The following is a 144,179-nucleotide window of genomic DNA, read 5'->3' as shown; positions in this document are numbered from 1 at the left end:
TAAGATGCTCCATACAGATATTTGCCCTATATAATGCTGCACATGGCCCCATACAGATATTTGCCCCATATAATGCTGCATATGGCCCCATAAAATGCTCCATACAGATATTTGCCCCGTATAATGCTGCACATGGCCCCATACAGATATTTGCCCCATGTAATGCTGCACATGGCCCCATACAGATATTTGCCCCATATAATGCTGCACATGGCCCCATAAGATGCTCCATACAGATATTTGCCCCATATAATGCTGCACATGGCTCCATAAGATGCTCCATACAGATATTTGCCCCATATAGTGCTGATTATGGCCCCAAAAGATGCTCCATATAGACATTTGCCCCATATGCTGTTGCTGTGATTAAAAAAAAAATGACTTGCTCAAATCTCAGGCCCCCAGCACTTGTTATATACACCGCTGCTCCTTCTTCCCAGTCCTCTGCACTGACATTCAGGCAGAGGGTGGCATGCACACTAATCGTGTCACCTCACCCTCTGACCTGAGCGTCACTGGAGAGGATGGGGAAGACGCAGTGGTGATCAGCGGTGGAACTGGGAACAGGTGAATATCGTGCACTGCGTATACTCACCTGCTCCTGGCGCGGTGCAGTCCCTCGTTCTCCGGCGCCGGCAGCTTCTTCCTGTATTGAGCGGTTACATGGTACCACTCATTACAGTAATAAATATGTGGCTTCACCCCTATGGGAGTGGAGTCGGGTCCATATTCATTACTGTAATGAGCGGTACCATGTGACCGCTCACTACAGGAAGAAGCTGCCGGGGAACCAGGGACTGTCATGGGGAGACTAGGTGGGCAAGAGCCAATAACCCGGGCCCCTGCAATTTCCCTCACACTAGGGAAATCCTGACTGACCCTCTACCTGGAGTTTACACTGATGTTGTGCATGTCCAGGCCTCGAACCTCACCCTGTCTCCTGTTTCAACCCTAGGCTGAAACCTCCGCCCACCACCCAGTGAAGAGATCATACACCAATACCCACAGTTAGCACAGACAAGGATAACGGAAAATATACACCACGCCGCAGTCACTCAGGAATACACTATAAATGCGCAGGGCAAAATATATACAAATATAGGAAGGAGTAAATAAGACAAAGGGAAATACACCACCAGCAACGAATCTCCAACTACCAGCTCACCACTCCAGACCGAGATAACAACGCACAAGACAGAAGCTATAATCGGCGACGCCCAATGTTCAGGAGAACTATTTAAAGGCAATGGGCATGGCCCAGCTTCCAATCCGAGCATCAGGTAAATTATCCCCGGACCAGCTAGATAAAATCTAGCCAACGCCAATGAGCACATAGTGGTCAAAAGCGGAATTACCGCTGTCTGTCGAACGACCTGGTCTGAACAGCATCCGACATGACAGGGACATGCAGGGACTGCTCCAGGAGCAGGTGAGTATCATTACACAGCTGTTGCTCCCCCTCCCCTGCCGACCCCTGGATATGACTTGAGTATAAGCCGAGAGGGGCAATTTCAGCCTAAAAAAATGGACTGAAATTCTCGGCTTATACTCGAGTATGTACGTAATGGATGTATGATTGCATGCTTAAATGCCAGACAAGGAGGTGAGCCATGACCAGGGCTGGAGAAATATTATTGTGCCAACTACCTGCAAAGTACCGATAATTGGCATCCTGTGGGGGTGGTTGATACATACGACTGGCAGCGGAATAGGGGATCCATTGAAGAGTTGGGGACCCATAATCACATTTCATTCAACCATTGGACAGTAGAGATGGAACACTTGACCAGAAGGCTGCAAGAACTAATGGCTGGAACCAGGTTCACGTTCCTCAAAATGGAAGGTTGATATCGCTGGTATGCGTACATTGCAGTTGTATATAACCATACAAAAAAAGCTGTGAAAAAGTTATCTGGATTCATTTACTCATCCATATACTATTACATTCTCTGGAGTACAGTTTGGTGGGATACAACTCTTTGAAAAAGAATTAAAAAATGTTTTTGTTTAAATTTACTTATCCATATAGTATTACGTGCTTTGGGGGTACATTATGATGGTGCACAATACTCTAAAAAAGAATTAAACAACGTATGTATATTCTAGATACAAAAAAGCAGGAAGAAAACTTTATTGATTCACTTACTCATCCATACAATTTTACATGCTTTCTGTTACATTTCGGTATTATACAAAACTAAAAAAAAATGTAAAATTGATCTTATTAATTCAATTACTGATCTGAATTTATTGCTTTGTTACATTTCAGTGTTATTAAAAAAAAAAAAAACTTGAATAAATGCTTATGGATTTAATGATTTATCCATACACTAATGCGGTTCATGCTACATTTTGCTAATATATTAACCCCTTACTGACCTCGGACCGGATAGTACGTCCGAGGTCAGCTCCCCTGCTTTGATGCAGGGCTCCACGGTGAGCCTGCATCAAAGCCGGGACATGTCAGCTGTTTTGAACAGCTGACATGTGCCCGCAATAGCGGCGGGTGAAATCGTGGTTCACCCGACGCTATTATCTAGTTAAATGCCGCTGTCAAATGCAGACAGCGGCATTTAACTACCGCATCCGGCCGGGCGGCCGGAAATTACGTCATCGCCGACCCCGTCACATGATCGGGGGTCGGCGATGTGTCAGGACAGTAACCATAGAGGTCCTTGAGACCTCTATGGTTACTGATCGCCGGTAGCTGTGAGCGCCACTCCATTTAACAATATCCTTCTGACACCAATCAATTATAGGATTATGGATATGCAGCCATGGAAATCATAACACCACCAACCTAGCAGGTAAATTATCCAACACCTAGCAGGAGATGACTCAGAGTGGGAACTTGGGAACTATTCACACTAAGTGTGAATTCCACCATTACCAGCTGGACAAAGTTCTGGAGTAACAGTATTTTGTCAATAGCCACAATCTGAATAGGTCTTTCCAATCTAACTGTCCCAAATAATAATTTAAGAACTAGTCCAGGATCAATGAAATTGGCGGCAGATCTTCAGTCAATGAAAGCAATAGCAGATAACCACAAGTTCTGAAAACAGAGTTCCAAATTCAGCAATACTTTATCTGAGGAGTAAAAAGAATATCACCCAGACGTAGACGTTTTCCCGACAGCTTGCTGGTTTGAGAGCGTATCAAGCAGTCTTTGAGGAATTTTCCAACAGGACCTCAATAAAGGCTAAGTCCAAGATCACGCCGACACCTCCTCTCCACGACCCGAGAGCAGGCTGTTCCAATCTTCATTGGTTCCATCTCTGGCAAGTGAACAGACTTGGGCAGGATGGTAGAAACCTCCTGTCATTCACCACGTCTCATTAATTCAGTGATCCATTTGAATGGCCTTGGTCATGGCCTCCCCCAGGGAACAGAGTGGTGTATGCATGTCAGAGCATCATTTAGAGTATCTGAAAGGCAACGGTGAAACTGACACCTGAGAGCTGCATTATTCCACAAAATCTCAGAGGACCATTGTCGGAACTCAGAGCTATAGTCCTCTGTGGTGCGGCCCCCCTGCGTCAGGTTCATGATCTTAGCTTCTGCGACTTGTCAGGTTCATCATAGATCATCCCTAAGGCGTCAAAAAAGGCATCAATGGAAGACCATTCTGTGGCTAATGAGGACAAAAGAGAATGCCCAACTCTGAGAACTCCCTTGTAATAGGGACATGATTATTCCCACTCAACCCCTGAAGACCGGGGTCTTAAAGGTAAAAAGTAATTTGCATCTCTCCCTTAACTGATCCTTCTCCCCAAAAAATTTGTCAGGAAGTGCCACTACAGGTTCAGGAGGGACCAACTGCACGTCAGAAGGTACAGGAGTCATTGCTACAGTAAATGGTGGAGAGCTTTGGGAAAAATCCATAGTTCTAGAAACCTGATCATGCAGCTGGGACTGTAAATTTTTAATCTTTGGTGTTCCCTTGCCATATCCTGAACTATATGGGTTAAATTCACCACCTGATCACAGAGTGCATGAATGGGATCCATTGGTAGAGAAAGAAAAAAGTACTTTTGTGGCCAGTCAAAATGCAATGCTAGTCACAACCCACGGACAGGCCGTGAGTCAGTGAGGTCAGACATTCCCGAGTCAATACCAAAAGAGCATGTAGTAAACCAAGGCAAAATATGAAATCGTATGTCAGGTCACATGCCAGGGTCAGAATAACAGAGCAATAGTGTATAAGCAAAGGGGCAATAACAAGCTGCTAATCAGAATACGGTCCAAAGGTCAGCAGCAGAATATCAGATACAAAGGGGCAATAACAAACGGGTAGTCAGAACACTGTCCAAAGGTCAGCAGTGGAATATCAGACGCAAAGAGGAAGATACAGACAGGTAGTCAAAACATGGTCCAAAAGTCAGCAGCAGCAGATCAGAACTTACAGCACAGGGAACAGGCGAACACACACCAGGGAGTACAAGCTTTAAACAAGCTTTTGACTGGCAGTGATCTGGGCCAAACAGCTCAACAAAATAGCAGGACAATTTCCAAGAACATGGAGCACCTGTGTAAATCTCCACAACTTCCAGTCTCAGATAGGTCAACCAAGCTGTCAATCAAAGCACTGACAGCTCAGCATGCACCAACACAAGATAGGATGACAGAGCTGTCAATCACCAAGTCCCAGACACTCTGAGCAGAGGAATCTTGACACCTTCCCTTCCAAGCTCTGCCGTGCATGCAAACAGTGGTTTTCTCCCACATATGGGGTATCGGCTTGCTCACAAGAAACATTTTTTTAGAGTTCATTCTTTTGTGTTACCCTTGTCAAAATAAAACAAAAATTGGCTCTAAAATATTTTTTTTCTGAAAAAAGATAATTTTTATTTTTTTCTTTCTACATTGCTTCAGTTCCTGGGAAGAGTTCCTGTGAAGGGTTAATAAACTTCTTGAATGTGGTTTTGAGCACCTTGGGGGGTGCAGTTTTTAGAATGGTGTCACTTTTGGGTATTTTCTGTCATATAGGCACCTCAAGTCATTTCTAATGTGATGTCGTCCCTAAAAAAATGGTTTTGTAAATTTTGTTGTAAAAATGAGAAATCGTTGGTCAACTTTTAATATTAACAAGAAAACATTTGTTAAAAATTTGTGCTGCTTTAAAGTAGACATGTGGGAAATGTCATTTGCTAACTATTTTGCGTGACATTACTCTGATTTAAGGGCATAAGAATTCATACTTTGAAAATGTCCAGATTTCTGTTTTTTTCACAAATAAATGCAAATCATATCTAAGAAATGTTACCACTATCATGAAGTACAATATGTCACAAAAAAAATTATCTCATAATCAGTGGGATCCATTGAAGTGTTCCAGAGTTAGTACCTCATAAATTGATACTGGTCAGAATTGTAAAGTTTTGCCCAGTCATGAAGGTGAAAGCAGGATCAGGGGTAAAGGGGTTAAAGGCTCTGAAAGGTTCTGCACATGAGCCCACAAAGTCACATGTACAGAGCCCTCCGAGGCCTATCAAACCTGCGTGAGAGGCTAGCTAGCGTGAGAGGCCCAGGAACTTTCGAGCTAACAGCGATCTGAAGATGAGGAGGATAAACGAAGAAAAGTGAGCAGTGAGGTGAGTTTAACATTTTTTTTTTTACATTTTGCTGGCCTATTATTAGTCAGAATAATGGCAGCTAGAGGTAGCTCAATCATCGCAGATTCAAATTACAAGAGATCTGCATTTTGGCAAATATGTATTTTTGTAAAATTTGAGAATACGACTGCACGTAAATTTATTTGATCATTTCTAATCCCAAGTTCTCAGTTTTCTTGCCTCGGCAAGTCTTTATCACTTTTAAAGTCTACAAAGGTGTCCTTGTTCATGTTCCATTTGGTATAAACTCAGTTGCTTAACTATTGCGGCACTATGACTAGGAATGAAGTTTACTCCAGGGGCTGTGACCTGGACCTCCCCTTAGGAAAGTCCATACCCCTTTGCAATGTTAATTATTGAAAACTCATATTTCTTTAGACTCTATTTCCTTATTTATGCCAAGGCAACTCTATTAGGCTAAATTCACATTAATGTTCGGGGGCTTTGAGGAGGGCTGCATACTTCCTCCGTTAAGCTCCGCCTACTTTCGCATACTTCTGCATGTGTCCTGCTTATTTATCTTTAACATTGGGTATGCAGGACATGTGAATGTATGCGGGTGCGTTGTTTTGACGTGCCCACCGACGGCACAGGAACACAACAAGTTGCATACATCTGCATGTCCTGCGTACCCAATGTTAAGGATAGGTATGCAGGACGCATGCAGAAGTATGCGGAAGTAGGCAGAGCTTAACCCTAGAATGCGTGACCATAGAAATCTACACTATTACGTACCTGGGGCCTTTGAGGCCTGTTTTCAAATAACATGGAATAACTAAAAAAAAATTTTTTTTCAAAGTTATTTGAAAGTAAGCATGCATTCCCACTAGCTCTGGGGTCCGCCTGGACGGGATTTCGTAATGGATCTGACCTCCTGGTGACCCCGGCTAAGGCTGGTAGAACGCGTACCTGGGGCCTCGCAGGCCTGTCAGGTTACTTTTTTATTATTTTCTGTAAAACTACTTTAGTTACAATTTTGAAACTCTAGGTATTCCTCAGCTATATAGTTGTTAGTAATTTCCAGTTGTTTGTATATTTTTATGTTATAGGCATTTCGTATAGCAACGCTTTTTTTGTGACTACCCCATATTCACGTACCTGGGGCCTTTTAGGCCTGTGTGCAAATAACATGGAATAACTCAAATAAAAATACTTTTCAAAGTTTATTTTAAATTTGCAAAGTAAGGATGCATTCCCACTAGCGCTGGGGTCCACCAGGAGGGGATCCGTAATGGATCTGACCTCCTGGTGACCTCAGCTAAGGCTGGTGGAATCCCGGCATTCCATCAGCCTTAGCTGGAGTTACCAGGAGGTCAGATCCATTATGGATCACATTCTGGTGAACCCGAGCGCTACTTGGAACATAGCCTAAGATGTGTATAATTCCCAAAAAAAATTATGTACATAAAACAACAAAAATGTAACTAAACGGGCACGCCCAATATGTTCACTCAGTACAATGGAATATACTCTTCATCCGACAAAGAAATGTCACTGTCTTCATCACTATTGAAAATAATCGCCTCAATTTCTTGGACAGTCAATCCCCTTGATATAGACTGTGCCATTGTAATCTTAGATGTGAGTAAACTAAAATGAAAAGTAAAAAATAAAGATTACAATCAGGCTTGTGCACTATACACTGTGTGTGCAAAGACTTTGTTAGTGTTTGTGTGCTTAGGGTAAAGTACAGCCCCCCTACTCTTACCTTCAACAGATCACTTTCTTGTAAGTGCAGTAGAAGCCTCTGGTTTTGGAGATCAGAAAGGTTCTTTGTTACAGACCAAAGAAAGCTGACTTCTTCCTCCAAAGTCTCTCCAGCAACTAGGATTTAGGACTAAAGGACCTGTACTGACATCATAATCACGTTACTTTGTGAGGGGAAACTCCCTTCCAGGATCACATTACCATGTCAGGCAGAATCCACACTCTTCCCAGCAACAGCCATCGACCAATAGTCATAAAGACTGAGTCATAAGTCCTTCCCCAACAACAGTACAGACAAAAAGACTGAGGAGTACATGTAAACCAAAGCAGGCCTCAAAGGCCCCAGGTACATGAATCTGGGGTAGTCACAAAAAAAGCGTTGCTATACGAGATGCCTATAACATAAAAATATATGAACAACTGGATATTACTAACAACTATATACCTGAGGATTACCTTGAGTTTCAAAATTCTAACTAATGTAGTTTTATGGATAATAGAAAACAAGTAACCTAGCAGGCCTGCGAGGCCCCAGGTACGCGTTCTAGGGTTAATGGAGGATGTACACAGCCCACCGCAAAGCCCCCAAACGTTAATGTGAACTTAGCCTTAGCGACAGTAGCATAGCTACTGGGTGGGCAGAGGGGGCCATTGCCCCGGGCCCTGTCATATGAAGGGGCCAACCGTGAGACACGGACACTTTTGTCATTTGGCTGCGTCTGAGGTGTCAGGGAGAGAGCAACAAAATGCCGGCTCCCCTGTCTGACAGACTCTGCACAGTGGCAGGTTGATGAACCTCAGTCCGTGCAGTGTGCATTGTTATCTCACCAGAGCTTCTTCCTGGCTGGGCTGGCAGCAGATGCAGCTAGTTTCTAGCTGTCGATGCCCTGATTGGCTCAGGCACTCTGGGTCCTAGTGCCCTCCTTGCATTAAACTGGACGCTTCCTGGTCCTGCCTCACTGCCTGAAAACTTCATCGGTAAGTGGGGATGGAATTGATTAGTCATTCAATTTAGGCATGTCATGGTCACTGTGGGGTGAATGGGAGAGGATGGGGGTATTGTGGGGGATGAAGTGGGGGAGGGGCAAGAGGGCACTGGGGGTGAATGTGAGAGGATGTAGGTATTGTGTGGGCTGGAGTGGAGATGGGGACAGGGCATTGGGGGTTAATGTGAGAGGATGGAGGTATTGTGGGGGCTAGGGCACTGGGGGGTTAATGTGAAAGGATGAGGGTATTTTGGGGGTTGAAGTGGGGGAGGGGCAACAGGGCACTGCGGTGAATTTAAGAGGATGGAGTATTGTGGGGGCTGAAGTTGACGTGGGGGACAGGGCATTGGGGATTATGTGAGAAGATAGGGGTATTGTGGGGGCTAGGGCATTGGGGGGTTAATGTGAGATGATGGCGTATTGTGGGGGCTGAAGTGGGGGATGGGGCAACAGGGCACTGGGGGTGAATGTGAGAGGATGGGGTATTGTTAGGGAGGTGTGGCAATACCTTTGAGATGCAGTTCACCACCGCACACATCATTAAAGCCAGGTTCCTTCTACATGGGCATTCATTTCTGACAAAGGTTCATGACAGGACTGAAAATTTTTAACCTCCATGAATGTAAAATAAAATAAAATAAAAAGGAACTCTATGCACATGACAGAATTTCTTCCTATTTTTGCTTCATTTGAGTGCCAAGTTTTATAGACAATATTGGGAGGGAGGAGGGACAACGCACTGGGGGGTGAATGTGAGAAGATGGGGTAATGGGAGGGGGGATAGGGCAATGAGGGTGAATGCGAGAGGATGAGGTATTGTGGGGGAGGGGGACAGGGCACTGGGTGTGAATGTGAGATGATGGGGTGTTGTAGGGGAGGGGAGCAGTGCACTTGGGGTTGAATGCGAGAGGATGAGGTATTGTGGGTGTTGCAGTGGGGGATGGGGGATAGGGCACTGGGGGATGACTGAGGATGGGGTGGAGGAGGGGGTACATGGCACTGGGGTGAATGTGAGAGAAGGGGGATATTGTTGGGGAGGGGGGACAGAGCACTGGGGGTTGAATGTGAGAGGTCGGTGGTATGGTGGGGGAGGGGGGACAGGGCACTATAGGATAAATGTGAGAGGATGGGATGGGAAGGGGGGACAGGGCACTGGGGGGTGATTATTATACTGTTTTGATATGAAATTATATGCACTCCATCACATGTAATAGTTGCTGTCTTGGAGGGCTGGAAATGGGGACTTTTTATACTTGCAAGCTGGGTCTTTTATAAGTATTAGTATAACAAGCATAACAATACAGGTTAATAGCATTAATATTTTAATAATAGGTTAATATTTAAGTATTAGTATAACAAGGGTAAGTATTAGCATAAGGGTGCAGACAGATGTATAACTCATGCAAAGATCACATCACAGTCCTCCTACTATGCAGCTCTGACACTCAGGTGTGGAGAGCTGACGGTCAGGCCGAAGATTGTGATGTGATCCTCGCACAAAAAATACGTCCGTCTGTCTGCCCCTTAACAAGTATAACAATATAGTAACCACCAGCTGCATTCTATTTAATAATTTCATAATAAGCAATTTATTTATTATTATAAAATTATTAAAGGCTTGGGATAAATGTCTGCAGTCACTCTGAGACTACAGAATGCCAAATCATGATTAGGGACCCTCAGTATTGTGACCATCAAAGTTGCACATGAAGTATTATTACTTTCTTGGGACAAAATGTGGAGGGCACATGCACAGGAAATTAATATTTTCTAGGGGGTGATTTTACCATCTAGAGAGCACAAAGGACACATTATTACAATGTAATGGGCACAGTGGTGGCATTACTATGTGGGGCAGTAAGAGGAGCTCTGTTTTTGTAGCACATGCAGCAGATGTAGCAGATGCAGTAATAGGGGCACATACGACAGCAGCGGCTCTGTATTGGCATATCAGCAGGATGAGGAGTTTGTGCAGGTTGGGAATACATTTGCACATGGAAACACAAGGAGCAATGGAATGACTGAAAGGGAGAAGATACAGATTAGATATTAGAAAAAAATTTGACCGTGAGGGTGATCAATGAGTGGAACAGACTGCCATGAGAGGTGGCGAGTTCTACTTCAATGGAAGTCTTCAAACAAAGGCTGGACAGATATCTGTCTGAGATGGTTTAGGGAATCCTCCATTCAGCAGGGTGCTGGACGACTCGATGACCCTCTAGGTCCCTTCCAAGTCGAACATTCTAGGATTTTATGATTCTATATGTGAATGGTGCTAGAAATGTGTGAAGTCAGATGGGTCTTTGCTGTAATCTCTGCAGATGAGTTTGGCTGGAGAAGTAGACATGTCGGCATGGTCAAGATGGAAAAGACAGGAAAAGTGAATGACTCTAGCAGAAAGAACATCAGCTGTAAGTCGCTATCTGTAACTGTACTGTAATCTCTATATGTCCTGCAGGACTAGTATCTACCACTATATGTCACCATATGGCAGTAATATCATTGCTGGTCTTTTTATAGAGATTTACTTCCCCTGAGGTTCCCCAATACTACCATAATAATCTAATAATCATGATTACCTGGTTAGGGGCCCCAGGCGAACACAGACTGAAAGGGCCCCTGTGCAATAACAATATATGGGCCTTTTGCAGCCCAAAAGCTCCTAAAAATGCAAAATTGCACCTTCTTTGGAGGTGTAAATGGGCCCCTTACCTCTTGCGCCAATGTGCGGTAGCGCAGGTTGCAACAATGATATGTCCTCCTGTTAGGGGCCCACTCAGATGTTTCGCCCCCCCACCCCCGGAACTAAACCCCTAGCTATGCCTATGATTTGCGACCTAGCTGTTTTTTCCTGTTTAGTATGAAGCAATTCTATAATTTGTTGGCATTGTTTTATATTGCAGTGAATAGGAAGAATTAGAAACATCACATACTTTATAGATGTTAGTCTGTTACTTCACTATTTATAAAGAATTTCTATTTAATTTAATAGACACTAAAGTGGAAATCAACAACAGCATCTTTAAATGAAGGAAAAACATATAATGGTATTATATGATGAACATGTCAGACTCATTTTTATGAGTGAAATGTATTTGGCAGTATTGTAATCTTGATCGAATAAAGAAAATTGATTACACCCATTAAGAAATCACATTTTACCAGTATGCACCAATATGTTCAATATCTTCAGTCTGTTCCTAGCAATGAATTTACATATTTTAGTTCTACACCCATATTGGCACTTTCTGGTATTAATTAACAGAATATGTTACTATAATAAATAATGCTTATAAAACATATTACTTCATAGAGTTATACAGACTGACAAACATTCATTCGCATGAAACTTTGCTCTAACATTATAGGTGTTCTTTTTATAACATGCTTGCATTGCCTTTTGGTCATTATGTCCTGATTTGTCCCCACCTCCCATTGTCCTGCAAGGTCATTGAGTCCAGTAGGTCACACATCAGTGAGTACCTCTAAAGCATGTAAGTAATAAAGACAACTTTTTGGCAAAGAGAAGAATCTATTGCTATTTTTCACAAAAATGATCTGTAGAAAATAATCTCTACAAGAATGTATCTGTTCTTCTAGTTGCCCGCACACACATATTTTTTTCCTTTCTGCCAAATATCCATTTTAGAATTTATGTTCTTTCAAATCATCAAATGTGTAGACATTACAGTGGTTGCACAAACTGATAAACAAGCCGTTGAGACACATCAGGCTTACGGATGATGCCTTTTTTGTAGTACTGTCGAATGGAGCGGCTTAGTTTATCGTAGTTCATTGCAGGGCGGTTCTTTCTGATTCCCCAAAGGCGTGCAACTTGAGCAGAATCTTCAATTTTAAAAATACCTGAGAAAACATTACATTGACAATAAGATGGGGTATATGTAAAAATACTATAGCAAGTCCATTCTGTATTGTCATTTGTCTATAGCTCATTTTAGAAATCACAAATTATGCGATACAGATCTTTTGCTCCCATAGAAATCTACTGGCCCATTCTGTAACAAAGCGGTATCTTCCATAAGTTTAGTAGTTTTAGGGAGTGCACTCATAAGAGACAAGAAGGCAACCCCAACATCTAGAGGATAAAAGGTTCGGTCTCCAGAAGTGACAAGAATTCTTTATTATGAGAACTGTGATTCCTCATCCAATAGGTTGTAATTAGTGATGGGCGAGCACTAAAATGCTCGGGTGCTCGTTGCTCAGGTCGAGCAGATTGGAATACTCGGGTACTTGACCCGAGCAACGAGCCCAATGTAAGTCTATGGGAGTATTTTTGCCACGATCCCCCCGGGGGTCCTTTTAAGGTGTAGAAACGTCTGAAAATGATGGAATCACTGCTCAAATGACACAGGGACATCATGGGGATCGCCCCTGGAAGCATTCCTGACTCCTAGTTCACAGCTTTAATCATTTTTTCCGAGATTCGTGCCACTTTTCCGGGTGCCACAAAAAATACACTAAAACGAAACCAAAACGGATTTTGCTGGGAAATATGTTAAGGTACATCCTTTGCAGGTTAATGACTTGCCCGTAAGGCCAAATAATTAACCCCAGACCGAAAATTTCCTCCCCCACTTGGGCTTAGTTCAGACGCAGCGTTTTTGAAGCGTTTTTCAACTTTAACATTTCTTTCAACCACTACAAATACATTCACTGGGAAATGTCATTGTAACATTTAACAATCCTAGCTGGCCATGTGGTGTGTGACACATAAGCAGACCCATCTTCTTTCATTTATGAAGGAGGGACTCAAAGTCACAGAGCCTATTTTTATATTTTTACTGGTGCATCAGGCGGCATTAATCTTCTTAAAGGGCCATTATTAAACAGTGGGTCTCCTAAGCTGTTGTAGCCTATGCTGTGAGTGGATGGGCTGCCAAGAATTACAATGCACCACAATACCCCTTTCATAAGATGTCCAGGAAGGACTTCTGAAAAATGTTGCATTGAATGCAAGGCTTGCCCTGCTTCCAATTCATATGCACCCCAATAAGCCTTTGAACCCACATACTGGTTGGGCCCATGCAAATCCACTTCACAATATTCATTTTGTAGGCCCATACCCCTTTGTTTTACACATTGGAAGCAAGGCCAGCCCTGCTGCATATTCAGTCATATGCACCCCATTACGCCTTGGAACCCACATACTGGATGGGCCCGATATAGAATGGTTAATGTTTAACCTTTAAGTTGCCTTTTGCCTTTAATTGCTAGAAAGTATTTAGTCATGATGCAGTAGCCTGGTTGTCTCCTCTTCAAAGATTTTATACTTCTTATCATATTTTTCTCAATAGTCAGCCACAGCATGTTCTGGGTATGTGGGAAATAAAGGTCAGCATGACCCGGGGTAATGAGGGGGGGGGGACTACATGAGTTACATTTGTTGTAAATGGTATAAAATACTGCCTCTTGTTTCATTATATCAGATAAAGTGACTTTGCTCACAATCCGTGTGCGTAACCTCCTGATTTGGTCTCACTGGTGATCTGGCATATCTGACATTGGGTCAGAATGCAAACAGCTACAACAGGCCCATGAAAATCCACTTCGCAATATGCATTTTATACTCCCGTACTCCTTTGTTTCACACATTGGCAGCAAGGCCAGCCCTGTTGCATAGTCAGTCATATGCACCCCATTACGCCTTGGACCTCACATACTGGATGGGCCCATAACAATCCACATGTATTTTTTAATGGTATGATGGTTCCCTCTTTGCAGAATTATTTACAGGAGAATTTGGCAATTTTATTTGCCATGTTTTTTAACACTAAGGTTCAGATACGGCTTTAAAGAAGGCTAATACTTGCAATACAGCGCAATTTTTTTGCAAAGTACAAAATTCAAGGAATAGTATGATTGAATAGTGTGAGTGTGTACACTTTTGTATATGTTAACATACAAAGGTTAATAAGCACATATAAGGATTAAATACATATAGTGATTACGTATATATAAAGATTAACTACATACAGTATACTTACATCATCAACAAGAGGCTTTTAAACAACATCCTTCTGGAATCTCAGGAAAGCAACACCAAGACAGAGAACTCCTGGGAGATTACCTATGCTGCATGGGCGTCCCCAATTATGCAAGTATCAGCACACTGTACATGTATAGATACCCCAGTTTTGGCATCTGTCTTAGTCATGTTTCTCTGGTCTTATATAGTGATTTACACTCTGTAGTAACTCTAGTTTCACTCAGCCCTTTAAGTGGCCGGTTTTCAAGGTTGTATGAAACTGAGATATCATGGAGTCATCAGACGAGGGGCCATGAACCCCTAGAATATAAAAACCACAAGGATTTAGATCAAACCACCACAAGCAGAGTTTTAGTAAACCTGAATGTTTTACCAATGACAAACAGCAAACATATAGAGGCTTTGAACTGTTTGTGAAGTGAATAAACAAACATTTCTCAAGATTGTGTCACTATGAGAATTGTCTGTCACATCTCTAAATTTTTACAAGAAATGCAGCTATGTGATTGTCTGAATGCATTCGGTATACATTATTTTATTCTGGATTCCAAATCGCCATTTATATATTTGAAGCAGCCAAAATTATGGCTCAAGGAAAGAAACTAATATAGTGGACAAAGAAATATTTGTAATGAACTAGTGAGCCAAACTAACAGCATTGCTTTATGAAATGTATATGAAGTGTATTGTGTCCAATGTGAGCAACTAGGCAACACAAAAAGGAGCTTTTCAAGTGAGCTCTTTGAGGTACACACATGTTATGAAGTCTTTGACAACAAGGATAACAATAATAATAATAATAATAATTTTTATTTATATAGCGCCAACATATTCCGCAGCGCTTTACAACTTATAGAGGGGACTTGTACAGACAATAGACATAACAGCATAACAGAAATCACAGTTCAAAACAGATACCAGGAGGAATGAGGGCCCTGCTCGTAAGCTTACAAACTATGAGGAAAAGGGGAGACACGAGAGGTGGATGGTAACAATTGCTTTAGTTATTTGGACCAGCCATAGTGTAAGGCTCGGGTGTTCATGTAAAGCTGCATGAACCAGTTAACTGCCTAAGTATGTAGCAGTACAGACACAGAGTGCTATTAACTGCATAAAGTGTATGAGAACATGATGTGAGGAACTTTTTTGTTTTATTATTTATTAGGCCACACAGGGATAGTTAGGTTAATGCATTGAGGCGGTAGGCCAGTTTGAACAAATGAGTTTTTAGGGCACACTTAAAACTGTGGGGATTGGGGATTAATCGTATTAACCTAGGTAGTGCATTCCAAAGAATCGGCGCAGCACGTGTAAAGTCTTGGAGACGGGAGTGGGAGGTTCTGATTATTGAGGATGCTAACCTGAGGTCATTAGCTGAGTGGAGGGCACGGGTAGGGTGGTAGACTGAGACCAGAGAGGAGATATAGGGTGGTGCTGAGCCATGGAGTGCTTTGTGGATGAGGGTAGTAGTTTTGTACTGGATTCTGGAGTGGATGGGTAGCCAGTGTAATGACTGGCACAAGGTAGAGGCATCGGTGTAACGGTTGGTGATGAATATGATCCTGGCAGCAGCATTCAGGACAGATTGGAGTGGGGAGAGTTTGGTAAGAGGGAGGCCGATTAGTAGAGAGTTACAATAGTCCAGACGAGAATGAATAAGTGAGACAGTACGATACGATACGATACACTTTATTGATCCCGTAGGAAATTATGGTATCACAGCAGCACAACTTACATCATAAGAATCATAAAATGAATTACTTAATTGACATGACAGTTTGTTGACAGAAGAACATTATACATTATACATTAGAATAGGACATACACAGCGGGTGAACTGAAAAGTAGAAGGAATAAAGTAGACATTCACCTTGATGATTTAACCCTAATGTTATTGTTGTACATCCCCATAGCAGTTGGCACAAACGATTTCCTATATTTTTCCTTCTTACACCTTAGAAGTATTAGCCGGTTACTGAAGGTGCTCTTCTGTCTCATGAATAGCTCATATAATGGATGTGCATTATTGTTCATAATTGCCATACACTTTTTCAGAGTTCTTCTCTCCACTACCTCCTCAAAAGAGTCCAGATTGCAGCCGACAGCAGAGCTTGCCTTTTTGATAAGCTTATTCAGCCTATTAGCATCAGAGGCCCGCACACTACTACCCCAGCATATGATTGCAAAAAAGATGGCACTTGCCACCACAGACTGGTAGAACATTTCTAACATTTTGCTGCACACATTAAAAGACCTCAGTTTCCTTAGGAAATACAATCTGCTCATCCCCTTCTTGTAGACAGTCTCTGAGTGGCATCTCCAGTCCAGTTTGCTGTCCAAATGGACCCCCAAATATTTATAACTCTCCACCTGCTCTACCTCCTGACCAGCAATAGTGATTGGTAAGCATTCCAACTTAATCCTGCTATAGTTGGCCACCAACTCCTTGGTTTTCTTTACATTTAGTTGTAGATAGTTACCATTGCACCAATCCATGAAATTCGACACCACCCTTCTATATTCCTCATCCCCCCGATCTCCCTTAATACATCCCACAACCACGGAGTCATCCGAAAATTTTTCAAGGTGGCAAAGATCAGATTTATACTGAAAGTCTGATGTATACAGTGTGAATAGAAAGGGTGCAAGCACCGTTCCCTGGGGGGCACCTACACTGCTCAATAATCTGCTTGACACAACTGCTCCCATCTGTACAAACTGTGGCCGATCTGATAGGTAGTCAGTTATCCAATTTCTCATCCCCACCTCCACCTTCATATCAGTCATCTTTTTGTGTAGTAAAGGTGGCTGCAGGGAATTAAATGCACTCGAGAAATCAAAGAACATCGCTCGCACCATGGTTCCGTCAGTCTTCAGAAATGAATGTACACTATGTAACAGGGAAAGAATAACGTCATCCACCCGCAATCTATGTTGGTAAGCAAACTGAAGGGGATCAATAAAAGCGTTAACCCTCGGTCTTAAGTGAGCAAGAACTAATCTTTCCAAGGCCTTCATAGCATGAGATGTTAAGGCTACAGGACGATAGTCATTTAGGGTTGCAGGAGAAGAAGTCTTGGGTACCGGCACCAGACAGGAAGTTTTCCATAACACTGGTACCCTCTGTGTTTGTAGACTTCCATTAAATAGGAGTGTAAAGACAGTACACAGCTGGTCTGCATAAACTTTAAGGACACGTGAGCTGAGTCCATCTGGTCCTGCTGCTTTACCAATGTTAAGTGACTTAACCCCTTCACCCCCGGAGCTTTTTCCGTTTTTCCATTTTCGTTTTTCGCTCCCCTCCTTCCCAGAGCCATAACTTTTTTATTTTTCCGTCAATTTGGCCATGTGAGGGCTTATTTTTTGCGGGACGAGTTGTACTTTTGAACGACATCATTGGTTTTAGCATGTCGTGTACTAGAAAACGGGAAAAAAATTCCAAGTGCAGTGAAATTGCAAAAAAAGTGCAATCCCACACTTGTTTTTTGCTTGCCTATTTTGCTAGGTTCACTAAATGCTAAAACTGACCTGCCATTATGATTCTCCAGGTCACTACGAGTTTATAGACACCTAACATGACTAGGTTATTTTTCACCTAAGTGGTGAAAAAAAATTCCAAACTTTGCAAAAAACAAAACAAAACAAAATTGCGCCATTTTCCGATACTCGTAGCGTCTCCATTTTTCGTGATCTGGGGTCAGGTGAGGGCTTATTTTTTGCGTGCCGAGCTGGCGTTTTTAATGATAGCATTTTGGTGTAGATACGTTCTTTTGATCGCCCGTTATTGCATTTTAATGCAATGTCGTGGCGACCAAAAAAACGTAAATCTGGCGTTTCGAATTTTTTTCTCATTACGCCATTTAGCGATCAGGTTAATGCTTTTTTTTTATTGATAGATCAGGCGATTCTGAACGCGGCGATACCAAATATGTGTAGGTTGGTTTTTTTTTTTATTGATTTATTTTGATTGGGGCGAAAGGGGGGTGATTTAAACTTTTATATTTTTTTTATTTTTTTCACATTTTTAAAAACTTTTTTTTTTTACTTTTGCCATGCTTCTATAGCCTCCATGGGAGGCTAGAAGCAGGCACAGCCCGATCGGCTCTGCTATGCAGCAGTGATCATAAGATCGCTGCTACACAGCAGATTTGCAGGTGTGCTGTGAGCGCCGACCACAGGGGGGCGCTCACAGCCACCGGCAATCAGTAACCATAAAGGTCTCAAGGACCTCTATGGCTACCTTCCTGACACATCGCCGATCCCCGATCATGTGACGGGGGTCGGCGATGCGCTCATATCCGGCCGCACGGCCGGATGCGGTAGTTAAATGCCGCTGTCTGAGTTTGACAGCGGCATTTAACTAGTTAATAGCGGCGGGTGATCGCGATTTCACCCGCCGCTATTGCGCGCACATGTCAGCTGTAAAAAACAGCTGACATGTCGCGACTTTGATGTGCGCTCACCGCCGGAGCGCACATCAAAGCGGGGGTCCCGACATGTGACGTACTATACCGTCACATGTCGGGAAGGGGTTAAACTGCCTCCTCACATCATTTTCGGATACTCTAAAATTAGTCTGCTCCTCCTCCAATATCGATGTTGCAGAATTTGCACCCAATTCCCCTCCACTTCCAGTTGGCAGTACACATGTACTGCTAAATCTATTGAAATACTCGTTCATCTCAGTAGCCTTGTCCAGTTTTCCTCCCCCGTGATCAGACCTTGCCTTAAGCCCAGTCAGTAATTTCATTCCTGACCAAACCTCCCTGGTATTATTGTGGGACAGTTTCTTTTCAAGTTTAATTCTGAAGGCTTTCTGGGCCTCCTTTATTTTATACTTCAATTCATGCTGTATCATTTTAATTTCCTCTTTATCGCCTAATTTAAATGCCTTTTTTTTCCTGTTGAGCAAATGCTTCAATTCCTTTGTTATCCATGGCTTGTTGTTTGCAAAACACCTAATCTTTTTAGCCGGCACCAGCATATCAGTGCAGAAGTTAATGTAGTCAGTCACTCTACCAACCACTTCATTAACATTTGTATACTCATCCATTGTCCCAAGCAGCACATCCCAGTCTGTAAGATGAGAGCAATCCTGCAAAGCCTGTTCATTTGTTGGATTCCACATTCTAACTGTTTTAATTGTAGCAGGCTGTTTTCTAACAACAGGTTGGTAGACTGGTGACAATAGTATAAGATTGTGATCAGATTTCCCCAAGGGCGGCAGGGTAGACGATGAATAAGCATTCTTGACATTCGCATAGAGTAAGTCCAAAATAATGTTGTCACGTGTAAGAGTAAGTAAGAGTAAGAGTTTTTGCAGAGTCAAAAGTAAGAAAAGGGCGAATTCTAGAAATGTTTTTGAGATGCAGATAAGAAGAGCGAGCCAGTGATCAGATGTGGGGGGTGAATGAAAGCTCGGAATCAAGGATGACCCCAAGGCAGCGGGCATGTTGCTTTGGAGTAATGGTGGAACCACACAAGGAGATGGCAATGTCAGGCAAAGGTAGGTTAGTAGAGGGAGAGAACACGAGGAGTTCAGTTTTTGACAGGTTCAGTTTCAGATAGAGGGAGGACATGATGTTAGAGACAGCGGTAAGACAATCACTGGTGTTTTCTAAAAAGGTCGGCGTGATAACAGAAGAAGAGGTGTATAATTGGGTGTCGTCAGCTGTTGTGAATTAGACTTTTTGGCTCCCTCTTGTGGTCACTAGTGTTATGACTCTGGGATTGTCTTTTTTCTGTTTGGCACTCACCTGGGTCGTTAGTCCAGGGGTGTCGCTATATTAACTTCCTGGATCCTTAGTCCAGTGCCTGGCATCGTTGTAATCAGATCCTTCTGTTGCTCCTGTCTGCTGGTCCCGGCTCTTGCAAAATTAAGCTAAGTCTTGCTTCTTTGTTTTTTGAGTTACTTGCTTTGCTACTATTTTTGTCCAGCTTGTACTAAATGTGATTTCTGACCTTGCTGGAAGCTCTAGGGGGCTGGTGTTCTCCCCCCGGCCGTTAGACGGTTCGGGGGTTCTTGAATATCCAGCGTGGATATTTTAATAGGGTTTTTGCTGACCATATAAGTCATCTTACTATATTCTGCTATTAGCTAGTGGGCCTCTCTTTGCTAAATACCTAGCTCATTCTTATGTTTGTCTTTTCCTCTTACCTAACCGTTATTATTTGTTGGGGGCTTGTATACAACTTTTGGGGTCTTTTCTCTGGAGGCAAGAAAGGTCTTTCTTTTCCCTTCTAGGGTTAGTTAGTTCTCCGGCTGGCGCGAGACGTCTAGAACCAACGTAGGCACGTTCCCCGGCTACTTCTATTTGTGGTGCTAGGATTAGATATATGGTCAGCCCAGTTACCACTGCCCCATGAGCTGTTTTTTTGTGTTTGCAGACTTGGTATTTATTCCTGAGACCCTCTGCCATTGGGGTCATAACAGTATGCCAGGCCAACATTGAATGTTTAATGCATTGCAGAAGTGGGATATAAGAAAGGAAATTCTGAATTTTTTTTTTTTTCCTCTCTTCCTCCCCTTTACCTCTGAGTGGCTTGAGCTTGCTGCAAACATGAATGTCCAGACCTTGATTACAAGTGTGGACCAGCTTGCTGCTCGTGTGCAGGGCATACAAGATTTTGTTACCAGTAGTCCTATGTCTGAACCTAAAATACCTATTCCAGAACTGTTTTCTGGAGACCGATTTAAGTTTAGGAATTTCAGGGATAATTGTAAATTGTTTCTATCTCTGAGACCCCGTTCATCTGGAGACTCAGTTCAGCAAGTTAAAATTGTTATCTCTTTTTTACGGGGCGACCCTCAGGATTGGGCTTTCTCGCTAGCGCCAGGAGATCCGTCATTGGCAAATATTGATGCGTTTTTTCTGGCGCTCGGATTGCTTTACGAGGAACCCAATCTTGAGGTTCAGGCAGAAAAAGCCTTGCTGGCTATTTCTCAGGGCCAGGATGAAGCTGAAGTGTATTGCCAAAAATTTCGGAAATGGTCCGTGCTTACTCAGTGGAATGAGTGTGCTCTGGCCGCAAACTTCAGAAATGGCCTTTCTGAAGCCATTAAGAATGTGATGGTGGGTTTCTCCATTCCTACAAGTCTGAATGATTCCATGGCGCTGGCTATTCACATTGACCGGCGTTTGCGGGAGCACAAAACCGCTAATCCTCTGGTGGTGTTGTCTAAACAAACACCTGATTTGATGCAATGTGATAGAATTCAGACCAGAAATGAGCGGAAAAATCATAGACGTCAGAATGGGTTGTGTTTTTACTGTGGTGATTCTACACATGTTATATCAGCATGCTCTAAACGCCTAACAAGGGTTGTTAGTCCTGTCGCCATTGCTAATTTGCAACCTAAATTTATTTTGTCTGTGACTTTAATTTGCTCATTGTCCTCTTACCCTGTTATGGCGTTTGTGGATTCAGGTGCTGCCCTGAGTCTTATGGATCTGTCATTTGCCAAGCGCTGTGGTTTTGTTCTTGAGCCGTTGGTTAATCCTATCCCTCTGAGGGGTATTGATGCTACGCCATTGGCGGAAAATAAACCGCAGTTTTGGACACAGGTAACCATGTGCATGACTCCTGAACATCGGGAGGTGATTTGTTTTCTTGTTCTGCATAAAATGCATGATTTGGTCGTTTTGGGTCTGCCATGGTTACAGACTCATAATCCAGTCTTGGATTGGAAGGCAATGTCTGCGTCAAGTTGGGGCTGTCAGGGTATTCATGGTGATTCCCCGCCGGTGTCTATTGCTTCTTCTACTCCTTCGGAAGTTCCTGAGTATTTGTCTGATTATCAGGATGTGTTCAGCGAGTCCAGGTCCAGTGTTCTGCCTCCTCATAGGGACTGTGACTGTGCCATAGATTTGATTCCAGGTAGCAAATTTCCTAAGGGAAGACTATTTAATCTGTCTGTACCTGAGCATACCACAATGCTTTCGTATATCAAGGAATCTCTGGAGAAGGGGCATATCCGTCCTTCCTCTTCCCCTCTTGGTGCGGGATTCTTTTTTGTGGCCAAGAAGGACGGATCTTTGAGACCTTGTATTGACTATCGGCTTTTGAATAAAATCACTGTTAAATTTCAGTATCCTTTGCCTCTGTTGTCAGACTTGTTTGCCCGAATTAAAGGTGCCAAGTGGTTCACCAAGATAGATCTTCGTGGTGCGTACAACCTTGTGCGCATTAAGCGAGGAGATGAATGGAAAACCGCGTTTAATACGCCCGAAGGTCATTTTGAGTACTTGGTGATGCCTTTTGGGCTCTCTAATGCTCCTTCAGTGTTTCAGTCCTTTATGCATGATATTTTCCGGAAGTATCTGGATAAATTTATGATCGTTTATCTGGATGATATTCTGTTTTTTTCTGATGATTGGGACTCGCATGTAGAGCAGGTCAGGATGGTGTTTCAGGTTTTGCGTGAGAATGCTTTATTTGTTAAGGGCTCAAAGTGTCTCTTTGGAGTACAGAAGGTTCCCTTTTTGGGGTTTATTTTTTCCCCTTCTGCGGTGGAGATGGACCCAGTCAAGGTCCGTGCTATTCATGATTGGACTCAACCCACGTCAGTTAAGAGTCTTCAGAAGTTCTTGGGTTTTGCTAACTTCTACCGTCGTTTTATTGCTAATTTTTCTAGCATTGCTAAACCTTTGACGGATATGACCAAGAAAGGTTCTGATGTTGCTAACTGGGCTCCTGCAGCCGTTGAGGCTTTCCAGGAGTTGAAGCGCCGGTTTACTTCGGCGCCTGTTTTGTGCCAGCCTGATGTCTCACTTGCCTTTCAGGTTGAAGTGGATGCTTCTGAGATTGGGGCAGGGGCCGTTTTGTCGCAGAGAGGCCCTGGTTGCTCTGTGATGAGACCTTGTGCCTTTTTCTCGAGGAAGTTTTTGCCTGCTGAGCGGAATTATGATGTTGGCAATCGGGAGTTGTTGGCCATGAAGTGGGCATTTGAGGAGTGGCGTCATTGGCTCGAGGGTGCTAAGCATCGTGTGGTGGTCTTGACTGATCACAAAAATTTGATGTATCTCGAGTCTGCTAAACGCCTGAATCCTAGACAGGCCTGCTGGTCATTGCTTTTCTCCCGTTTTGACTTTGTGGTCTCGTATTTACCAGGTTCAAAGAATGTGAAGGCTGATGCTCTTTCAAGGAGCTTTGTGCCTGACTCTCCGGGAGTCGCAGAACAAGTTGGTATTCTTAAAGAGGGAGTTATCTTGTCAGCCATTTCTCCGGATTTGCGACATGTGTTGCAGAGATTTCAGGCTGGTAGACCTGACTCTTGTCCACCTGACAGACTGTTTGTTCCTGATAAGTGGACCAGCAGAGTCATTTCCGAGGTTCATTCCTCGGTGTTGGCAGGGCATCCGGGAATTTTTGGCACCAGAGATCTGGTGGCTAGGTCCTTTTGGTGGCCTTCCTTGTCACGGGATGTGCGGTCGTTTGTGCAGTCCTGTGGGACTTGTGCTCGAGCTAAGCCTTGCTGTTCGCGTGCCAGCGGGTTGCTCTTGCCCTTGCCTGTCCTGAAGAGGCCTTGGACACACATTTCCATGGATTTCATTTCAGATCTCCCGGTGTCTCAGGGCATGTCTGTCATCTGGGTGGTATGTGATCGCTTTTCTAAGATGGTCCATTTGGTACCTTTGCCTAAGCTGCCTTCCTCTTCCGATCTGGTTCCTGTGTTCTTTCAGAATGTGGTTCGTTTACACGGCATTCCTGAGAATATTGTGTCTGACAGAGGATCCCAGTTTGTTTCCAGGTTCTGGCGATCCTTTTGTGCTAGGATGGGCATTGAGTTGTCGTTTTCGTCTGCCTTTCATCCTCAGACTAATGGACAAACGGAGCAAACTAATCAGACTCTGGAGGCTTATTTGAGGTGTTTTGTTTCTGCGGATCAGGATGATTGGGTGACCTTCTTGCCGTTGGCTGAGTTTGCCCTTAATAATCGGGCTAGTTCCGCTACATTGGTTTCGCCATTTTTCTGCAACTCTGGTTTCAATCCTCGTTTTTCCTCGGGACATGTGGAGCCTTCTGACTGTCCTGGGGTAGATTCTGTGGTGGATAGGTTGCAGCAGATCTGGAATCATGTGGTGGACAACTTAAAGTTGTCACAAGAGAAGGCTCAGCGTTTTGCCAACCGCCGCCGCGGTGTGGGTCCCCGACTTCGTGTTGGGGATTTGGTATGGCTGTCTTCTCGATTTGTTCCTATGAAGGTCTCCTCTCCTAAATTTAAGCCTCGCTTCATCGGTCCTTACAAGATATTGGAAATCCTTAATCCTGTGTCCTTTCGCTTTGATCTTCCTGTGTCGTTTGCCATTCACAACGTGTTCCATAGGTCTTTTTTGCGGCAGTACGTTGTACCTGTGGTTCCTTCTGTTGAGCCTCCTGCTCCGGTGTTGGTTGAGGGCGAGTTGGAGTACGTGGTGGAGAAGATCTTGGATTCTCATCTCTCCAGGCGGAGGCTTCAGTATCTGGTCAAGTGGAAGGGCTATGGTCAGGAGGATAATTCCTGGGTGGTTGCCTCTGATGTGCATGCGGCCGATTTAGTTCGTGCCTTTCACGCTGCTCATCCTGATCACCCGGGTGGTCTTGGTGAGGATTCGGTGACCCCTCCTTAAGGGGGGGGTACTGTTGTGAATTAGACTTTTTGGCTCCCTCTTGTGGTCACTAGTGGTATGACTCTGGGATTGTCTTTTTTCTGTTTGGCACTCACCTGGGTCGTTAGTCCAGGGGTGTCGCTATATTAACTTCCTGGATCCTTAGTCCAGTGCCTGGCATCATTGTAATCAGATCCTTCTGTTGCTCCTGTCTGCTGGTCCCGGCTCTTGCAAAATTAAGCTAAGTCTTGCTTCTTTGTTTTTTGAGTTACTTGCTTTGCCACTATTTTTGTCCAGCTTGTACTAAATGTGATTTCTGACCTTGCTGGAAGCTCTAGGGGGCTGGTGTTCTCCCCCCGGCCGTTAGACGGTTCGGGGGTTCTTGAATATCCAGCGTGGATATTTTAATAGGGTTTTTGCTGACCATATAAGTCATCTTACTATATTCTGCTATTAGCTAGTGGGCCTCTCTTTGCTAAATACCTAGCTCATTCTTATGTTTGTCTTTTCCTCTTACCTAACCGTTATTATTTGTTGGGGGCTTGTATACAACTTTTGGGGTCTTTTCTCTGGAGGCAAGAAAGGTCTTTCTTTTCACTTCTAGGGTTAGTTAGTTCTCCGGCTGGCGCGAGACGTCTAGAACCAACGTAGGCACGTTTGTTGTGGATTCTGTTTGTGGGCTCCCTCTGGTGGTTACTGCTGGTACTGGGTGACTTTGGTGGGTTGCGGCCTTTGGTTTCCACCTGTCCATCAGAGGCTGGGTGTTTCCTATTTTACCTGGCCTTTCTGTCATTTCCCTTGCCGGCTATCAATGTGTTCAGATGTGCTCTGTTTGGTTCCTGCCTACCTGCTCCCAGATCTTTCAGGATAAGCTAAGTGCTGATTTTCAGTTGTTTGGTTTTTGGTCCAGCTTGCTTAGAATGTCTCTATGCTAGCTGGTTGCTCTAGTGGACTGAGGTTCTCCCCATGTGCCATGAGTTGGCACATGGGTTCTTGTAATCTCAGGATGGTTTTTTTGATTAGGGTTTTTTGCTGACCGCTCAGTCCCCTTTTGTGTCATTCTGCTTTCTAGTTTTCAGCGGGCCTCTATTTGCTAAACCTATATACATCATCTCTATGTGTGTGCCTTCCTCTCATTTCACCGTCAATACATGTGGGGGGCAACTATACCTTTGGGGTTAATTCCTCTGGAGGCAAGTGAGGTCTTGTTTTCTCTGCAGTACTAGTTAGCTCTTAGGCTGGTGCGTGGCGTCTAGAACCAACGTAGGCACGCTCCCTGGCTATCTCTAGTTGCGTTTGTCAGGCGTAGGGCAGCGGTCAGCCCAGGTTCCATCACCCTAGAGCTCGTCCGATATTTATTATTCTTTGCTTGTCCTGTGCTATCCCTCGCCATTGGGGATTCATGACAGTATAGCCGGCCCACAAAGTGTTAATTGTTTGGGCTGAAGCAGGAGAAAAAGAAGTGTTCAAGGGAAATTTTTTTTTTTTCCCTTCAGAGTTTTGCTGCCTAGCCCTTAATTGCTGTCTAGCTGCTTCTTACCTCCTCTTAACCCTTGAATGGCTCTGATCTTAGCTGTTAATCATGGATGTCCAGAGTTTGGCTTCCAGCCTGAGTAATCTCGCAGCAAAGGTTCAAAACATACAGGATTTCGTTGTTCACACTCCCATGTCTGAACCTAGAATTCCTATTCCAGAGTTTTTTTCTGGAGATAGATCTACCTTCCTGAATTTCAGGAACAATTGTAAATTGTTTCTCTCTTTGAAATCTCGCTCCTCTGGAGACCCTGCTCAACAGGTCAAGATTGTTATATCGTTCCTACGGGGCGACCCTCAGAATTGGGCATTTGCATTGGCACCAGGGGATCCTGCATTGCTCAGTGTGGATGCGTTTTTTCTGGCATTGGGATTGCTCTATGAGGAACCTAACCTAGAGATTCAGGCTGAAAAGGCTTTATTAGCCCTCTCTCAGGGGCATGATGAAGCGGAAATATATTGTCAGGAATTTCGGAAATGGTCGGTGCTTACTCAGTGGAATGAGTGCGCCCTGGCTGCAAACTTCAGAAATGGTCTTTCTGAGGCCATTAAGGATATTATGGTGGGGTTCCCTGCGCCTACAGGTCTGAATGAGTCTATGGCTATGGCCATTCAGATTGATCGGCGTTTACGGGAGCGCAAACCCGTGCACCAGTTGGCGGTGTCTTCTGAACAGGCACCTAAGACTATGCAATGTGATAGAATTCAGTCCAGAAGTGAACGGCAAAATTATAGGCGGAAAAATGGTTTGTGTTTTTATTGTGGTGATTCAGCTCATGTTATATCAGCATGCTCTAAACGCACAAAAAGGGTTGATAAATCTTTTGCCATTGATACTCTGCAGTCTAAGTTCATTTTGTCTGTGACTTTGATTTTTTCACTGTCTTCCATTTCCGTCGATGCCTATGTGGATTCAGGCGCTGCCCTGAGTCTTATGGATTGGTCATTTGCTAAACGCTGCGGTTTTAGTCTAGAGCCTCTGGAAGTTCCTATTCCTCTGAAGGGAATTGATTCTACGCCATTGGCTATGAATAAACCGCAGTATTGGACACAAGTGACCATGCGCATGACTCCCGTTCATCAGGAGGTGATTCGCTTCCTTGTACTGTATAATTTACATGATGTACTAGTGCTTGGTCTGCCATGGTTACAAGCTCATAATCCTGTCCTGGACTGGAAAACAATGTCTGTGCTAAGCTGGGGATGTCAGGGGGTTCATGATGATGCACCTCCGATTTCTATCGCTTCATCTACTCCTTCGGAGATCCCTGCGTTTTTGTCGGATTATAGGGATGTTTTTGAGGAGCCTAAGCTCAATTCGCTCCCTCCTCATAGAGAGTGTGACTGTGCTATAGAATTGATTCCTGGCAGTAAGTTCCCTAAGGGTTGTTTATTTAATCTGTCACTGCCAGAGCATACTGCTATGCGGAATTATATTAAGGAGTCCTTGGAAAAGGGACATATTCGTCCATCTTTGTCCCCTCTGGGAGCAGGTTTTTTTTTCGTGGCAAAAAAAGATGGTTCCCTGAGGCCTTGTATAGATTATCGCCTTCTGAATAAGATTACAGTCAAATACCAGTATCCATTGCCATTATTTACTGATTTGTTTGCTCGCATTAAGGGGGCTAGGTGGTTCACTAAAATAGATCTTCGTGGTGCGTATAATCTGGTGCGGATAAAACAGGGTGATGAGTGGAAAACCGCATTTAATACGCCTGAGGGCCATTTTGAGTATTTGGTAATGCCTTTTGGACTCTCCAATGCTCCGTCAGTCTTTCAGTCCTTTATGCACAATATTTTCCGTGAATATCTGGATAAGTTTATGATTGTGTATTTGGATGATATTTTGGTGTTTTCTGATGACTGGGAGTCTCATGTTCTACAGGTCAGGAAGGTGTTTCAGGTTTTGCGGGCCAATTCTCTGTTTGTGAAGGGCTCAAAGTGTCTCTTCGGAGTCCAGAAGATTTCTTTTTTGGGGTACATTTTTTCTCCTTCTACTATTGAGATGGATCCCGTTAAGGTTCAGGCTATTTGTGACTGGACACAACCTACATCTGTTAAGAGCCTTCAGAAGTTCTTGGGGTTTGCTAATTTTTATCGTCGGTTCATTGCTAATTTTTCCAGTATTGTTAAACCTTTGACTGATTTGACTAAAAAGGGTGCTGATGTTGCTGATTGGTCTCCTGCGGCCGTGGAGGCCTTTCGGGAACTTAAGCGCCGGTTTTCTTCTGCTCCTGTGTTGTGTCAACCAGATGTTTCACTTCCTTTTCAGGTGGAGGTTGATGCTTCCGAGATTGGAGCGGGGGAGGTTTTGTCACAGAGAAGTTCTAATGGCTCGGTGATGAAGCCATGTGCTTTCTTCTCTAGAAAATTCTCGCCCGCCGAGCGCAATTATGATGTGGGTAATCGGGAGCTTTTGGCCATGAAGTGGGCATTTGAGGAGTGGCGTCATTGGCTTGAGGGTGCTAAACATCGTGTGGTGGTCTTGACTGATCACAAGAATCTCATTTACCTTGAGTCTGCCAGGCGTTTGAATCCTAGACAGGCTCGTTGGTCGTTATTTTTTTCTCGTTTCAATTTCGTGGTTTCATACCTGCCAGGTTCAAAGAATGTGAAGGCAGATGCTCTTTCCAGGAGTTTTGTGCCTGACTCTCCTGGAGACACTGGGCCTGCTGGTATTCTTAGGGATGGGGTAATATTGTCCGCCGTATCCCCAGACTTGCGACGCGCATTGCAGGAGTTTCAGGTGGATAAACCGGATCGATGTCCACCAGAAAGACTGTTTGTTCCGGATGATTGGACCAGTAGAGTCATCTCCGAGGTCCATTCTTCTGTGTTGGCTGGTCATCCTGGAATATTTGGTACAAGAGACTTGGTGGCCAGGTCTTTTTGGTGGCCTTCCTTGTCTAGGGATGTGCGTACCTTTGTGCAGTCTTGTGAAGTGTGTGCTCGAGCTAAGCCTTGCTGTTCACGGGCTAGTGGGTTGTTGTTATCATTGCCCATCCCGAAGAGGCCTTGGACGCACATTTCCATGGATTTTATTTCTGATCTCCCGGTTTCACAGAAAATGTCCGTTATCTGGGTTGTGTGTGACCGCTTTTCTAAGATGGTTCATTTGGTGCCCTTGCCTAAGTTGCCCTCCTCCTCTGAGTTGGTTCCTTTGTTTTTTCAGAACGTGGTTCGTTTGCATGGGATTCCGGAGAATATCGTTTCTGACAGGGGATCCCAGTTTGTGTCTAGATTTTGGCGGACGTTTTGTGCCAAGATGGGCATTGATTTGTCTTTCTCGTCTGCATTCCATCCTCAGACGAATGGCCAGACGGAGCGAACTAATCAGACCTTGGAAACTTATTTGAGGTGTTTTGTTTCTGCTGATCAGGATGACTGGGTTGCTTTTTTGCCACTGGCCGAATTTGCTCTTAATAATCGGGCTAGTTCTGCCACGTTGGTCTCTCCTTTTTTTTGTAATTCGGGGTTTCATCCTCGTTTTTCCTCTGGTCAGGGGGAATCTTCGGATTGTCCTGGAGTGGACGTGGTGGTGGACAGGTTACATCGGATTTGGAATCAGGTGGTGGACAATTTGAAGTTATCTCAGGAGAAGACTCAGCAGTTTGCTAATCGCCGTCGCCGCGTGGGTCCCCAACTTCTTGTTGGGGACTTGGTGTGGTTGTCTTCTCGTTTTGTCCCTATGAAGGTCTCTTCTCCTAAGTTCAAGCCTCGGTTCATCGGTCCTTATAGGATCTCGGAGATTCTTAACCCTGTATCTTTCCGTTTGGATCTCCCAGCATCGTTTGCTATTCATAATGTGTTCCATCGGTCATTGTTGCGGAGGTATGAGGTGCCCGTTGTTCCTTCGGTCGAGCCTCCTGCTCCGGTGCTGGTGGAGGGAGAATTGGAGTATGTTGTTGAAAAGATCTTGGATTCTCGTGTTTCCAGACGCAAACTCCAGTATTTGGTTAAGTGGAAGGGTTATGGTCAGGAGGATAATTCCTGGGTGGTCGCCTCCGATGTTCATGCGACTGATTTGGTCCGCGCCTTCCATAGAGCTCACCCTGATCGCCCTGGGGGTTCTCGTGAGGGTTCGATGACCCCTCCTCAAGGGGGGGGTACTGTTGTGGATTCTGTTTGTGGGCTCCCTCTGGTGGTTACTGCTGGTACTGGGTGATTTTGGTGGGTTGCGGCCTTTGGTTTCCACCTGTCCATCAGAGGCTGGGTGTTTCCTATTTTACCTGGCCTTTCTGTCATTTCCCTTGCCGGCTATCAATGTGTTCAGATGTGCTCTGTTTGGTTCCTGCCTACCTGCTCCCAGATCTTTCAGGATAAGCTAAGTGCTGATTTTCAGTTGTTTGGTTTTTGGTCCAGCTTGCTTAGAATGTCTCTATGCTAGCTGGTTGCTCTAGTGGACTGAGGTTCTCCCCATGTGCCATGAGTTGGCACATGGGTTCTTGTAATCTCAGGATGGTTTTTTTGATTAGGGTTTTTTGCTGACCGCTCAGTCCCCTTTTGTGTCATTCTGCTTTCTAGTTTTCAGCGGGCCTCTATTTGCTAAACCTATATACATCATCTCTATGTGTGTGCCTTCCTCTCATTTCACCGTCAATACATGTGGGGGGCAACTATAACTTTGGGGTTAATTCCTCTGGAGGCAAGTGAGGTCTTGTTTTCTCTGCAGTACTAGTTAGCTCTTAGGCTGGTGCGTGGCGTCTAGAACCAACGTAGGCACGCTCCCTGGCTATCTCTAGTTGCGTTTGTCAGGCGTAGGGCAGTGGTCAGCCCAGGTTCCATCACCCTAGAGCTCGTCCGATATTTATTATTCTTTGCTTGTCCTGTGCTATCCCTCGCCATTGGGGATTCATGACACACGTTCCCCGGCTACTTCTATTTGTGGTGCTAGGATTAGATATATGGTCAGCCCAGTTACCACTGCCCCATGAGCTGGTTTTTTGTGTTTGCAGACTTGGTATTGATTCCTGAGACCCTCTGCCATTGGGGTCATAACAGTCAGCATAGAGATGGTACTGGAAACCAAATCTACTGATTGTTTGTCCAATAGGGGCAGTATACAAAGAGAAGAGGAGGGGGCCTAGGACTGATCCTTGAGGAACCCCAAAAGTAAGGGGAAGGTGAGAGGAGGAGGAACCAGCAAAGCATACAGTGAAGGATCGGTCAGAGAGATAGGAGCAGAACCAAGAGATATGGATATGGTTTCACCAATGGAAGGCAATTTTATAAAAATATACTATTGCCATCACAGCCCCCCTTGATCAAAATTCTGTGGCCTATAATACTAAAGAACACATTCACCCAGGTCATGTCATAGGAGATAAGGAAGAGACATTGCAGGAAAACGAGTTAAGAAGTAGGCCTAATGAATGTAGGGATGTGGGTTTCTTAGACTTGTACTAGAGTGCATGAGCAGACAAACAATTCCCCAATGGGTGGTATCTTTATAACTAGTGCCACCACAACCCCCTTGCCCAAAATTCACCGGCCTATAACAATACAGAGCACGTTAACCCTGGTGATCTAGTGGCAGGTAAGGAATAAACATTGCAGGAGACAGAGTTAAAAAGTAGGCCCAATGTAGGGGTGTGGGTCTCTGAGACTTGTAATGGAAGGCATGAGCTGACAAACAATTCCCCAATGGGGGGTCCTTTTTTTAATAAATAGTGCCATCACAGCCCCCTTGCCCAAAATTCACCAGCCTATAACAGTACAGAGCACGTTAACCCTGGTGATATAGTGGATCTGGATGATGAGGATGAGGATGAGGATAAGGAGGAGGATAAGAACAAACAGAGCAAATATGGAAGCGTATATCCATTTGTGGTTGTGAAAAGGTGCATGAGAATACACCTCCCCAAAACAGAGAATGTATTTGAGGTTATGTTTCGCTGTTTTCACTTGGTGGTGTACAGAAGTCTTTCCCAATCCAGCCCTTTGTCATTTTTATAAAAGTCAGCCTGTCAGCATTTTCAGTTGACAGGCGGATGCGCTTATCTGTTATAATTCCACCAATGGCACTAAAAACCCGCTCTGACAGAACTCTAGAAGCAGGGCAGGCAAGGCGTAGAGAGACAGTTCATGCCACGTGTCCAGCTTTGATAACCAATAATTAAAAGGCACAGAGGAATCACAGAGGATGTTTGTATGATCTGCAAGGTACTCCTTCACCATCTTCCCAAACATTGCACTTCTTGTGACAGCACCCCTTGCATCTGTGCCGCCACGATGGGAGAGTCTGAAAAAACAGTCCCAGATCTTTGCCATTGTTCCCCTGCCTGTAATGGATTGTACTTCTGTCTCTCTTGCTTGGACTCCTTGGATGTACAACATCAAAGGAGTCCAAGCAGTGGGGTAACACAGGGGTCAGTATTGGGCCCTCTTCTTTTTAACATATTTATTAATGACCTTGCAGGGGGCATTCAGAGTAGAATTTCAATATTTGCAGATGACACTAAACTCTGCAGGGTAATCAATACAGGGGAGGACAATTTTATATTACAGGATGATTTATGTAAACTAGAAGCTTGGGCTGATAAATGGCAAATGAGCTTTAATGGGGATAAATGTAAGGTCATGCACTTGGGTAGAAGTAATAAGATGTATAACTATGTGCTTAATTCTAAAACTCTGGGCAAAACCGTCAATGAAAAAGACCTGGGTGTATGGGTGGATGACAAACTCATATTCAGTGGCCAGTGTCAGGCAGCTGCTACAAAGGCAAATAAAATAATGGGATGCATTAAAAGAGGCATAGATGCTAACGAGGAGAACATAATTTTACCTCTATACAAGTCACTAGTTCAACCACACTTAGAATACTGTGCACAGTTCTGGTCTCCGGTGTATAAGAGAGACCTAGCTGAACTAGAGCGGGTGCAGAGAAGAGCGACCAAGGTTATTAGAGGACTGGGGGGTCTGCAATCCCAAGATAGGTTATTACACTTGGGGCTATTTAGTTTGGAAAAACAAAGACTAAGGGGTGATCTTATTTTAATGTATAAATATATGAGGGGACAGTACAAAGACCTTTCTGATGATCTTTTTAATCATAGACCTGAGACAGGGACAAGGGGGCATCCTCTACATCTGGAGGAAAAAAGGTTTAAGCATAATGGCAGACGTGGATTATTTACTGTAAGAGCAGTGAGACTATGGAACTCTCTGCCGTATGATGTTGTAATGAGTGATTCATTACTTAAATTTAAGAGGGGACTGGATACCTTTCTGGAAAAGTATAATGTTACAGGGTATATACACTAGATTCCTTGATAGGGCGTTGATCCAGGGAACTAGTCTGATTGCCGTATGTGGAGTCGGGAAGGAATTTTTTTCCCCAATGTGGAGCTTACTCTTTGCCACATGGTTTTTTTTTGCCTTCCTCTGGATCAACATGTTAGGGCATGTTAGGTTAGGCTATAGGTTGGACTAGATGGACTTAAAGTCTTCCTTCAACCTTAATAACTATGTAACTATGTAACAAACTCTGACGTCTGCTGCCAGCGCTCTCACATGAGAATTTTCTAAGTAATTCCGCTACAAGGGTCCTCTTGTACTACAACATCTTAGTACACCTCTCTGCCTTAGGCAGAAGAGATTGAAAGTAGGGTTGAGCGAAACGGATCGTTCATTTTCATAAGTCGCCGACTTTTGGCAAAGTCGGCGTCTCATGAAACCGAGCCGATCCCTGTGTGGGGTCTGCCATGCGGTACGCGACTTTCGCGCCAAAGTCGCGTTTCAATGACGCTAAAAGCGCCATTTCGCAGCCAATGAAGGTGGACGCAGAGTGTGGGCAGCGTGATGACATAGATCTCAGTCCCCACCATCTTAGAGAAGGGCATTGCAGTGATTGGCTTGCTTTTTGCGGCGTCACAGGGGCTATAAAGGGGCGTTCCCGCCAACCGCCATCTTACTGCTGCTGATCTGAGTGTAGGGAGAGGTTGCTGCAGCTTCTTCGGAAGCAGGGATAGTGATAGGCAGGGTACATAAAGCTACAAACCGCTTGTGCTGTAGCAATTTCCACTGTCCAACACCACCTTTTGATTGCAGGGACAGTGGAAGCTACATTTTTTTTCCTCAGCGCTGTAGCTCATTGGGCTGCACTAGAAGGCTCCCTGACCCTGAGAGCTGCGTTGCTGTGCCTGTGTGTACGCCGCTGTGCAAACCAACTGCTTTTTTCAAAGCACAAATCCTGTTTTTCCTTCCTTTCTGCACAGCTATCTTGTGTGTTTGTCCACACTTTTGTGTGCAGCAGTCCTTTTTATAGCTGCCTGCCATACTTTTCTGAGATAACTGCAGGGAGATAAATATTGGCAAGTCTGCCTCCGTGCCATTGCTGTGTGTGGTATCTGTCTCTCATTGTGTGGCACTGAAAACACTGTGTAATACTTGGCCTTTTTTTTTTTTTTTTGGGGTACATTCTCCCTTTTCCCCAAAACAAATTAGTGGGAGATAAATATTGGCAAGTCTGCCTCCGTGCCATTGCTGTGTGTGGCATCTGTCTCTCATTGTGTGGCACCGAAAACACTGTAATACTTGGCCATTTTTTTTTTTTTTGCTAAATTCTCCCTTTTCCCCAAAAAAAATTAGTGGGAGATAAATATTGGCAAGTCTGCCTCCGTGTCATTGCTGTGTGTGGTATCTGTCTCTCATTGTGTGCCATCGAAAACACTGTGTAATACTTGGCCATTTTTTTTTTTTGCTAAATTCTCCCTTTTCCAAAAAAATAAATAGTGGGAGATAAATATTGGCAAGTCTGCCTCCGTGCCATTGCTGTGTGTGGTATCTGTCTCTCATTGTGTGCCACCGAAAACACTGTGTAATACTTGGCCATTTTTTTTTTTTTTGCTAAATTCTCCCTTTTCCAAAAAAAAAATTAGTGGGAGATAAATATTGGCAAGTCTGCCTCCGTGCCATTGCTGTGTGTGGCATCTGTCTCTCATTGTGTGGCACCGAAAACACTGTGTAATACTTGGCCATTTTTTTTTGGGGGGGTACATTCTCCCTTTTCCAAAAAAAAAATTAGTGGGAGATAAATATTGGCAAGTCTGCCTCCGTGCCATTGCTGTGTGTGGTATCTGTCTCTCATTGTGTGCCAACGAAAACACTGTGTAATACTTGGCCATTTTTTTGGGGGGGGGGTACATTCTCCCTTTTCCAAAAAAAAAATTAGTGGGAGATAAATATTGGCAAGTCTGCCTCCGTGCCATTGCTGTGTGTGGTATCTGTCTGTCATTGTGTGGCACCGAAAACACTGTGTAATACTTGGCCATTTTTTTTTTTGGGGGGGTACATTCTCCCTTTTCCCAAAAAAAAATTAGTGGGAGATAAATATTGGCAAGTCTGCCTCCGTGCCATTGCTGTGTGTGGCATCTGTCTCTCATTGTGTGCCACCGAAAACACTGTGTAATACTTGGCCATTTTTTTTTTTTTGGGGGGGGTACATTCTCCCTTTTCAAAAAAATTAAATTAGTGGGAGATAAATATTGGCAAGTCTGCCTCTGTGCCATTGCTGTGTGTGGTATCTGTCTCTCATTGTGTGCCACCGAAAACACTGTGTAATACTTGGCCCTTTTTTTTTTTTTTTTGCTAAATTCTCCCTTTTCCCCAAAAAAAATTAGTGGGAGATAAATATTGGCAAGTCTGCCTCCGTGCCATTGCTGTGTGTGGCATCTGTCTGTCATTGTGTGGCACCGAAAACACTGTGTAATAGGGTTGAGCGAAACGGGTCGGCAATTTTCAGAAGTCGCCGACTTTTGGCAAAGTCGGGTTTCATGAAACCCGACCCGACCCCTGTGTGGGGTCGGCCATGAAGTCGGCGATCTTCTGAATCTGGAATCGGAATTCCGATACCGATTCCCGATATGTTTAAGATATCGGGAATTGGTATCGGAATTCAGATTTAAGTGTAAAATAAAGAATTCAAATAAAAAATATCGCCATACTTACCATCTGATGCGCCCTGGTACTAAGCGGGAACCTTCCTTCCTTAGAATCAGCCTTCCAGGACCTAGCGGTGACGTCGCGGGGACGTCGCGGCTTGTGATTGGTCGCGCGGCCGCCCATGTGACCGCTCGCGCGACCAATCACAAGCCGCGACGTCACCGTGATGTCACCGAAGGTCCTGGAAGGGCTGATTCTTAGGAAGGAAGGCTGCCGGAAAGAAGCCGAGGGTGAGTATATTCCTATTATGTATATACTCACCCTCAGACGCACCCTGCTTCTTTCCGGCAGCCTTCCTTCCTAAGAATCAGCCCTTCCAGGACCTTCGGTGATGTCACGGTGACGTCGCGGCTTGTGATTGGTCGCGCGAGCGGTCATATGGGCGGCCGCGCGACCAATCACAAGCCGCGACGTCCCCGCGACGTCACCGCTAGGTCCTGGAAGGCTGATTCTAAGGAAGGAAGGTTCCCGCTTAGTACCAGGGCGCATCAGATGGTAAGTATGGCAATATTTTTTATTTTAATTCTTTATTTTACACTTAAAAATGGATCCCAGGGCCTGAAGGAGAGTTTCCACTCCTTCAGACCCTGGGAACCATTGGAAACCCAATGCACTGCATTGGGTTTTGAGTTTCGGCCGACCCCGACCCCGACTTTTTTATAGGATCGGCCGATTTCACTCGACCCGACTTTTGAAAAAGTCGCGTTTCGTGAAACCCGACCCGATCCTATAAATGTAAAGGTCGCTCAACCCTACTGTGTAATACTTGGCCATTTTTTTTTTTTAGGGTAAATTCTCCCAGAAAAAAAAAAAAAATAGTGGGAGATTAAGATTGGCATTTCTGCGTGAGTGCTGGTCCTGTGTGTGCCATCTGTCTCAAATTATTGGGGCACAGAAAACCTAGTGTGTAACAGTGGGCCTGATTTTCCTTTCAGTGTCAGGCACCTATAAAGGTATATATAAATCCTACAGAAGTTTGAGTTCACCTGATAAGTTGTTTTACAGTAACAAATAGCGTTACTTTGGTTACATTTTGCAAACAATGAGGAAGTCTAGTGGAAGAGGTCGTGGCCGTGGGCGGTCATTGTCAGCTGGTAATGATGGTAGTGGTGGTGGAGCATCAGGTGGTCGTGGTAAAAGCAGTACAGCACCTAAGTCTCGAGTTGTTGAGCCAGGTTCGTTGTCTGGCTACAAAAGGCCTCGAACGCTCTCTTTTCTGGGAGTAGGAAAACCACTTTTGAAGCCAGAGCAGGAGGAACAAGTATTGGCTTTCATTGCTGACTCTGCCTCTAACTCTTTCGCCTCCTCCTCGGAAAGTGCCAAATGTCAGAGCAGTGCATCGTCAGTGGATGCTCCCGGTCAGGAACAAGTCGCTTCCTTGTGTCCTTCACTAAAAACAACAGTGAAGGATGCGTCAGTCGACACAACAGGTTACTCCATGGAGCTCTTTACACATACCGTTCCTGGGTTACACAGTGAAACAGTTAACAGGCTATGCCCATTAGAAGTTGAATCGGACATGGAGTGCACAGATGCACAGCCACAGCCAGATTACTATGCTGTTCCTTTGACTCAGACCAGAACATTGCCCTCGCAGTGTACTGAGGCAGAATCAAAACCAGCGGAGACTATGGTGCTCCGTCACGAACGCAATACCACCGGCTTACACGGTGACACAGACGAAGTTGCACACAACATAGAAGAGGAGGTCATAGATGACCCAGTTGTGGACCCCGATTGGCAGCCATTGGGGGAACAGGGTGCAGGCGGCAGTAGTTCTGAAGCGGAGGAGGAGGAGCCACAGCAGTCATCAACATCACAACAGGTTCCATTTACCGGGCCCGTATCTGGCCAAAAACGCGTGGCAAAACCAAAACCAGTTGGAGGACAGCGTGGCCATCCGGTTAAAGAAGCTCAGTCTGCAATGCCTGAAAAGGTATCCGATAGTAGAAAGAGTGCAGTCTGGCATTTTTTAAAACAACATCCAAATGATCAGCGCAAAGTCATCTGTCAAAAATGTTCAACTACCTTAAGCAGAGGTCAGAATCTTAAAAGTCTAAATACAAGTTGCATGCATAGACATTTATCCACCATGCATTTGCAAGCCTGGACTAACTACCAAACGTCCCTAAAGGTTGCAGCACCCTCGGCCAATGAAGCTAGTCAGCAACGCTACATCCCTTCCCTCCCTGTAAGCCGACCATTTCCCACACCACCTGCAGTATCTGTGCAGCTTTCGTCGCCAGGCCAAAGCAGTCAGGGAATCACCAGGTTAGTAGTAGGAAACACTGCATGTAGGGCACTGGCAAGAATACCATCTCCAACCCTCTCTCACTCACCCATGTCCACCGGCACCACCGCTAGTTCCACGATCTCCAGCTCTCCAGTCCAGCTCACCCTACATGAGACTCTTGTTAGGAAAAGGAAGTACTCATCCTAGCATCCGCGTACACAGGGTTTGAACGCCCACATTGCTAGACTAATCTCATTAGAGATGATGCCCTACAGTTTAGTTCAAAGCGAAGCTTTCAAAGCGCTGATGGACTACGCTGTACCACGCTATGAGCTACCCAGTCGGCACTTATTTTCTAGAAAAGCCATCCCAGCCCTCCAACAGCATGTTAAAGACCGCATCGTCCATGCACTCAGGCAGTCTGTGACTACAAAGGTGCACCTGACAACAGATGCATGGACCAGTAGAGGCATGGCCAGGGACGTTACGTGTCCATCACGGCACACTGGGTGAATGTGGTGGATGCAGGCTCCACAGGGGACAGCAATATTGGGACAGTTCTGCCTAGCCCACGGTCAAGGAAAGAGTTGGCTGTAGGCGTTCGTCCCCCCTCCTCCTCTTCCTCCTCCTCCTGCAGAAGCGAGAGCTCGTCCACAGACCGCAGTCGCACATCCACTCCATCCGCAGCTGCCACTGTTGCACACCAGGTGTGCCATTATGGGACAGCTATTGGCAAGCGTCAGCAGGCTGTATTGGCAATGAAGTGTTTGGGCGACAACAGAAACACCGCGGAAGTTCTGTCCGAGTTCTTGCAGAAAGAAACTCAGTCATGCCTGGGCACTGTACATCTTGAGGCAGGCAAGGTAGTGAGTGATAACGGAAGGAATTTCATGGCTGCCATAGCCCTTTCCCAACTGAAACACATTCCTTGCCTGGCTCGCACCTTAAACCAGGTGGTGCAGTGCTTCCTGAAAAGTTATCCGGGGTTATCCGACCTGCTCCTCAAAGTGCACAGACTTTGCTCGCATATCCGCCGTTCGCCTGTACACTCCAGCCGTATGCAGAACTATCAGCGTTCTTTGAACCTTCCTCAGCATCGCCTAATCATCGACGTTGCAACAAGGTGGAACTCCACACTGCACATGCTTCAGAGAGTGTGCGAACAGAGGCGTGCTGTTATGTATTTGTGGGAGGATACATGGGCAGGCAGTTGGATGGCAGACATGGAGTTGTCAGGTGTGCAGTGGTCGAAGCTACAAGACCTGTGTCAAGTCCTTCAGTGTTTTGAGGAATGCACACGGCTGGTTAGTGCAGACAACGCGATAATAAGCATGAGCATCCCCCTAATGCATCTGCTGATGCAAAGTTTGACGCACATAAAGGAGCAGGCGTCTGCAGCCGAGGAAGAGGAAAGCCTTGATGACAGTCAGCCATTGTCTGGTCAGGGCCGTGTAGAGGACGCGGTAGCGGGCGAAGAGGAGGAGGAGGACGAGGAGGATGATGGGGATGAGTACTTTTTTAATGAGGAAGCTTCTCCTGGGCCAACAGAAATTAGTGGCGTTGCAAGGCCGGGTTCTGTTTTTGTAAGGGAGACAAGTGACGTAGATTTGCCTGTAACTGCCCCTCAAACCAGCACAACCGCAGATTTGCCAACTGGAACTTTGGCCCACATGGCGGATTATGCCTTACGTATCCTCAAAAAGGACCCACGCATTATTAAAATGATGAGCGATGACGATTACTGGTTGGCCTGCATCCTTGACCCTCGCTATAAAGGCAAATTGCTAAATATTATGCCACATGAGAACTTCGAACAAATATTAGCAACCAAACAAGCTACTCTTGTAGACCGTTTGATTCAGGCATTCCCAGCACACAGCGCCGGTGATGGTTCTCACACGAGCTGCAGGTGGCTACAGGGCAGAGGTGTTAGAGGTGCACAGATCAGAAGTGGCGTTGGACAGAGGGGTTTTCTGACCAGGTTGTGGAGTGATTTCGCAATGACCGCAGACAGGACAGGTACTGCAGCATCTATTCAAAGTGACAGGAGACAACATTTGTCCAGTATGGTTACTAACTATTTTTCAGCCCTTATTGATGTTCTCCCTCAACCGTCATTCCCATTTGATTACTGGGCATCCAAATTAGACACCTGGCCTGAATTGGCAGAATATGCGTTGCAGGAGCTTGCTTGCCCAGCAGCTAGTGTGCTATCAGAAAGAGTATTCAGTGCTGCTGGTTCAATATTAACCGAAAAAAGGACTCGTCTGGCTACCCAAAATGTGGATGATCTCACCTTCATTAAAATGAACCACTCCTGGTTTTCAAATTATTTTGCCCCACCTTTCCCGGCTGACACCTAGCTTTCCTATAAAAAGGTCTTGCTTGTGGACTGGTCTTACTGAGTGTTAAAATCTCTTAATTTGCAGCAGCTGTTTGACCAGCATACGACATGTTTACACATCCCCAATGGGAAAACTCCCCCCACGGGGCCGTTGTCTCACTCTCGACACTTGGCGAAAGCACCCGTTAGTTACAGTGCTGTTTGTCAGAAGAGGTGGGTGTGCTCGCTTTTGGTCGACGGCACTGCCACTGGGTCCCTCATAGTACAATGTAGTGTCTCTGGCGGTGGTGGTGCGCACCCAACGTCAGACACACCGTTGTAACATGAGGGGCCCTGGGGCGGTACCGCCGGCCACAAGAGAGTTCCCCCCCCAGCTCAAACTGTGCTCTACCACGTGCCAAATTATCTCGCACAGCTCCACCAATGTTTAGTCTATCCGCTGACATCATTCAATGCCTGGCACTGACAATCAATACCAATTTGTTGACATCTATGATGATAGTTACAGTAGTCTGGGTCAGTGTCCTATATTGACACCAGTAAATACTAATTTACTGCCAAATTACTTTGTCATAAACTCTGCAGATGAGCCCACCCCTGTACCTAAGCATGCCACCCTTTTTTTAATTTATAGTTGTTTTGCGAGACATTAACATCTATTTATTTTTTGGGAGTACTAACTGTGTCAGACACTTCTTGCAATACTCCTCCACTGACCACAATGCTGCCTGCCTGTGTATCCATGTAACCGATTTAAAACTGCCATGCCTGCCTATTGTTTGTTATTTTAGGCCTTTGATAGCCTGTCTGCGGCCCCTACTTGCAATACTCCTCCACTGACCACAATGCTGCCTGGAGTGCCTGCCTGTGTATCCATGTAACCGATTTTAAACTGCCATGCCTGCCTATTGTTTGTTATTTTAGGCCTTTGATAGCCTGTCTGCGGCCCCTACTTGCAATACTCCTCCACTGACCACAATGCTGCCTGGAGTGCCTGCCTGTGTATCCATGTAACCGATTTAAAACTGCCATGCCTGCCTATTGTTTGTTATTTTAGGCCTTTGATAGCCTGTCTGCGGCCCCTACTTGCACTACTCCTCCACTGACCACAATGCTGTCTGCCTGTGTATCCATGTAACCGATTTAAAACTGCCATGCCTGCCTATTGTTTGTTATTTTAGGCCTTTGATAGCCTGTCTGTGGCCCCTACCTGCAATACTCCTCCACTGACCACAATGCTGCCTGCCTGTGTATCCATGTAACCGATTTAAAACTGCCATGCCTGCCTATTGTTTGTTATTTTAGGCCTTTGTTAGCCTGTCTGCGGCCCCTACTTGCAATACTCCTCCACTGACCACACCAATGCTGCCCGTGTACCCCTGGAACCTATTTAAAAGTTCATAGAGCCTAGTTATATATTTTATTTACTATTAATAAGGCCATGATGGACTACGCTGTACCACGCTACAAGCTAACCAGTCGACACTTCTTTTGCGAGAAAAGCCATCCCAACCCTCCACCAGCATGTAAAAGACCGCATTGTCCATGCACTCTGGCAATCTGTGAGTACAAAGGTGCACCTGACAACAGACGCATGGACCTGTAGGCATGGCCACGGAAGATTACGTGTCCATTAAGGCGCAATGGGTTAATGTGGTGGATGCATGGTCCACAGGGGACAGCCTACTAAGTCTGTCTGCAGTCCCTAAGTCAAATTGTCCTCCACTGTCTAAATTGGAGCTTCCACCTTCTGGCTTTCGGCCTATAGTATCAGAAATTAAACTGCATTTGGCCTTCAACTTTGGTTACGGCCTACTAACGGTGTCTGCCCCTGCCTGGTGTTTGTCCTCAACTGAATAAAGCTGAGCTTCAACCTTCTGGCTCTCATTAAGTGCTGTGTTTTTAAAAATTGGTGGTTAGGGCCTACCAACGGTGTCTGCCCCTCCCTGGTGTTTGCCCTCAACTGAAATAAAGCTGAGCTTCCACCTTCTGGCTTTCGGCCTATAGTATCAGATATTAAACTGCTTTTGGCCTTCAACTTTGGTTATGGCCTACTAACGGTGTCTGCCCCTGCCTGGTGTTTGTCCTCAACTGAATAAAGCTGAGCTTCAATCTTCTGGCTCTCATTAAGTGCTGTGTTTTTAAAAATTGGTGGTTAGGGCCTACTAACGGTGTCTGCCCCTCCCTGGTGTTTGCCCTCAACTGAATAAAGCTGAGCTTCAGTCTTAGGCTTTTGGCCTAAAGTATCAGATATTAAACTGCATTTGGCCTATTAGTGTGTTTGGGCCCTTAAAACAGTGTCTGCTGCTCCTGGGTTTGCTACTCCACTGAACAAAGCAATGCCGCCTGTTTAGTCCTGTTACCAATTTTGAACTGCATTTAGCCTACTTTATTCTTTGGCCCTATATCTGTTTCGTCCTCATCCTGCCCAGCCACTGCTAGATGAGTCTGCTGGTACATTGACCTAGACCACTACATTCCCCTTGCACTCTACACAGCCAGAATCTGACCCTGCTGAAAGTAAGGTTCCCCTTCCTGCATGTTATACCACCTTACACAGGGACAAAGAGGAAGGTGTAGATGAAAGTGCAGGTTCCTTCATCAGGTGGGGGGGGCATACTCGTTGGCGACGTCACTGGCACAGGGCCCCTCATAGTACGCAAAAGTGTCGCTGCTGGTGGGAGGCGCCCCCGCTGTGCAAACACACCGCTGTACTTTGAGGGGCCCTGTGCCAGTGCCAATGCGAACAAGTGTGCCCCCCTGCTTGCTCAGGATCACAGCACTTGCAACGTTGAAATACTTACCTCTCCCTGCTCCACCGCCGTGACGTAGTCCACGATTCCTGGGCCCACTAAAACCTTGAACCAGCCCTACCCCCCACAACTTTTGCCAAATGACCCCCAAGTTCCATTGAACAACTATTATTATAAAGTTAATTAAGATTGACAAGCTTCAGAAACAAGAATGGATGTTTTTGGCATTAAAATGGGCACTGTAGGTGTTTTCCTGGCCTCCACTCACTGCCGACTATGCTTCCCCATTGACTTGCATTGGGTTTCGTGTTTCGGTCGATCCCCGACTTTTAGCGATAATCGGCCGACTGCACTCGACTCGACTCTGGACAAAGTCGGGTTTCACAAAACCCGACTCGATCAAAGTCGCTCAACCCTAATTGAAAGTTCTCCTTGTAGCGTGGGTCTAGAAGTGTCACCAACCAGTAATGAGTGTCACCCAAAATTTTTATAATGCGAGGGTCACATGAAATGCAGCGCAACAAAAAGTCAGCCATGCATGCCAGTCTGCTAACAGGCAAGACTTCCGTGTCCTCAACAACAGGACGACTGACCATGTCCTACTCCTCATCCTCCTCTTCCCTGTCCTCAGGCCATCCCCGCTGAACAGACGCTAATATAGCTGTGTTTGTAGTACCGTCTATAGCGCATGAAAGTAGCTCCTGTTCTTCCTCCTACTCCTCCTCATTGCCTACCAATCCACGTTGAGAAGACATGAGGCTGGGCTGACTGTAATCCCCCTGTATGGTTCCTTGCTCCATGTCCTCGTGCTCTGCCTGCAATGCATCCTCTTTAATTGTGAGCAGACAGGTTTTCAGAATGCTGAGAATCGGGATGGTGACACTAATTATGGCGTCATCGCCGCTCACCATCTTGTTGCAATCCTCAAAGTTTTGGAGGACGGTACATACATCTGACATCCATGTCCACTCCTGAGGTCTTATATGTGGAGTCTGACCAGAAAATTGACAGCCTTGTTGATGTTGGTAGTCAGCAACTGCCCTCTTCTGCTCACAAATCCTTTCCAACATATGCAGCAATCCTCGGCGTGGGGAGTTCCATCCCATGGTCCGACTGGGTCCCGGCTTCCAGTATGTTAACCCAGTGTGCTGTCAGTGAGATGTACCATCCCTGCCCACAAGCACTTGTCCACGTGTCCGTGGTTAGGTGGACTTTCCCTGTAACAGCAACAGCATTGTTGAGGGCATGGATAATGTTGTGGGACACATGCTGGTGAAATGCCGGTACAGCACACTGGGAGAAATAGTGGCAACTGGGGACGGAGTACCTTGGGACCGCCGCCGCCATCAGGTCTCAATGAGCCTAAAAGGCAACATTTCTACTGCAAGCAGAAATGTTACAATTTAGGACTGTGGCCTGTGGGGCGTTGGCTGGGTATTTCCGCTTGAGTTCCAAAGACTGGGCTATAGACAACTGAAGGCTGTGCTGGGACAAGGACGTGGATGGGCTTGATGATGGTGCTGCTTGATTGTGGGCAAAAACACGTGCAGGGCTAGAGGCATCTTCACATGCACGGTGGGCTGGAGATTGGCTTCCACGCAAAACAGTGGAAGAAGCAGTGGCGTCACCTGCAGACAGTGGTCCTGGAGCCTGAGGTTCGGCCCACAAAGTCGGGTGTTTTGCTGCCATGTGCCTGATCATGCTGGTGGTGGTCAGGCTGGTTGTTTTGCTACACCTGCTGATGCGGGCATGACAGGTGCTGCAAATGGCCTGTTTGGGGTTATTGACAGAGTCTTTAAAAAATAACTATACTCGGGAAGATCTAACAGTTGGAATGGCAACTTCCCTCATGTTGGTGTTACGGGGAACAGATGCACGCCTTCTGTCTGTGGCCACCACACTGCTTCTTCCTGCCTGTTGGGCTGATATGCCTCCTTCCCCTTGTGTGCTGCTGTCATCGCTCTGCATGTCTTCCTGCCAGGTTGGGTCAGTCACTATGTCATCCACCACCTAGTCTTCCACATCTGCACCCTGCTCCTCCTCCTGACTTTCTGGCAATTGTGTCTCATCTTCGTCCACCTCTTGTAACACTTTCCCACCATCGCCTTCATATGACCGGGGCTGGTCAAAGCTTTGGGGAGCTCTACATGCAATCTCATCTGTCCCCACTTCAACTTGACCGGCCGAGAGTCCGGAATCTTGAAATGGAAAACCAAACAGCTCTTCAGAGTATCCAAGTGTGGGATCAGTTGTCTCAGGGCACTCGGCATGGTGGGAGGAAGGAGGATCAGGGTGAGGAATATCCGGAACACACTCACGGCTTCTCAGACTTGACCGTGTTGAAGACCTGATGGTGGTGGTGGTAGCTAAGTGACTGGAAGCATTATCCGCTATCCAACCAACAACTGTTTCACACTGCTCTGGCTTCAATAGTGGTGTGCTGCGGTCACCTAGAAACTGGGACAGGAAGGTCAAGCGAGAAGATGTGGGTCTTTGTTGTGGCCCACTTTCACCTTGGCCACGGCCTCGTCCTCTGCATGCACCATCAGCATCACGTCCACTTCCCTGTCCCTTGCCTTGCCCATTTTAAATGGACTACTGCACTATTTCTAAAGCTCACCATTTTCCTGCACTGCTCTTGGCGCAATCTTGTGAGCAAAACTTCTGATTGGCCAGAAGTAAGGGTCTACATCACATCCTCTCAATGAATGTCTATGAGAACCAGAACGAGGCTCTCATAGACATGTAATGAATAGTGACCTTGGCGCCACTCCATGAAACACTGAAGCTGCAGACAGGTCACTTTTCGCTGGAGCCAGATGAGAGCGATGCTTCAGAACATAACACGCTGTCCTGAGATGTCTTCTGTAAAATACGCATAGACGGGGATGTCTAAAAAAACCTTGTGTGAACATGCTCTCAATGGAGTGGTCGGTCATGGCCAATACCTCCTACCCAGGCTCAGACTTGCCCACTTGAAAGCTGTTCCTGTGAGAAAAGCTCTCTGTTTGCATGCAGACATCACTCCTCTTACTTAGTTTTGCAGGTGCTAAAATATCATTGGTGTAATCTGTGCAGCGGAACATGAGCTCAAAGGGGTAAGGGGCCCATTTTTACCTCCAAAGCAGGTGCAATTTTGCATTTTTAGGAGCACTTGCGCTGCAAGAGGTCCATGTATTGATCTTACACAGTGGCCCTTTTCTATCTATGTCTGCCAGTTAAATGTTGTGATGTTTCTCCAGCAGTTCCATGCTGTGTTATTAAATTCTACAAAGCGGCCCAGCACTTACTAGGCTTTAGAGAGTTCCCCTCTTTATTCTCAATGACTACTTATATTTAATAATTTTGCAATCTTGCTAGAAACCCATGACTTTGATGCTTCCACCTCCAACAACTGCTTCCCCTGCTGCTCACTGTGAGCACTGCCACACACAAGTACAGTACCGACACCTTCACCAGCCAGTCACTCTCTCCCTTGACCCCTTACCTTTAATGTACCTGTAAGCAGGTTGCTGGATGCAGTGGCAGAGAGGAGGCAGAGCAAGGGTTAACAAAGTGTAACAATTTAATAGAACAATGTGTTAACTCTTCGCAGGGAGGTAAATGGTTAAAGAAGGGATAATAGGAATAACAAATGTAAAACAATAGTAGTCCAATGAAGGAAATTATTGTGTCCTGTACGGTCCTCTGCAGCAGATGATCCTATGGGGGTTATAGCTCCGGCAGGGCCAGGAAGATGTCCTCAGATGGGGTCCTTTAAACGATGGTCCATCTTCAGGTGGCAGCAGTCGGTCTCAGGACCTTTCCTTTGAGCCCCTAGTCCATAAACGTGTGCGCGGCACTACCAGGGTCAAACATTAATGGAAGTGAAGAAAGTGGCAGAGAAGGCCACAATAGTCTGTCTGGTACTTGGCTTTCCTTTCTCTGCACGTGCGTGGTACTCAGTCACTGAGCGCACAGCACCTCTGTCTCCGGCAGTTACTGAGCACACGGCACCTCTCTCAGTAGCGATCCCACCAATGCGGCATGTCGCGATGCCGGTACTAAGGGGATGGAGTGCGCTGCTCACCTGGCTGTGCGCTGCTGCTCGGTACAGGCACCCGCAGCCCGATTTTCCTCATTACACTCCCCCTCTCCTTTAGCTCACCATTCCAAGGTCAAGAGTTCTTGCAGTAGACTTTGAAACTACTCTATCTCTCGAATGATTCGCTGACAAATAAATTGGTCTTGTTCATAACGATTGGAAGGTTTCCCAGCTGTCGTGAGTTCTGTAAGTCAGGATGGGTGGTCGAGTCAGGTTGGGCAGTTGGGGACGGGGAAGCATCCAGGTTTAATGGAGCAGCCATCTCGGGAGTTTCAGATTCCAGCACATCCCCTGGGATAGTGGGTAGCGGACCATCCAGATCAGAGGGTGAGGCAGGTTCTTCTTCTTCATCTTCATCACAATCGAAGGTTGCTGGAGTGGCCACTTCTGGAACACTTGGTGCTCTCCCTCCTTTTTCAGGAGCTCACGACAGGCAAGGGTGTAGGATGCTTCGGTGGACTACTCGGGTGGGGGCCCCTTCTTTCCCCTTAGGCTGAATTTCATAGACGGGTCCATTAGTTACAATTTGGCGTTTCACCCGATATGGTGTCTGTTCCCATCGATGCTCTAACTTGTCTCGAGGTCGATTGTCTCGGACCAATACTCAGTCCCCAACCTTGAGAGCTGTCCCTCGCAGGAGCGTCATCTCATGTGCTCAAGTTCCTGAAACTTGGTCTGTACCAGTCGATGTAGAGTCTGCAAGTGATGTTGATGTTCACAGACCCAGGTGGACACCCCCGTCTGTGGTTAGTCCTCCTCTTCGTCCAACTCCAGCTCAGTAATCTCTCGTCCTTTCAGCTGAACAGCAGAATGTATGGCATGTATCTGGTTGTACTATGTACTCAGTTGTTGTACACCCAGACCAACGCAGCTACATACTCGGACCAACGGACTTTTCGGTCTTCCTCCAACGTTCTTATCATCTGAATCAGCATCCGGTAAAAACGTTCGCAGGCTCCATTCCCCTGCAGATGGTAAGGTGTCATCCTGGACTTTTCAATACGATACAGGCGGTGAAGCTCTTCCATCTCTTGACCTTGAAAGCAGGTGCCTTGGTCAGAATAAATCCTTTTCGGGCATCCATACACCCGGATGAAATCTTGACAGATGGCCTATGTAGCTGACTCAGCCATCTGATCCCGCGTCAGAGCCACCACAGCGAACTTAGTGAAATGATCGGTCATCACAAGACAATGTTCATATCCTAGAAGGGCAGGACTCATTGTCAAGTAGTCGATCATTAACAGTTCCAAGGGAGCAGAGGTCACAATAGTCTGCGTGGGAGCTCTCTGCTCTGGGGGTTTAGCCAATTCACCACTTCAACATTGTCGACAGGCCTCTTCCACTGCAGTCTTCAACTGGGAATGATAGACCAGCTTCTGCAACAACTGAAACATCTTTTCCGGACCGAAGTGAGCACCTCATACATGAACTTCTGTGGCTACCTCACTGATCACCTGTTAAGGGATTAAAACTTGCCAGGTGCCTCCCAATTCTCATACCAATTGCACCTTCTGATACAGCAGTCTTCCAGTTGAAGCCTCTCCCATTGTTGGAAAATCTGCAGCATCTCTGGGGACAAGGCATCTCGCTCACTCTGGCTGGGGAGTTGTTTTAGGGTGACCCATTGTTTCGACTGAGAAAGTTCTCTGTCTTCTTGTTGATGCCGCACCCAGTCATCTCAAGATCAAACCAACAGGTTTTCCCGATGCCTCTTTGACCTGTTCCAGCATTGTCACCAACATCCTGGCAAGGTTTTGGAACCCGGGGATCTCTTCTGCCTCTAACTCTTCATGTAGGTCATGGCCAGGTCACTCGTGGGTCACTCTGGACAGGGCAACAGCATATGTATTCTCAACTCCTTTTCTCTATGTGATTTTGTATTGATATTTTGCCATACGGGCCACCCATCTCTGCCCCAAGGCCCCCAGCTTTGCATTTTCCAAGTGGGCTAGGGGATTGTTATCAGTGCACACCAAGACTTTGGATCGTGACAGGTACTTGGCAAACTTCTCCATCATCGCCTACACTAACGACAATAATTCCAGCTTAAAGGAACTATAGTTGTCTGAGTTTTGTTCTGAGTCATGGAGAGATCGGCTTGCATAGACAATCACTTGTTCCTTTCCATCCTGTACATGGGACAATACAGCCCATAGTCCCTGGAGACTTCCATCAGTGTGAAGGATGAAAGGATAAGAGAAGTCTGCATTGGCCAGTATGGATGCTTCAGTCAGGGCCATCTTCAGGGCTTGAAAGACTTCTTCATTCATTCATTCATTCATTCTTCTTTCCCCACTGGATGGTCTGATTCTTCACACCAGATGGCACTCCTTTTAATAACTCCAGCAGTGGATTGACAATGCGAGTGAAGTCTTTTACGAACAATCGATAGTACCCCGTAAGCCCCAGAAAGGCCCGCACGTACTTCACTGTCTTCGAAGTGGGCCAGTCCTGTACTGCCACTATCTTCTCATGCGCAGGTCTCACTCCCTCATCGAATACAACATGTCTGAGGTATTTAATTTGCTTGCAGAAAAAGTGGCACTTCTGAGGCTTCACTTTCAGGCCGTGCTTTTGCAGCCAACTCAACACCTGCTCCAGCTGCCAGAGATGTTCCTCAAAAGTGGCTGCATAGACAATGATGTCATCCAGATAAATGAGGGTAGCTTCGAAGTTCAGATCTCCTAAACACAGCTCCATCAGCCGCTGCAAGGTTCCAGGCGGGTTGGTAAGACCCAAGGGCATCCAGATGAAATCAAACAGCCCCATAGCCAGTATGAACGCTGTCTTTGGCAGGTCTTGCTCAGCCATGGGCACTTGCCAATATCCACTGGCCAGATCCAATGATGAGAAGTACTAAGCTTTTCCCTGGGCAAACAAGGACTCCTCAATGCTCAACAGGGGATAAGAGTCCCGAACTGCACAGGCATTTAGTCGCCAGTTGTCAACACAAAAATGCAGGGTTCTGTCTTTTTTTCGAACTAGAACTGCCCACGAGCTCTGGCTCTCCCATATGACTCCACTCTGTAGCATGTGTGCCAACATTTCTTTCACTTCCTAGTACATTTGCGGAGGGATCGGTAGATCGCGCTCCAGAACCGGTGTGGCATTTCCTGTGGGGTTCTCATGAGCTATGGCCGTGGTGCACCCAAAATCGTCATGGCGAGCAAAGACCTCTCGGTAATGCCCCAGAATAGCTTCTGCTTGTTGCATGTGCTTTGATGAGAGTTCCGTCAGCTCAGCCCGCATCTATTCCAGGATCCGGCGCCCTTCTAGACCCTACTGGACGAATGCTTTGAGGACATGATGATAGCTACAGTCCAGGGATCTCCTTGTTCTACCGCTAGCTGAGCAGCCTCTGGTTGTGTCAGTTCTTCTGGCATACCCATTACTTGTGCCACATAGCTCTTGGGTGAGAGCGTGAGATCACCCTCCCCTAGGCTAACACACTGCACCACTACATTACCATTGTGGATGGTGGCTAAGGTTCGAGCAGTGAGAAGTCCCGCAGGCAGCTGAACTATTAAGGCAGGTTCTATCTGGACTTCTACTCCTTCAAGGTGTGTACAGGCTCACACGGGCATCGTGAGCACAGTCTGGCCAGGTGGAAAAATGAGCTTGGCAGCGGCCAGAACGACCATCTTCTCCAGGACTTTTCCTTCTCTCAACGTTTCTTGAGCCTGGGCTACCCGTATCAGTTGCTGGAACTGTGGGGGGCTCCATCGATTGAGAAAAGCTTCTGGTGACCATTGACCAGGATGGTCCCAAGTTCTTTCAGCATATTCATCCCTAGCATCACTGAGGGGCCATTGCAAGGGTCTCCAGAGGTCAAAACTACTCCTTTTCGGCCCACATCTTTGCCACACATGGTAATTTGCATCCAGACCACCCCTGCGACTGTGATGGGTAATTGGTTGGCCACTGTTAACTTGATCACTGGGCCCCATTTGGGCCGTATTGCCCCAGAGAAATGATGTCTGAAATACGTTTCTAGCATAGTAGTTGTGATGCTGTAAGAATCAGGCTGCACTCAGATGTCATCCGAGTGCAGTCCCATTTGAGAGAGTAGATTCTAACAGGGACAACGGAGAGTGGACCCACTGGACCGTGACGACGAACCCCTCTCGGACGAGCTGACCAGGTGGACCGCCCCCTATACAGGGAGCGTTAGGGGCAGGCCCGTGAGGGACTATCGCCATGGAAGCTGGAGGGTCGACTGAGATAAGAAGGGTACACTGCAGGAACACAGGGACCGAAGGAAACAGCGGAGGAAACAGCGGGAATGGCAAGGAACTACTGAGACGAGGGAGAAGATTGGAATACTACAGAGACACGGAGGCTGACGAGACAATATGGAGACACAGAGGCTGACGGGAGCAAGGTGTGGTAAAGGAGCCGGGCAGGTACCGCAGAGAAACAGGAACTGAAGGAACAAAGCAGGAACACAGGAAAATCAGGAAGGTACTGCAGAGGAAGGAGGAGTCCCAAGGTCAGAAAGCTAGGAACGCACAGAGACCACAGGTGACCAGAAGCACTTGTAAACACAAATGATCATCAGGCACAGAGGAGCAGCAGGAAGCAGCTTATATACCAGCGTGAGAGCTACTTCCGGGTTACAGTCCTCCAGGATGACGGAGAGGACAGGAAGGAGTGCCAACAGAGGAATCAGATGTGCGCACGTGCAGAGCTGAATGCGCCGCTCGCGCGCACCCGGCGAGCTGCAGAAGCTGGGGGCGAGCGCTGCATGACAGTACCCCCGTCTTTACGCCCCTCCTTTTTAAGACTTGAAAGAAACCGGGACAAAATGCGAGGGGCCTGAATGTTCTCACGAGGCTCCCAAGACCTCTCCTCAGGACCAAAACCTTTCCAGTCAACCAAAAACAAAGTTCTCCCTCTAAGTTTTTTCATGGCTAAAATGTCCCTAACTTCAAAGACATCATCCTCGGAAACAGGCGAAGAGAAGAAAGGTTAGAAGAATGAAACTGATTAAAAACTATGGGTTTAAGGAGAGACACATGAAAGGAATTAGAAATACGCAGAGAGGCAGGCAACTTAAGTTTGTAAGAAACGTCATTAATACGAGACAAAACTTCGAATGGACCGATATAGCGAGGACCCAGCTTATGTGAAGGAATTTTGAGACGGATAAATTTAGAAGAAACCCAAACCTTGTCCCCAGGATGGAATATAGGAGAATCGAGGCGTCTTTTGTCCGCATGTCTCTTCATCCTGACTTGAGCCAACTCAAGGGCAGACTTGGTCTCCTGCCAGACCCTGGAGAACTCTCTAGACAGAAGATCAGCCGCTGGTACAGTAGAGACAGGAGGAACCGGAAGAGGAAGGCCAGGATGTTGACCGTAGACGATAAAAAATGGAGATTTGTTAGTAGCTTCGCTGGAATGGTTACTGTAAGAAAACTCAGCCCATGGCAGCAAGTCAGACCAATCATTCTGATGGGAATTGGAAAAATGACGGAGATAAGTTATCAAGGTCTGATTAGTACGTTCCACCTGGCCATTGGACTGCGGATGGTAGGCCGAAGAAAAGTCAAGCGAAATGTTCATAGATTTGCAGAGGGATTTCCAGAAGCGGGCGGTGAATTGAACACCTCGGTCAGAAACAATATGTAAAGGAAGACCATGAAGATGAAAAATATGGTGAACAAAAATCTTTGCCAATTCGGGAGCAGAAGGCAAACCAGGTAGTGCAATGAAATGAGCCATCTTGGAGAAACGATCCATGACCACGAAGATGACGGTACAACCAGATGAAGAAGGCAGGTCAGTGATGAAGTCCATCGATAAATGTTGCCACGGAGTGGAGGGTACCGGTAAAGGATGCAAAAGCCCGGAAGGTAGTTGCCTGGGAATTTTATTCTTGGCACAGGAGGGACAAGAGGCGACAAAACTTTGGACGTCCTTGGACAACGTAGGCCACCAGTAATAGCGAGAGATCAGACGGAGGGTTTTTTTGAGACCAACATGTCCAGCTAATTTGGAGGCATGACCCCAAAGTAAGACGCGTTCTCTGTTCTCTTCAGCAACTAAGGTTTTACCCGGAGGCAACGAGGAAAGAGAGAGAGGAGCAACTGTGATGACTCTTGCAGGATCGATGATGTGCGCAGGTTCTTCCTCCATATCCACCGCCTGGAATGACCTAGACAGAGCGTCGGCTCTGGAGTTTTTATCTCCTGGCAGGAAACGAAGTTCGAAGTCAAACCTGGCGAAAAACAAGGCCCACCTGGCCTGCCGAGGATTTAGTCTTTGCGCAGAGCGGATATATGCCAGATTCTTGTGATCTGTGTAAATTACAAAACGATGTAAAGCCCCCTCCAAGAGGTACCGCCACTCCTCCAATGCCAACCTGATTGCCAAAAGTTCTTTATCACCGATAGAATAATTCTTTTCAGAGGAGGAGAAGATCTTAGAGAAAAAAACACAGGGCACAAGACGACCAGAAGAGGATTTCTGCGAGAGCACAGCTCCAGCTCCAATTGCAGAAGTATCTACTTCAAGGATGAAGGGTTTATTGGCCACAGGACGATGAAGAATAGGAGCGGAGGCGAAGGCCTGCTTGATGGAACGAAAAGCCTCTTCGGCCTCAGACGACCATAGATGAGGATTGGCACCCTTCCGAATCATGGAGGAGATTGGAGCAGAAAGAGAGGAAAAGTGAGGGATAAACTGCCGATAGTAGTTAGCAAATCCAAGAAATCGCTGAATTGCTTTCACTCCAAGAGGACGTGGCCAGTTGAGCACGGCAGAAACTTTTCCTGGATCCATACACAAACCAGCGTCGGAAATGATGAAACCCAAGAAGGGAAGAGATGACTGTTCGAAGACACATTTTTCCAGTTTTGCGTACAGCCGATTCTCTCTCAAACGCTGAAGTACTTGCCGTACATCTCTTCTGTGAGTAGACAGATCTGGAGAGAACACAAGGATATCGTCCAAGTACACTACAACACAGGTGTAAAGCAGATCCCGAAAAACATCATTTACAAACTCCTGGAAGACTGCGGGTGCGTTGCATAAACCGAATGGCATAACCAAATATTCATAATGACCATCTCTGGTATTAAACGCAGTCTTCCACTCGTCACCGGAACGGATACGGACCAAATTATAAGCTTCTCTGAGATCCAATTTGGTAAAGATTCGTGCTCCACGTAGACGATCAAAGAGTTCTGGTATGAGAGGAAGTGGGTACTTGTTCTTGATCGTGATAGTGTTGAGACCCCGATAGTCTATACATGGGCGAAGAGAACCGTCCTTCTTCTTGACGAAGAAGAACCCAGCTCCTGCAGGTGAGGAAGACTTTCGAATGAAGCCTCTGGCCAGATTCTCTTGGATATATTCGGACATGGCTTGAGTTTCGGTAGGAGACAATGGGTAAATACGTCCTCGAGGTGGAGTAGAACCAGGAACAAGGTCTATCGGGCAGTCATAAGAGCGGTGCGGCGGCAAGATCTCCGCCTCCTTCTTGTTAAAGACATCTGAGAAGGCGCAATAGGCTGGAGGAATTCCCGTGGATTCCGAAGCAGACCGAAAGGAGGACGCAGGCTTGACAGGAAGCAGGCACCTGTTCAGACAAGACTGTCCCCAGCGTAGAACATCTCCAGAGCGCCAGTCCAGAGTGGGTTTGTGATCTCTCAGCCAAGGAAGACCCAAAAGGAAAGAATGAGACAATGAAGGTAAAACATAAAAGGCCAGTTTCTCACGATGAAGAGCTCCAATCTGAAGTTCAACTTCCTCCTTAACTAAGTTGACGGTCTCCCGCAAAGGCTGACCATCGACGGAAGCTATTTGTCTAGGAGTCTCCAAGGGTCTAACAGGTATCCCAAGCCTGTTAACAACCTCGAGCTGAACAAAGTTCCCAGCCGCTCCTGAATCAACATAAGCCTCCAGAGAAAAGTGACGGGAACATAAATGTAGAATAACAGACAAAACCAGAGGTGGAGAGGGGTCATAACCACCTAGGAAGGCCTCTCTTACCTGTCCTAGGCGGAGGCGTTTCCCGACCTCTGAGGACAGGCGCGAAAGAGATGAGAGGCACTACCGCAGTAAAAACAGAGACCTTGTGCGAGTCTCTCCTTGCGGCGCTGCTCGGAAGACTCAAAGCGATCGACCTGCATGGGTTCAGGAGAAGATGAAGAAACCACCGGGGCTGTTTGAGAAAAAGAAGTCCCTCGAGCAATAGTGGTCTGGCGAAGAGGTCTCTTTTCTCTGGCAAGCTCGCGAGTGCGCTCCTGAAAGCACAGATCAATGCGTATGGCCAAGGAGATAAGATCATCCAAAGAGGTGGGAGTGTCCCGTCCTGCCAGCTCATCCTTAATCCGTGAAGACAAACCACGCCAAAACGCTCCAACCAAAGCCTCATTATTCCACCCAAGGTCTGAAGACAGAGTCCGGAAACGGATGGCGTACTGAGCTACGGAGAGAGTAGCCTGGCTAAGGTTAAAGAGGGACCCTGTGGTAGAGGCCAGACATCCAGGTTCATCAAAAACCTTGCGGAAGGTATCCAGGAACGGATTGAGTTGGGAGACCAAAGGATCATTACGCTCCCAGAGGGGATTAACCCACGCCAAAGCCTCACCCTCCAAATGGGATACTATAAAAACAACCTTAGCTCGATCGGTGGGATAAAGTAGCGGAGACAATTCAAAATGCAACTGGCATTGATTAAGAAAGCCGCGGCACGCTTTAGGATCCCCACCATACCGAGGAGGTCTAGCAAGTTGGGGCGAGGGTTGTGGCGCAGAGACAGGAGTGGAGACAGAGGCCACATTCTGGAGGGCGAGAAGCCGATCATTAATAGAGGCCAAAAAATTCTAAATATGGGACTGAGTGTCCCATTGTAGACCTAGCTCCAGCTGAAGGGCAACCAACTGCGGAGCAATACCAGGATCAGAAGGCTGTAAAGCCGCTAGGCGAGACTCCATATTTTTTAAAAACGACATGATCCTAGTCTGGTTTTCACGCAAAAAGAGTAAGTCTTTTTGAGTAGCGGAAGCTCCAGCGGGGTCCATGGCCTGATGATACTGTGATGCTGTAAGAATCAGGCTGCACTCAGATGTCATCCGAGTGCAGTCCCATTTGAGAGAGTAGATTCTAACAGGGACAACGGAGAGTGGACCCACTGGACCGTGACGACGAACCCCTCTCGGACGAGCTGACCAGGTGGTCCGCCCCCTATACAGGGAGCGTTAGGGGCAGGCCCGTGAGGGACTATCGCCACGGAAGCTGGAGGGTCGACTGAGATAAGAAGGGTACACTGCAGGAACACAGGGACCGAAGGAAACAGCGGAGGAAACAGCGGGAATGGCAAGGAACTACTGAGACGAGGGAGAAGATGGGAATACTACAGAGACACGGAGGCTGACGAGACAATATGGAGACACAGAGGCTGACGGGAGCAAGGTGTGGTAAAGGAGCCGGGCAGGTACCGCAGAGAAACAGGAACTGAAGGAACAAAGCAGGAACACAGGAAAATCAGGAAGGTACTGCAGAGGAAGGAGGAGTCCCAAGGTCAGAAAGCTAGGAACGCACAGAGACCACAGGTGACCAGAAGCACTTGTAAACACAAATGATCATCAGGCACAGAGGAGCAGCAGGAAGCAGCTTATATACCAGCGTGAGAGCTACTTCCGGGTTACAGTCCTCCAGGATGACGGAGAGGACAGGAAGGAGTGCCAACAGAGGAATCAGATGTGCGCACGTGCAGAGCTGAATGCGCCGCTCGCGTGCACCCGGCGAGCTGCAGAAGCCGGGGGCGAGCGCTGCATGACAGTAGTCACTTGGGAACCGGTATCAACCAGGCAACTGACATCATACAAGTGTGTTGTGCACTGCTTCTATTGTGCTCCATGCACGAGTATAGTGTTATAGATCTTTTTTTGTTCACTAGCTAAATGTGAAACAGCCTGCTGTATCCCCTTTTGTCATTTAGTGCTGTAGTGATATGAAACTGTCTGCAGACCTAAGTCATGCATCTTGTAGGACAGACTAAATGCAACAAAAAGGGATAAGGTAAAGGGAACCAAACACTAGGGAAGGAGGAAGTTGAGACCCCTAGGCAGATCCAATGTCACCCTCACCCTGTCTGCCCTATTGACCTATAGAGATTCCACACCTATGGCCAAGCAGGATACCTAATCCCTGCCTGACCCTGGCGATAAGCCCTGCACTGAAGAGGACACGATGAGCGCTAATCAGTTCTCACTACCACTAAAGACAACTGGGATGGACAAATGAAATAAGGGAATACTTAGCTTGAGAAGACTCCGAAACACCAACATCCTCCAAACTCCCAAAAGGATGAAAGCCGACTGCTACTGCTCCAAACCTCAACAGGGAAATGCAAATTGGAAAACATGACACAGGGGAGGTGGCTACTAGTCTGCAAAGCAAACTACTGAGACCTTCTGCAAGACAAGTGTAGTGCAACAGTCTGCACCCTCTGACACATCCATGACACCTAACGCACATTAAAAAAATACATAATTTTTCTGTTGCAAAACGTTATACAGCCCGCCGTTTCCCACTTTGTCATTTTGTAGGGTTGAAATTAAGCTGTCTGCAGATCTCACACATATAGCAGAAAAAATGTTTTTTGTTGCTAAATGTCATACAGTAAAAGACATCTGACTTTCAAGTTGTTTGTAGCATCTAGTATGTTATAGAGGCCTGATCCAGAGGAAACCAAAAAATTCTTCTATTACTAATGTCAGACAGTAGGAGACATCTCACTTTCAAATTGTTTGTAGTATATCTTCTTTGTCATACAGGCCTCATCAACACTCAAACAATTCTTTCTTCTGTTACTAATGCAATTCAGCACGCCATATTTCACTTTGGAATTTACTGCCGCTGAAATTCAGCTGTTTGCTGAGCTGTTGCAGAGTTGAAAATCAAATCTGGTTGCTAATACTGTGCTCCTACCACACTATCTGAGCAACATGACTGGGAAAAAGCGAGGCCGCTTGGGAACCAGTGAACCTCAACAACACTCATTCGCCAGATCAGTCGCATCTGCTGCTTCTTCCTCCTCCGTTACTGTGCCAACTATTGAAATGCAGGTCTTCAACTGCAGAACCTCAGATTCTTTTCCCACTCAAGTCACGCTGACTGGGAGCTTGCCATCACCTGTAACAGAAGTGGACATGCCTGCTGTTTTTGACCTATCTCAGAGAAGGAGCACATCACAACTTTCTCAATCCACCATAACATCTCCGCCTGCACCTCTATCACAGTCCAGCAGTTTGTCAGGTTCACTGTACTCTGCCCTCTCTAAGCACTGCAGCCAGCTCACTGTACCGCAGTTGTGGTCACGTAAAAAATTGTTTCCTCCTACGCATGACAAAACTAAGAGGTTGAACTCCACCATCTCCAATCTCTTAGCAATGTAAATGCCGCCTTTCCACCTGGTAGCTACAGACTGTTTCCAAAAGCTTATGGCCATCGCAGTCCTCCTTTACCAATTGCCCAGTTGCCATTACTTTTCTAAGAGAGCTGTGCCAGGGTGCATTTCACCACACGCCATTGGACAAGTAAACATAGCCAAGAGCATTGCATCTCACTAACTGGGCACAGGGAGGCTCTGGTGGCTGTGAGGGCACTGCTCAACAAGTCTTGGAATACCAAAGGCTTGCAAGACATGCCTTAACATTTAACACTTACTCCATTGCTTCTGCTTCTCCTCTACCTAATCTAAGGCCTCCACCTGCACCCTCAACCTCTGCCTTAATGAGACACGTGTTCCAACAGTGCAGAGCGAATCCCCACCACATCCGTACTGCGCAGCCAGGCTCACTGCAATCAAGCAGTGTTAAAATTAATATGCCTTGGAGATCGCATTCATACAGCTGAAGAGCTGTGGATAGTTTTCCAGGCTCAGTTTGATCAATGGCTTTCTCCACTGAACCTGCATTAATGGAAGGCTGTGTCTGATATCAGTGCAAACCTGGTGGGAGCCCTATGGCGAGGCAAGCTCACACACATGCCTTGGATGGCTCACATCCTCAACTTAGTGGTACAGTGTTTTCTCCACCACTATCCTTGCCTGGGTGAGCTGCTCCAGCAAGCACAGAAGCTGTGTGCTATCCTCTGCCATTCGCACCACTCAGGTCATCGACTTGCATTGTTACACAGGTCTTTGTCCATGCCAGTTAACAGGTTGATATGCGATGTGCCAACACGGTGGAATTCTACTCTGCCCATGTTGCAGCGACTGTAGCAGCAACAAAGGGCCCTGACGCAGTATGTCATGTTTTATAGCCTGGGCTAACACAGTACAGTCGTGACGCATATCACTTTTATGGAGTGGGCACAGATTAAGGACCTCTGCACCTTCTGTACAGTTTCAAAATGGCTACTAACATGGTTAGCACTGATGTCACCATTGTAATGTGCTGCTGCAGTGCAGTATAGTGCAATCTCCACCAGGGGGGGCTGTGAGGGAAGAGAGGTTGCACACACAGCGTAGCAACACTGAGCAGCAGCACAGGTGGCACAGGTGCCACAGGTAACGAAAGAGTAGTTGCACAAGCCGAATCCAAAACTGTCAGGGGCTGAAGTACCAAAGATTACAGCAAAACACGTAGTCAGGGACAAGCAAGAAGTCAGAGCCTACCGGGAACGTGGTAAAAAAACGTGAGATGTAAGACTAAGTCAGGGTGCAAGCCAGAGTCGAAGCCAGTCGGGGAGCGTGGTATCAGAGATGGAAAACAAGGGTCGAAATCCAGAGATAAGGTCGAGTAATACACGAGTACAGGCAGTCTGAGGCACAAGGATCACCAATACAGGTATACAGGTCAGGGGCTGAAGCCAGGAAGCATGAACTATAGCTGACACTGGCCCACAGGCTGCAGAGGACTGAAATAGCCCAGCCATCTTTAAAACGAAGTAGAAGGGAATAACTCCTGCATGACCAGTCAAGAGACAAGACAGCTGAAAGCAAACTCAGGACTGGATCATGACAGTACCCACCTCCCAATGGGGGGCCACAGGACCCGCAGGCTTTCCTGGATAACGAGCATGAATGGCCTGGACCAGTCGTTCTGCAAGGACCGAACGAGCCGGCACCCATGACCAGTCATCAGGACCGTAACCTTTCCAATAGACCAAGTACTGCAGTGAACGGCAGAGCATATAAGAATCCACTACCCATTCAACCTCATACTCGGTCTGGCCATCCACCACAACAGGCAGTGGGTGCGAGGGAGACTCACCTGAGGAAGGCACCAATGGCTTCAGAAGCGCCTTATGGAATACATTTGGGGATACACAACGAGGGAGGCAAGTGCATACGAAAGGCCACAGGATTAACCACCTCTAAAATTTCATAAGGGCCAATGAACTTGGGACCCAACTTAGCAGAGGGAATCCTCAATCTAATATTCTTAGTGGATAACCATCCCTTATCACCCAGCTGGTAAGCCGGCCCCACAGAACATTATTTATTGGCAAAAATCTATACTTGCCCTGAGCCTCCCCAATGTTTCTCTGAACCTCCCACTAGATCTCCCCCAACCGCAGAAAGGCCGAATCAGCCCCTGGACACCCCGAATACAGCCAGGAAAACTCACCAAAGTGAGGGTGAAACCCATAGTTGCAGAAGAACGGGGAAGTACCAGTGGACTGATTGACACGATTATTGAAAGCAAATTCCGCCATGGGTACCACAGAGCACCAATCATCCTGTATGAATGTAGCAAGACATCGCAGTATCTGCTCCAAAGACATATTTGTCCTTTCAGTCTGACCGTTGATCTCGGGATGGTAGGCCGATGTAAAGGACAGACTGATACGCAGCCTTTTACAAAAGACCCTCCAGAATTTGGCAACAAATTGCACCACTCTATCAGACACCACACTGACAGGCACACCATGCAATCTAAAAAATGCGCCTGCTTACTGAACCTATCAACAACTACCCAGATCACGGTTTTGCCATTAGAGTGGGGGAGATCGGTGATAAAATCCATGGACAGATGCAGGGCCATATTTAGAGTTTCTGCTGCCCTAGGCACTTTGAGTGCTGCCTTCCCCATTGTTGAGTATGACACTATCGGCAGGAACTTTGGCAAAAATCGCTGATGTGAAAGTAGCCTTTTGCAGCAGATCCAGCAGTTTTTCCGCATCTGACGTGTAACGAATCACTTACGGCAACACTGCTTACGGCCTCATTCATTCCCTATGGGACTTGCGGACATGTGCGGCACTTGCGGTTTTGCCGTGATCCGGCAAATGCGGTACTTGCAGCAATGGGAAAACCGCTGCCAGCAGTGTTTATGTCTCACCGCAAGTGCAAAACCGCAAGTGCCGCACATGTCCGCAAGTAGCCATCACTACCTGCACCTTGCTAGCTCATCCCTAACCATTCCTCCCTGACCTAAAAGTACACTATAAAGCTTTAGAAAAACAATTTATTAAAGGGAGTCTGTCATCCCAAAAATCGTATATGAGATAAGTCCACCAGCATCAGGGGCTTACCTACAGCATTCTGTAATCCTGTAGATAAGCCCTCGATGTATCCTGAAAGGTAACAAAAACAGGTTAGATTTCACTCACCAAGGGGCGGTCCCGGTCTGGTTCGGGTCCGATGGGCGTCGTGGTCCGGTCCGGCGCCTCCTATCTTCATACGATGAAGTCCTCTTATTGTCTTTGTGCCCCTGCTCCGGCGCAGGCGTGCTGATTTGCCCTGTTGAGGGCAGAGCAAAGTACTGCAGTGGGCAGGCGCCGCGAAAGGTCAGAGAGGCCCAGAACCTGTGCACTGCAGTACTTTGCTCTGCCCTCAACAGGGCAAACAAAGTACGCATGCGCTGGAGCAGGGGCAGGAAGACAAGAAGAGGACGTCATCGTATGAAGATAGGAGGCGTTGGACCCACACCGCGACACCCATCAGACCGGACCGCAGCAGAACTGCCCCTGGGTGAGTATAATCTAACCTCTTTTTCTCATCTTTCAGGATACATCGGGGGCTTATCTACAGCATTCCAGAATGCATTACAGAATGCTGTAGAAAAGCCCCTGATGCCGGTGGCCTTATCTCATATACGATTTTTGGGGTGACAGGTTCCCTTTAACTGACATATTCCTATGATAATGAGGGCTCCAGTCTATGGCGTAGACTGGGAAGGGCACTCTTCTGGTCTCCATTCTCTCTGTGCACACCCTCAATCTCTGCCTCACTGCCTGTGCTGCACTGTGCACAGACCTCCCTCCACCGGACCCGGTAATCGCCGCTCGCAGTAGCATACCGGCAGAGTTGTATGCCGGTTTTCTGGCACCCGGGAAAAGAATTCATTTTGGCGCCCCCCTAGCACATATGTGATTTGCACAGTTAGTCATGTACCAATGACCTCGTCTCCCTAATGCTCTCAATGTTCAGTGAAAAACAGAGAAGCGGGAAGAGAAGCTCGTTGTCACAGGACCACAAGTATGAAAATCGCATATGAGTGAAGTGTCAATGTGACAACTTTTGGAACCTGCAGAGCTGAATCCTGACATCGCAGGCTTCTAAATTCTCACAACTAATGCACTGCACACTTTTAGGATTCTCCCCTGCCGGTGAACAGTCATGTCAGCACAAGCATGTGATTTGTATATGTCTGACCACATTCCGACTAGACCTGCCCGGCATCGCTCAGTTCATTTTCATTGAGTGGGGCCACACATGTCTAGTCAGCATGTGACTGCATGTATCTAAATCGCCAGCATGAGAGAATCCTGATGGCGTGCAGTGCGCACTGTGAGAACTCAGAAGTCTACAGTCACAAAGAATAACTGCAGACTCATTACAAACCTGGACATCCCCTTTAATGCTCCTAATATAAATAAAAACATGAGAGTTAGTCAGTATCACTAATAACATTTACATCCATGTACCTGATAGATGACGTTGTCTCTGGAGCCGTTCTTCTTTTCTTCATCTTGTCCAGACCCCATGATGCGTTTTCTCATCCACAGCCGTCTCTACAGACTTCCATCTTCTCCGCTCTTTTGCAGAAAATCTCCATGATGCTCTTAAAGATACAAGTGTCATTATAATGCTCCTGTATAAAAATTTGCCCTTCACTATATTGTCTGCACAAAATATGACCCCCACACCGTCCCTCTTATGGTACATGCTCTTCACACTGACCTCTCCTTTCCATACCGGCCCCCTATTCACACTGTCCTCTCCCGTATAGGGCCCAGTATTTATACTGTACTTTCTCATCACACTCCCCCTCCTTGATATACAGTTGCCTCCTGGCTGTTCCTTTACACTCTCCCTCCATGCTACACCCCCACTACTCAGTTTCTATTCTGTGCCCACTCACTTTTCTCCCCCATATTGTCTCCTCACACTATTCCCCTCCCTCCTCATACTGTCTCCTCTCACATCCCCCTGTTCAACATACTGTCTCCTCATATATTTAACCCTTCACTTTCTATACTGCCTGCTCACCTGACTCCCCATACTGTGTCTGCACATATCCGATCACCCTCACTCCCCGTATTCTGTCCACATACATTTTTCACATCGCTACTCATACTGTGTCCGCATACATTCCCCCGTTCGCTCCCCATACTGTCTGCACCCATCTCTCCATACTGTTTCCTCAGACATGCCCCCATTCCACCCGTACTGTTTCCCCATCTCCCCCTTTGCTCTTCATTTTATGCCCTTAAATCTCACCCCACACATTAAGCACCCCCATCTCCACTCCAATTCTCCCCACACATAATAAATCCCCCCATCCTCACTCAAATTGTCCCCCCTCCCGTGCACTTAATCTTCGGTGTCTTCTGCTCCACTGGAGCACTTACCACCAGTGTTTACCTCTGCAGCGTAAGTGAGCGGCGTCAGCAGCGTGATCACATGATCTGATCACGCTGCTCACGTCGCTCTGACCCGGCAGTCAGAGCCTCAATTGTACTCACTTCTGTAAGATGCGAGTACAATTGTTAACTGGGCAGGGGTGAACACTGACAGCTTGGGGCCCCTGTGCAAGAACTGTGCCTAGGCCTCCCTCCCCTCTTTTTATGGAGATAAAGCTATATAGATACAGCCACACACACATACATGTGAATATATTACACACCGTATATATTCAAGTTGACTCCAGACATTTAAAAAAAAAAAAAAAACATGCCTGTCTCAGGGTCAAATGTTTGGCAGATTCGATGTAAGACAGATTCTTGTGATCTGTAATGACAGTGATACGATGGGCAGCCCCCTCCAAAAAATGCCTCCATTCTTCACATGCCAATTTAATGGCCAACAGCTCCTGGTTACCCACATCATAATTCCTCTCAGCAGAGGAAATTTCTCTCGAAAAGAAGGCACAAAGGTCTTAAATTAGTCAATGTGGTGGGCCCTTGGGACAACACAGCCCCCACTCCCACCTCTGAGGCATCCACCTCAGTGATAAATGGTTTAGACAAATCAGGTTAAAGCAGTACAGGAGCAGTCATGAAACAGTTCTTCAAAGAAGAAAAAGCCACTGAAGCTGGAGCTCACCAGTGTTTGAGATCAGCCCTCTTACGAGTTAAATCCGTGAGGTTTGACCACCTGACAAAAATCCTTAATGAATTTTCAATAATAATTGGCGAAACTCAGAAAACACTGAAGACCCTTGAGATCTCTGGGTTGCACCCAATCCACAATAGCCTGTACCTTCCTAGGGTCCATACAAAACCCCTTAGCGGACAAAATGACCTCTAGAAAGGACAATTCCTGAGCAAAAAATGAACACTTCTCTGGTTTGGCAAATAGTGAGTTCTCCCTAAGCCTCAGAAGAACTGCACGGAAATGGCCCATGTGACTCTGTTTGTCAGAAGAATATACGAGAATGTCATCCAAATAAATTACCAAGAAACGCCCACTAAAATCTGAGAAAACATGATTCATGAAATTCTGAAATACTGCTGGTGCTTTAGTCAGGCCAAAGGGCATAACCAAATTCTCAAACAGACCCTCAGAGGTGAGAAATGCAGGTTTTCCACTCATCCCCCTCCTGCATACGGATGAGATTGTATGCCCCCTGAGGTCCAACTTAGAGAACCACCTGGCCCCCAACAATTGATTGCACAAATTGGGTATAAATGGGAGGAGATAAGTTTTTCTTATGGTGATTTTATTAAGCTCTCAAAAATCAAGGCATGGGCGTAAACCACAAACCTTTTTCTCCACGAAAAAAAACCCTGCAGCCACGGAAGAGACGGATGGCCGAATGTGCCCTTTGCAGAGGCTATCGGAGATATACTCCTTCATAGCGGCCCATTCAGGGGTGGAGAAATTGTACAGACAGGTTTTGGGCAATTTGGCACAGGGAACAAGATCAACAGCACAATCAAATGGGCAGTGTTATGGCAGAACCTCAGCATCCTTTTCGGAGAACACATCCTCTCTTCGGAGAACACACATCTCTTAGAACAGTTGGGACCCCATTTAACAATGTCCCGAGATTCCCAGTTTATCACAGGATTATGTAATTGCAATCAGGGGAACCCCAACACCAGTCCCACAGGCAGATTGTTCATAACGAAACATGAAATACGTTCCTCGTGCAAGGAACTCACACTAACCCCTTAATCCCATATGACGTACTATCCTGTTGAGGTGACCTGGGACTAAATCCCCAGGGATGGGATAGTACGTCATATGCAATTGGCCGCGCTCACAGGGGTTGTGGTCACTGACCACTCCTGGCACATTAACCCCAAGAACACTGCAATCAAACATGATTGCAGCATTCTGGCAGCATAGGGAAGCATCGCGCAGGGAGGGGGCAAACTGCGTGCTTCCCTGAGACCCTCGGTACAAGGCGATGTGCTCACCTTGTACTGAACGTCTCCTCCCTGCAGGCCCCGGATCCAATATGGCCACGGGGCTACTTCTAGGTCCTGCAGGGAGGTGGCTTGCAAGCACCTGCTCAGAGCGGGCGCTTACAAGCGTCCCTACAGTGCCTGTCAGCTCGCTGATCTGACACAGTGCTCTGCAAAGTGTCAGATCAGCGATCTGACCCTATAGTATGATATCCCCCCTGGGGTAATGTTATAATGTAAAAAAAAAAATATTTACAGTACAGACCAAAAGTTTGGACACACTTTCTCATTTAAAGATTTTTCTGTATTTTCATGACTATGAAAATTGTAAATTCACACTGAAGGCATCAAAACTATGAATTAACACATGTGGAATTATATACTTAACAAAAATGTGTGAAACGACTGAAAATATGTCTTATATTCTAGGTTCTTCAAAGTAGACATCTTTTGCTTTGATGACTGCTTTGCACACTCTTGGCATTCTCTTGATGAGCTTCAAGAGGTATTCACCGGAAATGGTCTTCCAACAATCTTGAAGGAATCCCCAGAGATGCTTAGCACTTGTTGGCCCTTTTACCTTCACTCTGCGGTCCAGCTCACCCCAAACCATCTAGATTGGGTTCAGGTCTGGTGACTGTGGAGGCCAGGTCATCTGGCGTAGCACAAAATCACTCTCCTTCTTGGTCAAATAGCCCTTACACAGCCTGGAGATGTGTTTAGGGTCATTGTCTTGTTGAAAAATAAATGATGGTCCAACTAAACGCAAACCAGATGGAATAGCATGCCGCTGAAAGATGCTGTGGTAGCCATGCTGGTTCAGTATGCCTTCAATTTTGAATAAATCCCCAACAGTGTAACCAGCAAAGCACCCCCACACCATCACACCTCCTCCATGCTTCACGGTGGGAACCAGGCATGTAGAGTCCCTTCGTTCTGCGCCGCACAAAGACACAGTGGTTGGAACCAAAGATCTCAAATTTGGACTCATCAGACCAAAGCACAGATTTAAACTAGTCTAATGTCCATTCCTTGTGTTCTTTAGCCCAAACAAGTCTCTTCTGCTTGCTGCCTGTCCTTAGCTGTGGTTTCCTAGCAGCTATTTTACCATGAAGGCCTGCTGCACAAAGTCTCCTCTTAACAGTTGTTGTAGAGATGTGTCTGCTGCTAGAACTCTGTGTGGCATTGGCCTGGTCTCTAATCTGAGCAGCTGTTAACCTGCGATTTCTGAGGCTGGTGACTCGGATAAACTTATCCTCAGAACTTATCCTCAGAAAACTCTTGGTCTTCCTTTCCTGGGGTGGTCCTCATGTTAGCCAGTTTCTTTATAGCGATTCATGGTTTTTGCCACTGCACTTGGGGACACTTTCAAAGTTTTCCCAATTTTTCAGACTGACTGACTGACCTTCATTTCTTAAAGTAATGATGGCCACTCATTTTTCTTTACTTAGAATTTGTATTATTGCAAGAAAAAAGCAGCTAACAGTCTATTCAGTAGGACTATCAGCTGTGTATCCACCAGACTTCTGCTCAACACAACTGATGGTCCCAACCCCATTTATAAGTCAAGAAATCCCACTTATTAAACCTGACAGGGCACATGTGTGAAGTGAAAACCATTTATGTTGACTACCTCTTGAAGCTCATCAAGAGAATGCCAAGAGTGTGCAAAGCAGTCATCAAAACAAAAGGTGGCTACTTTGAAGAACGTAGAATATAAGACATATTTTCAGATGTTTCACACTTTTTTTGTTAAATATATAATTGCACATGTGTTAATTCATAGTTTTGATGCCTTCAGTGTGAATTTACAATTTTCATAGTCATGAAAATACAGAAAAATCTTTAAATGAGGTGTGTCCAAACTTTTGGTCTGTACTAGGGTTGAGCGAAACGGATCTGACAAATTCAAAAATCGTCAACTTTCGGCAAAGTCGGGTTTCATGAAACCCGACCCGATCCCAGTGTGGGATCGGCCATGCGGTCGGCGATCTTTGCGCCAAAGTCGCGTTTCATATGACGCTTTTACCGCCATTTTTCAGCCAATGAAGGAGGACGCAGAGTGTTGGCAGAATGATGACATAGGTCTCGGTCCCCACCATCTTAAAGAAGGGCATGACAGTGATTGGCTAGCTTTCTGAGGCGTCACAGGGGCTACAAAGGGGCGTGCACGCCGACCGCCATCTTACTTCTGCCGATCTCAGCATAGGGAGAGGTTGCTGCAGCTTCGTCAGAAGCAGGGATATAGTTAGGGAGGGAAGATTAATTCCCAAACCGCTTGTGCTGTAGCGATTTCCACTGTCCAACACCACCTTTGTTTTGCATGCACAGTGGAGGCTATATCTTTGTGCATCAGCTCTGTAGCTTATTAGGCTGCCTTATAAGGCTCCCTGATAGCTGCATTGCTGTTTGCACCGCTGCTGTGCAAACCAACTGCTTTTTTAAAAGCAAAAATCCTGTTGCTCCTTTCTGCAGTTATCTTGTTTATTTGTCCACACTTTTGTGTGCAGCAGTCCTTTTTGTTGCTGCCATACTTGTCCTGAGATCATTGTAGGGAGATAGAAATAGTACTACAGTCCTTGGATTTTTTCAGATATCTTCCAGCCACTTGCTGCCACTTACATTGCGTTGTGTTACACACTGTGCCTGAGTTGTGGTGCCGTCTCCCCCCCAAAAAAGGAGATTCAAATTCTCACAAAGTGGATATACGTCAGTTCTGTTAGTTTGTTGTATATCAGCCAGCGACGTTCTGCCACATACATTGTGTTGTAAAATACAGTGGGCCTGAGTTTGGGTTCAGTCTCCCCCTAAAAAAAGTGAGATTGAAATTCTCACAAAGTGGATATACCTCAGTCCTCTTAGTTTGTGGTGTAGCAGCCAGCCACTTGCTGCCACTCACATTGCGTTGTAAAATACACTTGACCTGAGTTTGGGTTCTGTGTCCCCCCCAAAAAAAGTAAGATTGAAATTCTCACAAAGTGGATATACCTCAGTCTTCTTAGTTTGTGGTGTATCAGCCAGCCACTTGCTGCCACTCACTTACATTATGTTGTGTCATACACTGGGCCTGAGTTGCGGTGCAGTCCCCCCCTCCCAAAAAAAGGGAGAATTAAATTCTCAACAAGTTTATATACACCTTCTACCTTGTTTTACAGTACCATATAGCGGTTGTTATTTTGGTTACATTTTTCCAAAAATGAGGAAGTCTGGTGGAAGAGGCCGTGGGCGGTCGTTGCCAGCTGGTACTGATGGTGGTGGTGGTGGTGGAGCATCTGGTGGTAGTGGGAAAAGCAAAATAGCAGATAAGGCTGGAGGTGTTGAGCCAGCGTCATCGTCTGCCTACACAAGGCCTCGAAGGCTCCCTTATCTGGGAGTTTTAAAGCCGGAGCAGCAGGAAAAAGTTTTGGCATTCATTGCTGACTCAGCCTCTAGCTCTTTTGCCTCCTCTTCAGAAAGTTCCAAATTTAAAAGCAGCGAGTCGTCAGTGGATGCTCCCGGTCAGGAAGAAGTCGCTTCCTTGTGTCCTTCACCCAAACCAAAAGTGAAGGATGCATCAGGCGACACTACAGGTTACTCCATGGAGCTCTTTACACATACCGTGCCTGGGTTAGAAAGGATAATTGTTAACAACCCATTACAAGATGAATCGGACATGGAGTGCACTGATGCACAGCCACAGCTAGATTATTATGCTGTTCCATTGACTCAGATCACTACATTGCCCTCACAGTGTACTGAGGCAGAATCTGACCCTGATGAGACTATGGTGCCCTGTCCCGAATGCTATAGCACCTTACACGGTGACACAGAGAAAGGTGCACATGACATTGAAGAGGAGGTGATAGATGACAAAGTTGTTGACCCAGATTGGCAGCCATTGGGGGAAGAGGGTGCCGCTGACAGTAGCTTAGAAGCGGAGGAGGATGATCCGCAGCAGCCATCTACATCGCAACAGCTTTCATCTGGCAGGCCCGTCTCAGGCCAAAAACGTTTGTCAACCAAAAAAAACAGTTTTAGGACAACGTGGCTATCAGGTGAAAGGAGCACAGCGTGCAATGCCTGAAAAGGTATTCCATAGTAGGAATAGTGGAGTGTGGCAATTTTTTAACCAAGATCCGAATGATCAGTGCAAAGTTATCTGTAGGAAATACTCAAAGACCTTAAGCAGAGGGAAGAATCCCCAAAATTTAAATACAACGTGCATGCATAGACATTTAACCAGCATGCACTTGCAAGCCTGGACTAACTACCAAACATCCCGTACCATTGGTGCACCTGCTCAGAATGAAGGTAGTCAGCAACGCTACATTGCTTCCCTCACTGTAAGCCCACAGGTTAGGACACCACCAGCAGCAAATGTGGAGGTATCGTCGCAAGGCCAAAGCAGTCAGGGAATCACAAGGTTTTTGGTAGGAAACACTGTATGTAGGTCAACCTCAAGAATACCATCAGCAACCCTCTCTCAATCTGCCATGTCCACCACCACCACACCGCTTGTTCCACCATATGCAGCTCTTCAGTCCAGCTCACCCTACAAGAGACTCTTGTTAGGAAAAGAAAGTACTCATCCTCTCCTCCGCTTACACAGGGTTTGAATGCCCACATTGCAAGACTAATCTCGTTAGAGATGATGCCCTACCAGTTGGTTGAAAGGGAAACTTTCAAAGCCCTGATGGCCCACGCAGTACCACGCTATGACCTACCCAGTCGACACTTATTTGCCATCCCAGCCCTCCACCAGCATGTCAAAGACCGCATTGTCCATGCACTGAGGCAATCAGTAAGTAGAAAGGTGCACCTCACAACAGATGCATGGACCAGTAGGCATGGCCAGGGACGTTACGTGTCCATCATGGTACACTGGGTTAATGTGGTGGATGCAGGGTCCACAGGGGACAGCCATAGTGGGACAGTTCTGCCTAGCCCACAGTCTAGGAAACAGAGGGCTGTAGGCATTTGCCACCCCTCCTCCTCCAGAAGCAAAAGCTCATCCACAGAGCGCAGTCGCATGACCACTCCATCCGCAGCTGCCAGTGTTGCACACGAGGTGTCCCATTAAGGAACAGCTAGTGGTAGGCGTCAGTAGGCTGTGTTGGAAATGAAGTGTTTGGGCAACAACAGACACACCGCGGAAGTACTGGCCGAGTACTTGCAGCAACAAACTCAGTCATGGCTGGGCAGTGTACATCTTGAGGCAGGCAAGGTAGTCAGTGATAACGGAAGGAATTTTATGGCTGCCATAGCCCTTTCAGAACTGAAACACATACCTTGCCTGGCTCACACCTTGAACCTGGTGGAGCAGTGCTTCCTGAAAAATTATACGGGGTTACCAGCCCTGCTCCTGAAGGTGTGAAGACTTTGCTCGCACATCCGCCGGTCGCCCGTACACTCCAGCCGTATGCTGAACCATCAGCGATCGCTGAAGCTTCCCCAGCTTCGACGTTGCAACAAGGTGGAACTCCACACTGTACATGCTTCAGAGGCTGCGTGAACAGGGCGTGCTGTAATGTATTTGTGGGAGGATACACATACACGGGCAGGCAGTTGGATGGCAGACATGGAGTTGTCAGGTGTGCAGTGGTCGAAGCTACCAGACCTCTGTCAAGTTCGTCAGTGTTTTGAGGAATGCACACGGCTGGTAAGTGCAGACGACGCCATCATAAGCATGAGCATCCCACTAATGCGTCTGCTGATGCAAAGTTTGACGCACATTAAGGAGCAGGCGTCTTCAGCCGAGGAGGAGGGAAGCCTTGATGACAGTCAGCCATTGTCTGCTCAGGGAACTCTCCTGGACAAGGTGGAGGATGAAGAGGAGGAGGAGGAGGATGATGGGGATGAATATTTATGGGAGGAGGATGCTTCTCAGGGGGCAATTGAAACTGGTGGCGTTGCAAGGTCAGGTACAGGGTTTTTGCGGGAGACAAGTGATGTTGATTTGCAAGAAAGTGCTCCTCAACCCAGCACAAGCAGTGAATTGACACCTGGAACATTGGCCCACATGGCTGAGTATGCCTTGCGTATCCTAAAAAGGGACCCCCACATTATCAAAATGATGACTGATGACGGTTACTGGTTGGCCTGCCTCCTGGATCCACGATATAAAGGAAAATTACAAAATATCATGCCACATGAGAACCTTGAGCAAATATTGGCTACCAAACAAGCAACTCTTGTAGACCATTTGGTTCAGGCATTCCCAGCACACAGCGGCAGTGATGGTTCTCACACGAGCTGTAGGGGGCAACATGGCAGAGGTGTTAGAGGTGCACAAATCAGAAGTGGCATTAAACAGAGGGGTTTTATAACCAGGTTGTGGAGTGATTTCGCAATGACCGCAGATACGACAGATACTGCTGCATCGATTCAAAGTGACAGGAGACTGCATTTGTCCAGTATGGTTACGAACTATTTTTCCTCCCTTATCGATGTTCTCCCTCACCCGTCATTACCCTTTGATTTCTGGGCATCTAAAATAGACACCTGGCCTGAATTGGCAGAATATGCATTACAGGAGCTCGCTTGCCCTGCTGCTAGTGTGCTATCAGAAAGAATCTTCAGTGCTGCTGGTTCAATACTGACCAAAAAAAGGACTCGTCTGGCTACCCAAAATGTTGATGATCTAACCTTCATTAAAATGAACCAATCATGGATTTCAAATTATTTTGCCCCACCTTCCCCTGCTGACACGTAGCTTGCTTACAAAATTTCTTGCTTTTGGCCTCCTCTTACTGACTGCTTTAATTCCTCCATTTGCAGCTGCTGAATGTCCACCATAGGCCATTTTTTTACCTCCCTAAATGGGCTGACTCCCCCCACAGGGCCATGGTCACCACCTAGTGCAAGCACCCGTGCGAGTGCCGTTTGCCTGGACAGGTGGTGGTGCACAACCAACATCAGACACACCGTCGTAATATGAGGGGCCCTGTGCCAGTACCGCAGCCCACGAGATAGTTTCCCCCCCAGCTCAAACAGTGCTCTACCACTTGCAATACTTACCTCTCCCTGCTCCACCACAGTGTATTCTGTGCTGATAAATCCTTCAATGGCACTGCCAATACAAATTTGTTGAAATGATAGATGATAGTAAAAATATACAGGGGCCCTGGCCTCCATTTAGACCAGTTAATACTTTGTGCCAACTACCACTGTCTGCTACTCAGCAGAGGAGCCGACCCCTGTACCTAGCTATGCCACCTGTTTATTTATGAACATTTTTTTGGCAGACATTTACCTCACTTTATTATTTTGGCCTACTAACTGTGTCAGCCACTCCTTACAGATGTCCTCCACTGAACAAAGCTATGCCGCCTGTGTACTCCTGTTCCCATTTTTGAACTGCATTTAGCCTACTTTTTTATTTTTGGCCTACTAAGTCAGTCTGCGCCACTCCTTACACTTGACCTCCACTGAACAAACCAATGCCACCTGTGTACTCCTGTTACCAGTTTTGAAGTTTTGAACTGCATTTAGCCTACTTATTTGGGCCTACTAACTGTGTCTGCCTCCCATTACAGTTGTCCTCCAATGCACAAAGCTGAGCCGCCAGTTTACTCCTGTTTCGACTATTAAACTGCATTTGGCCTACTTGTTTGGTTGGGCCTACTAACGGTGTCTGCCGCTGCTTGCTTTTCTCCTCCACTGAACAAAGCTGAGCCTCAATTTTCATCCTGTGTCGAATATTAAACTGCATTTGGCCTACTTGTTTGGTTGGGCCTACTAACGGTGTCTGCCGCTCCTTGCTTTTCTCCTCCACTGAGCAAAGCTGAGCCTCAATTTTCATCCTGTTTCAAATATTAAACTGCATTTGGCCTACTTGTTTGGTTAGGCCTACCGCTGTGTCTGCCACTGCTTGTTGTTCTCCACTGAACAAAGCAGTGCCGCCTGTTTACTCCTGTTACCAATTTTGAACTGCATTTGGCCCACTTTATTACTTGGGCCTACTAACTGTGTTTGCCAATCATTACAGTTTTCCTCCACTGAACAAAGCAATGCTGCCTGTTTAGTCCTGTTACCAATTTTGGACTGCATTTAGCCTACTTTATTATTTGGGCCTCTATCTCTGTTTTTCCTTCTCATCCTGCCCATTGCCCAGCCACTGCTAGATGAGTCTGCTGGTACATTGACCCAGACCACTACATTCCCCTTGCACTCTACACAGCCAGAATCTGTCCCTGCTGAAAGTCAGGTTCCCCTTCCCGCATACTATACCACCTTACACAGGGACAAAGAGGAAGGTGCAGATGAAAGTGCAGGTTCCTTCATCAGGTGAGGGGGCATACTCATTGGCGACGTCACTGGCACAGGGCCCCTTATAGTACGCAAAAGTGTCTGCCGGTGGGAGGCGCCACCGCCGTCAAACACACCGCCGTACCTTGAGGGGCCCTGTGCCAGTGCCAATGCGAATGAGTGGGCCCCCCCTGCTTGCTCAGGATCACAGCACTTGCAAAGTTGAAATACTTACCTCTCCCTGCTCCACCGCCGTGACGAAGTCCGCATTTCCTGGGCCCACGAAAAACTTGAACCAGCCCTACCCCCCCACAACTTTAGCCAAATGACCCCCAATTTTCAATGCCGAACTATTATTATAAGGTAAATTAAGATTGACAACTTAAGTAACAAGAATTGATGTTTTTGGCATTAAAATAGGCACCATAGGTGTTTTCCTGTCCTCCACTCACTGCCGACTTTAATTCCCCATTGACTTGCATTGGGTTTCGTGTTCCGGTCGGCCCCCGACTTTTCGCAATAATCGGCCGATTTCACCCGACCCGACTTTTGAGAAAGTCGGGTTTTGCGAAACCCGACTCGATCCTAAAAAAGTAAAAGTCGCTCACCTCTAGTCTGTACTGTACATATGTAAAATAATAAATCCTAAATAAAGAAAAAAAATATTGTTCCTATAAATACATTTCTTTATCTAAATAATAAAAAAAAACAATAAAAGTACACATATTTAGTATTGCCGCGTCCGTAACGACCTGACCTATAAAACTGTCCCACTATTTAACCCCTTCAGTGAACACGGTAAAAAAAAAAATGAGGCAAAAAGAAAGCTTTATTCTCATACCGCCGAACAAAAAGTGGAATAGCACGCGATCAAAAAGACGGCTATAAATAACCATGGAACCATGAAAATGTGATCTTGTCCCACAAAAAAACAGCCACCATATAGCATCATCAGCGAAAAAATAAAAAAGTTATAGTCCTCAGAATAAATCGATGCAAAAATAAATATTTTTTCTACAAAATAGTTTTTATCGCACAAAAAAGCCAAAACATGAAAAAATGACATAAATGAGGAATTGCTGTAATCATACTGACCCAAAGAATAAAACTGCTTTATCAATTTTACCAAACGTGGAACGGTATAAACGCTCACCCAAAAAGAAATTCATGAATAGCTGGTTTTTGGTCATTCTGCCTCACAAAAATCGGAATAAAAAGCGATCAAATGTCACATGCCCGAAAATAGTACCAATAAAAACGTCAACTCGTCCCACAAAAAACAAGACCTCACATGACTCTGTGGACCAAAATATGGAAAAAAATTATAGCTCTCAAAATGTGGGGATGCAAAAACTATTTTTTTGCAATGAAAAGCGTCTTTTAGTTTGTGACAGCTGCCAATCATAAAAATCCGATATAAAAAACACTATAAACAGTAAATCAAACCCCCCTTCATGACCCCCTTAGTTAAGGAAAAATAATAAAATTAAAAAAATGTATTTACTTCCATTTTCCCATTAGGGTTAGGGTTAGGGTTGGGGCTAGGGTTGGGGCTAGGGCTAGGGTTGGGGCTAGGGTTGTGGTTAGGGTTAGGGTTGGGGCTAAAGTTAGGGTTGGAGCTAAAGTTAGGGTTTGGATTACATTTACGGTTGGGATTAGGGTTAGGGGTGTGTCAGGGTTAGGGGTGTGGTTAGGGTTATGGTTGGGATTAGGGTTAGGGGTGTGTTGGAGTTAGGGGTGTGGTTAGGGTTGGGATTAGGGTTAGGGGTGTGTTGGGGTAAGGGGTGTGGATGGGGTTAAGGGTGTGGTTGCGGTTAGGGTTAGGGGCCTGTTCGGGTTAGGGGTGTGGTTAGGGTTATGGATAGAGTTGGGATTAGGGTGAGGGGTGTGTTTGGGTTAGGGTTTCAGTTAGAATTGGGGGTTTCCACTGTTTAGGCACATAAAGTGCTCTCCAAACACGACATGGCGTCCGATCTCAATTCCAGCCAATTCTGTGTTGAAAAAGTAAAACAGTGCTCCTTCCCTTCTGAGCTCTCCCGTGCGCCCAAACAGGGGTTTACCCCAACATATGGGGTATCAGCGTACTCAGAACAAATTGGACAACAACTTTTGGGGTCCAATTTCTCTTGTTACCCTTGGGAAAATAAAAATTTGGGGGGGCTAAAAAAACATTTTTGTGGGAAAAAAAGACTTTTTATTTTCACGGTTCTGCGTTATAAACTGTAGTGAAACATTTGGTTCAAAGTTCTCATTTGCGATGTGTGTTGCAGAGATTTCAGGCTGGTAGACCTGACTCTTGTCCACCTGACAGACTGTTTGTTCCTGTTAAATGGACCAGCAGAGTCATTTCCGAGGTTCATTCCTCGGTGTTGGCAGGGCATCCGGGAATTTTTGGCACCAGAGATTTGGTGGCTAGGTCCTTTTGGTGGCCTTCCTTGTCGCGGGATGTGCGGTCATTTGTGCAGTCCTGTGGGACTTGTGCTCGAGCTAAGCCTTGCTGTTCTCGTGCCAGCGGGTTGCTCTTGCCCTTGCCTGTCCCGAAGAGGCCTTGGACACACATTTCCATGGATTTCATTTCAGATCTTCCGGTGTCTCAGGGCATGTCTGTCATCTGGGTGGTATGTGATCGCTTTTCCAAGATGGTCCATTTGGTATCTTTGCCTAAGCTGCCTTCCTCTTCCGATCTGGTTCCTTTGTTCTTTCAGAATGTGGTTCGTTTACACGGCATTCCTGAGAATATCGTGTCTGACAGAGGATCCCAGTTTGTTTCCAGGCTCTGGCGATCCTTTTGTGCTAAGATGGGCATTGAGTTGTCGTTTTCGTCTGCCTTTCATCCTCAGACTAATGGACAAACGGAGCGAACTAATCAAACTTTGGAGGCTTATTTGAGGTGTTTTGTTTCTGCGGATCAGGATGATTGGGTGACCTTCTTGCCGTTGGCTGAGTTTGCCCTTAATAATCGGGCTAGTTCCGCTACTTTGGTCTCGCCATTTTTTTGCAACTCTGGTTTCCATCCTCGTTTTTCCTCGGGACATGTGGAGCCTTCCGACTGTCCTGGGGTGGATTCTGTGGTGGATAGGTTGCAGCCGATTTGGAATCATGTGGTGGACAACTTGAAGTTGTCACAGGAGAAGGCTCAGCGTTTTGCCAACCGCCGCCGCGGTGTGGGTCCCCGACTTTGTGTTGGGGATTTGGTATGGCTGTCTTCTCGATTTGTTCCTATGAAGGTCTCCTCTCCTAAATTCAAGCCTCGCTTCATCGGTCCTTACAAGATATTGGAAATCCTTAATCCTGTGTCCTTTCGCTTGGATCTTCCGGTGTCGTTTGCCATTCACAACGTGTTCCATAGGTCTTTGTTGCGGCGGTACATTGTACCTGTGGTTCCTTCTGTTGAGCCTCCTGCTCCGGTGTTGGTTGAGGGTGAGTTGGAGTACGTGGTGGAGAAAATCTTGGATTCTCGTCTCTCCAGACGGAGGCTTCAGTATCTGGTCAAGTGGAAGGGCTATGGTCAGGAGGATAATTCCTGGGTGGTTGCCTCTGATGTGCATGCGGCCGATTTAGTTCGTGCCTTTCACGCTGCTCATCCTTATCACCCTGGTGGTCTTGGTGAGGGTTCGGTGACCCCTCCTTAAAGGGGGGGTACTGTTGTGAATTAGACTTTTTTGGCTCCCTCTTGTGGTCACTAGTGGTATGACTCTGAGATTGTCTTTCCCTAGTTTGGCACCCACCTGGGTCGTTAGTCCAGGGGTGTTGCTATATAAACTTCCTGAATTCTTAGTCTGGTGCCTGTCATCGTTGTAATCAGTCCTTTCTGTTTGCTCCTGTCTGCTGTTCATGCAAAATTAAGCTAAGTCTTGCTTCCTTGTTTTTTGGTTATTTGTATTGCTCTTATTTTTTGTCCAGCTTGTACTAAATGTGATTCCTGATTTTGCTGGAAGCTCTAGGGGGCTGGTATTCTCCCCCCGGGCCGTTAGACGGTTCGGGGGTTCTTGAATATCCAGCGTGGATATTTTTGATAGGGTTTTTGCTGACCGTATAAGTCATCTTACTATATTCTGCTATTAGTCAGTGGGCCTCTCTTTGCTAAATACCTAGTTCATTCTTACGTTTGTCTTTTCTTCTTACCTCACCGTTATTATTTGTTGGGGGCTTGTATCCAACTTTTGGGGTCTTTTCTCTGGAGGCAAGAAAGGTCTATCTTTTCCCTTCTAGGGTTAGTTAGTTCTCCGGCTGGCGCGAGACGTCTAGAACCAACGTAGGCACGTTCCCCGGCTGCTGCTATTTGTGGTGCTAGGATTAGCTATACGGTCAGCCCAGTTACCACTGCCCTATGAGCTGGTTTTTTGTGTTTGCAGACTTGGTATTTATTGCAGAGACCCTCTGCCATTGGGGTCATAACAGAGCGGCCCTGGGAGACAGGACATACCTCCGAAGCCCCGTTGCAGCCGCCGAAAGAGGCCCAGGAAGTGCACGGAGAATGGATCACCTTCCGGTGGGAGCACTCCGGATCCAACCTGATAGGGTTCCCAGAGGAGGACCAGGTTGAGGGAGAGCATGTAGAAGTAATCAGCCAGAAAGAATACTGTCGGCAGCAGGCACTCAAGCAGGAACAGGAGATACAGCAATTCCTGGCCCGGCAAGCATAAGAGAAAGTAAAGAGTTAACCAATTGTTACTGAGCTAAAATGACTGTTATAATTGTTGAAGTTTGAAAGTTAATATAACCTGGCAAAGATTTTTGCATTAAGGAGTTCATTTGTTTAAAGAGTCAATGAGGTCATGAACAATGTATGATCCAAAAACTTTTCTGTACATAGGTCGCACCTCTTAAGCTGCTCCCTACTGGTTTTACAAAAGACCTTTAAAGAAACTGTTTCTAGTGTTTGCATTAGGAGTAGTGTTGAGCATTCCGATACCGCAAGTATCGGGTATCGGCCGATACTTGCGGGTATCGGAATTCCGATACCGAGATCCGATACTTTTGTGGTATCGGGTATCGGTATCGAAACAACATTAATGTGTAAAATAAAGAATTAAAATAAAAAATATTGCTATACTCACCTCTCCGACGCAGCCTGGACCTCACCGAGGGAACCGGCAGCGTTGTTTGCTTAAAATGCGCGCTTTTACTTTCTTCCGTGATGTCACGGCTTGTGATTGGTCGCGTGCCGCCCATGTGGCCGCGACGCGACCAATCACAGCAAGCCGTGACGTAATTTTCTGGTCCTCAATGCCTAATTCTAGGCATTCATGATTTTAAAATTACGTTCCGGCTTGTGATTGGTCGCGTCGCGGTCACATGGGCAACGCGACCAATCACAAGCCGTGACGTCACGGGAGGCAGGAGACGCGCGCATTTTTAAAATTACGTCACGGCTTGTGATTGGTTGCGTGCCGCCCATGTGACCGCGACGCGACCAATCACAGCAAGCCGTGACGTAATTTCAGGTCCTGATGCCTATTTCTGCATTCAGGACCTGAAATTACGTCACGGCTTGCTGTGATTGGTCGCGTCGCGGTCACATGGGCGGCACGCAACCAATCACAAGCCGTGACGTAATTTTAAAAATGCGCGCGTCTCCTGCCTCCCGTGACATCACGGCTTGTGATTGGTCGCGTCGCCCATGTGACCGCGACGCGACCAATCACAAGCCGGAACGTAATTTTAAAATCATGAATGCCTAGAATTAGGCATTGAGGACCTGAAAATTACGTCACGGCTTGCTGTGATTGGTCGCGTCGCGGCCACATGGGCGGCACGCGACCAATCACAAGCCGTGACGTCACGGAAGGAAGTAAAAGCGCGCATTTTAAGCAAACAACGCTGCCGGTTCCCTTGGTGAGGTCCAGGCTGCGTCGGAGAGGTGAGTATAGCAATATTTTTTATTTTAATTCTTTATTTTACACATTAATATGGATCCCAGGGCCTGAAGGAGAGTTTCCTCTCCTTCAGACCCTGGGAACCATCAGGAATACCGTCCGATACTTGAGTCCCATTGACTTGTATTGGTATCGGGTATCGGTATCGGATTAGATCCGATACTTTGCCGGTATCGGCCGATACTTTCCGATACCGATACTTTCAAGTATCGGACGGTATCGCTCAACACTAATTAGGAGTTGATTTGCTTACAGAGACATGAAGAAAAACCTGTTTGGCGTGGCAGAACACCGGGTCTGGATACACGCCTTGTAGCCCGCCCAAGACCTACGTTGGGGGTTAGCGAAAACGCCCCCCCCCCCCCCCCCCGCATCGTTGCTGCTGATTAAATGATTGACTTGAATATTGGTGGCACTTTTTGAATAGGAAACATTCTCAGAAAATGCTGAATGACTTGAAAAAAAAATGTTCACATCTTTAAATATATTCAGAGTTGTTGCACTGTAAGAGCGTGATTAGTGAATTAGTCTATTGAGACATACTGAATACGAATAACGTTGAAACCTGGCACTTTTAGGAAAGTGATTAATATTGTTGGAAGAAGAGAGCTAGTATAATTACAGTATGTGCAGATAGTAATGTGATGCAGTAAGTGTCAGTAAATGAGTGTAAGAGTTAATGTTTGGTTGTCCACATTAATAAAGAGAAATCTAGACAGTATACCCATAAGGGTAGTTGCCATTTTATAGTAAACTTCTCTATTTTTCTAAGTTATTTATATAATTGTAAATATGTTATCGCAATGTTAAGGAATCAATTTATCCCATAAAGGGAAGCCATAGTTAAACCTGTTCAAAGCATTTAAAACTTTGTACATCTTTCAATAACTTGATATTGTTGTTTTCTTTTCCAAGTCAGGGAGTACTGGATTTAACGGGGGGGGGGGGGTGAGTGTGATGCCCCAGGGTCCTGGTTGTCACAGTGGCATTGCTTTCCTCACGGGGAGAATGATGTCATGCTTGGAAGCTATGAAAGATCTCTTTTATCAGGTAATCACATACACACAACATGTTCATACTCCAGGCCAGAAGGGGGAGCTCTGAATCTGGTTTTCAGGGGAACTCCCCTATAAATACATTCTGGTCTGGAGGGAAAGCAGCCAGTTAGTGCCAGACCGCAGACAGGAGCAGCCTGTCAGAGAACAGGGAATAGTGCAGTCAGTAGTGAGTGTCAGAAAGACTGAAGGGGCCGTGTAGCCAGAGATGCTACAGCTCATGGAGAAAGAGAATGAAGAAGGAAAGGATAGCTTGTGGAAAGTGTGCAGGAGAGAAAAGGCACAGGAGAGTGACACCAGAGGAGTAGAGCAGTGATTTGGCTACCTCCCTGGCTGAGCGCAGATTCTGATAGCTGGAAGACCGAGCCCATGTCAGACTCTAAGAGGCATAGCTGAAACCGGCAGGACAGCTGAACTTTAAGTTATCTGTTGTGAATTCTGCTCTTGGGCTCCCTCCGGTGGTTATAAGTGGTAGCGCTGCTGTCTGTCCTTCACAGCAGTCATCAGGTGTTTCCACTTCGGACTGGGCTATTTAGTCTGGTTTCACCCTTTAGTCAGTGCCAGTTGTCCATTGTTTCTGGAGGATTCACATCCCTTCCTGATCTCTCCTGCTTGCTGTTCATTTCAACAAAGATAAGTTCTGCTTGTTTTTGCAGCCACATGTTGTGGGCCTTATTGTTCAGTGCATTTCATGTTTTTTCTTGTCCAGCTTAATCTGTGTAAGGATTTATGCAGCCAAGTTGGAATCTCTGGAGAGGCAGATATACCCTCCATGTCTTTAGTTAGATGTGGAGTTTTTGTATTTTCTGTGGTGGATATTTTCTAGTATTTTAATACTGACCGCATAGTACTCTGTCCTATCTTTCCTATCTAGCTAGATTGGCCTCCTTTGCTAAATTCTGTTTTCAGTCTGTGTATGTTTTTTCCTCTCCTCTCACAGTCAATATTTGTGGGGGGCTGCCTGTCCTTTGGGAATTTTCTCTTAGGCAAAATAGTTTTCCCTTTTCTATCTATAGGGTTAATTAGTCCTCCGGCTGTGTCAAGGTGTCTAGGATCGGTAGGTGCATCCCACGGCTACTTCTAGTTGCGGTATTAATATGGTCTGTGCTGACTAAATGGAATGAGGATGCTTTGGCGGCAATCTTCAGAAAGGGTCTTTCTGAGTCCGTTAAAGATGTTATGGTGGGGTTCCCCACGCCTGCTGGTCTGAGTGATTCTATGTCTCTGGCCATTCAAATTGATCGGCGCTTGCGTGAGCGCAGAGTTGTGCACACTGTGGCGTTGTCTTCCGAGCGGAGTCCTGAGGCTATGCAGTGTGATAGGATTGTGTCTAGAGCTGAACGACAAGGATTCAGACGTCAGAATAGGTTGTGTTTTTACTGCAGCGATTCTGCTCATGTTATTTCTGATTGCCCTAAGCGTACCAAGAGAATCGCTAATTCCGTTACCATCAGTACTGTACAACCTAAATTTCTGTTATCTGTGACCCTGATCTGCTCATTATCGTCATTTTCTGTCTTGGCATTTGTGGATTCAGGCGCCGCTTTAAATTTAATGGACTTAGAATTTGCCAGACGTTGTGGTTTTCCCTTACAGCCTTTGCAGAGTCCTATCCCTTTGAGGGGCATTGATGCTACACCATTGGCTAAAAATAAACCTCAGTTTTGGACACAGCTAACCATGTGCATGGCGCCAGCCCTTCAGGAAGATTGTCGTTTTCTGGTGTTGCATAATTTTCATGATGCTATTGTGCTGGGGTTTCCATGGTTACAGGTGCATAATCCGGGGGTTGGATTGGAAATCTATGTCTGTGACTAGTTGGGGTTGTCAGGGGGTTCATGATGACGTTTCTTTGATGTCAATTTCCTCCTCCCCCTCTTCTGAAATTCCTGAGTTTTTGTCAGATTTCCAGGATGTTTTCGATGAGCCCAAATCCAGTTCCCTTCCACCGCATAGGGACTGTGATTGTGCTATTGACTTGATTCCAGGCTGTAAGTTCCCTAAGGGCCGACTTTTTAACCTGTCTGTGCCAGAACATGCCGCCATGCGGAGTTATATTAAGGAGTCTTTGGAGAAGGGGCATATTCGGCCATCTTCTTCTACATTGGGAGCAGGTTTTTTTTTGTTGCCAAGAAGGATGGCTCCTTGAGACCCTGTATTGATTATCGCCTCTTGAATAAGATCACGGTCAAATTCTAATACCCTTTGCCTTTGCTTTCTGATTTGTTTGCCAGGATTAAGGGGGTTAGTTGGTTTACTAAGATTGACCTTCGAGGGGCATATAATCTTGTTCGTATTAAGCAGTGTGACGAATGGAAAACTGCGTTTAATACGCCCGAGGGCCATTTTGAATATCTTGTGATGCCATTCGGACTCTCTAATGCTCCATCTGTGTTTCAGTCCTTCATGCATGATATATTTCGGAATTATCTTGATAAATTCATGATTGTATATATTTGGATGATATTTTGATTTTTTCAGATGATTGGGAGTCTCATGTAAAACAAGTCAGGATGGTATTTCAGATCCTTTGTGATAATGCCTTGTTTTTGAAGGGGTCTAAGTGCCTCTTTGGAGTACAGAAGGTTTCTTTTTTGGGCTTCATTTTTTCTCCCTCATCTATAGAAATGGATCCGGTTAAGGTTCAGGCCATTCATGATTGGATCCAGCCCACATCCGTGAAGAGCCTTCAGAAATTTTTGGGCTTTGCTAATTTTTATCGCCGTTTCATTGCCAACTTCTCCAGTGTGGTTAAACCCCTGACCGATTTGACGAAGAAAGGCGCTGATGTGACGAATTGGTCCTCTGTGGCTGTTTCTGCCTTTCAGGAGCTTAAACGCCGATTTACTTCTGCCCCTGTGTTGCGTCAGCCGGATGTCTCTCTTCCTTTTCAGGTTGAGGTTGACACTTCTGAGATTGGGGCAGGGGCCGTTTTGTCTCAGAGGAATTCTGATGGTTCCTTGATGAAACCGTGTGCCTTCTTTTCTCGAACGTTTTCGCCTGCGGAATGCAATTATGATGTCGGCAATCGTGGGTTGTTGGCTATGAAGTGGGCATTTGAGGAGTGGCGACATTGGCTTGAGGGGGCCAAGCACCGTATTGTGGTCTTGACCGATCATAAAAATCTGATTTACCTCGAGTCTGCCAAACGGCTGAATCCTAGACAGGCCCGATGGTCCCTGTTTTTCTCCCGCTTTGATTTTGTTGTCTCGTATCTTCCGGGTTCTAAGAATGTTAAGGCTGATGCCCTCTCTAGGAGTTTTTTGCCTGATTCCCCTGGGGTCCTTGGGCCGGTCGGCATTCTGAAGGAGGGGGTGATTCTTTCTGCCATCTCCCCTGATTTATGACGGGTTCTTCAGGAATTTCAGGCTGATAAACCTGACCGCTGTCCAGCGGGGAAACTGTTTGTTCCTGACAGATGGACTAGTAAAGTGATTTCTGAGGTTCATTGTTCTGTGTTGGCTGGCCATCCTGGGATTTTTGGTACCAGAGATTTGGTTAGTAGGTCCTTTTGGTGGCCTTCTTTGTCACGGGATGTGCGTTCTTTTGTGCAGTCCTGTGGGACTTGTGCGCGGGCCAAGCCTTGCTGTTCCCGCGCTAGTGGGTTGCTCTTGCCTTTGCCGGTCCCTGAGAGGCTTTGGACGCATATTTCTATGGATTTTATTTCAGATCTTCCTGTTTCCCAGAGGATGTCGGTTATCTGGGTGATTTGTGACCAGTTTTCTAAGATGGTTCATTTGGTACCTTTGTCTAAGATACCGTCCTCTTCTGATTTGGTTCCGTTGTTTTTTCAGCATGTGGTTCGTTTGCATGGCATTCCGGAGAATTTTGTGTCCGATAGAGGTTCCCAGTTTGTTTCCAGGTTTTGGCGGGCCTTTTGTGCTAGGCTGGGCATTGATTTGTCTTTTTCTTCCGCATTTCATCCTCAGACAAATGGCCAAACCGAGCGAACTAACCAGACTTTGGAAACTTATTTGAGATGCTTTGTGTCTGCCGATCAGGATGATTGGATGGCTTTCTTGCCACTGGCCGAGTTTGCCCTTAATAATTGGGCTAGTTCTGCTACCTTGGTTTCACCCTTCTTTTGTAATTCTGGGTTTCATCCTCGTTTTTCTTCAGGGCAGGTTGAGCCTTCTGATTGTCCTGGGGTGGACTCTGTGGTTGACAGGTTGCAGCAAATTTGGGCTCATGTTGTGGACAATTTGGTGTTGTCTCAGGAGGAGGCTCAGCGTTTTGCTAACCGTCGTCGGCGTGTGGGCTTCGGGTTGGGGATTTAGTCTGGTTGGCTTCCCGTCATGTTCCTATGAAGGTTTCTTCCCCTAAGTTCAAGCCTCGGTTTATTGGTCCTTATAGGATTTCTGAGATTATCAATCCAGTGTCTTTTCGTTTGGCCCTTCCAGCCTCTTTTCCCATCCATAATGTTTTTCATAGATCTTTGTTGCGGAAATATGTGGTGCCCGTTGTTCCCTCTGTTGATCCTCCTGCCCCGGTGTTGATTGATGGGGAGTTGGAGTATGTTGTTGAGAAGATCTTGGATTCTCGTTTTTCAAGGCGGAGGATTCAGTATCTTGTTAAGTGGAAGGGTTATGGCCAGGAGGATAATTCTTGGGTTGTTGCCTCCGATGTTCATGCTGACGATTTGGTTCTTGCCTTCCATTTGGCTCGTCCTGATCGGCCTGGGGGCTCTGGTGTGGGTTCGGTGACCCCTCCTCAAGGGGGGGGGTACTGTTGTGAATTCTGCTCTTGGGCTCCCTCCGGTGGTTATAAGTGGTAGCGCTGCTGTCTGTCCTTCACAGCAGTCATCAGGTGTTTCCACTTCGGACTGGGCTATTTAGTCTGGTTTCACCCTTTAGTCAGTGCCAGTTGTCCATTGTTTCTGGAGGATTCACGTCCCTTCCTGGTCTCTCCTGCTTGCTGTTCATTTCAACAAAGATAAGTTCTGCTTGTTTTTGCAGCCACATGTTGTGGGCCTTATTGTTTAGTGCATTTCATGTTTTTTCTTGTCCAGCTTAATCTGTGTAAGGATTTATGCAGCCAAGTTGGAATCTCTGGAGAGGCAGATATACCCTCCATGTCTTTAGTTAGATGTGGAGTTTTTGTATTTTCTGTGGTGGATATTTTCTAGTATTTTAATACTGACTGCATAGTACTCTGTCCTATCTTTCCTATCTAGCTAGATTGGCCTCCTTTGCTAAATCCTGTTTTCAGTCTGTGTATGTTTTTTCCTCTCCTCTCACAGTCAATATTTGTGGGGGGCTGTCTATCCTTTGGGGATTTTCTCTTAGGCAAGATAGTTTTCCATTTTCTATCTATAGGGTTAATTAGTCCTCCGGCTGTGTCGAGGTGTCTAGGATCGGTAGGTACATCCCACGGCTACTTCTAGTTGCGGTGTTAAGTTCAGGGTCTGCGGTCAGTACAGATACCACCTTCTCCAGGGTACGTCTTATGCTGCTCCTAGGCCACCAGATCATAACAGTTATCTGTCTGCCTTTACATCCATAAGGCACAGTGACGTATAGGGCCCGGGTCGTGATAGAGACCCTGTAAAAAGGCTCGAGTCACCTGTCATATGGATTTGTGTCCTAACCTATATGGGGGACAGAGAGGAACTGTGAGGATCTTATCAGAAGCCATAGGCAGTAAGGGACTACAACACCACTGCGCTTTGAGGAAGGCTTTCATCTCCACCTCTGGATTCGCTTCCAAGTTGGCCAGACCATGCCTGTCCCTGTGATCTGGTGCCCTGCACTGCGGTTGTCACTTAAGTGCTGAGTACCCCACGGGCCTGGTGGGCGACTCAACTCTGTGTCACCCCTTTCTGGTTCCCAGGTTTTGCCTAACACAGAATCATCATAATCTTCACTATCATCAATGATTCAGATGACAAGTGCCTCTGTGTGAAATGATCTACGCTCTTTGCCCCTTCTCACCTGATTCTCAATCTGAGATTTGCCATAGCATAAAGCCTGCAATTCAGATTGGCATTAGAATCATGTTGTCCATCTCCATGTCTTCAGAGAACAAATTTTGACTGTTTAGGTCTGCCAAAATATGTGGATTTAAGGGATTTTGTTTCAGAATAGAACAGGTGTCATTAATTACTCTGTTTGTAATGACTATATAATATAGGAGTTTCACTTTTTGTATTGAAGAACTGAAATAAATTAACTTTTTGATGATATTCTAATTTTGTGAGACGCACCTGTATGTGTAACGCTATTCATTTCTAACGACCAAGCCATAAGACAAGAGAATCAATGAGTCCAAGGTCAGAAGCCAGGAGGGTACGTCATAAACAGGAGAAAGCGACAAAAGCGTAGTCCGGTAACATTCTGAGGTCAGAATACCAGGTGGATAGCGGATCAGAGCAGAAGGAATTAAGCAAACGGATGGTCAGAACAAGGTCTAAGGTCAGGTAACAACAGGTAAACATACAGAACGCAAGGTACAGAGGAACAAACCACTGTACACTGAATGTACTGTACGTCTGGCAGAGGTCTGGGAGAAACAGATCAGTTAAGTAGCATGGCAATCACCTGGGATAATGAACACTTTGAGACAGCCAGCGCCTATCAGTCTCAGACTGGACAGTAGAGCTGTCAATCAACACACTGACAACTCAGCATGCTCCTGTATCAGACTGGATCACTAAGCTGTCAATAATAGTGATGAGTGAGTGTACTTGTTGATCGGGTTTTACAGCTTTTAGCCGGCTTGATTACATGTGGGGATTCCCTAGCAACCAGGCAACCCCCACATGTACTCAAGCTGGCTAGTAGCTGTAAATCATTCAGCTGCGGCGATGAAAACTAAATCACCGAGCACTTACAAATACTCGGAGACCACCCGAGCGTGCTCGGGAAAACCCGAGCAACGAGTATACTAGTCAATAACTGTATCCCAGACACATTGAGGGGTGGTACAGAAACAGTACCCAGTCTTCATGGAGAGGTACCACTAGATTCCCAGGCTGCCCAGGAAATTTTAGATGAAAGGCCCAGACTAACCAATCGGCCTTCACATCTGGAGCAGGGACCCAGAATTTCTCCTATGGACCATATCCCTTTTAGTGGACGAGATACTTGAGGGAATTACAGACCCTCTGAGAATCCACAACCCTCTGAACCTCATACTAAAGGCCAAAGTCTACTGAAACCAGAGGAAGTGGGGCTGAGAGAGAGACAGTACAGAAGGAACAAACTCCTTTAATATGATTTTATGGAACATGTTAGGGATGCAAAGGGATGGAGGAAGCTTTAGTTTAAATGCTACAGGATTCACCACCTCTAGGATCTCATATGGACTAATAAACTTTAGACCCTACTTTGCCGACAGCACTTTAAGTTTAATGATCCTAGATGACAACCAAACCTTATCCCCCATATTAAAAACAGGACCCACAGAACGTCTATCGACCTTCCGACTTTGGCGAATCTGAGCAGTCCCAATATTCTTTTGAACCTCATTCTAGATATCCCCAAGTCTCTGTACAGTGACCTCCACCCCCAGAGCATTCAGAACTAATTCTAGAAAATTCACCAAAATTGGTTGAAAACCATAATTACAGAAGAATGGTGAGGTTCTAGTAGATTGATTCATTTGACTGTGAAAAGTGAACTCAGCAAGAGGTAAAAACAAAGACTAGTCCTCCTGCCAAACTGCCACAAAGCACCTTATAATTTGTTCCAAAGATTAATTTGTCCTTTCAGTCTGGCTAATGGTTTTAGCATGGTAAGCAGATGAAATTGACAAGTCAATCCCGAGTTTACTACAAAAAACTCTCCGGAATTTAGAGACAAATTGTACAACCCTATCAGACACAATATGAGGAATATACAACCTGGAGAGCGTCTCTACATTAGCTAATGCTGACAAAGGAGCAAAATGAGCTTCTTTGCTGAATCGATCAACTAAGACCCAGATAGCAGTTATCCCATTAGACAGAGCCAAATCTGTAAAGGTACCTTCACACTAAACGATATCGCTAGCGATCCGTGACGTTGCAGCGTCCTGGCTAGCGATATCGTTGTTTTTGACACGCAGCAGCGATCAGGATCCTGCTGTGATATTGATGATCGTTGGTTAAAGTTCAGAACTTTATTTGGTCGTCAGATCGCTGTGTATCGTTGTGTTTCACAGCAAATGCAACGATACCAGCGATGTTTTACAATGGTAACCAGGGCCGCGCTTAGTAACCCGATGTTTACCCTGGTTACCATCGTAAAAGTAAAAAAAACAAACAGTACATACTCACCTTCGCGTCCCCCGGCGTCCGCTTCCTGCACTGACTGAGCGCCGGCCGTAAAGTGAAAGTACAGCACAGCAGTGACGTCACCGCTCTGCTGTAAGGCCCGCACTCAGTCAGTGCAGGGAAGCGGACGCCGGGGGATGCGAAGGTGAGTATGTACTGTTTGTTTTTTTTACTTTTACGATGGTAACCAGGGTAAACATCGGGTTACTAAGCGCGGCCCTGCGCTTAGCAACCCGATGTTTACCCTGGTTACCCGGGGACCTCGGCATCGTTGGTCGCTGGAGAGCGGCTGTGTGACAGCTCTCCAGCGACCAAACAGCGATGCTGCAGCGATCGGGATCGTTGTCTGTATCGCTGCAGCGTCGCTTAATGTGAAGGTACCTTAATGAAATCCATGGACAAATTAGTCAATTCATTTTCTGGAATTGGCAATGGAGTCAATTCCCCAGTTGGCTGGTTATGACTGACTTTAGCGTGTGCGCAGACATTCACAGATACAAAATCTTTAATATCATTATGCATCAACAGCCACCAAAAAAGTCTCGCAATGGATTTCTGTGTAGCAGTAACCCCAGGATGACCACTTGAGACACAATCATGAAATTCCTGTAACACCCACAATCTTAGTACACAAGCACAAATAATTTGGACCCTGAGGTAGCTAAGGAGCGAACGACTGGATTTTACAAATCTCCTCTTCCAATTCTGAGATTATATAGAAACCGCAATACCCTGAGGAATAATGGAGGATGGAGGTTCTGGAGGAGAAATTGAATTTAGACTACGAGATAATGCATCAGCTTTCACATTCTAAGACCCCTGCCTGAATGTAATAGTAAAAACAAACCGAGAGAAAACAAGGACCATCTGGCCTTTTTAGGAGTTTACCTTTTAGCTGATTCAATGTAAGCTAAATTCTTGGGACTATTGACCACCGTAACTGGATGAACCGCACCCTCCAAAAAATGTGTCCATTCCTCAAAGGCCAATTTGACAGCAAGTAACTCCCAATTCCTAACATCATAATTTCTCTCCGTCTGCAAAAATTAAGAAAAAAATACAAAATCCATGGACACAGATTAGTCAGAATTTTGGGCCCCTGCAATAAAACTGCCCCCACTCCGATCTCCAAAGCATCCACCTCCACAATGAACGGTTCTTGGAGATCAGGTTGGATCAGAATGGGTGCAAAAATAAAACACTCTTTTAATCTGTCAAAAGCCCTGATTGCACCTGGCAACTAAACCTTGAGATTCTCCCCCTAACGTGTAAGGTCAGTAAGTGGTTTAGTAATCTGCAAAAGCTCCATGATAAATTTCCTATAATAGTTGCCGAATCCCAGAAAACACTGAAAAACCTTAAAATCACGAGGTTGAACCCAATAAATTATGGCCTGCACCTTCCCATGGTCCATCTTAAATGCTTCTGCTGACAAGATAAACCCCAAGAAAGAAATTTCCTGAACAGAAAAGTCTTAGTTACTTACCATGGATGGTATTTTTCACAGCCCATGACAGCACCACGAGAGAGGGGATCCACCCTTCAGGGACAGGAAACCTACAGACATAAAAGGGCAACATCTCTCCCATGCATCAGTTGGATTACAGAGCCCGAAAAGACCTGGTTAATAGAAAACTTGTATACAATACTCTAATACCCAATAATCTCACACATGTGAAAACTTACGATAGGAAGAAGTGCACACCCACATGTGAAGGGAGGGAATCTAAGGCCGGCGTCACACTAGAGAGTTTTACGGATGTATGAGAGGCGCAAAAACAATGCATTGCACACGAACCAATGTTTCTCTATGGGGCAGCTCCTATCTGCCGTACATTTCTCGGCCGTATTTAATGGGCTGAGAAAATATCAGCATGCTGCGTTTGTCAGCATATTGCGCAAAATATCCGCCAATGAAAGTCTATGGCGGTGAGAAAAATACAGATTACACACGGACAATCAGTCTGACTTGCGAGAAACATGCACCGTTGTGCTATAGAAAAGCCGGTAATTCAGCACGGTGTACAGTAAAATCACACTGACAGGTTGGAACAGAATAGATAGAATAAATGTCTACACATAGTATAGATATATACTATATATTTCCATCTTTTACCATTAATGATGATGCCTTCAAAAAGGAGTGGGAGGACTTTGCTACAAGTTGCTCAATGGGTTTTTATGGGATTCCTTATCAAGTCTAATGAGATATCCCTAAAAGAAGTGGAATTGGAGATTAATTTAATAAAGGGTGATTTGATGAGTAAATTGTCTGTAGAAGCACTGGCTAGATTTAAAAAGGAATTGGAGGGTGAATTTACCAAATGGGAGAAAAAGATAGTTGCTTCTAAAATGAAAAAATACCAGCGAGATACATTAGATTTCTCTAACAACCGGGTATATAGATGGAGGAAGAAACAAGGAGCACCTATAATAACATCTAGGCCCCATAACTCCTTTTCTTCAGCTTCATCAATGGATGAGGAGATAAACACGAGTAGCTATTCCGCAGTTCAACAGAATATAAGGTTGGGACTGGGTAAACATGCCTTCAAGAAGGGTCCAGCATATAATAAGAGGAAAATTACCCCTTCCCAGTCATTGGAAAAGAAGTCTAAAATGACTACTAATCTTGAGGTAATTAACCTTTCTGGACATGGTTTTATCAAAGTCCCAAAAGGAGGTTCTTAGCCTAGGGTTGACTTTTGTCCCCACTAACAATTTTGATTTTTTTGTAGCCATGAAGGATTTGCAGCTTTTTCTAAGGAAGGTTATACTGCGTAATCTTCATGCAAGGTCGGCAGGCGCAGATGGCCTTGACACCACAATGGATCAAGAAGCAGTGGCCATCTTGGAAGAACTTGAAAGGGAAAACATGATCCCTGACCAAGGTACTTTTCCTACATTCTTCTGTCCCAGGTCAGCCACGTTCCCCTCCTTCTCCCTGTGCCCACAGATTTAAATATTCAGTAAATTAGTCCTAGCAGATTTAAAAACCATGTCTAGAAATAGAGGGAGGGACAAATTAACTAGGGCACAACGACAGGCTCTTAGTGAGCTACGATCCGTGAAGGATGTGGTTATTAAATCAGGGGATAAGGGGGGGAACGTGGTCATCTGGCCAGCGGACTTATACGAAAAGGAAGCATTTCGCCAACTTAGAGACAGGGATGCACATACCCTATTATCAAGAAATCCGGTAACAAATTTTTTGGGACTTCTTAATTAAACATTAGAAAGAACCTTTTCACAGGTTGCTATTCCCAAGAAAATTTATGATGGACTATGTGTAAAAAACCCGGTGGTCCTGACTTTTTTTCTGCTGTCCAAGATCCACAAGGACCACCTGACCCCCCCAGGACATCCGATTGTCTCTGGCATGGGAGGGCCTTGTTATCCAATATGTAAATTCATTGGATATTACCTCCATCCATTGGTGGAGATGCTGCCCTCCTATGTCAGAGACACGACGGACGTCCTGAGGAAACTTAATGGTCTAACGATTGAATCAGATATGCTCCTTGCTACAATTGATGTGGAGTCGCTTTATACCATCATTGGTCATTGGATGGTATAAAGGCCGCTAGGTTCTATCTTGAATCCAGCAACTTGGACACTGCTCTGTGCTCCCTCATTCTGGAACTGCTAGAGTTTGTGTTGACACACAACTTCTTTACTTTCAAGGATCGTTTCTTTCTGCAGGTATGCGGCATTGCGATGGGCGCTGCGTGTGCACCATCCTACGCAAACCTCTTTCTCGTTTTTTGGGGATGGCGCGTGTGCCGCCTCCCATGCGCAGTGCTGGTACCATTATATTGACGACATCATTGTTATTTGGCAGGGTTGCGAGCCTGGGCTTCATGATTTTATCCGTGAGCTAAATCAGAATCACTATAATATCAAATTGACATACAAAATTGCATCCAAGCAAATTGACTTTTTGGATATCAAGATTTTGGTGGATGACATGGGGGGTGGTGCAGACCAATGTTTTCAGTAAGGTGACGTCGGTCAATGCAGTAATACATGCATCAAGCGCGCATATTGCTTCGACTATACGAGCTGTCCCTATAGGACAGTTCTTGCGAATGAAGTGGATTTGCTCACTGGATGGGATGTTTGAGGCTCAGGCTCGTGACCTTTCCAATAGGTTCTGGGAGAGGGGCTACAGTAATCGAAATATTAAGCAGGGGTACCAACGAGCTATAAGGGTACCGAGAGAACATCTTCTCTGTACAACACAAACTAGGACCAAAAAGGACCCTCCACTACATTTTATTACTACCTTTAATGACCATTGGGGGTCTATTCGCAATATTTTGTCTAGACATTGGTCTGTGCTCAGGACGGAACCTACTCTAAGACGACTGATCCCAGATCGTCCACTTCTGACAGCAAGAAGAGCTAGAAATTTGAAAGACATTCTAGTAAGGAGCCACTATGTGGCAAACCCCCCCAATCCATTTGGGGCAGGCAAACAAAAGTGGGGGTGTTTTCCTTGTGGATCTTGTGCAGCCTGCCGTAATATCATTCGAGACAGGGAGTACTGTATTACTAACTATATTACATGTAGCATGACCCATGTGGTGTATTACGCTGTCTGCACCTGCAAACTGATTTATGTTGGGCTTACGTCTCGTGAGTAGTGTTGAGCATTCCGATATTGCAAATATTGGGTATCGGCCGATATTCACTGTATCGGAATTCCGATATTTTTGCGATATCGGATACCGGAATCGGAAGTTCCCATAGTGCAAGTATGCACTATAATGGAGTGTTGGTGGTGCGTGGGCGGAGACTGCGAGGGTGTGTGTGCGGGCAGGGTTTGTGCATGCCTGCTGGGGCTCTGTGCAGCTTGCCAGGGCTCTGTGTAGTGTGCCGGGGCTCTGTGTGGCGTGCCGGGGCTCTGTGTGGCCTGCCGGGGCTCTGTGCGGCGTGCCGGGGCTCTGTGCGGCGTGCCTGGGCTCTGTGTGGCGTGCCGGGGCTCTGTGCAGGGCTCTGTGTGGCATGCCGGGGCTCTGTGCGGGGCTCTGTGTGGCGTGCTGGGGCTCTGTGCGGCGTGCCGGGGCTCTGTGCGGCATGCCGGGGCTCTGTGCAGGGCTCTGTGCAGCATGCTGGGGCTCTGTGCGGGGCTCTGTGCGGCGTGCTGGGGCTCTGTGCGGCGTGCCGGGGCTCTGTGCGCCGTGTCGGCGCTCTGTGCGGGCTGCCGGGGCTCTGTGTGTGTGTGCAGGCATCGTCCGATGGGACTACAAGTCCCAGCGGACGATGCCTGCAACAGTGACAGTGATTGACACATTAGCCAATGATGGGACAGTAGTCCCATCATCTGGCTAATGTGTTGAATGTAAAAAATACTACATACATACTACATACATACATACATACTACATACATACTACATACTATATAATACTACATACTACATACATACATACTACATACATACTACATACATACATAGTACATGCATACATACTACATACATACTACATATGTACTACATACGTACTACATACTACGTACATACATACTACATACATACTACATACATACATACATACATACTACCTACATACTACATACGTACTACATACATACTACATAGGTACTACATACATACTACATACATACTACATACATGCTACATACTACATACATACTACATACATACAGTACAGACCAAAAGTTTGGACACACCTTCTCATTTAAAGATTTTTCTGTATTTTCATGACCATAAAAATTGTACATTCACACTGAAGGCATCAAAACTATGAATTAACAGATGTGGAATTATATACTTAACAAAAAAGTGTGAAACAACTGAAATTCTGTCTTATTTTCTAGGTTCTTCAAAGTAGCCACCTTTTGCTTTGATGACTGCTTTGCACACTCTTCAAGAGGTAGTCACTGGGAATAATTTTCACTTCACAGGTGTACCCTGACAGGTTTAATAAGTGGGATTTCTTGCCTTGTAAATGGGGTTGGGACCATCAGTTGTGTTGTGCAGAAGTCTGGTGGATACACAGCTGATAGTCCTACTGAAAAGACTGTTAGAATTTGTATTATGGCAAGAAAAAAGCAGCTAAGTAAAGAAAAATGAGTGGCCATCATTACTTTAAGAAATGAAGGTCAGTCAGTCCGAAAAATTGGGAAAACTTTGAAAGTGTCCCCAAGTGCAGTGGCAAAAACCATCAAGCGCTACAAAGAAACTGGCTCACATGAGGGCCCCCCAGGAAAGGAAGACCAAGAGTCGCCTCTGCTTCTGAGGATAAGTTTATCCGAGTCACCAGCCTCAGAAAATCGCAGGTTAACAGCAGCTCAGATTAGAGACCAGGTCAATGCCACACAGAGTTCTAGCATCTCTACAACAACTGTTAAGAGGAGACTTTGTGCAGCAGGCCTTCATGGTAAAATAGCTGCTAGGAAACCACTGCTAAGGACAGGCAACAAGCAGAAGAGATTTGTTTGGGCTAAACAACACATGGAATGGACATTAGACCAGTGGAAATCTGTGCTTTGGTCTGATGAGTCCAAATTTGAGATCTTTGATTCCAACCACCTTGTCTTTGTGCGATGCAGAAAAGGTGAACGGATGGACTTTACATGCCTGGTTCCCACCGAGAAGCATAGAGGAGAAGGTGTGATGGTGTGGGGGTGCTTTGCTGGTGACACTGTTGGGGATTTATTCAAAATTGAAGGCATACTGAACCAATATGGCTACCATAGCATCTTCAACGGCATGCTATTCCATCCGGTTTGCATTTAGTTGGACCATCATTTATTTTTCAACAGGACAATTACCCTAAACACACCTCCAGGCTGTGTAAGGCCTATTTGACCAAGAAGGAGAGTCATGGGTTGCTACGCCAGATGACCTGGCCTCCACAGTCACCAGATCTGAACCCAATCGAGATGGTTTGGGGTGAGCTGGACCGCAGAGTGAAGGCAAAAGGGCCAACAAGTGCTAAGCATCTCTGGGAAGTCATTCAAGATTGTTGGAAGACCATTACCGGTGACTACCTCTTGAAGCTCATCAAGAGAATGCCAAGAGTGTGCAAAGCAGTCATCAAAGCAAAAGGTGGCTACTTTGAAGAACCTAGAATATAAGGCATAATTTCAGTTGTTTCACACTTTTTTGTTAAGTATATAATTCCACATGTGTTAGTTCACAGTTGTGATGCCTTCAGTGTGAAGGAACCATTTTCATAGTCATGAAAATACAGAAAAATCTTTAAATGAGAAGGTGTGTCCAAACTTCTGGTCTGTACTGTACATACTACATACATACTACATACATATTACATACATACTACATACACTGTGTTCCAAATTATTATGCAAATAATATTTCCTCATATTTTCTCTAAATTACCTATCTGAATTGCAGTCATTGTTATTTTCCAGTCATCTACTATTCTAGCATAATTGCAATGTTTTGGAACATGGACAAACTGCCTATGAAAACAGTATATTTAAAAAAAAAATAAACACTCAAAATGCATGTTCCAAATTATTATGCACAGCAGAGTTTTCAACCTTTTTTTTATTTTGAACAAAAAAATGGTCAATTGTGAAGTTATAAGCATTATCAGCTTCTTTCTGCACAGTTATCTTGTTTATTTGTCCACACTTTTGTGTGCAGCAGTCCTTTTTATTGCTGCCACACTTGTCCTGAGATCACTGTAGGGAGATTGAAATTGCACTACAGTCCTTGTATTTTTTCATATATCTTCCAGCCACTTTCTGCCACTTACATTTTGTTGTTTTATACACTGGGCCTGAGTTTTGGTTCAGTCTCCAAAAAAAAAAGAAGTGAGATTCAAATTCTCACAAAGTGGATATACAGGTCCTTCTCAAAAAATTAGCATATAGTGTTAAATTTCATTATTTACCATAATGTAATGATTACAATTAAACTTTCATATATTATAGATTCATTATCCACCAACTGAAATTTGTCAGGTCTTTTATTGTTTTAATACTGATGATTTTGGCATACAACTCCTGATAACCCAAAAAACCTGTCTCAATAAATTAGCATATTTCACCCGGCCAATCAAATAAAAGTGTTTTTTAATAACAAACAAAAAAACCATCAAATAATAATGTTCAGTTATGCACTCAATACTTGGTCGGGAATCCTTTGGCAGAAATGACTGCTTCAATGCGGCGTGGCATGGAGGCAATCAGCCTGTGACACTGCTGAGATGTTATGGAGGCCCAGGATGCTTCAATAGCGGCCTTAAGCTCATCCAGAGTGTTGGGTCTTCCGTCTCTCAACTTTCTCTTCACAATATCCCACAGATTCTCTATGGGGTTCAGGTCAGGAGAGTTGGCAGGCCAATTGAGCACAGTAATACCATGGTCAGTAAACCATTTACCAGTGGTTTTGGCACTGTGAGCAGGTGCCAGGTCGTGATGAAAAATGAAATCTTCATCTCCATAAAGCATTTCAGCCGATGGAAGCATGAAGTGCTCCAAAATCTCCTGATAGCTAGCTGCATTGACCCTGCCCTTGATGAAACACAGTGGACCAACACCAGCAGCTGACATGGCACCCCACACCATCACTGACTGTGGGTACTTGACACTGGACTTCAGGCATTTTGGCATTTCCTTCTCCCCAGTCTTCCTCCAGACTCTGGCACCTTGATTTCCGAATGACATGCAAAATTTGCTTTCATCAGAAAAAAGTACTTGGGACCACTTAGCAACAGTCCAGTGCTGCTTCTCTGTAGCCCAGGTCAGGCGCTTCTGCCGCTGTTTATGGTTCAAAAGTGGCTTTACCTGGGGAATGCGGCACCTGTAGCCCATTTCCTGCACACGCCTGTGCACGGTGGCTCTGGATGTTTCCACACCAGACTCAGTCCACTGCTTCCTCAGGTTCCCCAAGGTCTGGAATCGGTCCTTCTCCACAATCTTCCTCAGGGTCCGGTCACCTCTTCTCGTTGTACAGCGTTTTCTGCCACATTGTTTCCTTCCAACAGACTTACCATTGAGGGGCCTTGATACAGCACTCTGGGAACAGCCTATTTGTTGAGAAATTTCTTTCTGGGTCTTACCCTCTTGCTTGAGGGTGTCAATGATGGCCTTCTTGACATCTGTCAGGTCGCTAGTCTTACCCATGATGGGGGTTTTGAGTAATGAACCAGGCAGGGAGTTTTTAAAAGCCTCAGGTATCTTTTGCATGTGTTTAGAGTTAATTAGTTGATTCAGAAGATTAGGGTAATAGGTCGTTTAGAGAACCTTTTCTTGATATGCTAATTTATTGAGACAGGTTTTTTGGGTTATCAGGAGTTGTATGCCAAAATCATCAGTATTAAAACAATAAAAGACCTGACAAATTTCAGTTGGTGGATAATGAATCTATAATATATGAAAGTTTAATTGTAATCATTACATTATGGTAAATAATGAAATTTAACACTATATGCTAATTTTTTGAGAAGGACCTGTACTTCAGTCCTGTTAGTTTGTCGTATGTCAGCCAGCCACTTTTTGCCACTTACATTGTGTTGTTTTATGCACAGGGCCTGAGTTTTGGTTCAGTCTCCCAATAAAAAGGGAGATTTAAATTCTCAACAAGTTTATATACACCTTCTACCTTGTTTTACAGTACCATATAACGGTTGTTATTTTGGATAGATTTTCCAAAAAATGAGTAAGTCTGGTGGAAGAGCCCGTGGGTGGTGGTTGCCAGCTGGTACTGATGGTGGTGGTGTTGCATCTGGTGGTAGTGGCAAAAGCACAATAGCACCTAAGGCTGGAGGTGTTGAGCCAGCGTCATCGTCTGGCTACACAAGGCCTCAAAGGCTCCCTTATCTGGGAGTAGAAAAACAGCTTTTAAAGCCGGAGCAGCAGGAAAAAGTTTTGGCTTTCCTTGCTGACTCAGCCTCTAGCTCTTTCGCCTCCTCTACAGAAAGTTCCAAATATAAAAGCAGCGAGTTGTCAGTGGATGCTCCCGGTCAGGAACAAGATGTGTCCTTGTGTCCTTCAACCAAACCAAAAGTGAAGGATGGGTCAGACGACACCACAGGTTACTCCATGGAGCTCTTTACACATACTGTGCCTGGGTTAGAAAGGGAAATTGTTAACTGCCCATTACAAGATGAATCGGACATGAAGTGCACTGATGCGCAGCCACAGCTAGATTATTATGCTGTTCCATTGACTCAGATCACTACATTGCCCTCGCAGTGTACTGAGCCAGAATCTGACCCTGATGAGACTATGGTGCCCCGTCCTGAACGCTATAGCACCTTACACGGTGACACAGAGGAAGGTGCACATGACATTGAAGAGGAGGTGATAGATGACCCAGTTGTTGACCCAGATTGGAAGCCATTGGGGGAAGAGGGTGCCACTGCCAGTAGCTCAGAAGCGGAGGAGGATGATCTGCAGCAGCCATCTACATCGCAACAGCTGTCATCTGGCAGGCCCGTATCATGTCAAAAAGTTTGTCAAAAACAAAAAGAGTTTTAGGACAGCGTGGCCATCCATTGAAAGTAGCACAGCGTGCAATGCCTGAAAAGGTATTCCATAGTAGGAAGAGTGTAGTGTGGCAATTTTTTAACCAAGATCCGAATGATCAGTCAAAAGTTATCTGTAAGAAATGCTCAAAGACCTTCAGCAGAGGGAAGAATCTTCAAAATTTAAATACAACGTGCATGCTTAGACATTTAACCAGCATGCACTTGCAAGCCTGGACTAACTACCAAACGTCCCGTACCGTTGGTGCACCTGCTCTGAATGAAGGTAGTCAGCAACGCTACCTTGCTTCCCTCACTGTAAGCCCACCGGTTAGGACACCAGCAGCAGCAAATGAGGAGGTATCGTCGCAAGGCCAAAGCAGTCAGGGAATCACAAGGTTATTGATAGGATACCATCAGCAACCCTCTCTCAATCCGCCATGTCCACCACCACCACTGCTAGTTCCACAAAATTCCAGGGCAAATTTCCAACGGATGAGAGATGATCTTGGTGCAATTAACTGGGATGATATCCTGAGACATAAAAATACACAAAGAAAATGGGAGACGTTTATTAGCATCCTGAATAGGACCTCTGCACAGTATATACCGTATGGGAATAAACATACTAGAACTAGGAGGAAACCAATATGGCTAAATAGAGCTGTAAGGGGTGCAATAAGTGACAAAAAGAAAGCATTTAGAGAATTAAAGGAGGTATGTAGTGATGGGGCATTAAATAAATACAAAAAAATAAATAAATTCTGTAAAAAGCAAATCAAGGCAGCAAAAATTGAGACAGAGAGACTCATTGCCAGAGAAAGTAAAAATAATCCCAAAATATTCTTTAACTGCATAAATAGTAAGAAACTAAAAAATGATAGTGTTGGCCCCCTTAAAAATAGTCTGGGGGAAATGGTGGATGAGGATGAGGAAAAAGCCAATATGCTAAATGACTTTTTTCATCAGTATTTACACAAGAAAATCCCATGGCAGACAATATGATCAGTGATAACAAAAATTCCCCATTAAAGGTACCGTTACACTAAACGATTTACCAACGATCACGACCAACAATACGACCTGGCTGTGATCGTTGGCAAGTCGTTGTGTGGTCGCTGGGAGCTGTGACACAGACAGCTCTCTCCAGCGACAAACAATCAGGGGAACGACTTCGGCATCGTTGAAACTGTCTTCAACGATGCCGAAGTCCCCCTGCAGCACCCGGGTAACCAGGGTAAACATCGGGTTACTAAGTGCAGGGCCGCGCTTAGTAACCCAATACTTACCCTGGTTACCATTGTAAAAGTAAAAAAAAAAAAAAACAGTACATACTCACATTCTGATGTCTGTCACGTCCCCCGGCGTCCACAGGGTTACGCGCTGCTGCTCAGAGCTTCCTGCACTGAATGTGTCAGCGCTGGCAGCAGCAGTTACGTCACCGCTGTGCTCTGCTTTACGGCCAGTGCTGACACATTCAGTGCAGGAAGCTCTGAGCAGCAGTGCGTAACCCTGTGGACGCCGGGGGATGTGACAGACATCAGAATGTGAGTATGTTCTGTTTTTTTTTTTTAACTTTTACAATGGTAACCAGGGTAAATATCGGGTTACTAAGCGTGGCCCTTCGCTTAGTAACCCGATATTTACCCTGGTTACAAGTGAACACATCGCTGCATCGGCGTCACACACGCTGATCCAGCGATGACAGCGGGTGATCAGCGATGAAATAAAGTTCTGGACTTCTAGCTCCGACCAGCGATATCTCAGCGGGATCCAGATCGCTGCTGCGTGTCAAACACAACGAGATCGCTATCCAGGACGCTGCAACGTCATGGATTGTCGTCGTTCTCGCTGCAAAGTCGCTTAGTGTGAAGGTACCTTAAGAGTCACCTGCTTAACCCAGCAGGAAGTACGGCGGCGACTAAAAATCACTAAAATTGACAAATCTCCGGGCCCGGATGGGATACACCCCCGAGTACTGCAGGAATTAAGTACAGTCATTGATAGACCATTATTTTTAATCTTTAAAGAGTCCATAATAACAGGGTCTGTACCACAGGACTGGCGTATAGCAAATGTGGTGCCAATATTCAAAAAGGGGACAAAAACTGAACTCGGTAATTATAGGCCAGTAAGCTTAACCTCTACTGTGGGTAAAATCCTGGAGGGCATTCTAAGGGATGCTATACTGGAGTATGTGAAGAAGAATAACCTCATGACCCAGTATCAGCACGGGTTTACTAGGGATCGTTCATGTCAGACTAATTTGATCAGCTTCTATGAAGAGGTAAGTTCTGGACTGGACCAATGGAACCCAGTAGATGTAGTGTATATGAACTTTTCAAAAGCTTTTGATACGGTGCCACGCAAAAGGTTGATACATAAAATGAGATTAATGGGGATAGGGGAAAATATGTGTAAGTGGGTTGAGAACTGGCTCAGGGATAGGAAACAAAGGGTGGTTATTAATGGAGCACAGTCGGACTGGGTCGCGGTTAGCAGTGGGGTACCAAAGGGGTCAGTATTGGGCCATCTTCTTTTTAACATATTTATTAATGACCTTGTAGGGGGCATTCAGAGTAGAATTTCAATATTTGCAGATGACACTAAACTCTGCAGGGTAATCAATACAGGGGAGGACAATTTTATATTACAGGTTGATTTATGTAAACTAGAAGCTTGGGTTGATAAATGGCAAATGCATACCTCCCAACCGTCCCGTATCCCGCAGGACTGTCCTGATTTTGATCCCGGGCGGGACTTTAGTTGTCCCGCACTACGTGCCTAGGGCGGGGACAATGCAGGGGGCGGCACCTGTGCAAGGTTTGTGGCTGTTTTTTTTTATTTTTATAAAAGCTGGGTCACCTCCCGACCGACACCGCCCGCCCCCCGAATGCCTGCCTCCCACCTCCCACCCACCCTCCTTGAAGACGATACTCACCCTGCTCCAGTGATGGTCTCGGCTTCTGCAGCGCTCCTGAATGAGCGGTCACGTGGTACCGCTCATTAAGCTCATGAATATGCACATATTCATGACCTTAATGAGGTATCACCTGACTGCTCACCCAGGAAGAAGGTGCTGCTGAGCCGGGAGTCGGGACAGAGCGAGAGGGATGGCCGCGCGGTGAGGAACAGGTAAGTATGAGGGACGGGGGACAGGGGAGGGGGGATGAAGGAGGATGGTAAGCCGCGCCGTTCAAGATGGGAGCATGGGGGGAGTGTGGGGGAGGGGTGGAGAAATGAGCCATGCATATAGGAGGGGGAAATATGAGCCGGCCCATGCATACAGGAGGGGGGGATATTGAGCCAGGCATACAGGATGGAGGGGGGAATATGAGCCATGCATACAGGGGGGAATATGAGCTGGCCCATGCATACAGGAGGGGGGGATATGAGCAATGCATACGGGGGGGGAAATATGAGCCATACATACAGGGGGGGAATATGAGCCATGCATACAGGAGGGGGGTCATTATACAGTATTAAGCATCATGTGGGATCATTATACAGTATGGAGAACTTTGTGGCCATTATACAGTATGGAGCATCATGTGCAGCCAGTATACAGTATGGAGCATCATGTGCTGTCATTACACAGTATGGAGCATCATGTGCAGCCAGTATACAGTATGGAGCATCATGTGCAGTCATTATACAGTATGGAGCATCATGTGCGGTCATTATACAGTATGGAGCATCATGTGCAGTCATTATACAGTATGGAGCATCATGTGCGGTCATTATACAGTATGGAGCATCATGTGCGGTCATTATACAGTATAGAGCATCATGTGCAGTCATTATACAGTATGGAGCATCATGTGCTGTCGTTATACAGTATGGAGCATCATGTGCAGCCAGTATACAGTATGGAGCATCATGTGCGGTCATTATACAGTATGGAGCATCATGTGCGGTCATTATACAGTATGGAACATCATGTGCAGTCATTATACAGTATGGAGCATCATGTGCGGTCATTATACAGTATGGAGCATCATGTGCGGTCATTATACAGTATGGAGCATCATGTGCGGTCATTATGCAGTATGGAGCATCATGTGCGGTCATTATACAGTATGGAGCATCATGTGCGGTCATTATACAGTATGGAGCATCATGTGCGGTCATTATACAGTATAGAGCATCATGTGCAGTCATTATACAGTATGGAGCATCATGTGCTGTCGTTATACAGTATGGAGCATCATGTGCAGCCAGTATACAGTATGGAGCATCATGTGCAGTCATTATACAGTATGGAGCATCATGTGTGGTCATTATACAGTATGGAGCATCATGTGCGGTCATTATACAGTATGGAGCATCATGTGTGGCCATTATACAGTATGGGGCACTGTGTGGCCATATTTTTTGTATATAATTATTGTATATGAAACAGTGTGATCAGCAGTGCTAAATGGGTGTGGTTGGGATGTGGATATGGGTGTGACTAATTATGAATGGGTGTGGTCAGAGGTGTGGCCTAAAATTTGCCGCGGCACGCTTAGCACGCCACAAATTTTGTCCCTCTTTCCCATCTTCAAAAGTTGAGAGGTATGCAAATGAGCTTTAATGGGGATAAATGTAAGGTCATGCACTTGGGTAGAAGTAATAAGATGTATAACTATGTGCTTAATTCTAAAACTCTGGGCAAAACCATCAATGAAAAAGACCTGGGTGTATGGGTGGATGACAAACTCATATTCAGTGGCCAGTGTCAGGCAGCGGCTAGAAAGGCAAATAAAATAATGGGATGCATTAAAAGAGGCATAGATGCTCATGAGGAGAACATAATTTTACCTCTATACAAGTCACTAGTTCTACCACACTTAGAATACTGTGCACAGTTCTGGTCTCCGGTGTATAAGAAAGACATAGCTGAACAAGAGCGGGTGAAGAGAAGAGCGACCACGGTTATTAGAGGACTGGGGGGTCTGCAATACCAAGATAGATTATTACACTTGGGGCTATTTAGTTTGGAAAAACGAAGACTAAGGGGTGATCTTATTTTAATGTATAAATATATGAGGGGACAGTACAAAGACCTTTCTGATGATCTTTTTAATCATAGACCTGAGACAGGGACAAAGGGGCATCCTCTATGTCTGGAGGAAAGAAGGTTTAAGCATAATAACAGATGCGGATTTTTTACTGTAAGAGCAGTGAGACTATGGAACTCTCTGCCGTATGATGTTGTAATGAGTGATTCATTAATTAAATTTAAGAGGGGACTAGATACCTTTCTGGAAAAGTATAATGTTACAGGGTATATTCACTAGATTCCTTGATATGGCGTTGATCCAGGGAATTGGTCTGATTGCCGTATGTGGAGTCGGGAAGGAATTTTTTTCCCCAATGTGAAGCTTACTCTTTGCCACATGGGTTTTTTTTTGCCTTCCTCTGAATAAACATGTTAGGGCATGTTAGGTTAGGCTATGGGTTGAACTAGATGGACTTAAAGTCTTCCTTCAACCTTAATAACTATAACTATATGCAGCTCTCCAGTCAAGCTCACCCTACAAGAGACTCTCGTTAGGAAAAAAAAGTACTCATCCTCTCATCTGCGTACACAGGGTTTGAACGCCCACATTGCTAGACTAATCTTGTTAGAGATGATACCCTACCAGTTGGTTTAAAGTGAAGCCTTCAAAGCCCTGATGGCCTATGCAGTACCACGCTATGACCTAACCAGTCGGCACTTCTTTGCGAGAAAAGCCATCCCAGCCCTCCACCAGCATGTCAAAGACCGCATTGTCCATGCACTGAGGCAATCAGTCAGTGGAAAGGTGCACCTCACAACAGATGCATGGACCAGTAGGCATTGTCAGGGACGTTACGTGTCCATCACGGTGCACTGGGTTAATGTGGTGGATGCAGGGTCCACAGGGGACAGCAATAGTGGGACAGTTCTGCCTAGCCCACGTTCTAGGAAACAGTTGGCTGTAGGCATTCGCCACCCCTCCTCCTCGTCCTCCTCCTGAAGTGAAAGCTCGTCCACAGAGCGCAGTCGCACGATCACTCCATCCACAGCCTCCAGTGTTGCACACGAGGTGTCCTATTATCGAACAGCTAGTGGTAAGCGTCAGCAGGCTGTGTTACAAATTAAGTGTTTGGGCGACAACAGACACACCGTGGAAGTACTGGCCGAGTACTTGCAGCAAGAAACTCAGTCATGGTTGGGCAGTGTACATCTTGAGGCAGGCAAGGTAGTCAGTGATAACGAAAGGAATTTTATGGCTGCCATAGCCCTTTCAGAACTGAAATACATACCTTGCCTGGCTCACATCTTGAACCTGGTGGTGCAGTGCTTCCTGAAAAATTTTCCGGGGTTACCAGCCCTGCTCCTGAAGGTGCGAAGACTTTGCTCGCACATTCGCCGGTCACCCGTACACTCCAGCCGTATGCTGAACCATCAGCGATCGCTGAATCTTCCCCAGTACAGCCTAATAATCGACGTTGTAACAAGGTGGAACTCCACACTGCACATGCTTCAGAGGCTGTGCTAACAGAGGCATGCTGTAATTTATTTGTGGGAGGATACACATACACGGGCAGGCACGTGGATGGCAGACATGGAGTTGTCTGGTGTGCAGTGGTCGAAGCTACAAGACCTCTGTCAAGTCCTTCAGTGTTTTGAGGAATGCACATGGCTGGTAAGTACAGACGACGCCATCATAAGCATGAGCATCCCACTAATGCGTCTGCTGATGCAAAGTTTGACGCACATTAAGGAGCAGGCGTCTGCAGCCGAAGAGGAGGGAAGCCTTGATGACAGTCAGCCATTGTCAGCTCAGGGAACTCTCCTGGACGAGGTGGCGGATGAAGAGGAGGAGGAGGAGGATGATGGGGATGAATATTTATGGGAGGAGGATGCTTCTCAGGGGGCAATAGAAACTGGTGGTGTTGCAAGGTCATGTACAGGGTTTTTGCGGGACACAAGTGATGTTGATTTGCAAGAAAGTGCTCCTCAACCCAGCACAAGCAGTGAATTGACATCTGGAACATTGGCCCACATGGCTGAGTATGTCTTGCGTATCCTAAAAAGGGACCCCCACATTATCAACATGATGACAGATGACGATTACAGGTTGGCCTGCCTCTTGGATCCACGATGTAAAGGAAAATTACAAAATATCATGCCACATGAGAACCTTGAGCAAATATTGGCTACCAAACAAGCAACTCTTGTAGACCGTTTGGTTCAGGCATTCCCAGCACACAGCGGCGGTGATGATTCTCACACGAGCCGTAGTGGGCAACATGGCAAAGGTGTTAGAGGTGCACCAATCCGAAGTGCTGTTGGACAGAGCGGTTTTATGACCAGGTTGTGGAGTGATTTCGCAATGACCGCTGACATGACAGGTACTGCTGTATCGATTCAAAGTGACAGGAGACAGCATTTTTCCAGTATGGTTATGAACTACTTTTCTGCCCTCATCGATGTTCTCCCTCACAGGTCATTCCCCTTTGATTACTGGGCATCTAAAATAGACACCTGGCCTGAATTGGCAGAATATGCATTACAGGAGCTCGCATGTCCTGCTGCAAGTGTGCTATGAGAAAGAGTATTCAGTGCTGCTGGTTCAATACTGACTGAAAAAAGGACACGTCTGGCTACCCAAAATGTTGATGATCTAACCTTCATTAAAATGAACCAATCATGGATTTCAAATTATTTGGCCCCACCTTCCCCTGCTGACACATAGCTTGCCTGAAAAATGTCTTGCTTTTGGCCTCCTCTTACTTATTTCTCCAATTCCTCCATTTGCAGCTACTGAGTGTCCACCATAGGCCATTTTTATACCTCCCTAAATGGGCTGACTCCCCCCACAGGGCCGTGTTCACCACCTGGCGCAAGCACCTGTGCGAGTGCCGTTTGCCTGGACAGGTGGGTGTGCCCACTCTTGGGCGACGGCACTGGCACAGGGTCCTTCATAGTACAATGAAGTGTCTCTGAAGGTGGTGGTGGTGCACAACCAACGTCAGACACACCATCATAATATGAGGGGCCCTGTGCCAGTACCGCCGCCCACGAGAGAGTGTTCCCCCCCAGCTCGAACAGTGCTCTACCACTTGCAATACTTACCTCTCCCTGCTCCACCACTGTGTAGTCTGTGCTGTTAAATCCTTCAATGGCACTGCTAATACAAATTTGTTGAAATGATAGATGATAGTTAAAATATACAGGGGCCCTGGCCTCCATTTAGACCAGTTAATACTTTGCGCCTACTACCACTGTCTGCTACTCAGCAGAGGAGCCCACCCCTGTACCTAGCTATGGCACCTGTTTATTTATGAAAAAAATTTTGGCAGACATTTAGCCTACTTGCTTATTTGGGCCTACTCACTGTGTCAGCCACTCCTTACAATTGTCCTCCGCTGAACAAAGCAATGCCGCTTGGTTAGTCCTGTTACCATTTTTGAACTGCATTTAGCCTACTTGCTTATTTGGGCCTACTCACTGTGTCAGCCACTCCTTACAATTGTCCTCCGCTGAACAAAGCAATGCCGCCTGGTTAGTCCTGTTACTATTTTTGAACTGCATTTAGCCTATTTACTTATTTGGGCCTACTCACTGTGTCAGCCACTCCTTACAATTGTCCTCCGCTGAACAAAGCAATGCCGCCTGTTTAGTCCTGTTACCATTTTTGAACTGCATTTAGCCTACTTACTTATTTGGGCCTACTCACTGTGTCAGTCTCTCCTTATGATTGTCCTCCGCTGAACAAAGCAACACCGCCAGTTTAGTCCTGTTACCATTTTTGAACTGCATTTAGCCCACTTACTTATTTGGGCCTACTCACTGTGTCAGCCACTCCTTACAATTGTCCCCTGCTGAACAAAGCAATGCCGCCTGGTTAGTCCTGATACCAATTTTGAACTGCATTTAGCTTACTTGCTTATTTGGGCCTACTCACTGTGTCAGCCACTCCTTACAATTGTCCTCCGCTGAACAAAGCAATGCCGCCTGATTAGTCCATTTGAACTGCATTTAGCCCACTTTATTATTTGGGCCTATATCTGTGTTTCCTCCTCATCCTGCCCATTTCCCAGCCACAGCTAGATGAGTCTGCTGGTACATTGACCCAGACCACTACATTCCCCTTGCACTCTACACAGCCAGAATCTGACCCTGCTGAAAGTCAGGTTCCCCTTCCCGCATACTATACCACCTTACACGGGGACAAAGAGGAAGGTGCAGATGAAAGTGCAGGTTCCTTCATCAGGTGGGGGGGCATACTCATTAGTGACGTCACTGGCACAGGGCCCCTCATAGTATGCAAAAGTGTCTCTCCCGGTGGGAGGCGACACCCGCCGTCAAACACACCGCCGTACTATGAGGGGCCCTGTGCCAGTGCCAATGCCAACCAGTGGGCCCCCACTGCTTGCTCAGGATCACAGCACTTCCAAAGTTTAAATACTTACCTCTCCCTGCTCCACCACTGTGACGTATTCCGCGTTTCCTGGGCTCACGAAAAACTTGAGCCAGCCCTACCCCTCCACAACTTTAGCCAAATGACCCCAAGTTTTCAATGCCTAACTATTATTATAAAGTAAATTAAGATTGACAAGCTTCAGTAATAAGAATTTATGTTTTTGGCATTAAAATGGCCACTGTAGGTGTTTTCCTGTCCTCCACTCTCTGCCGACTTTGATTCCCCATTGACTTGCATTGGGTTTCGTGTTTCAGTCGGCCCCCGACATTACTCAATAATCGGCCGATTTCACCCGACCCGCGAAACCCGACTCGATCCTAAAAAAGTAAAAGTCGCTCAACTCTACAAGTCACTAGTTCGACCACACTTAGAATACTGTGTACAGTTCTGGTCTCGGTGTATAAGAAAGACATAGCTGAACTAAAGCGGGTGCAGAGAAGAGCAATCAAGGTTATTAGAGGACTGGGGGGGTCTGCAATACCAAGATAGATTATTACACTTGGGGCTATTTAGTTTGGAAAAAAGAAGGCTAAGGGGTGATCTTATTTTAATGTATAAATACATGAGGGGACAGTACAAAGACATTTCTGATGATCTTTTTAATCATAGACCTGAGACAGGGACAAAGGGGCATCCTCTACGACTGGAGGAAACAAGATTTAAGCATAATAACAGACGCAGATTCTTTACTGTAAGAGCAGTGAGACTATGGAACTCTCTGCCGTATGATGTTGTATTGAGTGATTCATTACTTAAATTTAAGAGGGGACTGGATGCCTTTCTTGAAAAGTATAAGGGTATATATACTAGATTCCTTGATAGGGTGTTGATCCAGGGAACTAGTCTGATTGCCGTATGTGGAGTCGGGAAGGAATATTTTCCCCAATGTGGAGCTTACTCTTTGCCACATGGTTTTTTTTTTGCCTTCCTCTGGATCAACATGTTAGGGCAAGTTAGGTTAGGCTATGGGTTGAACTAAATGGACTTAAAGTCTTCCTTCAACCTTAATAACTATGTTACTATATACAGACAGGTAGATAAATCCCCTTCTGAAAGAACCAGGGGCAACCAAACAACCCCGGTGTGAGTGGTGGAGATAATAAAGGGTCTTACCCATGATCCGTGACATATTGGTGGGATACCTGACATATCCAGTGGGATTTGTGATAAGGAGTAATGGTGGAACCACACACGGAAATCGCCAAGTCTTTAGGTGCATTAGTAAAGGGAGGAAACACAAGGAGTTCAGTTTTTGACAGGTTCAGTTTCAGATAGAGGGAGGACATGATGTTACAGACCGTGGAAAGACAATTACTGGTGTTTTCTAAAAAGGCAGGCGTGATATAAAGAGAAGAAGTGTATAATTGGGTGTCATCAACATAGAGATGGTACTGGAAACCAAATCTACAGATTGTTTGACCAATAGGGGCAGTATACAAATAGAAGAGGAGGAGGCCTAGAACCGATCCTTGAGGAGCCCCAACAGTAAGGGGAAGGTGAGAGGAGGAAGAGCCAGCAAAGGATACAGTGAAGGAGCGGTCAGATAGATAGGAGGAGAACCAGGAGAGAACGGTGCCCTTGAGGCCTATGGAATGGAGCATAGTGAGGAGGAGCTGATGATCCACAGTGCTGAATGCTGCAGAGAGATCCAGGAGAATTAGCATGGAGTAGTGACCATTAGATTTAGCTGTTAGTAGATCATTCAAGACTTTAGTAAGGGCAGTTTTGGTAGAGTGTAAAGAGCGGAAACCAGATTGTAGAGGGTCGAGAAGAGAGTTATCTGAGACAGAGCAGATAAGACGGGACTGGACCAGGCGTTTCAGGAGTTTAGAGATGAATGGAAGATTAGAGACAGGTCTATAGTTAGCGGCACAGTTTTGGTTGAGGGATTGTTTTTAAGTAATGGATGTATGATGGCATGCTTAAATGAGGAGGGAAAGATACCAGAAGAGAGAGAGAGGTTAAATATTTTTGTTGGATGAGTGGTGACAGCAGGAGGAAAGGGACTGGAGGAGATGTGATGGAATGGGCTCACTGGTGCAAGTGGTTGGCAAGAAGATGCAAGGAGCCTGTTTACTTCTTCTTCTGTGACTGGTTCAAAGTCAGAGAGTAAGCTAGATGCAGTGGGGGAGGGAGAACAGTGCATGGTATGATGGGATTGGGAGATAATTTCCTGTTGGATATGATAAATTTTTTCTTTGAAATAATTGGCCAGATTGTCAGTGCGGAGATCCATGGTTGGGACCTGCACTCTTGGATTGAGTAGGGAATGAAAAGTGTCAAAGAGACATTTCGGGTTATTGGATAGTGAGGTGATGTGGGTGTTGAAATAGGTTTGTTTGGAGAGGTGAAGGGCCGTGTTGTATGTTTTAAGCAAAAACTTATAATGGATGAAATCTTTGGGTAGATTGGACTTTCTCTACAGACATGTGGCGCACCTATATCACCGCTGCAGGAAATGTGTTTGCAGCGTGTGCCAGGGTTGTTGGCGTCTGTGCTTTTATGTTCTATGTATAAGAGGTGCAGCTTCATCCAGGGCATGTTCCAGTGTTTCATTGTAATGCTTCAGTGTACAATCAGGACATGAGAGGGATGAGATAGGGGCCAGTGATAACTGCAAGTTCTTCATAAGTTTCTGGGTGTTACTGCCCTGTATATTTCTATATGTGTGGAAATTAGGGGTGACCTGAGCAGGATGGCAGTTCTTGATGGAGAATGAAAGAAGGTTGTGGTCAGAGAGCGGGAGAGGGGAGTTTGTGAAGTCATCCACTGAGCAAAGCCGAGAGAAGACCAAGTTGAGAGAGTTTCTGTCTTCATGCATTGGAGACTTAGTAAGCTGCGAAAGGCTGAAGGAGGAGGTTACAGATAAAAGGTGAGTAGCAGATGGGGAGAGGGGAAAAGCAATGGGGATGTTGAAATCACCCGTGATGAGGGTGGGGATATCACAGGAGAGAAAGTGTGGAAGCCAGGTGGCAAAATGATCCAGGAGCTGATGGGAGGGGCCTTGAGGATGATACACCACCGCCACTCGAAGGGAGAAAGGGATGAAGAGTCTGACAGCATGGACCTCAAAAGAAGCAAAAACAAGTGAGTGTACTTGAGGGATAACCTGGAAAGTACATTTGTGTGATAAGAGCAGACCTCCACCTGCTCTGTTGTCCAATCTTGGGATATGAGAGAAGTATAGTCCACCATATGAAAGAGCAGCAGCAGCGGTGGTGTCTGACTGCTGGATCCAGGTTTCAGTAAGAGCCAGGAGGTTAAGCGAATTAGAAAGGAAGAAGTCATGGATGAAGGAGAGTTTATTATACACTGAGCGAGAATTCCAAAGGGCACAATTAAGAGACAGAAGGTGTGCAGGGAGTATTAATAATTTTAGAGGGGTTTGAGTGTAGCAGTTGAGGGGTTTGACTTGCTATAACATGGTGGGCCAGGTTTGGGAGAGATATCTCCTGCGACTAGGAGAAGGAGGATAGAAAGAGTGAGCAGATGGTTAAGTGTTTTGTGAGAATGTCTCTTGAGTTGGATGGTGAGACTGAGTGGATCTGTGCAGTTTAGCAATGTGAAAAGAGCATGATTGCTATACGTAGGAGAGGAGTGAGGGGCCAATATGGATGTAGTATAAAGAGTTAATGCAAGGATGGTGGATGTGAGTGAATGCAGCAATCAGGATATAAATGATACAAATACATATGATGCATATGGTGAATATTTGTTGCATTCCAAATGTACTGGGAAAAGGTTTGTTTAATTGTCTTACCTGTCTCCTGCCCTGTCTAACTGCCATGGTATAACTACCAGTACTTTCATAAAATGTACTTAGATTAAATGTGCATAAATGCCCCCCCTGAATAAATGCTTCCCAGACTATGTCTCAATATATAGGAGGGTAGCTCTAAGATCTCTCACTAATTTACCTAGTTAGCAATCAATCAAAACTAAGTTGAGACAGCAGGACACAATAAATGTAGTGAACAGATAAACAAGTGTCCAGGCCTACATGGATCATAAAACTCTTTGAACAAAGTTACATAACCTCACAGCATAAGGGGACAAGCAGGGTAATTTGAAATGGCTATATACCATAACATATGCTTGCTAAAATGGCTAGCAAAGCTGGATATAGGCATGATTCAATGCAGGAGATAGAATGAGTTAAATACACCTGTAGACCCATTTAAATCTGTAGGGCTGCACATATATCCGTGTGTCTGTGTGACCCACACCTGTCTATATTTTTCAGCAGAACAGACGCCAATATGTTCCGCACACGAATGACATAAATGCATCATCCGTGGGCCGTCCATGTGACTTGTACCGGAATAGAATGCAGAATACAAATGACAGATGTTTAGGAGTTAGATGTGCAAAGACAGATGGATGGATAATAGATAGCTAAATAGAAAGATGTCCGTGAGATATCTAATTAGCGCAAAGCATATTTTCAAGAAAAAAAATGTTGTGGACTCGCCCCTATTTTTAATAACCAGCTAAGAAAAAACAGACTGCTGTGAGCTGGTCTCATTATGCTGGGTAGGGCTCAATGCGCATGGCGCTTCCCAGCCTATTAAGATCAACTCACAGCTGTCCCCTTAGCTTTTGCTGGTTATTAAAAAGGAGTACTCTCAAAAAATGACATGTTGTCTCTCATATTTTTATTATGGGGGGGTCCTTGGATATTTGTTCCCTCCCAGCCTAAAAAGACCAGCCCTCATCCACCACAGAAATGGCGCATTCATTAGATGCGCCAATTCTGGTACTTAGCCTCGGCTGTTCCTGATTGCCCTAGTGCGGTGGTAATCAGGGTAATGGGATTGTGGGGTTGATATCAGCATCTGGCTGACATAAAGCCCTGGGGTTAGTAATGTAGATGTGTCTGTCAGACACCCCTGTTATTAACCCCATAGTCAAAAGAAACAAGCACAGACTCAAAAGTAATTTGTTTGTAAAAATCACTCCTCGACAATTTTCCCTCTTTCACCCATTTCATGACGAAATCCAAATGGAGGTCCGACGAGTATACCCGTCTTCTTCGTCCAGTGTATGGATGCACATTCAGCTGAAGTGTATTGCAGCGGACAGACCCATCAGGTCTGTACATCACAATACAATCAGAGACCGGCAACTGACATCAGCGTGCACGTGACCGGGGGCACATGACAGTGATGTCGCAAGCCAAAGTCAGCTGCTGACTTCAGAAGTGGACGCCACATGGCATGGGAGAACTGGGAAGGTGAGTAGGAGTGTTGTTTTTTTCTGTGTTTGGAACAACAGCGGGGCCATATACCAGGATGGGGATGCGCAACAGGATGGGGCCCAGGATGAGGGCCATATACCTAGATTGGGGACATACACCAGGATGAGGGCAATATACCAGGTTGAGGCAAATATACCAGGATGAGACCCATGATAAGGGCCATATAACAGGATGTGGACATATACTAGGATGAGGTCCATACGGTTGGATGTGGACAAATAGCAGTATAAGGGCCATATTGTAGGATGGGGACATATACCAGGATGGGGGCCAGGATGAAGAATGTATACCAGGATGAGTTGTGCATTATACTATATGAATGACTGTGCTGTACATTATACTACATGTAACACTATGGGTTGTGCATTATAGTATGTGGACATATACTAGGATGAGGGCCATATTGTTGGATGGGGACATATAACAGAATGGGGAACATATACCATGATGGGGAACATATACCAGGATGAGCAGTGCATTATTCTATATGGATGAATATGGACTGTGAATTATAGAATATGGAAGACTATGGGCTGTGCATTATACTACATGGATTACTATGGGCTGTGCATTATACTGTATGGAGGACTATGGGGGGCACATTACACTGTATTGAGGATTATGGAAGGGTGCACTATATAATTTGGAAGTGTGGCACCCCAGGGTCCTGGTCATCACAGTGACATTGCTTTCCTCACGGGGAGAGTGCTGTTACGCTTGGAAGCGATGAAGGATATCTCTTTATCAGGTAACCACAATGCACACAACATGTTCACACTCCAGGCCACAAGGGGGAGCTTTTGATCCTATTCCTAGGTAACTCCCCTATATATATTGTGGTTTGGAGGGAAAGAAAAGGCAATTTTCAGTCAGAAAGTGCCAGGAAGCAGACTGAAGCAGTCTGAGGCAGGAAGAACATATGAGGAGCTGTGCAGGCACGAGAAAGTGCTGCAGCTCCTGGACAGAGATAATACCGAAAGCAGAACAGATTGTATCGAGAGTGAAGGAGAGCGAAGCACAAGAGAGTGATATCAGGGGAAACCAGCTGTGAATGGGCTGCCTCCCTCTGAGGTGCAGATAACCGGTAGCAGGGACACCGAGGTTGTAAGGGACTCTACGACTTACAGCAGAGACCGGCAGGACAGCTGAACTGCAAGTTACCTGTCCACCACACACACACACCCGAAGACACAGTAACACATAGAGCCTGGGGCGTGTTAGAGTCCCTGTAAAAAGGCTTGAGTGTCGTACAGGTGTAAGGAGGTGAAGCACAAGAAGAGTTACATTCTCGGCTCCGTGCCTGGAACCATTGAGCTGTGCTACAGGTTCCCCAGGGGGCAGACTTAGAGAACAGGACAGGAAGGAAGCTGGGCAGAGAGCGGGAAAGGCGTGCACGCAAGGGTCAGAGCAGCATGAGCAGCGGTCAGAGCAGGATGCAGCTGCACTCCGGGAAAGAGAGAGTTCCCGGTCAGAGGACAAATACAGGGAGATCGCCCAAAAAGACTGCATCTTGTGAGTACATGAAAGCAGACTCTGCTGTGACTGGAGAGGGGCGCCTTGACACCTGTGCGGAGACAGTGGCCCTTGCAGAGACAGTGACCCCTGGTACCCACAGTTCCAGTGCAGAGCTCTTGATTCCTGTTGAGAGACTTAATAATAGACTGACCATCGTTTTCCCGGGATAGGCTGTGCTGTAAAAGTTAAAGACTCAGAGCCGGTGTATATCACCTTAACTCCGTAAACCCCAGGCAGCGGGTTCCTACAGACTATTCAGCCCACGGACAACAGAGGGACGATAAGTGCCGCTGTATCTCGGCGCCTACATTGGAGAAGATGACCTCATCAGACTGATAAGTGTTTTTCCCAAGAAATTCCGTTTTCTACTGTTACACTGTTTGACTCCCAATTTTTGCACTGTTATATTGTTAGTTATATTCCACTGCTTCCTCCCTGCGAGGAGAACCTGATTCCTGTTAATAAACCCCTCAACTGTTGGTCTGTCTGTTCCGTGGTGACACACTCAGTAGCTGCTTACTATTACACAGGTATTGTCCTATCCTATATAGGGGACAGAAAAAAACAGTGAGGACCTTATCAGAAGCCATAGGCAGTAAGGGACTACAACACCACCACGCTAGAGGAAGGCTTTTAACTCCACCTGGTAAGGGGGATTCGCTTCCAAGCTGGCCGGACTCTGCCTGCCCTGTGATCTGGTACCCTGGACTGCGGTTGCCTGAAGCCTACAGTAAACCAGGTAAAGAGACTGCAAACCTGTGTCCTCATTCTTTACTGCACCATTCACCATCTTCCATCTACACACCTGGAGCCATGGGGATATACTTCACCTGTGGGAAGTTATACCATCTAGCTGCCATAACATCACCCCAGAGGACCCCTTAAAGCAGCGTCAGTCCCCACTGACCGAATACCACAGGTGGCGTCACGAACATAAACTTTATTAAATTTTCCTTTTACATGGGTGCCCAGGGCCACTGACCAGGTCGCCACCGTGACATCCCCCTGTGAACAGCGGACCCGGTACCGGGTACCCCAAGACCCTGGTGGGCGACTCATCTTGGCGTCACAAACAGGATGGACCGACCCTGAGAATTGGGTCATGTGCGCCTAAGAGAATGTGTTGTGCTGAGAGACTGTTACTTGTGAATTGCCGCCAAAACTGCTACCATTATAGCGCCACGAGGAGCGCTGGAAAAGAAAAGTGCGCCACCGTGGGCGGGGACTAGTTGCATGGCGCGAAAATAATGGCCGTCCACTCCAAATACTGCTGTACCATGCGGACATGCCCATCAGCAACTGAGATCCGCCTCCGGATCCTGCATGGTGGGAGAAAGAGAAAGAAGAAGCTCCGCCACTGCAGGAGAGAGCGGGAACAAGATGAGGACAAGCAAGGAACGTGGAGGACGACGTGGCGAACAGCCCAGACCAAGAGCGTGGGGTTGAAGCCGAGGACTCCCCCAGCCACCAGGATGGAAGCCACGGCGAGCCATCACCAGCGGTCCCGGAGTTCCTGCAAGGAGAAGTGGAGGAGCTGAGCGACCAACTCATGCGGATGCAGCTGAGCGCTGAGACCAGGTGGAAGGCAGTGCTGGAAGTGAAACTGCAAAAGCAGCGTCCCATCCGGCGGCCCCTGATTCCAGTGGAGGAGACCGGCACCGGTGACACCGCAGCGACAGGTAAGTAAACTGACCCTGCCCCGGTAATCGAGGAACTCGTAGTGGGCCCGCTAGCTGCACCACCATGCTATGGATCCAGACGGATTCAGATCCTGGGAGAATGGGACCAGGCCACGGGGATGGAAAGCCATATGAGAGCCCCGATCGAGCCCACCAGTATGCCAAGTGAAATATACGCTAAAAAGACTGTATACCGCTGGGTGAACCCTGGGACCTGTCCCAGATCTAATGGGGGTTCCCTGGGACAGAAAGGAAGGAAGGAGACGTCATGGAAGTCCTTAGCTGGGAGGAGTACCAACAGCAGCTAGCATATAAGCGGGAGGAAAAGGACAAGGAGTACCAGGCTGGCGCAAAGCCTTTGATGAAAGGGATCTATGAGCTAAGGCTCAGGCCCACAAGGACAAACAAATATACCAGGCCCCGCTGAGGCAGGGCACTGTAGTGGCCTTCAAGCTAAAAAGAGGCTGGGGGTTTCTTAAGGAGCCAGGCCTGTACGCTGAGGTATTCATCAATAGGAGAGACGTGAAATCCCATGTCAGAGAAGGACACTCGGACAGGGATCTGTACCCAGGGGATACTGTGACTTACACCAGGCATTTTTGTGACAAAGGGTGGTACGCCTTAAACGTCAAAAAACTCAGAGACACTGTTCCAAAAGTAAAGGAAACCAGACCAAAGACACCAGTAGCGCCACCTAGTGCCAAAGTAGCCACAACCACTACTACTCCTACTGTGACACCAGCCTCTAAAGCCATCACTAAAACAACAGTGTGCACAATAACCACCACTGAAACAGCAGTGGCAACCTCACCAATCATTCCGCTTACCCAGGCTACGCAAACTCTTATTGCAGGACATGACTTGACGGTACATGAGGATCAAGCACATGATGCTTACTTGGCAGCAGGCGTAACATTAACTCAAGCTGTTCCCAGGCCAGGAAGCAACCAATGCCAAATATTGCCTTGGAGACAGCCAAAGTGAATAAGAAGAATATGACTGCAAATAGTTAAAAAGTTAACTGTTTAAAAGTTTTGTAAACCACTGCTTGGGCACATGGCAGAGCTTGGAAGGAAAGGAGTGCCATTTGACTTTTCAATGCAAAATTGGCTGGAATTGAGATCGGATGTCATGTCATCTTTTGAGAGCCCCTGATATGCCTAAACAGTGGAAACCCCCCGCAAGTGACACCATTTTGGAAAGTAGACCCCCTAAGGAACTTATCTAGATGTGTGGTGAGCACTTTGAACTCCCAAGTGCTTCACAGAAGTTTATAATGTAGAGCCATAAAGATAAAAAATCCTATTTTTTTCACAAAAATGATTTTTTTGCCCCAAATTTTTTATTTTCCAAAGGGTAAAAGGTGAAATTGGACCACAAAAGTTGTTGTGCAATTTGTCCTGAGTACGCTGATATCCCATATGTGGGGGGAACCACCGTTTGGGCGCATGGCCGAGCTCGGAAAGGAAGGAGCGCCGCTTTGGAATGCAGACTTTAATGGAATGGTCTGCTGGCATCACATTACGCTTGCAGAGCTCCTGATGTACCTAAACAGTAGAAACCCCCCACAAGTGACCCCATATTGGAAACTAAACTACCCAAGGAACTTATCTAGATGTGTTGTGAGAACTTTGAACCCCAAGTGTTTCACTAAAGTTTATAACATATAGCTGTGAAAATAAAAAATATTTTTTTTTTCACAAAAATGATATTTTAGCCCCCCAATTTTGTATTTTTCCAAGGGTTACAGGCAACATTGGACCCCAAAAGTTGTTGTGCAATTTGTCCTGAGCATGCTGATGCTCCATATGTGGGGGGAATCACCATTTGGGCGCATGGCAGAGCTTGGAAGGGAAGGAGTGCCGTTTTGGAATGCAGACTTTGATTGAATGGTCTGTGGGAGTCACGTTGCGTTTGCAGAACCCTGATGTACCTAAACAGTAGAAACACCCCACAAGTGACCCCATATTGGAAACTATAACCTCCTAGAAACTTATCTAGATGTGTTGTGAGAAATTTGAACCTTCAAGTGTTTCACTAAAATTTATAACGCCGTGAAAATAAAAAATATTTTTTTTTTCCCACAAAAATGGTATTTAGCCTCCAATTTTGTATTTTTCCAAGGGTAAAAGGCGACATTGGACCCTAAAAGTTGTTGTCCAATTTATCTAGAATATGCATGTCCCCGTAGTATATGGACAATGATGATTCCAGAATTCGCGTCAGACTGTGCCCGTCGCTGATTGGTCGAGGCCTGGCGGCCTCGACCAATAAGAGAAGCGGGATTTCCAGGACAGACAGACAGACAGACAGAAAAACCCTTAGGCAATTATATATATAGATATTTCATGTTCATTCCCCAACTATCAGGCTCAGGGAATATAATATATACCTGTTTATTTGGGATATGTGTTCATTGCCCTATTCTCTACATATATTTCATGTTCATACCCCACCTATCATGCACACGGAATATAGTATACATTTGTTTATATGGGATATGTGTTTATTCTCCTATTCTCTACATATATTTCATATTCATTCCTCACCTGTCAGGCACAGGGAATATAGTATACACCTGTTTATATGGGATATGTGTTAATTCCTCTATTATCTAAATATATTTCATGTTCATTCCCCAACTATCAGGCTCAGGGAATATAATATACACCTGTTTATACGGGATATGTGTTCATTCCTCTATTATCTACATGTATTTCATGTTCATTCGCTACCCGTCAGGCACAGGGAATATAGTATACACGTGTTTATATGGGATGTGTGTTCATTCTCCCATTCTCTACATATATTTCATGTTCATTCACCACACCTATCATGCTCAGGGAATATAATATATACCTGTTTATTTGGGATATGTGTTCATTGCCCTATTCTCTACATATATTTTATGTTCATTCCCCACCCATCAGCCTCAGGGAATATAATATACACCTGTTTATCTGGGATATGTGTTAATTCCTCTATTATCTACATATATTTCATGTTCATTCCCCACCTATCAGGCACACGGAATATAGTATACATCTGTTTATATGGGATACGTGTTCATTCTCCTATTCTCTACATATATTTCATGTTCATTCCCCACCTATCAGGCTCAGGGAATATAATATACAAGATGTTTCCAGCCAGCTATCGCTCTGCACGCTCATTGCTATCTAATTAATGCTGCTGGTGATTAAACTAAAGTAAATAATGACAACATTCAATAGCGCTTACGCAGGAGGTGATTTAACTTAAAATGAAGTTAATAACAATAGTGTGGTGATGTTTTGGGGGCGGGATTATGTGTTGTGATGTGGTTGGGGGGCGGGATTATGTGTGTTGATGTGGTGGGGGGCGGCATTATGTGTGGTAATGGGGTGGGGGGCGGGATTATGTGTGGTGATGTGTTGGGGGGCGCGATTTTGTGTGGTGATTTGGTGGGTGGGGGTTTAGGTGTGGTAATGTGGTTGGGGGGCGGGATTATGTGTAGTAATGTGGTGGGGGCAAGATTGTGTGGTGATGTGGTGGGGGCGGGATTATGTGTATTAATGGGGTGGGGGGCGGGATTATGTGTGGTGATGGGGTTGGGGGTCAGGATTATATGTGGTGATGGGGTGGGGGGCGGGATTATTTGTGGTGATGTGGTGGGGGCGGGATTATGTGTGGTGATGTGCTGGGTGGGCGGGATTATGTGTGGGGATGTGGTGGGGGGCAGGATTATGTGTGGTAATGTGGTGGGGGCGGGATTATGTGTGGTAATGTGGTGGGGGGCCTGGATTATGTGTGGTGATGGGGTGGGGGGCCGTATTAAGTGTGGTAATGTGGTGGGGTGGCGGGATTATGTGTGGTAATGTGGTGGGGGGCAGGATTATGTGTGGTAATGTGGTGGGGGCCGGATTATCTGTGGTAATGTGGTGGGGGGCGGGATTATGTGTAGTAATGTGGTGGGGTAGCGGGATTATGTGTAGTGATGTTGTGGGGGGCGGGATTATGTATGGTAATGTGGTGGGGGGCGGAATTATGAGTGGTAATGTGGTGGGGTGTGGGATTGTGTGTGGTAATGTGGTGGGGCGGGATTATCTGTGGTAATGTGGTGGGGGGCAGGATTATCTATGGTAATGTGGTTGGGGGCGGGATTATGTGTGGTAATATGGTGGGGGCGGGATTATCTGTGGTAATGTGGTGGGGGGCGGGATTATGTGTAGTAATGTGGTGGGGTGGCGGGATTATGTGTGGTGATGTGGTGGGGGGGCGGGATATGTGGGTTAATGAGGTGGGGACGAGATTATGTGTAGTGATGTGGTGGGGGGGCTGGATTATGTGTGGTGATGTGGTGAGGGGCGGAATTTGTGGGGGGCGAGATTGTGTGTGGTAATGTGGTGGGGGCAGGATTATGTGTGGTGATGTGGTGGGTGGCAGAGCTACTGTGCAGGGGGGCAGGATAAGCGAGTAATCATGATGCCTCTTATATATATAGATGCCTGGTTATGAGAGATATCTGTTCATTCTCCTATTCTCTACATATATTTCATGTTCATTCCCCACCTATCAGGCACAGGGAATATAATCTACACCTGTTTATTTGGGATTTGTGTTCATTCCCCTATTTTCTACATATATTTCATGTTCATTCTCCACCCATCAGGGTCAGGGAATATAATATACACCTATTTATATGAGATTTGTGTTAATTCTCCTATTCCCTACATATATTTCATGCTCATTTCCCACCTATCAGGCTCAGGGAATATAATATATACCTGTTTATATGAGATAAGTGTTTATTCTCCTATTCTCTACATATATTTCATGTTCATTCCCCATCTATCAGGCTCAGGGAATATAGTATACACCTGTGTATTTGGGATATGTGTTCATTCCTCTGTTATCTACATATATTTCATGTTCATTCCCCACCTATCAGGCACAGGGAATATAGTATACACCTGTTTATATGGGATATGTGTTCATTCTCCTATTCTCTACATATATTTCATGTTCATTCCTCACCTATCAGGCTCAGGGAATATAATATACACCTGTTTATTTGGGATACTTGTTCATTCTCCTAATCTCTGCATATAGTTCATGTTCATTCCCCACCTATCAGGCTCAAGGAATATAATATACACCTATTTATCTGGGATATGTGTTAATTCCTCTATTATCTACATATATTTCATGTTCATTCCCCACCTATCAACCTAAAAAAAACTATAATAAAGACTATAATATACACCTGTTTTTATGTGTCTATGTTGATTTCCTAATTTTCTACATATATTTCATGTTCAGTTCATATCCAAGATGCATAAGAAAACTATAACATCTCTCCATGTCTTTGGACCTAAAAGTTATTATGTTCATTCTTTTTATTTATTCCCTTTCATCATTCTTTTTAGTATGTCCCACAAGTCCGGCGCTAGATTACAATCATCCTCCTTACAAGAGCATTCAAACACAAGGGAGGGGATGATTGAAGAGCGACTTTCACTCACAACACACACACATAAACAAGTGTATACTAGTGCATGGCTGTGCGGCCATGCGAACCTTTTATAGCTGCAGCAAGTTCAGCACCTTCTTAGAGGACCAATGAGAACTGCTACAGTAACTGAGCAACTTCAGGACCTTCCTAGAGGACCAATAGGAGCTACTGCAGTACCTGAGCATGTGACCCCAGACCTCCACTGAGAGGTCTACCTTTGGGCATGCTCAGAAGGGGAAAAGCAGGACTTAGTCCCAGAGACGTCTGATCGCCGCTGATCAGTACAGGCTACAATGGCAGAGCCTGGAAATGCAGCAGTAACCCTTTGCACAGAATCAGACTGAGCGAGACGCTGGGACTGATGTCTTCGCTGAGCAGGCTCCACTGCAGCTGATGCAGAATGAGAGACTGCAGCAGACATGGTTAAAGATTCCCCCTGTGCAGCTGCGGGAACTCGACTCCTAACACATACCACCAACAGTATGTTGCAACCTTGTGAAGACTTACAGAACAGGTTTGACCACTGTGATTGCCGACAAAGGATATATAACTAAATATTGAGATGAACTTTTGTTTGCAACCAACCACTTATTTTCCACCATAATTTGCAAAATTAATCTTGCCAAATCAGACAAGGTGATTTTCTGGATTTATTTTCTCATTTTGACTCTCATAGTTGTGGTTTACCTATGATGTCAATTACAGACCTTTCTCGACTTTTTAAGTTGAAGAACTTGCAAAATTGGTCGATGATTAAATATTTTTTTCCCCACTGTATGTCCCCTATAGAAAACAAACACCATGTATTTGGTAGAGACCTGTTTACAGACACATGACTGCACAGATAATTGCAGTAATGATATTGCCCATTTCCAAGAGGGTACCAGCATTGTTGGAGCGCATGCCGAGTATGCGCTACCTGGAGGAGCATCGCGGACAGCCTCTTTATCCTGATGCAGTCTGGTCATTGATGTCATGGGGTATTTCCAACGCCTGACTGCATCCAGGATGAGACCGGATGTGACGTATCGGCCGGAGCGAGTGTTACGACACATGCGCCGGTAAAATGAGCAGCTGACAGGGAGCCCTACTTAATGACCAGAACAATGCACATTTAATCACAGCCCCCCGAGGAAGCCTACGCAAACCACTCGTCGGGGCTGACAGCACCAGACCCTGTGTGGAGACTATGGGTAAGACCTTTTTGCAATGTTTGCAGTTATAGTTATGGCTTGCCTTCCGGTGTTTTCTTTACCCGTGACCACGAATGGCAGACTCTGAATTATGAATATTGAGTTTGGACTCTGGATTTGTACTTTTGTCTATTGTCGCTTTAGATAATTGAGGCACATTGTGAACTGGGTTGGAATAATATGAAGCACTGGCACTTTAAATGTAATGCTGCTACTTCTATTGGTCTCCCATTCACTTTATATTTGTAGGTCTGGGTGCTTTTTGCACTTTGTTCAACACTATCCATTTCTTTGTTTTCTTGCACGACTCGTTAAAGGGTTGATTGTGACTTGTAGGATCGCTACTTCCAACAGGTGGCGCTATAGAGTTAAGTCCTCTTTTTCTCAGAAGAGGCAATTTGCATATTTGTTTTCTTTGTCATTTTCAACTGTAATTGTTTTTATACACTGTTGTTTTAAACTGCAGTATGTGTTTAATAAAAGTTGTTATTTTTTTATTCTGGACTATTCCTCTCTTTTCTTCTTTTGTGTTCATATGCAAAGGGACATGCTGCACCAGGGCTTATCACTGCTGCTACAGTCGCTACAACATGTGCAGACAGATATTCCATCATGTCTGTGACATGCTGGTGTAGTGCAGGCATGGTGACTGGGCAACTGGTACTGGGGGACTGCGATGGGTGTCAACTTTCAGAAACCATCTGTACCCACCAGGTGGAAAGGCACCATTTCCATAGCCAACAGATTAAACATGGTGGAGTTCGAGTTCTTCACTTTCACATGTGTAGGTGTAAACATTATTTTACATGGCCACAACTGCGGGACCAAAGGCTACCTGCTGTGCTCAGAGAAGGTGAAGTATGGTGAACAGAACAATCTGCTGTGAGTGAGATGCAGGCTGAGATGCTATGGTGGCTTGAGAAAGATGTCTTGTGTGAGGCGACACAAAAACAGCAGGCACGTCCACTTCTCTACCAGCTGACGGGCTCTCACTCACCCTGACTGTAGGGGATAAACAAGTGGAGTTTCTGAGTCTGGAAACCTCTGTGAGAAAACTTGGCATGGTGACAGAGGAGGAAGATGCAGCAGATATGATTGATGGACAGCTGGTGGTTAGTCGACATTTTAGTACAGTGAGATTCCCAGACTAAGGCATGTTAATCTCGCATGTGCCAGTTCATTCATGTAGTTGTCAAATTATTGCAAATATTTCCTCTGAGGTTTTCTTTTCAATTTGACAGATAATGAGAGTTGGGTTATCCTTTGTGGTCTCAAAAAAGGCCCAGGCTAGGCAACCGTTGCCGCCCCTGGGAACTGCAGACTCGTGACCATTGCTGGCCACAGCCAGGTGGCTGAAGATGGGGTGCTTGTTATGATTGCTCCGTGTCTGTAGGGGAATCCACAACGTGACTTCTTCTTCCTCCTCTACCTCCTCTGATGAGCTACTTACCTGTGTTCCTATGGGTTCACACCCAGTGGGATACTCGACCTCATGGTCATCCTCTATTCTCCCACTCCTCACCCTGAGTGTTACCCTCCTCCATTTCCTGTCCTGACACCACAGTACAGTCCATGTGTGCCTCTGGTGTCTGAATCTCATCAGGCTCACCTCAACCCTGTGGTTAATGTCTGGTGATAAAGGTCTGGTTTCTGCTCAGACCCTACTTTATCCGGCCCGGGATCCAACATGAAAAAATTGGGGGAATAAGTGCAGATGCTTTACTCCTCTGGATTTTGTGAATCTTTGGAGCAGACCTCGGATGGCCATGGAATAGAATATATGAACAGCTCTGCAGAATGGCCCATCTTGATTCCTCACAGTCAGTTGGGCATTTGGAAATTTGTGACACAGGTAGAAATAAGGGTAATTGGGGCGCCACCTCTGAGGATTGTACTGTGTGGGATGTTAAAGTGGAGGAAGAGGAGTAGAGGCCACTTGATGCAGTGCTTGCCATCCACTGGAGCACATTCCATAATGCAACCTTAGGCCCACACGGTCAGTCACCTGTCATTAAATGAACAATCAGTATTTATTTTCTTAAATAGTGTGCCTGAGCAACATTCTTATACCTAACGATTTTTAAGTGGAAATGTGGCCTCCGGATTCCTCACTGCATTAGTTTTATGCCAAACAATTTGGATTAGCACATAGGGCCTCCTGATTATTATTATTATTATTATTATTATTATTATTATTATATATTTTAATAGCAACATTTATGCCATGGCACTTTGCATGTGAAAAGGGGGCAAATATAGACAAGTACAATAAACATGAGGAAAAATGAGGCTCTAACAGGTACAGAAGGAGAGAGGAACTTGCCCGCGAGGGCTCTACAGGAGATGGGAGAGGATATACTAGGACAGGGTAGAGCTGGTTGTACAGCGGTTCAGTGGATTGAGGATCGCTGCAGGCTTTAGGCTTGTCAGAAGAAGTGAGTCTTCAGGTTCTTTTTGAATGTTTCTATGGTAGGTGAGAGTCTGATGTGTTGGGGTATAGAGTTAAAGATTATGGGGAAGCACGGGAGAAGTCTTGTATGTGGTTGTGGAGAGAAGAGATAAGAGGGGAGTAGAGAAGGAAATCTTGAGAGGATCGAAGGTTGCGTGTAGGTATATATCAGGAGACCACGTCACAGATGTATGGAGGAGACAGGTTGTGGATGGCTTTGTATGTCATAGTAAGGGTTTTGAACTGGAGTCTCTGGACGATAGGAGGCCAGTGAAGGGCTTGGCATAGGGGAGAGGCTGGGGAATAGTGAGGGAGACAGGTAGATTAGTCAGGCAGCAGAGTGTAGAATGGATTGGAGTGGTGCCAGAGTGCTAGAGGAGAGGCTAGAGAGTAGGAGGTTGCAGTAGTCGAGGTGGGAGATGATAAGGGCGTGCACTAGTGTTTTTGTGGTGTCTTGGTCAAGGAATGCACGGATCCGGGAAATATTTTTGAGTTTGAGTCGGCAGGAGGAGGCAAGGGCTTGGATATGTGGCTTGAAAGACAGGGCAGAGTCAAGGATCACCCCAAGGCCCCAAGCGTGTGGGACTGGGGAAAGTGAGCAGCCATTGACATTGATGGATAGGACTGGTGGAAGGGTAGAGTGAGATGGGGGAAGGATGATGAATTCAATTTTGTCCATGTTCAATATTAGAAAGCGAGCAGAAAAGAAGGCTGAGATAGCAGACAGACATTGTGGGATTTGGGTAAGTAAAGAGGTGAGGTCATGTCAGGATAGGTAGAGCTGAATGTCATCAGCGTAGAGATGATACTGCAAACCGTGGGATTCTATGAGCTGACCCAGGCCAAAGGTGTAGATGGAGAAGAGTAGGGGTCCTAGAACTGAGCCTTGAGGAACACCGACAGACAAGGGGCGAGTTGAGGAGGTGTGTGGGAGACTAAACCCCAATATTAAACCTATCGATTTTTATAAGGAAATGTGTCCTCCTGATTCCTCACTGCAACACAGTTTTATTGCAAATGATTTGGATTAGCAAATAGGGTCTCCTGACTGAAGCCCAATATTAGGCCTAACAATTTTTAAGAGGAAGTGTGTCCTCCTGATTCCTCACTGCAACACAGTTTTAGTCCAAACGATTTGGATTAGCAAATGGGGCCTCCTGAGACAGCAACACTGATTTAAGACAATCCAGTTATATGCTGGAAGATCGATTTCACACAGGAAAGGATCCTATCTAGCTAACTTACAAGTTAACTTTCTGAAGCAGCAAGACCAGCCTCTCTTCACTGTTACACTGAGAAAATGGAGACATAAACAAGATATCTGCTTTTAATATGGACAGGAACATGTAACTTCAGCATCCAATCACAGAAGACCTTGAGTCATGACATTGTGGATGGTTTCTGCGCACTGATTGGATGCCGGAATGTACACACATTAATTGATTACAGAACAAAAAAAAATGTTTTACTCTGCAGCTCCTCTGACCTCAACACACCCCTTCCCCTCTTAACCCCTTCACCCCGAAGCCTGTTTTCACCTAAGTGACAGGGCCAAATTTTACAATTCTGACCACTGTCACTTTATGAGGTCATAACTCTGAAATGCTTCAACGGATCCTGGTGATTCTGACACTGTTTTCTCGTGACATATTGTACTTCATGATAGTGGTAAAACTTCTTCGATATGACTTGCATTTATTTGTGAAAAAAAACAAAAATTTGTCGAAAATTATGAAAATTTAGCAATTTTCAAATTTTTAGTTTTTATTCCCTTAAATTAGAGAGTTATATCACATAATATAGTTAATAAGAAACATTTCCCACATGTCTGCTTTACATCAGCACAATTTTGGAAACATAATTTTTTTTTTGTTAGGGAGTTATAAGGGTTAAAAGTTGGCCAGCAATTTCTCATTTTTGCAACAAAATTTGCAAAACCATTTTTTTAACGGACCAACTCACACTTGAAGTGACTTTGAGGGGTCTATATGACAGAAAATGCCCCAAAGTGACACCATTCTAAAAACTGCACCCCTCAAGGTACTCAAAACCACATTCAAAACGTTTATTAACCCTTCAGGTGCTTCACAGGAATTTTTGGAATGTTTAAAAAAAATTGAACATTTAACTTTTTTTCACAAAATTTTCAATTCAGATCCAATTTGTTTTATTTTACCAAGGGTAACAGGAGAAATTGGACCACAAAAGTCGTTGTACAATTTCTCCTGAGTACACCGATACCTCACATGTTGGGGTAAACCAATGTTTGGGCACATGGCAGAGCTCGGAAGGGAAGGAGCGCCATTTGACTTTTCAATGCAAGATTTGCTGGAATTGAGATCGGAACCCATGTCGCGATTGGAGAGCCCCTGACGTGCCTAAACAGTGGAAACCCCCACAAGTGACACCATTTTGGAAAGTAGACCCTACAAGGAACTAATCTAGATGTGTGGTGAGCACTTTGAACCTCCAAGTGCTTCACAGAAGTTTATAATGCAGAGCCGTAAAAAAATTTCATATTAATTTTCACAAAAAATTATATTTTTGCCCCAAATTTTTTATTTTCCCAAGGGTAACAGGATAAATTGGACCTCAAAAGTTGTTGTGCAATTTGTCCTGAGTACGCTGATATTTCATATAAGGGGATAAACCACTGTTTGAGTGCATGGCAGAGCTCGGAAGGGAATGAGCGCCGTTTAACTTTTCAATGCAAAATTGGCTGGAATTGAGATCGGAACCCATGTCGCGTTTGGAGAGCCCCTGACATGCCTAAACAGTAGAAACCCCCCAAAAGTGACCCCATTTTGGAAAGAAGACCCCCTAAGGAACTTATCTAGATGTGTGGTGAGCACTTTTAACCCCCAATTGTTTCACTAAACTTTAGAATGTTGCGCTGTGAAAATTAAAAAATCTTTTTTTCTTTCCACAAAATGATGTTTTAGCCTGCAATTTTTTTTCTCCCAAGGGTAACAGGAGAAATTGGACCACAAAAGTTATTGTCCAATTTGTCCTGAGTACGCTGATACCCCATATATGGGGGGGAACCACTGTTTGGGCGCACGGCAGAGCTCGGAATGGAAGGAGCGCCGTTTGAAATGCAGACTTAGATGGATTGGTCTGCAGGCGTCATGTTGCATTTGCAGAGCCCCTGATGTACCTAAACAGTAGAAACCCCCCACAAGTGACCCCATATTGGAAACTAGACCCCCCAAGGAACTTATCTAGATGTGTTGTGAGAACTTTGAACCAACAAGTGTTTCACTACAGTTTATAACGCAGAGCTGTGAAAATAAAAAATATATTTTTTTCCACGAAAATGATGTTTTAGCCCCCACATTTTTATTTTCCCAAGGGTATCGGGAGAAATTGGACCACAAAAGTTGTTGTCCAATTTGTCTTGACTACGCTGATACCCCATATATGGGGGGGAACCACTGTTTGGGCACACGGCAGAGCTCGGAAGGGAAGGAGCACTGTTTTAGTTTTTCAAAGCATAATTGGCTGGAATTGAGATCGGACGCCATGTCGCGTTTGGAGAGCCCCTGATGTGCCTAAACAGTGGAAACTCCCCAATTCTAACTGAAATCCTAACCCTAACCTTAACCCCAGCCCTAACCCCAACCCTAACCCTAACCCTAGCCCTAACTCTAGCCCTAAATCTAGCCCTAACCCTAACCCTAATGGGAAAATGGAAATACATACATTTTTTTAAAATTTTATTATTTTTCCATAACTAAGGGGGTGATGAAGGGGGGTTTGATTTACTTTTATAGCATTTTTTGGTGGATTTTTATGGTTGGCAGCCATCACACACTAAAAGACGCTTTTTATTGCAAAAAATAGTTTTTGTATCACCACATTTTGAGAGCTATAATTTATCCATATTTTGGCCCGCAGAGTCATGTGAGATCTTGTTTTTTGCGGGACGAGTTGACATTTTTATTGGTACCATTTTCGGGCACATGACATTTTTTGATTGTTTTTATTCCGATTTTTGCGAGGCGGAATGAACAAAAACCAGAAATTCCTGAAATTCTTTTGGGGGAGGCGTTTATACCATTCCAAGTGTGGTAAAATTGATAAAGCAGCTTTATTCTTCAGGTCAGTACGATTACAGCGATACCTCATTTATAGTGTTGAGCATTCCGATACCGCAAGTATCGGGTATCGGCCGATACTTGCGGTATCGGAATTCCGATACCGGTATTCCGATACTTGCCGCGTATCGGATACCGGAATCGGAAGTTCCAAGATTCAAAATTCAGAAATTCAGCCAATGAGAATGATTCCAAGTGTGGGCACATCCTGTTTAGCATGGAGGGCATGAAACTACTGGCAAGGCTGTGATTGGCTGCTGAAATGATGTCATGATGCAGTTTAAAAGTCGCTGGCGCCATTTTCCGATCACTCTGCTGTGAATTCAGTTAGTGACAGGACGCTGTTTGCTGACTGAGGGACAGTTTAGAGATAGCGATTTGCTTCTTTGTGCTTTCCAAAGGCTAATTTAGCAACCGCTGTGTTCACCTACTATTCACCTTGCTTTTGCCTTGTAGCGCTGTTTTCACAGCGATCTGCAAGGTCTGTGTGTGTGTGTGTGTGAGTGCAGCCCACTCTCTAGTCTGAGTGCAGCCACATAGGCCATCCATAGCTGGTTGTATTCAGTTCAGGGAGGGTGGTTCATTGCCTCATACTGTTCTTTTTTTTTTTTTTTTTTCAAGTAGTGTAGTCTGCTGCTAATTTATTCAAAAAAATCCTATTAGTGTCTTTCCACCCGTCTCCAGCTAATTTGTGGAAAAACACTACATAGGATAAAGTAGAGGAGGGTTTTTGGGCCTTGCAGCGCCGTTTACGGCTGTCTGCACGGTCTCCGTGTGACTGCAGCTCGCCCTGTAGTCTGTGAGCAGCCGTAGCCTGGTTGTCTGCAGCTCAGGGTTGTTCACTGCGTCATACCGCCAAATCAATTTTAATTTTTTTTCAAGTAGTGTAGTCTGCTGCTAATTAATTTAAAAAAATCCTATTAGTGTCTTTCCACCCGTCTCCAGCTAATTTGTGGAAAAACACTACATAGGATAAAGTAGAGGAGGGTTTTTGGGCCTTGCAGCGCCGTTTACGGCTGTCTGCACGGTCTCCGTGTGACTGCAGCTCGCCCTGTAGTCTGTGAGCAGCCGTAGCCTGGTTGTCTGCAGCTCAGGGTTGTTCACTGCGTCATACCGCCAAATCAATTTTAATTTTTTTTCAAGTAGTGTAGTCTGCTGCTAATTAATTTAAAAAAATCCTATTAGTGTCTTTCCACCCGTCTCCAGCTAATTTGTGGAAAAACACTACATAGGATAAAGTAGAGGAGGGTTTTTGGGCCTTGCAGCGCCGTTTACGGCTGTCTGCACGGTCTCCGTGTGACTGCAGCTCGCCCTGTAGTCTGTGAGCAGCCGTAGCCTGGTTGTCTCCAGCTCAGGGTTGTTCACTGCGTCATACCGCCAAATCAATTTTAATTTTTTTTCAAGTAGTGTAGTCTGCTGCTAATTAATTTTAAAAAATCCTATTAGTGTCTTTCCACCCGTCTCCAGCTAATTTGTGGAAAAACACTACATAGGATAAAGTAGAGGAGGGTTTTTGGGCCTTGCAGCGCCGTTTACGTCTGTCTGCACGGTCTCTGTGTGACTGCAGCTCTATCTGTTGTCAGTTCAGCCCCCAAAAAAGAAATAAATAATAAAGTTCACCAAACACACCAGTTACACCACTTTACATTTGTGTAGGCCACATTAGCTCATATTAAACTCTAGTCCACACTTTAGAAAATTAGTGTTTCTTATACCTGTTAGGAGGAGTTGCTCAGGAATAAGCACACAAATCCGTTAGTACTTTTCTGCTTATCTTTATCAGTCAACCAAGATGAAGAAGGCAGTGAGTAAGGCACGTGGGCGTGGGCGCGGAGCAGGGAGGGGACGTGGGGATTCTGTGCCTGCTGCGGGCACCGGTGACTCATCAGCACCCACTTTCACCAGGCAACAGTCGTTCATGCGCAGCTTTGTGTCAGAGCGCCGTACACCGCTGCTGCGTGAAGACCAAATTGAAGCCGTTGTCGGATGGATGGCAGCTAATGCATCAACTTCCATTAGTGCCACATCCTCTCAGACACAGAGCACTGGAGAGCAGCCATCTGTCTCTTCACCACCTGCCAAATTGCCCAGGCAGACAGAGAGCCCAGGACAGGAGCCGTCTCTACTTCTGTTCTCTGAATCTCTTGGCTTGGAAACAGGGGGCCAGCCAAGCAGCATTGGAGAAATGGAAGAAGAGGCAGGGTGCAGTGATGCCCAACAGCTTTTTCTGTCTTCCTCTGAAGAGGCGGGTGGGCCAGTGGCTCCGGTCACCACATCGCAGGCCGCATCAGCTGATGATGACACTCAGGTGCCACTTACTGGTGCGTGCTCTGCTGCTGAGACTACCCAGGAGGAGCAGTTGGGGGCAGAGGGTAGTGTAGATGATGAGGTCCTCGACCCATCTTGGCGTGAGGGACAGGAAGGTGGTGGGAGCAGCTCTGAGGAAGAGATTCCCCGTACGGCCCAAAGAGGGAGAGGGAGGGGGAAGACTGCGGATCCTGCAGCCTCCGCTTTGGCACCCGTTAGGAGCATGTCTCTTCCAAAAGCCAAAAAGGGCGCTCCCAAGACTTGCAGTGCCTGGTCCTTTTTTGACACAGTTGCAGATGACATTTGCTATGTCAGATGCAAGGTGTGTCATCAAAAAGTCAAAAGAGGGAAAAATGTCAGCAACCTCAATACCTCCAACATGTGGAAACATGTGCGCAACAGGCACCCGGCGGAGTTAGAAAAACACACTGAAGAGGTAGGCCAACCAACAGCGGCAGCTACCACCTCTTCAGCTCGTGTTGCCTCTTCCTCTAGCTCACACGCAGCTGGTTCGGCTTCCTCCCAGGATCGCCGTGGAAGAACCTCTGGCCCTGTTGTCCAGAGACCCGCTGTAATTCCACCCGCAGCACCACTTTCCCAGTCATCCACACACTCCCAGCCCAGTCTACAGCCATCGGTAGTACAGGCATGGGAAAAAAGGCGGCCTTTCTCGTCAAACCACCCACGAGCACAGGCTCTGACTGCAGGCATTGCCAAACTTCTGTCACTGGAAATGCTGTCATTCAGGCTGGTGGAGACTGACAGCTTCCGTGACTTGATGTCATTGGCAGTCCCACAGTACAATGTGCCCAGCCGCTTTTAATTCAGCAGGCAAGCCGTCCCTGCCCTGCACAAGCATGTGGAGGGACACATAAAACACGCGCTACTGAACGCCGTCAGTAGCAAGGTCCACCTCACCACCGATGCGTGGACCAGTCAACATGGACAGGGGCGATACCTTTCCCTCACTGCCCATTGGGTTAATGTCATTGAGCCGGGTACAGACCGTGCGAGTGGCGCAGGACGTGTCCTGCCCACTCCAAGGATTGCAGGAATCCATTCTGTACGCATTGACTCCTCCTCTTACACCAGTTCCTCAGAATCATCGCTGCAGGAGCCGTCACAGTCCACCTCCACATGGACCCGTGATGAACGTGTACCTGTTACGACCGACATGAGCACAGCCGTGGCCAAACGTCAACAGGCCGTGTTGAAATTAATTTTTTTGGGGAATCGTAGCCACACAGCGCAGGAGCTCTGGAATGCCATCAAGCAGGAGAGCGATGTGTGGTTTGTGCCAGCGAATCTCCAGCCAGGCATGGTAGTGTGTGATAATGGCCGAAATCTGGTGGCAGCTCTGGGCCTCGGCAACCTCACTCACATCCCATGTCTGGCACATGTGCTCAATTTGGTCGTGCAGAGCTTTTTGAGGGACTATCCGGATCTTGATGCACTGCTGCACAAGGTCCGCCTAGAGTGTGCTCACTTGCGGCGTTCCAGCACGGCAAAAGCGCGCATTGCGGCTCTGCAGCGCCGACACCGCCTGCCGGAACATCGCATCATATGTGACCTACCTACCAGGTGGAATTCCACGTTACATATGTTGGAGCGGTTGTGTGAGCAGCAGCAAGCTGTAATGGAGTACCAGCTGCTTCAGGCGCAAAGAAGTCGCACTCAGCGCCGTACAGACTTCACAACCACAGAGTGGGCCACTATGAATGACGTCTGCCAGGTTTTGCGTCCCTTTGATTATTCCACGCGGATGGCGAGTGCAGATGATGCACTAGTCAGCATGACTGTCCCCCTTATCTGCCTGCTTGAAAAATCACTGCAAGCGCTAAGGGATGATGTTGTGGAAGAGGTGGAGGATGAGGATTCACCATTTCCATCATCTTCTGGACAGTCAGCGCCACGTGGTTCCTCACAAACGCTTAGGCAGGGGACAGTTTGTGAGGAGGATGAGGAGGAGTCAATGGAGGAGGAAGACGTCCGTCCAGAGGAGGGAGTTACCGAATTGTCCAGTACTCAGTGTGTACAGCGAGGGTGGGGTGATGACGAGCGGGCAGAGATCACGCCTCCAGCAGGGGACAGCGTTTCTTGGGCAGTTGGCAGTCTGCAGCACATGGTGGATTACATGCTGCAGTGCCTGAGAAACGACCGCCGCATCGCCCACATTCTCAACATGTCTGATTATTGGGTGTTCACCCTCCTCGATCCTCGCTACCGGGACAACGTAGAAAGCCTCATCACACCGTTGAACCGTGAGCGAAAAATGCGGGAGTACCAAGACACACTGGTCAATTCCATCATCTTCTCCATTCCAACTGAGAGAAGTGCTGCTAGTGCATTCCAAAGCAGCTCAGTGCGTCCAGGCAGTGGTGGAGGCTCTGCACAAAGAGGGAGCAGAAGCAGTGCCTCTGCCCAAGGCAAGACCAGTATGGCCCAACTGTGGCACAGTTTTCTGTGCCCCCCACAAAAGTCTACACCATCACAGACGGCTCCAGTCAGCAGGAGGCAACGGTTCCGTCAGATGGTGACAGACTACATGTCTTGCCCTCTTGCTGTACTCCCAGACGGCTCTTCCCCTTTCAAGTTTTGGGTCTCAAAGCTGGATACATGGCCAGAGCTAAGCCAGTATGCATTGGAGGTGCTGTCTTGCCCTGCGGCCAGTGTATTATCGGAACGTGTCTTTAGTGCTGCAGGTGGTGTACTAACTGACCGTCGCATGCGACTATCCTCCGATAACGTTGACCGGCTTACTTTCCTGAAAATGAACAAGGCCTGGATCTCGCAGGAATTTGCCACTCCTCCTCCTGATTAAATAATTAGGTCACTGTATACGTTATCCAGGTCTCCTGTTGTGTTCATCTTTCTACCACCTGAACTTAAATTCCTGTGCTCCAACACCGCCAGTTGAGGCTCAGAAGTGCCGTCTGCACAGTCAAAACATACGACCCAGTGTTATTGGGTTTCAGTAACGTCAGCTGATCCCCAGCTGTGTAGCCGGCAATGTGTCATGCGACCGCCACGCTGACACAACAACTGAAATGTAAGGGAATCTGTCCCCCCCCCCCCAAGGCGTTTGTTACTGAAAGAGCCACCTTGTGCAGCAGTAATGCTGCACAAGGAAAAGGTAGCTATTTTTGTTTAGCTCCTTGCACACGCAGAACTTAACACTTATAAAATGTGTCCCCTGCAACCGTAAAACCGTCCCGGAGGTGGGACTTTCCTTCGTAATGTGACGCAGCACAGCCGTCATTCCTACCCCCCCGGCGCCGCGCACCGGCTCCTCAGCGTTGTTTTATTCCGTCCCGGAGCCTGCGCTGTTATGTTATCCCGTGGCCAGGCACACTTAGCGCTGCCCGTCTTCTGGCATCATTTGGTGTCAGGATGGCTGCGCCTGTGCGGCCGCGCTGGCAGAGAGCCCGCCTCGCAGTGTCTTCTGATTTAATCCCACTGGGGGCCTGGGATCCATGGACATGCGCAGTGCATATCTGAACCTCCACCTCTCACTCATTTCCCTATGGCTTCTTCAGACTGTTCGGTGTCAGCTGGTCCCTAATAGCATGCCACGGCCGTGACACCGCACAGTCTTAAGAAGCCGTAGGGAGGGGAGTGAGAGGCGAGGATATGCACTGCGCATGTCCATGCATCCCAGGCCCCCAGTGGGATTAAATCAGAAGACACTGCGAGGCGGGCTCTCTGCCAGCGTGGCCGCACAGGCGCAGCCAGCCTGACACCAAATGATGTCAGAAGATGGGCAGCGCTAAGTGTGCCTGGCCACGGGATAACATAACAGCGCAGGCTCCGGGACGGAATAAAACAACGCTGAGGAGCCGGTGCGCGGCGCCGGGGGGGTAGGAATGACGGCTGTGCTGCGTCACATTACGAAGGAAAGTCCCACCTCCGGGACGGTTTTACGGTTGCAGGGGACACATTTTATAAGTGTTTAGTTCTGCGTGTGCAAGGAGCATGATGAAAAGAGCCACCTTTTCCTTTTGCATCTTTTGTGCTGCACAAGCTGGCTCTTTCAGCTACAAACGCCTTGGGGGGGGGGGTTAAAGGTTCCCTTTCGACTTTCTCAGGCTTCGGCCTACATTGTGTTCCTCTGCTTTTCCACCTGTCCCTGGGCTCCAACACCGCCAGTTGCCGTCCAGAAGTGCTGTACGCACAGTCAACAGTCCCTCCTCTGTTATTGGGGTTCAGTAACGTCAGCTGTTCCCCTGCTGTGTGTGTGGCAATCCCTCCTACCTCCTCCAACCTCCTCCTCCTCCTCCACCTGTCCCTGGGCTCCAACACCGCCAGTTGCCGTCCAGAAGTGCTGTACGCACAGTCAACAGTCCCTCCTCTGTTATTGGGGTTCAGTAACGTCAGCTGTTCCCCTGCTGTGTGTGTGGCAATCCCTCCTACCTCCTCCAACCTCCTCCTCCTCCTCCACCTGTCCCTGGGCTCCAACACCGCCAGTTGCCGTCCAGAAGTGCTGTACGCACAGTCAACAGTCCCTCCTCTGTTATTGGGGTTCAGTAACGTCAGCTGTTCCCCTGCTGTGTGTGTGGCAATCCCTCCTACCTCCTCCAACCTCCTCCAACCTCCTCCTCCTCCACCTGTCCCTGGGCTCCAACACCGCCAGTTGCCGTCCAGAAGTGCTGTACGCACAGTCAACAGTCCATCCTCTGTTATTGGGGTTCAGTAACGTCAGCTGTTCCCCTGCTGTGTGTGTGGCAATCCCTCCTACCTCCTCCAACCTCCTCCTCCTCCTCCACCTGTCCCTGGGCTCCAACACCGCCAGTTGCCGTCCAGAAGTGCTGTACGCACAGTCAACAGTCCCTCCTCTGTTATTGGGGTTCAGTAACGTCAGCTGTTCCCCTGCTGTGTGTGTGGCAATCCCTCCTACCTCCTCCAACCTCCTCCAACCTCCTCCTCCTCCACCTGTCCCTGGGCTCCAACACCGCCAGTTGCCGTCCAGAAGTGCTGTACGCACAGTCAACAGTCCCTCCTCTGTTATTGGGGTTCAGTAACGTCAGCTGTTCCCCTGCTGTGTGTGTGGCAATCCCTCCTACCTCCTCCAACCTCCTCCTCCTCCTCCACCTGTCCCTGGGCTCCAACACCGCCAGTTGCCGTCCAGAAGTGCTGTACGCACAGTCAACAGTCCCTCCTCTGTTATTGGGGTTCAGTAACGTCAGCTGTTCCCCTGCTGTGTGTGTGGCAATCCCTCCTACCTCCTCCAACCTCCTCCTCCTCCTCCACCTGTCCCTGGGCTCCAACACCGCCAGTTGCCGTCCAGAAGTGCTGTACGCACAGTCAACAGTCCCTCCTCTGTTATTGGGGTTCAGTAACGTCAGCTGTTCCCCTGCTGTGTGTGTGGCAATCCCTCCTACCTCCTCCAACCTCCTCCTCCTCCTCCACCTGTCCCTGGGCTCCAACACCGCCAGTTGCCGTCCAGAAGTGCTGTACGCACAGTCAACAGTCCCTCCTCTGTTATTGGGGTTCAGTAACGTCAGCTGTTCCCCTGCTGTGTGTGTGGCAATCCCTCCTACCTCCTCCAACCTCCTCCAACCTCCTCCTCCTCCACCTGTCCCTGGGCTCCAACACCGCCAGTTGCCGTCCAGAAGTGCTGTACGCACAGTCAACAGTCCCTCCTCTGTTATTGGGGTTCAGTAACGTCAGCTGTTCCCCTGCTGTGTGTGTGGCAATCCCTCCTACCTCCTCCAACCTCCTCCTCCTCCTCCACCTGTCCCTGGGCTCCAACACCGCCAGTTGCCGTCCAGAAGTGCTGTACACACAGAGCCAAACACCTCGCCAATGTGTTAGTGGGGTTCAGCACCGCCAGCTGTTCCCCTGCTGTGTATACGGCAACGTGTACTGCGACCGCCACGCAGTCACAACAAGTTTACTTTAAGGGAACCTGTCCCCCCCCCCCCCAGGCGTTTGTTACTGAAGGAGCCACCTTGTGCAGCAGTAATGATGCAAAGGGAAAAAGTGCCTCTTTTCGTGGTGCTCCTTGCACATGCGGAACCTAACAGTTATGAAATGTGTCCCCTCACAGCGTTAAACCGTCCGGTAGGTGGAACTTTCCTTTGTCGTGTGACGCAGCACAGCCATCATTTTTACCCCCTTGGCGCCGTGCGCCGCCTCCTCAGCGTTGTTTGAATCTGTCCCGGAGCCTGCGCTGTTAGGTTAGCCCTTGGCCATGCACACATTTTGCGCTGCCCGTCTTCTGACATCATTTGGTGTCAGGCTGGCTGCGCCTGTGCGGGTGCGCTGGCCGAGATCCCGCCTCGCAGTGTCGTCTAATGTAATCCCACCGCGGGCCTGTGATCCGTGCCCGTGCGCAGTGCATATCCTCGCCTCTCACTCCCCTCCCTACTGCTTCTTCAGACTGTGCGATGTCAGCTGGTCCCTAATAGCATGCCACGGCCGTGACACCGCACAGTCTGAAAAAGCCGTAGGGAGGGGAGTGAGAGGCGAGGATATGCACTGCGCACGGGCACGGATCACAGGCCCGCGGTGGGATTACATTAGACGACACTGCGAGGCGGGATCTCGGCCAGCGCACCCGCACAGGCGCAGCCAGCCTGACACCAAATGATGTCAGAAGACGGGCAGCGCAAAATGTGTGCATGGCCAAGGGCTAACCTAACAGCGCAGGCTCCGGGACAGATTCAAACAACGCTGAGGAGGCGGCGCACGGCGCCAAGGGGGTAAAAATGATGGCTGTGCTGCGTCACACGACAAAGGAAAGTTCCACCTACCGGACGGTTTAACGCTGTGAGGGGACACATTTCATAACTGTTAGGTTCCGCATGTGCAAGGACCATAATTAAAAGAGCTAAGTTTACCTTTTCCAGCATTAGTGCTGTACACAATGGCTCTTTCAGCTACAAACGCCTGGGGGGGGGGGTTAAAGGTTTCCTTTCAACTTGCTCGAGTGCAGGCTTCGGCCTACACTCCGCTCCCCCTGCTCCTCCTGCTGACCCTGGGCTCTAACACCGCCAGTTGGGGCCCGGTACTGCTAGCTGCACAGAGAAAAACACCAGCCAATGTGTCAGTGGGGTTCAGCACCGCCAGCTGTTCCCCTGCTGTGCAGCCGGCATCGTGTCCTGCAAAAGCCACGCAGACACAAGAACTGAAATTGAAGGGAACCTGTCCCCCCTCCCCCAGGCGTTTTTACGTTATCCAGCCACCTTGTACAGCGGTAATGCTGCATGTGTGCAAGGTGGCTCAGAAACGTACTCTCCTCGCACATGTGGAACTGAAAACACGTCTGCAATGTGTCCTCTGTGTGACCATTTAACCGTCCCGGTGGTGTGACTTTCCTTTGTAATGACACGCTGCAACCCCCTTGGTAGCGCTGCCCGTCTTCTGGCATCATTGTTTGGCTGGCTGCGCCTCTGCGGCCGCCCTGACCCACACAACGCCCCTCGGTGTCTTATTTATTGGGACTGCGAGGGTGTGATTGATGGGCAGGATCAGTGCATCAGTTCGCCTGTCCCTCCTCTCCTTCCGCCTTCTTCGGACTGTGCGGCTTCATGGCCGTGGCATGCGATAAGGGATCAGATGACGCCGCACAGTCTGAAGCGGGTGTAAGGACCCGAGTGTGAGAGGCCAACATATGTGCTGCGCCAGGCCCTGAATCCCAGCCCCGCAGTGTTTTGACAATGTTAAGACACTGCGGGGCTGGGATTCATGGTCATCGCGAAACGCACCGGCCGACATTAAATGATGTCAGAAGATGGGCAGCGCTAACAGCGCTAGGCCAGGGGATAACACGACAGCGCAGACTCCTGTACAGCAAATAACAACGCTCAGGAGGCTGCACCCAGCACCAAGGTGGGATTCTTGACATCTGTGCTGCGTCTCATTACAAAGGGAACTCGCGCCTCCAACACAGTTTGACTGTATAAAGGGCTAAATGTTATACGTGTTTCATTCAGCGTGTGCAAGGAGCGAAATTAAAAGAGCAACCTTTGACTTGTGCAGCACTACTGCTGCATAAGCTGTGGCTCTTCTACTTTCTAACCCCTGAGGGGGGGTTAAAGGTTACCTTTGAAATTGGTTCAAGTAGGCTTCGGCCTACACTCTGCTCCCCCTGCAGAGCCCGGGCTCCAACACCGCTAGTTGCTGTCCGGAAGTGCTGGCTGCACAGAGCCAAACACCTCGCCAATGTGTCAGTGGGGTCCAGCACCGCCAGCTGTTCCCCTGCTGTGTAGCCGGCAACGTGTCCTGCGACCGCCACGCAGACACAACAGACCCAAAGCTGCCGCCAGTGCAGGCTTCGGCCTACACTCCCCTCCCCCTGCTTCTGCTCCTCCTACTCCTGCTGACCCTGGGCTCTAACAAACCACCAGTTGGGGCCCAGATGTGCTAGCTGCACAGAGAAAAACACCAGCCAATGTGTCAGTGGGGTCCAGCACCGCCAGCTGTTCCCCTGCTGTGCAGCCGGCAACGTGTCCTGCAAAAGCCACGCAGACACAAGAACTGAAATTGAAGGGAACCTGTCCCCCCTCCCCCAGGCGTTTTTACGTTATCCAGCCACCTTGTACAGCGGTAATGCTGCATGTGTGCAAGGTGGCTCAGAAACGTACTCTCCTCGCACATGTGGAACTGAAAACACGTCTGCAATGTGTCCTCTGTGTGACCATTTAACCGTCCCGGTGGTGTGACTTTCCTTTGTAATGACACGCTGCAACCCCCTTGGTAGCGCTGCCCGTCTTCTGGCATCATTGTTTGGCTGGCTGCGCCTCTGCGGCCGCCCTGACCCACACAACGCCCCTCGGTGTCTTATTTATTGGGACTGCGAGGGTGTGATTGATGGGCAGGATCAGTGCATCAGTTCGCCTGTCCCTCCTCTCCTTCCGCCTTCTTCGGACTGTGCGGCTTCATGGCCGTGGCATGCGATAAGGGATCAGATGACGCCGCACAGTCTGAAGCGGGTGTAAGGACCCGAGTGTGAGAGGCCAACATATGTGCTGCGCCAGGCCCTGAATCCCAGCCCCGCAGTGTTTTGACAATGTTAAGACACTGCGGGGCTGGGATTCATGGTCATCGCGAAACGCACCGGCCGACATTAAATGATGTCAGAAGATGGGCAGCGCTAACAGCGCTAGGCCAGGGGATAACACGACAGCGCAGACTCCTGTACAGCAAATAACAACGCTCAGGAGGCTGCACCCAGCACCAAGGTGGGATTCTTGACATCTGTGCTGCGTCTCATTACAAAGGGAACTCGCGCCTCCAACACAGTTTGACTGTATAAAGGGCTAAATGTTATACGTGTTTCATTCAGCGTGTGCAAGGAGCGAAATTAAAAGAGCAACCTTTGACTTGTGCAGCACTACTGCTGCATAAGCTGTGGCTCTTCTACTTTCTAACCCCTGAGGGGGGGTTAAAGGTTACCTTTGAAATTGGTTCAAGTAGGCTTCGGCCTACACTCTGCTCCCCCTGCAGAGCCCGGGCTCCAACACCGCTAGTTGCTGTCCGGAAGTGCTGGCTGCACAGAGCCAAACACCTCGCCAATGTGTCAGTGGGGTCCAGCACCGCCAGCTGTTCCCCTGCTGTGTAGCCGGCAACGTGTCCTGCGACCGCCACGCAGACACAACAGACCCAAAGCTGCCGCCAGTGCAGGCTTCGGCCTACACTCCCCTCCCCCTGCTCCTGCTCCTCCTCCTCCTGCTGACCCTGGGCTCTAACAAACCGCCAGTTGGGGCCCAGATGTGCTAGCTGCACAGAGAAAAACACCAGCCAATGTGTCAGTGGGGTCCAGCACCGCCAGCTGTTCCCCTGCTGTGCAGCCGGCAACGTGTCCTGCAAAAGCCACGCAGACACAAGAACTGAAATTGAAGGGAACCTGTCCCCCCTCCCCCAGGCGTTTTTACGTTATCCAGCCACCTTGTACAGCGGTAATGCTGCATGTGTGCAAGGTGGCTCAGAAACGTACTCTCCTCGCACATGTGGAACTGAAAACACGTCTGCAATGTGTCCTCTGTGTGACCATTTAACCGTCCCGGTGGTGTGACTTTCCTTTGTAATGACACGCTGCAACCCCCTTGGTAGCGCTGCCCGTCTTCTGGCATCATTGTTTGGCTGGCTGCGCCTCTGCGGCCGCCCTAACCCACACAACGCCCCTCGGTGTCTTATTTATTGGGACTGCGAGGGTGTGATTGATGGGCAGGATCAGTGCATCAGTTCGCTTGTCCCTCCTCTCCTTCCGCCTTCTTCGGACTGTGCGGCTTCATGGCCGTGGCATGCGATAAG

The sequence above is a fragment of the Ranitomeya variabilis genome, chromosome 3, assembly GCF_051348905.1.
Source record: "Ranitomeya variabilis isolate aRanVar5 chromosome 3, aRanVar5.hap1, whole genome shotgun sequence".
Lineage (NCBI taxonomy): Eukaryota > Metazoa > Chordata > Amphibia > Anura > Dendrobatidae > Ranitomeya > Ranitomeya variabilis.
Note: the sequence above shows the minus strand (reverse complement) of the source record.